Source organism: Girardinichthys multiradiatus, chromosome 7 (assembly GCF_021462225.1).
Source record: "Girardinichthys multiradiatus isolate DD_20200921_A chromosome 7, DD_fGirMul_XY1, whole genome shotgun sequence".
NCBI classification, from domain to species: Eukaryota; Metazoa; Chordata; class Actinopteri; order Cyprinodontiformes; family Goodeidae; genus Girardinichthys; species Girardinichthys multiradiatus.
The window spans coordinates 5,639,950-5,755,333 of NC_061800.1; the positions used below are offsets into that span (position 1 = coordinate 5,639,950).

Genomic DNA, 115,384 nt, shown 5'->3' on the forward strand with positions numbered 1-115,384 from the left:
AAGGTTGATCAGACTACACCTCACAGCATTCAATGCAGTTTAGAGATTCCGCTGACATCACAGACTGAGATTATATAAGGAGGTCTCATATGTGCCTAAGCACCCTTGCTGCTGGCCTGGCCAGGCGCACCGGAGCATCTCACTAAGAGTAAATTTATTAACTCGCTGGCAAATGAACTTTCTCCCTCAAAATCTTTGAAGAAAGAGCTCAACAAAGCTTTAAGATCTAGCTGTATGCACACCCGGCAGATCTTTTTCATATTAGTTATTTGTTTGCAAACCCAGTTTTGCAGCTCTCTGAACCACGAAGACTGACTGTTTTTTCGTGCAGGCCAGAGCACCGGTTCCAGACGGGACGATATTGATCCTGCTCACAAGAAGTCAATTTTCAAGTAAGTGATATGTCTGGACAGAGCTAAAATTTAGGTTGAGAATAGGACAATCCAGGATCATTATTGTGTTATTTGTGTTGTGTTTTTGGACTGTTTATTCCTCATTTTCCAGTTGTCCATTACTCATCAATTGATTGACCTTCCATTTTACTATTATTACTATTTTCCTTTGTTCAGTAGTTTAATGAGTGTTACTACTGTTATGTGGAAAATTTCATTGGCATATTTTGACTGTAATGTTGACATTAATAATTACAATAAAAATATAAATTATAATAAAAAAGTTCTGGAATCGAACGACATGGCATGGTCCTCTTTTGCTCCCACCCTAGCACCTGTGCTGGTTCAGCGGGGATTGGAAGTGTTGGGATGGCATGTGGGTCTCTGACGACGTCACTGGGGGGTCGGTGGGAGGCTGTCCCCCTTGGTGTGGTGTTGTTTGTGTGGGGCCTCTGTTGGGCTTCTGCTGGGTGGCCTGTGGTTCCTGGGGACGTGTCAGGCTGGCTGTGGGCCACAGAAGGAATCCTGGGCTCCTCAAGAGAAAGTGAGGTGTGTAATGGATGACCAATGTAATGGATGACCAATGACCAATAAAATGATGGGCGATAAACAGCTTCAACTATCAAAACAAATTTATAAAACAGCAGGGAATCAATTTCCATAAGCAGGTTTCATGTTTATTTTTAACAATTTGTGAAAAACGCTTAGAACAACCAGCTGGATATGTGTTAATGCTAAGCTCAGTAGATGCTGGATAGGGTGCATGCTGATTTGAGGTGGAAATTGAAGGACAATGCCCACAACTCACCACCTTTTAACTACAACTAACCCTTACTGATATACCAGCTAACCTCCATCACACACTTTTCTGCATTCCGCAGAGTAGGTTTCCATGGAGACAAGCAGAGCGAGGTGGTGTTATGGCCTGGATTAAGGCTCTCCGGAGGTCATCTGGAGGAGATCCCTGACCTACTGGGAGTTGTTTTCTTCAATACGCTGCATCCTGCTTATGGTTCCTGGAGCAGTGGAGGATTAAGTGCACCTGCCAAAGGCAGCTCCACCTCTCCACTGAGTCAGGCCTTGTTCACGCCCAAGGAGGAGGTGATCATTAACTCGGCTCTTGATACTGCAACTCTAGCTCACAAACTGCACTGACATTAGCTGTCCAATCTCTGTCTTTATGTCTGTGCACTGACACATGGGTTACCATTACATCAGTGTGGCCTGCCTACTTTGATGCTGGGTCTAGTCTTGATTTAATAAAGTCAATCATGCAATGAGATATTCTTTCTGTTGAGCAAATCTGCTCTGGCACATGTAGGCAACCAGTTTCTCTACATAGTATATATAGGATGGTTGAAATGCTGGTTCAGATTAAGGTTTCTTCTTGTTAAAGCAGTTGTTCCTCTCCACTGTTGCCCTGCGCTTTCTTGGGATGAGGGATCGGATCAAAGTGATGATCTGATGTAATCTGTTGGTTTTTCTTACACAACCTTTCACTTACTGGCATTGTGTGATCAACTTAGTAAGAATGTATTAGATTATAATTGGTTGGAATTAAACTGTATGCAGGTGGATTGAATCTGGCTGTATTCGAGTGAACTGAATGAGTTTCGGTAGAAAAGGTAGATGGGATTCAGACCTTTGTCTTGTGCCATGGGATGACATTTATTGTAAAATAGTTATGAAAACATTCTATTTTGAATTAAAACTAAAAAGGAAGGACTTAAAAAAGAAGATACTGTTAGATTATAGCACAAATGCCTACATAAAACAATGTGTGTGCAAGAACACCCTGCATCATCATTAGTGAGCATTTTAACACTAGATGTCACTATTACAACACAAATCAGTATCATTCAGAATATTGTCTGAAGGATAGATAAGTGAGTTTTAGTCAATATGAACATAAATATGAACAATTTACAAGGAGGCTTGATACCCTCAGTGGCTGAAATGAATACATAAAAAATAACATTTATCCCTGGGTTACTAAGATTAAAACTTTCAATATCAAAACTAGAAATTTGCCTTGGATCTATTAATTTGTGTCTTATTATTTGTGTATAACACCTTGCCTTGCAGCAAGAAGGTCCTGAGTTTGACTCCCGGCCGGGGGCCTTTCTACATGGAGTTTGCCCGTTAGGTTAATTGGTCTCTCTAAATTGCCCTTAGATGTGAATGAGTGTGTGCATGGTGGTTTGTTCTGTGTGTGTCTGTGTTGCTCTGCAATCGACTGGCGACCTGTCCAGGGTGTACCCTGCCTCCCGCCCATAGACTGCTGGAGATAGGCACCAGCTTCCCTGTGATCCACTATGGAAGACGTGGTATAGAAGATGACTGACTGATTTAATGAACTTTAAAAGTCAAATGATTCTCAAAAAGCTTCAAAGGGCTTTAATCTCTGCCACCATAGCCTGTTAAATATATGTCAACTATACATGTAATGGACCACAGTCAAATAAAGGGTCTTCTATCCCTAATGATCTCCTAAATGTGTCTTTGGAGGAAGAACTGGGTGACATAAGTGTTTAATGTGCTGTTTCATAAACTGCTCACTTCCTTCCTCTCCTGTAGGTTGTGTTTAGCAGAAGAGGGCCCTGAATTTCCTTCCCTGAGGGCTCCAGGCGGGTGGAGCTCCTGGCAGGCAGTGGTTTTCTGCTGAAAGCAAAGTCCAGTTTAAACCCTAAGGAGTTATTTTTTGTGCTGCTCCGTAATGAATAACCACTGGTGGTCACCATGTTTCTAGCTGGGTTTTTGCTTTGCAGTTCTTCCATGTTCACCTGAAAGTATTCATTCCCCTTGGTTTATTACCTATAGTGTTACATTCCATCCTGTAATTTAAATGTTTTAATCTAATTTTATTGAATGCATCTGCACAAAATAAGTTGGTGAAGTGAAATGAGAAAAATATATACAAAAAACAACAAAAGGAAAAAAAATGAACATTAGCATGTGCATATGTATCCACCCCATGTGCTATAAAGCCCCTAAAAAGTTCAGCACCATCAAATCAAACATCTTCAAATGGAAAGCACATGGTATCACAACAACCCTGCCATGAGAGGGTCACCCACCAGGACTCAGAGACCGGGCAAGGAGAGCATTTATCACGGAGGTGGCACAGAGACCAAAGGTAACCTTGAAGGAGTTGCAGACTTCCTCAACAGAGACTCTCCATAGGAACACAATAACCTGTACACTCCATAGAGCTGGGCTTTATGGAAGAGTGGCCAGAAAAAGACATTACTTAGTGTTAACAATAAGAAGGCATGTTTTGAGTTTGCCAAAAGTCATGCGGCAGACACCCCAAATTTATGGAGTAAGGTGCTCTAAAAATTTACCTTTTCAGACATGGAGGAAAACACTATACCTGGAGCAAACACATTCCATTACCCTGTTGTGATTATGAATCTGAGAATTTTTAATATTAATATTGTAATATTTTATCAAATAATATTCTGGTCTGTTAAGGGTTGTCCTGTGAATACCAGCCCAGTAAGGCGATGGTATTAGAACAAAATAGAAAGGTGTGAGACGAGCTCTGGCATTATTGAACAGCATAAACTCTGCACATATATGGAATGAATTCACACAATTTCTTAAAGTACAAGAATTTATTAACAAAAATAAGTCAACTCAAAGTCAAACATATTTCAATCAACAAACTCTTTACTATGCTAAAACAATCCAACTAAACTACCAAGCAGAATGAAAGAATAACGGAGACTAATAGGCTATGAACAATATAAACAAGTTGATTAAAGATGGTTGAAACCATGACCGAAAGAGTGATGCAACATTACCATGAAATGTTTATGTTTGAGAACCAAAGATTATCTAGAAGAATCTGGAAGTGACGTTAAGTTAGTCTTGGAACTAACTTAGACAACCATTCACAATGCAAGATCAGATAAAATATTATTTTAATAAAATAATGTTTTAAGAATAATCTGCTGAATAAAACCAACCTTTTGGATGACTAATTCTCAACAGGATCTCATTAGCTGCCTTTATTGAAATAATATTTAAAGAAATATTAAGGGAATATTTTGGAAAAGAGCCAAATCTTTTTGGAGAAAAGGGGCTTAATGGTGTTTACTTAAGTTATCAGATTTAGAAAAATAATGTTTAGGGACTATTATTTACTAGCTTGAAAACTAGCAACCTTTCTGTTAAATATTCCCTAGCAGGCAAGCACGTGTCCTAAGCCGTTAGCAATTAAAGCTAACAAAGGAAGCTGATAGCTTGGGACCAGAATCAGACACACACCTTTAAAATACCAGGGTTAATAAAAGGGTTAAAATGCAAGAGCGCGGACGGCACGTTATGGCCGATCTGTGTTTGAAACCACCCTTTAAATAAAGTTTGTCTTAACTTTAAAAACACACAAACAAAACCAAACTTCATAAAATGAAAAACGTTTAGATCATTTCAATATAAATCTTTCTCCATTACTCTGCCCAAACACCAAACCTCATATGAACGTGTTGAGGAGTTGTTCTGGCGACGATTAAGTTTGAAGAGACATACTGCTAAAGCAACAATAGAGTGGTTTAAGGGGACACAGTTAAATGGCGTAGGCAAAGTCCAGACCTCAATCCAATTGAGAATCTGTGGTTACATTTGAAGATCCAACATGAAGGAGCTGGAGCAGTTTTGCCTTGAGGAATGGGCAAAAATCCCTGTGGCAAGGTGTGGCAACCTCATAGAGACTTATCCAAAGAGACTTGCAGCTGTAATTCTCACAAAAGGTGACTCTACAAAGCACTGAATTTGTTATTTTGTCTTATTTTTTGTTTGTGAAGCAGAGCAATACATGTTTCACATTGTCCACAGCCCAAGATTTGTGCTTCTTGCACCATTGACACCGACGTTTGGCATTGGCCTGAGTGACCAAAGGTTTGGTTATAGCAGCCCGGCCGTGTACAGGTCCTTCTCAAAAAATTAGCATATTGTGATAAAGTTCATTATTTTCCATAATGTCATGATGAAAATTTAACATTCATATATTTTAGATTCATTGCACACTAACTGAAATATTTCAGGTCTTTTATTGTCTTAATACGGATGATTTTGGCATACAGCTCATGAAAACCCAAAATTCCTATCTCACAAAATTAGCATATTTCATCCCACCAATAAAAGAAAAGTGTTTTTAATACAAAAAACGTCAACCTTCAAATAATCATGTACAGTTATGCACTCGATACTTGGTCGGGAATCCTTTGGCAGAAATGACTGCTTCAATGCGGCGTGGCATGGAGGCAATCAGCCTGTGGCACTGCTGAGGTCTTATGGAGGCCCAGGATGCTTCGATAGCGGCCTTTAGCTCATCCAGAGTGTTGGGTCTTGAGTTTCTCAACGTTCTCTTCACAATATCCCACAGATTCTCTATGGGGTTCAGGTCAGGAGAGTTGGCAGGCCAATTGAGCACAGCGATACCATGGTCAGTAAACCATTTACCAGTGGTTTTGGCACTGTGAGCAGGTGCCAGGTCGTGCTGAAAAACGAAATCTTCATCTCCATAAAGCTTTTCAGCAGATGGAGGCATGAAGTGCTCCAAAATCTCCTGATAGCTAGCTGCATTGACCCTGCCCTTGATAAAACACAGTGGACCAACACCAGCAGCTGACACGGCACCCCAGACCATCACTGACTGTGGGTACTTGACACTGGACTTCTGGCCTTCTCCCCAGTCTTCCTCCAGACTCTGGCACCTTGATTTCTGAATGACATGCAGAATTTGCTTTCATCCGAAAAAAGTACTTTGGACCACTGAGCAACAGTCCAGTGCTGCTTCTCTGTAGCCCAGGTCTGGGGAATGCGGCACCTGTAGCCCATTTCCTGCACACGCCTGAGCACGGTGGCTCTGGATGTTTCTACTCCAGACTCAGTCCACTGCTTCCGCAGGTCCCCCAAGGTCTGGAATCAGCCCTTCTCCACAATCTTCCTCAGGGTCCGGTCACCTCTTCTCGTTGTGCAGCATTTTCTGCCACACTTTTTCCTTCCCACAGACTTCCCACTGAGGTGCCTTGATACAGCACTCTGGGAACAGCCTATTTGTTCAGAAATTTCTTTCTGTGTCTTACCCTCTTGCTTGAGGGTGTCAATAGTGGCCTTCTGGACAGCAGTCAGGTCGGCAGTCTTACCCATGATTGGGGTTTTGAGTGATGAACCAGGCTGGGAGTTTTAAAGGCCTCAGGAATCTTTTGCAGGTGTTTAGAGTTAACTCGTTGATTCAGATGATTAGGTTCATAGCTCGTTTAGAGACCCTTTTAATAATATGCTAATTTTGTGAGATAGGAATTTTGGGTTTTCATGAGCTGTATGCCAAAATCATCCGTATTAAGACAATAAAAGACCTGAAATATTTCAGTTAGTGTGCAATGAATCTAAAATATATGAATGTTAAATTTTCATCATGACATTATGGAAAATAATGAACTTTATCACAATATGCTAATTTTTTGAGAAGGACCTGTATATTGACCCTGTGGAGTTCCTGACGGACAGTTCTGGTGGAAACAGGAGAGTTGAGGTGCACATTTAATTCTGCCATGATTTGGGCAGCTGTGGTTTTATGTTTTTTGGATACAATCCGGGTTAGCACCCAAACATCCCTTTCAGACAGCTTCCTCTTGTGTCCACAGTTAATCCTGTTGGATGTGGTTCGTCCTTCTTGGTGGTATACTGACATTACCCTGGATACCGTGGCTCTTGATACATCACAAAGACTTGCTGTCTTGGTCACAGATGCGCCAGCAAGACGTGCACCAACAATTTGTCCTCTTTTGAACTCTGGTATGTCACCCATAATGTTGTGTGCATTTCAATATTTTGAGCAAAACTGTGCTCTTACCCTGCTAATTGAACCTTCACACTCTGCTCTTACTGGTGCAATGTGCAATCAATGAAGACTGGCTACCAGGCTGGTCCAATTTAGCCATGAAACCTCTCACACTAAAATGACAGGTGTTTCAGTTTCATTGTACAACCCCTGTATATTCAAATAAATAAATAAATTGGTCAATTTAATTCTTAAAAAAACTACACTTGACATACCAAGTCTATTTGCTCTTTTTTACCCAGGTAAATAAATTGTATACATTTCAAATTTTCGTCTTTGTTTTGTGTGTTGGTCTGTTTTATCCATTTGACTACTTCCTTCCTTTTTCTACTTCCTCTTATTCTTCTAGACCTAACAATACTTGACAGTTTAAATGACTTTAGACATCAAACAGAACAAGCTGCACATCAACTTCTAAAGGCCAGTAACAGATACACATTTCCCAGTGATCAAATTATTTGCAGCCTCTAATTATTTGTTGAAATATATTGAAGGGAATCACAAGAAAAAGGTTAATTTACCACAAAACACAACTGGTACAATTTCCATTGTCTATTATCCAATACACTTGGATATTTACCTTTTTAGTTGATTAATATCTGTATAGTTTTGTGTTTTTATTCCAATTGTAGAAGCTGAGAGCTGCCATCACATCTAACAAGGCAGTCAGGGAACTGAACATCTGGAATTCCATATTGGTAACTCATGCGAGGCTTATATATCAACCCTGACTTTGACTGTGTGTTAGAGGAAAATAAATCTTACCAAAAGCACTTCAAGTCATAAATACATTTATGGTTAGAAAAGACTGTCATGTAGCATTTTAACTGATAATTGTTTTCTACCTTATTTACTCCTGTTTGTTTTTAACACCCATACAAATCAGAGTTTCGTGCTTGTTTAGTTCATTTGATGGAGCTATTGATCATTTACAGCACAAATCAAATACGGCCCAACCCTGTTTTAGGTGTTTCAAACAGGTTGGGCGAGGAGAATATTGCTCTGGTCATGTGAGACCAGAATTTAACTTGGTTTTCATACAAAATGCAACCTGTGGAGGAACATGACCCTAAACACATCATTACCACAGTGATGGCAGCATTATGTTGTGAGGACGCTTTTCTTGAACAGGGAAACTGGTCAGAGATGATGGTAAGATGGATGGATAAATACCAGACAAACATGTTAGTGGAAGCAAAAGACATGACACAGGAAGTAAGGTTGATACCTTCCAGAACACCTTTAAACATACAGACAGAGCTACAGCAGAACCAAAGACTAGGTGTTAGAAAGTCAAAGTCCAGACCTAAATCTTTTGAACTGTGGATAAGTCTGTGGAAAGACTATCCATTAATGTCTACATGTTCTCCATCCAGTCTGACTGAGCTTGAGCTATTTAACAAAGGATAATGGGCAGCAGCTTCAGATGTCCAAAGCTGGTAAAGACATACCCCTGATGATGTGCAGCTTTAAATACACTGAAAGGTTGTTCTACAAAGTTTGCACTCAGAGTAGCTGAATACAAATTCATGCAACATCATTGTTGTTTCATGTTACATCAAAACCATTTATCCTTTTTGCTCAGATTGTCCAGATTAAATCTCTGTGTTTGTGAAATTTAAAATTATGTGCACTGGTTTGACATTTTATTTCACTAAATTGAAACTGAATTTAATGGTTTGAAACTGAATGTATTTCCTTTGAAAATGTATTTTGTCATTTTAAAAATTCAGTATGACTACTTTCAGTTTTAAAATTCAGTTTCAATTCCAAAGTTCTGTTTTTGTGTCTACTCCGGGTCCTTGAGGAAAGCCATAAAGAACTCAAACACAGATTCACAGATTTACATTTCATACCAGGTTAAACTTCCTTTCTGGCATTTTGAGCGGGAGCAGTGCAGAGTCATTCACAATGTCAAACAGACCAATGTAACACCGGCAGCACACTATGCAAACCTTTACCTCCCTTGTGCTGCTGGTCAGGGTCTTTAAGGGCCCTGTCATTCATATGGAGGTGAAATTAACAGCCTTGGTCTTTTCTTAACTTAGCCAGCCCTGCAGTTTGGCACACTGTAAAAATAATTAGCATGGTGTCAGAGAAGCTCTAATGAATGCTGAATGTTAACAATGTAAGAGATTTGGGTAAGGTTTGGGATTAAAGCTAAACAGTAGATTCAGATCAATAGTTCAAATTGTGAGAGCCAAAATCTGATTCTTTATTGTCATATCTGAAGGACTTTATATGACTTTTGCTTGCTGCTTGGCTTCCTGCTCTCATTGTTAGGCATCTGCTCTTTTTTTGTCATTGGCACAACAACCAGGACGTCATTTAACCAATCAGTGAGCTTAAGGACTCAGAGCTGTAACTCAAACCCTGACTGCTGCTGTTCAGCATAGAAGTGCTGAGTAACAACATTCAGAACAGCCTGAGCTTGGGGGGCAGCAACTCAGTGTGCACCTCCTCTACACACTGAGGTGCTGCTGACCTCTGCCACTCTCAAGTTTCCACTGAAGACCATTTAGGCACAGACAGCAGACAGTTGCCCAGATGCTCATTATTTTTTTTCTCTTTTAAAATGTTCTGCTCCTCATTAAAGAGTCTGAGGAACACCAGAACACAGAGCAACAGATGCAAATGTTCCTCTCAAACTTTCCTCCAACTTCTTCAAATTCAGTTCAAATCAATATGTGGTCATTTAACTTTATAACGGTAAAGCGAGAGAGCAATATAACAATGTAAACAAATATATACAAAAAGTACGTCCTCAGTTTTATTTTCTCCAACTGACCCTCATACCTAATAAAGTGGCCAATGAGTGTAGAGTTTTTTTTTTCTCTCTGTAGTTAAAGTTAATCTGAAAGCCTACATTCAACCAGATGTTACTGAAAACTGGCTTCACAATAAAAGCACACCCGAGGTATTTAAAAGGACCACAAGCAAATCAAACAGTCAGTAAGTCATTTTCCATTCCGCTTCTTCCATAGTGGGTTGTGGGGAAGCTGGTGCCTATCTCCAGCAGTCTATGGGCGAGAGGCGGGGTACACCCTGGACAGGTCGCAAGTCCATCGCAGGGCAACACACAAACAACCACACACATTCATTCATACACCCAAGGGCAATTTAGAGAGACCAATTACACTAACATGCATGTCTTTGAACTGCGGGAGGAAGCCGGACTACCCGGAGAGAACCCACGCATGCACGGGGAGAACATGCAAACTCCATGCAGAAAGACCCCCGGTCAGGAGTCACCTTCTTGCTGCAAGGCAACAGCGCTACCAACTGTGCCACGGTGCAGCAGTGTCCCTGTTGACCCCTGTCTAGAACATGTGCTGTGGAATAATTAATAATATAGAAATACATGTGAAAGGTTTAAACCAGGGCCATCAAATGAAGTTAGATTAGTTTATCCTCAGTTTCTCAACAGAAGACCTGTTTGATTCATTAATTATTAGTTGTGCATTTGTTCAACAAATGAGATAATTCTGCTCACAGAAAACAGTAAAGCAGATATTGTAAAGACATTTGTTTAGAGGTAATTTCTTCAGGTCAAACCACTTCATTGACAAAGGAAACATTGTGAAGCACACAGATTTGTAGTAATCACAAAATATATGAAAAAAGATTTTGACATATCATCAACTAAATAATGTAAAATTTGTGCAACAGTGCATTTAAATAGTCCAATAAACTAATACAAACTAAGAGAAAGATTCAAACCTGCTGCCATTCTAACCTGGCTGAAAATAGCGGCAGGCTTGGAGATATACAGGTCCTTCTCAAAATACTAGCATATTGTGATAAAGTTCATTATTTTCCATAATGTAATGATGAAAATTTAACATTCATATATTTTAGATTCATTGCACACTAACTGAAATATTTCAGGTCTTTTATTGTCTTAATACGGATGATTTTGGCATACAGCTCATGAAAACCCAAAATTCCTATCTCACAAACTTAGCATATCATTAAAAGGGTCTCTAAACGAGCTATGAACCTAATCATCTGAATCAACGAGTTAACTCTAAACACCTGCAAAAGATTCCTGAGGCCTTTAAAACTCCCAGCCTGGTTCATCACTCAAAACCCCAATCATGGGTAAGACTGCCGACCTGACTGCTGTCCAGAATGCCACTATTGACACCCTCAAGCAAGAGGGTAAGACACAGAAAGAAATTTCTGAACGAATAGGCTGTTCCCAGAGTGCTGTATCAAGGCACCTCAGTGGGAAGTCTGTGGGAAGGAAAAAGTGTGGCAGAAAACGCTGCACAACGAGAAGAGGTGACCGGACCCTGAGGAAGATTGTGGAGAAGGGCCGATTCCAGACCTTGGGGGACCTGCGGAAGCAGTGGACTGAGTCTGGAGTAGAAACATCCAGAGCCACCGTGCACAGGCGTGTGCAGGAAATGGGCTACAGGTGTCGCATTCCCCAGGTCAAGCCACTTTTGAACCAGAAACAGCGGCAGAAGCGCCTGACCTGGGCTACAGAGAAGCATCACTGGACTGTTGTGGTCCAAAGTACTTTTTTCAGATGAAAGCAAATTCTGCATGTCATTCGGAAATCAAGGTGCCACAGTCTGGAGGAAGACTGTGGAGAAGGAAATGCCAAAATGCCAGAAGTCCAGTGTCAAGTACCCACAGTCAGTGATGGTCTGGTGTGCCGTGTCAGCTGCTGGTGTTGGTCCACTGTGTTTTATCAAGGGCAGGGTCAATGCAGCTAGCTTTCAGGAGATTTTGGAGCACTTCATGCTTCCATCTGCTGAAAAGCTTTATGGAGATGAAGATTTCATTTTTCAGCACGACCTGGCACCTGCTCACAGTGCCAAAACCACTGGTAAATGGTTTACTGACCATGGTATCACTGTGCTCAATTGGCCTGCCAACTCTCCTGACCTGAACCTCATAGAGAATCTGTGGGATATTGTGAAGAGAACGTTGAGAGACTCAAGACCCAACACTCTGGATGAGCTAAAGGCCGCTATCGAAGCATCCTGGGCCTCCATAAGACCTCAGCAGTGCCACAGGCTGATTGCCTCCATGCCACGCCGCATTGAAGCAGTCATTTCTGCCAAAGGATTCCCGACCAAGTATTGAGTGCATAACTGTACATGATTATTTGAAGGTTGACGTTTTTTGTATTAAAAACACTTTTCTTTTATTGGTCGGATGAAATATGCTAATTTTGTGAGATAGGAATTTTGGGTTTTCATGAGCTGTATGCCAAAATCATCCGTATTAAGACAATAAAAGACCTGAAATATTTCAGTTAGTGTGCAATGAATCTAAAATATAGGAATGTTAAATTTTCATCATGACATTATGGAAAATAATTAACTTTATCACAATATGCTAATATTTTGAGAAGGACCTGTATACCAAAGAAAACCTGCATCTGCTGCCAAAGATGCTTCAACAATCAAATTATTATCAGTATTCATGGATCATGAATACTTATGTACATGTCATCTATTTGTTTGCTTTTTAATTATTTTTTTTAATACAAAACTGTTTTTTCACTTTGTGTTTATAGTGTATTTTGTGTAAAATATTAAGGGAAATGTCAGGATCCTTAGATGTTTGAGTTCTGAGTTTCCTTCTTGTCTGTTTCTTTTCACTTCCTTGTTGTTTATGTTCTCTAGTTGCTGCTATTTTTGTTAATTCATTCTAGATTCTGTTAAGTTTCTTTCTGTATTTTCTCTCTGCTCAGATTCTACTCATTACAGGTCCTTCTCAAAATATTAGCATATTGTGATAAAGTTCATTATTTTCCATAATGTAATGATGAAAATTTAACATTCATATATTTTAGATTCATTGCACACTAACTGAAATATTTCAGGTCTTTTATTGTCTTAATACAGATGATTGTGGCATACAGCTCATGAAAACCCAAAATTCCCATCTCACAAAATTAGCATATCATTAAAAGGGTCTCTAAACGAGCTATGAACCTAATCATCTGAATCAACGAGTTAACTCTAAACACCTGCAAAAGATTCCTGAGGCCTTTAAAACTCCCAGCCTGGTTCATCACTCAAAACCCCAATCATGGGTAAGACTGCCGACCTGACTGCTGTCCAGAAGGCCACTATTGAAACCCTCAAGCAAGAAGGTAAGACACAGAATGAAATTTCTGAACGAATAGGCTGTTACCAGAGTGCTGTATCAAGGCACCTCAGTGGGAAGTCTGTGGGAAGGAAAAAGTGTGGCAGAAAACGCTGCACAACGAGAAGAGGTGACCGGACCCTGAGGAAGATTGTGGAGAAGGGCCGATTCCAGACCTTGGGGGACCTGCGGAAGCAGTGGACTGAGTCTGGAGTAGAAACATCCAGAGCCACCGTGCACAGGCGTGTGCAGGAAATGGGCTACAGGTGCCGCATTCCCCAGGTCAAGCCACTTTTGAACCAGAAACAGCGGAAGAAGCGCCTGACCTGGGCTACAGAGAAGCAGCACTGGACTGTTGCTCAGTGGTCCAAAGTACTTTTTGTGGATGAAAGCAAATTCTGCATGTCATTCGGAAATCAAGGTGCCAGAGTCTGGAGGAAGACTGGGGAGAAGGAAATGCCAAAATGCCAGATGTCCAGTGTCAAGTACCCACAGTCAGTGATGGTCTGCTGCTGGTGTTGGTCCACTGTGTTTTATCAAGGGCAGGGTCAATGCAGCTAGCTATCAGGAGATTTTGGAGCACTTCATGCTTCCATCTGCTGAAAAGCTTTATGGAGATGAAGATTTCATTTTTCAGCACGACCTGGCACCTGCTCACAGTGCCAAAACCACTGGTAAATGGTTTACTGACCATGGTATCACTGTGCTCAATTGGCCTGCCAACTCTCCTGACCTGAACCCCATAGAGAATCTGTGGGATATTGTGAAGAGAACGTTGAGAGACTCAAGACCCAACACTCTGGATGAGCTAAAGGCCGCTATCGAAGCATCCTGGGCCTCCATAAGACCTCAGCAGTGCCACAGGCTGATTGCCTCCATGCCACGCCGCATTGAAGCAGTCATTTCTGCCAAAGGATTCCCGACCAAGTATTGAGTGCATGACTGTACATGATTATTTGAAGGTTGACGTTTTTTGTATTAAAAACACTTTTCTTTTATTGGTCGGATGAAATATGCTAATTTTGTGAGATAGGAATTTTGGGTTTTCATGAGCTGTATGCCAAAATCATCCGTATTAAGACAATAAAAGACCTGAAATATTTCAGTTAGTGTGCAATGAATCTAAAATATAGGAATGTTAAATTTTCATCATGACATTATGGAAAATAATTAACTTTATCACAATATGCTAATATTTTGAGAAGGACCTGTATACCAAAGAAAACCTGCATCTGCTGCCAAAGATGCTTCAACAATCAAATTATTATCAGTATTCATGGATCATGAATACTTATGTACATGTCATCTATTTGTTTGCTTTTTAATTATTTTTTTTAATACAAAACTGTTTTTTCACTTTGTGTTTATAGTGTATTTTGTGTAAAATATTAAGGGAAATGTCAGGATCCTTAGATGTTTGAGTTCTGAGTTTCCTTCTTGTCTGTTTCTTTTCACTTCCTTGTTGTTTATGTTCTCTAGTTGCTGCTATTTTTGTTAATTCATTCTAGATTCTGTTAAGTTTCTTTCTGTATTTTCTCTCTGCTCAGATTCTACTCATTACAGGTCCTTCTCAAAATATTAGCATATTGTGATAAAGTTCATTATTTTCCATAATGTAATGATGAAAATTTAACATTCATATATTTTAGATTCATTGCACACTAACTGAAATATTTCAGGTCTTTTATTGTCTTAATACAGATGATTGTGGCATACAGCTCATGAAAACCCAAAATTCCCATCTCACAAAATTAGCATATCATTAAAAGGGTCTCTAAACGAGCTATGAACCTAATCATCTGAATCAACGAGTTAACTCTAAACACCTGCAAAAGATTCCTGAGGCCTTTAAAACTCCCAGCCTGGTTCATCACTCAAAACCCCAATCATGGGTAAGACTGCCGACCTGACTGCTGTCCAGAAGGCCACTATTGAAACCCTCAAGCAAGAAGGTAAGACACAGAATGAAATTTCTGAACGAATAGGCTGTTACCAGAGTGCTGTATCAAGGCACCTCAGTGGGAAGTCTGTGGGAAGGAAAAAGTGTGGCAGAAAACGCTGCACAACGAGAAGAGGTGACCGGACCCTGAGGAAGATTGTGGAGAAGGGCCGATTCCAGACCTTGGGGGACCTGCGGAAGCAGTGGACTGAGTCTGGAGTAGAAACATCCAGAGCCACCGTGCACAGGCGTGTGCAGGAAATGGGCTACAGGTGCCGCATTTCCCAGACCTGGGCTACAGAGAAGCAGCACTGGACTGTTGCTCAGTGGTCCAAAGTACTTTTTGTGGATGAAAGCAAATTCTGCATGTCATTCGGAAATCAAGGTGCCAGAGTCTGGAGGAAGACTGGGGAGAAGGAAATGCCAAAATGCCAGATGTCCAGTGTCAAGTACCCACAGTCAGTGATGGTCTGCTGCTGGTGTTGGTCCACTGTGTTTTATCAAGGGCAGGGTCAATGCAGCAAGCTATCAGGAGATTTTGGAGCACTTCATGCTTCCATCTGCTGAAAAGCTTTATGGAGATGAAGATTTCATTTTTCAGCACGACCTGGCACCCGCTCACAGTGCCAAAACCACTGGTAAATGGTTTACTGACCATGGTATCACTGTGCTCAATTGGCCTGCCAACTCTCCTGACCTGAACCCCATAGAGAATCTGTGGGATATTGTGAAGAGAACGTTGAGAGACTCAAGACCCAACACTCTGGATGAGCTAAAGGCCGCTATCGAAGCATCCTGGGCCTCCATAAGACCTCAGCAGTGCCACAGGCTGATTGCCTCCATGCCACGCCGCATTGAAGCAGTCATTTCTGCCAAAGGATTCCCGACCAAGTATTGAGTGCATGACTGTACATGATTATTTGAAGGTTGACGTTTTTTGTATTAAAAACACTTTTCTTTTATTGGTCGGATGAAATATGCTAATTTTGTGAGATAGGAATTTTGGGTTTTCATGAGCTGTATGCCAAAATCATCCGTATTAAGACAATAAAAGACTTGAAATATTTCAGTTAGAGTGCAATGAATCTAAAATATATGAATGTTAAATTTTCATCATGACATTATGGAAAATAATAAACTTTATCACAATATGCTAATATTTTGAGAAGGACCTGTACTCTTCTCTCCCTCGGCTCCTCTGCCTTCATGGGTCTCAGCTGTTCCTCCTCCATCTGATTATTCTCACCTGCTCGCCACGCCTTTCATGTGATCCAGCTGGTTGTTTTCACTCATTGCTGGATTCTACTGTTATCCTGCCGCTCCATGTCTTCTACTCTGTTCCATGCCATTTTCTCCCTGTCAGCGCCTGGTTCTTGGCCTATGTTCCCTGTCTTGGTTTCCCTGTGTTCCTTTTTATTATTGAAGCTTTTAATTACGTCAATTACGCTCTTTCCTCAACCTAAACATTGCAGAAAAAATAATGTAATCAATTTTGAAATAAAATTGTATTGTATCGTTTTATTCTGAAGGTTTTGGCGGAAGGGATGTTTTTCCGCTCGTGAACTCGTTTATGTGGCGGAAACTTTTCTTCAAGAGAAGCGCGCTCGTATCTTCCACGCTCCTCACCAGCATCCTCTTCAGCGGGACACTTTCAAAGTTCTACCCGCTTTAAGAAGTCCTCCGCTGCGCTGGATTTGTTCTCAGCATTCCGCTATTTCTGCATTATTTGCGCTTTCTATTAATCTTAATGGGATTATTAGCCCCGATGGAAGAGGGATGGAGCGGTCCCGTTAGATGTTGAAGTCTCCACAATCTATTGGCGGCGGCTCCCGAGTTGCTCCCACCCCGCTGAGAGAGCGCCTCTCCCCGCCTCAAGGAATATGGGCTGCGGCTTGAGGAAACTGGAAGACCCGGAGGACAGCAGTCCCGGGAAAATCTACTCCACCCTGAAGAGACCGCAGGTGGAGACCAAGACAGACACCGTGTATGATTATGTGCTGCTTGACTTCAGCTTGGAAGGTAGAGCTCCTTAACTCCTCTAATGAATGTTTTCTTCTCCTTTTTCAACTTGTCTCAAACGTTTCTCTTCTTTTTGTCAAATATTCCGGTCGTACAGATTCATAACAATTATTGTCAGATAGTGATGATTAGCTACTGTTATCATGGAACATTATCTGGGAATAATAAATGACTCATTTTGAAGGCTATTCTCCAAAAGCCTCCATCCATCCATCCACTTACTAATTATCTCCAAATAATTAGTCAGTTATGCATATTGATCTAGAATTATTGTTTCTAAAGGAAAATTGGGCATTATTTTAGTTTTCTTAATTAATTAGTAGGTTAAATGTAGTTATTTGCAGATGTATCATATATCCTTGTATTAATATAATTTTAGTTTATGACAGTCCTTGAAAATGTGTGACTTTGTATATTATTAGTTTTACTGACTTTTGTTGGTCATAGTCAATAGACAATAGTTTAGTTCAGTGTGTGTGTATAAGTGTGGACAAATTCCTTAACGGTCCGCATGGCAGTGGCGCCCCTAGAACATTTTCACAGGGGGGCCCGTTTAAATCTCGGGGTGGCCCACCCGAATCAAAACTAATGACTGACTGAAAAATTCCGTCATATTCTATTACTATATAATGAAAACTACAGAAAAAACTATCATAGACCATTTGTCTTTTGTTTTGGTTTTACAAATTTATAAATGAGACTGACTAGAAAAGAGCATTTACAGTTTAACAGCCTACATGTATTTTCTCTAGTGTTATTCTTTAAAATAACAGGATTTTTTTTCTTTTTACAAAATCAAACATTTCACAAAAAAGTTGGTAAAAGGAAAAGGCAGGTATGTTCGCTGACTCGTGGACAACTTGGCTTCAGTCACTAAACCGACAACTTATCATATCTGGGGGGTGGGGGGCATGCATCGCTCAAGAAACATCAGACCAAAACAACAACCACAATATGTAAAAACACTTGTTTTATCCTCTCCCTCTCTGCTCCTCTTTTCCTTTCTGACTGTCTGTCTCGCCCCATTTTCCAAGTCATGGGGGGTTGCATGTAACCTGGTGTGTGTCACTGCACCGCTGTGACAGATGGCGTCAGCTAAATATAGGAGGGGTGTCTGGGAGCTTCAGTGAGTCAGTTACTTGAGTGAGCAGCATGAATGGCATGGATTCAGTAAAAAAATCAGGCATGATTCGAACCGGGCCTTTGGTCCCTGTTAAACCAGGATATCTCCTGGTGCTCCCAATGGCACGGTCCGTACCTGGACCTACGTGACAGAAGTTACATCAACGCTTTTTTAATATATCAGTTTACAAATTCCACCATGAAGGCTAGAAAACAACAAACTGTGAAATCCACCCATCAGTCATTTTCTCAGCTTTTTTGAATAATATAAAAAATTGGATAAGAAATGAGGGCACTACACCCGTAACAGATGCATGTTCATCCTGCATCGGATCAGCATGGCGTTGTTGACACGACTCAATGCATAACAATGGCACGTCACTATGTATAGCATCTAAGAGGCAATGTCCAATCCAGTAAAATTAATGTATTATTAATTTTAATGGCTGCATGGTGGCGCAGTTGGTAGCACTGTTGCCTTGCAGCAAGAAGGTCCTGGGTTCGATTCCCGATCTGGGGTCTTTCTGCATGGAGTTTGCATGTTCTCCCCGTGCATGCGTGGGTTCTCACCGGGTACTCTGGCTTCCTCCCACAGTCCAAAGACATGCCTGTTAGGTTAATTGGTCACTCTAAATTGACCTTAGGTGTATGAATGAGTGTGTGTATGGTTGTTTGTGTGTTGCCCTGCGATGGACTGGCGACCTGTCCAGGATGTACCCCGCCTCTCGCCCATAGACTGCTGGAGATAGGCACCAGCTCCCCCGTGACCCACTATGGAATAAGCGGTAGAAAATGACTGACTAATTTTAATGTATTAATGAGTACACCCTGCCTGAGACATTAGTGGCGCAACAGTCTGCTTACTGGCTGACAAATGAGGCACATGTTTTGTTTCATGCTAGGATCAACCTTTTATAAGACACCAGAGAGTCAAAATCCAGGGAGAACTAGCCCACATGTTAATGTATGAAGAGAATGACTTAAGGATGTTAAATGGCTTCTCCAGATGTAAGGATGAGTATTTTTCTGTAAGTCTTCGGAGACATTCAAACTTTTAATGAAGGCAGTCATTATTAACCTGACTACTTGATTTTATACATAAAAATATGGGCACTCCCTTCAGTGTGAGTCGTGGTGTAGAGTGAGCGTAGGATGGATTGTAGTTGGGTCACCCTCAGGATGACCTAACTCCCGCTGTTTAAATCTGTAACTAGGGAGGTCTCTTTGGGAGTTTTCTCAAAAATGGGTGAAAAACTAATTGTCCCCACAGTCCACATAAGCAGCTATAACTGTTGTCAATGAGCTACACAGCTGAACAATGAAATAATCTAACTTTTATTTTCCCCAGGGAACAGTACACATTGACACTAAACAACAAAATGTGAACCACCATACATCCATCTGTGTATTCATATTAGTTATTATAACTAGATAATTATCTTTTACTGAAATAATTGTCAATACTGAGCAAGGTCCGGTACATCACTGTGTGTTAAGTTATTAACATTTCAATTCAAATATTAATTCCTGAGAAAAAGTCTGACTGAGTTTTTCACTAACTAAGTACACCACCTTAACACTGGCTTCTGCACTTAAATACTAAGGTCCAAACAACTCTTTACAAGCGATCCGGATCTAATGTCAGGTTCTTTAACAAAAATGATAGCAATTATTTTTTTTATGCTGAATATATAACATGTCTGTCAGATGTTATGAGTTACCCCAGGTTGCTGGCTTGTTAAAAATACATATTAGCCGATGCTTTAAATGGCTTTTTGCTTGAAACGGATCCTGGCTTCCACCAAAGAGCCATAAATCCCATCTGTCCTGCAGGAGGACTGTACGACTTTGTTTATGTAACCAACAAAATCAGGAAACGGAGGACATTGGCCTTAAAATGAAAAAAAGCCAATTCTAAGTAAAAAGGCCATTTTTGGATACAGTAGCAGAACTAACCCATCCTGCATACTTGATTTCCAGTTTTAATGTGGTGCCGTAAAGGACATGAAGCAACTCAGATGTTACTTTAAGGCAGTGGTGCCCGGACTTTTTGCTACATGGGCCAAAATCATCATGTCGGATTTGTTTGTGCCACAAAAATATGGTTCTGTTTTTCATTTTAAAAAACCCAACATTTTTTTTTTTTACCTATTCAACAATAAACAAAGCACGCAATATTATAGTAAAACAAATAGTTTCCATTTTCTGCAGCGAAGCATAAACGGGGCATGGAGTTTCCAAATTGTTTTGGGGGGTGGAGACTGAATTTTATTTTTATTTTTAGTCTATTTTTAGCAGCAACAGCAGGATTTGGGTCACTCTTTCTTTGAAAAAAATTGCCATTTTTAGCCAAGTTTAAGGAATCAGTTGAAAGCAGATTTGGGGACACCAAGGTCGGCTTTTCAATATGAGTCACAGGATATCTGTGGTCCTTTTTAGTATGAAATTAAGAAGAAACCAGCTGCATCAATATTAAAAGATGAATACTTTGTGTTTTCCAGTTTGAGATTTAAATTTTTCAATTAAACCTTTCTCTAATTGAAAAAAAGTGAACCGCTGGTGCATCAACCGCTGGTGCTGGAGGGCCAAATATGTACCTTTCTTGAATTGTGATTGAGGGCCACGCAGAATCAGTCCTGGGGCAGCATATGGCCCCCATGGCCACACTTGGACACCCCTGCTCTAGAGAGCAAAGTGTGGGCATGGCATGTTCAGGTTGTGAGTATCCAGGTATATACATATTTTTTAAAAGGCTTAGTTCCAAAGCTTCCTCTGGCTGTACTGAACGAGTGCTCCCCCCTCCCCCACATGTTGTTGCACCCTGCTGGCCAGGTGGCTAACAGAAGCCTACTTCTATTTTCTCATGTTACAAGGCAGACAAAAGTGTTTAGACATATTTCCAGTCATGAAAAAACATGAGGTCATGGTGAGAAAAATAAAGGCGTGCCTCCCATCACTTGCATGAAGCTGACATGGTTTTATATCCACAGTTGACAAGCTTTGAGCAGCACGTCTGTTAAGCAGCTGACTGCAGGCTCGCTACCTGTGGAGATTGCTCGACTATTTACCCAGCTAATATCAACTTGCTACTGTGCACATTCACCTGAAAACTAGTGCTAAATTTGTATAATCTAGTTTTGTTTTAGTCTATGTATCAAAATCAGAATACACAAAAAAATTAAATAGCATATAACAAAAAACTCATTTTTTGCTGCAGGTTGAATACTTGTATCTTTTCTGTTTTTAAATACAAGCAAGTAGATCCTGTGTTTGTGTTTTAGGTTTTGGTATAAATACCGTGAGCCCGTGTTACCATGGTAATGGCCCATGAATAGCGTAGCCCCAAAACTTTGAACCGTCTCATTACGGTGCCTACATACAGTGGACTGGCCACTAGACTCTGACAGTATCATTTCTACCAAGATCTCCAGGCTGGAAAATCATAATTTGGCCTCAAAGGAAACTATTTTCACTACAGCTGAAATATTACATAAATTTGCTAATTTTCCATGGTGAACAAGGCAACACTTGTTCTTTCCTGTGACTGTAACCTTTCTATCTGTTTATTTGGACTTAAAGTGGGCACAAGTAGATGTTTTAATGTTAGTAATTTTTTATCATGCTCATTAGGTGCAGTAACAAAAACACTGTAGAAAGACAGGGAAACTAGGACCCAATTTACTGCTATAAACTACCAAGTGGGTCGGCAGACCTTTCCTGGAAACAGGGGCGTTCATTCAAAAAATAGGTCACCAATGATTTTTTTTCCTCTCTTCCTCTAGTGGCTCACTCCCTCCGAGCACACAAGGACGCTCACTCATTCACACACCTTCCCATGAAGCTAAATGAAACACCCTCCCTGAGACATTAAAAACCACCTGCTGGGAAATGGACTCTAATTTGAACAGCATTGCTGGTTCGCTTAAGATAATCCCTTCATGTGGGGCTCCAACTGGCTGCTTTCACTGTGACCTATTTGGAAGGAGACGGTGATTAAGTTGTAAATGGGAGCTGAGCGTGTCAACAGCAGGTCGGGGAAAACATTGAATCACAGGGCGAAGACCTCCTTTCAAAGTCAAAGATTAAGCAGTAGTCCAGTCTCCTTTTAGATTGTGTCATGATATTGTATTCAGATACTGTGTTAAACTACAGCAGTCCTGATGTTATGAACATTTTAGCCTTCATATAGTGTAGTTTATGTAGTATTAAATAAATCTGTATATTTTTCTGTCAGCATTTGCTCATCTCCATGCAACACGCTACTTTCACATAAAGTAAATAAATGTTTTTTTTCTTACTGAGCACTCAAAGCCCTTTCACCATCCACCTATTCACACACATGTTCACAAGCCCCCCAGTTCACACAGCAAGGAGCAACAACAGGTTCTAGTTCTGTATAAGGAGGCTTCAACTGGCTGCGGAGGATTGCTTTTGCTCCCCTAACTACAGCCATTCCAGTTATTTTATATGCTACATCGTCACGTCTGAGAACTTATGAGAATGGTCTTATCATGTATGCAGTCTGAGAATACCTGATTCAGTGACCTCATAGTTATTTTATGTACTTTCTTCTTTACCACTTATAAGGTAGCCACCTCCGTCACACATAGAAATCCACCCATCAGAATTTTGGGGTAAATATTCTGTTTTAAAGTTTTGACCTGCCGATATTTATTTTTTCACTTCTGATTTTGCTTTGATTTTGTTTCTTGTGGATTTTGTCGCATGTGAATGATGAAACTCCAATTGTATGTTTGCAACTCAAGATTTCAAACTGAGAAGTCAGTTGGAATTGGCTAAGAATTGGATGTTTTTCTCTGATCATTGAACTCACCATCCCTTGATTGCAAGGTCGTCACAGGGACAGCAACACTTGTCTGTGCAGAATCTGGTGCAGCAAAGTTGTTCCTTTATAAGTTTGAATGGCTTTCAACCTCTGTTGTCATGCAACATGGTGAATTTCGAAATGCTACCGCTTGGAAATTTCAGGAAAAGGCCAAAACATACTCACCAAAAATTTTTCCTCTCTCCTAGAGCTGCCAGAATAAAATATCATTCTATTCTATGTCCAGACCAAAACTTTTGATTTTGTTCTTGCTACCCAAAATAATAACACATTTCTCTACAGACCTTTTACAGTTCTGGTGTGCTTACTCGATAGGGAGTACACACAGAGTGGTTTCAAAGTAATGATCATTTTATGTTTAAGTACGGATCTGTGTAAAACCAGCTGCTCTCTTATACAAACTGTGACGTCGCCTCTGGTTCTAGTATAAATAATCAATGATCATTTGTAGAAAGCCTTCTTAAAGCTCCTGGAAAGTTACAACTGAGCGATTTAACATTTCAACACATCTGATTGTTAAATTAGAGCTTCTACCTCCAGGATATTTAGTTGGATATAGCTGTTATTTCATTTGAAATTATGTTGTGATATTATGTACTTTCATAATTTGCTGTGTGCAAAAAATTGTTAATGAACCGTAATCTGACCAGCAAATATACTGTAATCCTTTTTAGTTGGGTTTTATGTGTACAGATAAATTTAACCAGAATACCAATAAAAAAATAAATTACATTTCTTCAGAAAAAGTACCCAGAGACTAGAAAAATATATATTTACAAATTTGGTAATTATACCACTAATGAAAACAGAACTGGCTAAAATCACTATCTCCAGGCCAGAGTTTAAGGAATATTACAGCATAGAGCATAAATTAGGGTCACCAGAGGAACCTTTATAGCAACAGCTTTCTCTGTTGCGCATCTGCATTTATTTCAGAACCATATGGTGGAAAACCTGCACAGTCAGGGGTTCTCCCCTCAGACACACATATGAATACAGCATTTCACACACACAGTTTGTTCATGTGACTCATCTGTGTGTCTAGATCTGCTTTAGGAAAATTGTCTTTAACACCAGAAACAACAGCAAGACTTAAATAAATATCTTTTATCCTGATATTTATCCTTACAAATATCTGTGCAGTACCATAACAACACCAACTGGGGTTAATCTTTGTGTAATGTCCTGATTCTCTATAACATTGAGGATCATCAGGTGCTAATGGTCCACGTTTGTAACTTATACATTACATGAAGGCTTCAATGAAGAGCAGAGAGGTAGAAATCAGAGCATCACACCAGCGATTTTACCTGTGGACAGTCTGAAAATAGCTGTTTAGTGCTCATTTTCACTTTCTTTTGACAAAATGCTTTAACTGAATGTAAAGCTCCACTTGGTAAAGTATGCCTGGTTAACCTGGTGTTTACCCAGTTTGCAGCAGTCTGGTTAAAACTGGAATTCATGTTTTCAATCTGCCAAGCCATTTCTTGCCAAATAAGTGACTGCAGTATCACCTGCATGAAGCCAGTCTTTGCCAACCAATTCATACCATGTTTTCAGAATGTAGACTCTCACTTCAGATAAGTCTTTGCAGGTTTCTGTCATCTGAAACCACTTAAAAGATCCCAAAGACACACCGAAAGAATCAGTTCAAACACTCTCCTCCTGAAAACCTTTGCATTTCTATGTAAACACCCAGTCATGACAAATGTGACGGCATTTGAAGGTTTAATGATTAGATTCACTTGAGATGCACCAAGAACTCAGCTGGTTATTGGATTTTCAGCTTTACCAGCACTGACTAGGAACATCCTAGTTGAATCTTCAACTGCAACCCTCTTCTGTTACTGAATGAAGAAGACTCAAAGTTAGCTAGTTTTAGAATGAGTGAGGTGTATGAAATGCACTCAGAAGAAGCACATAGTTGTTAAAACTTGTCTGGTTCTTTTAGGCTATGAGAGAGAGCAAGACTCTCAGCAGATAACAAAAAGGCTGAAAGGGGTACAGCTATGTTTTTTTATGTTTTAGTCTTACATGTTTTCAGTCTTGCAGGAAAAAATAGATGACATGATGCGCTTCTATATTTTGAAGTGTATGGAAAAATAATTTTGGAAATATTCTGTAATCAATTTATATGGAATTCTATTTGTACAGGTAGGCCTGTCCAATAATAACATCCAGACTAAGACAATAGTTTTATTTTAAGTAAAATATTTTATGAATATAGTTTCATTTTAAGTTTATTTATGATGTAAACACATACATTTAAATTTTGGTTTTAATGGTATATTGCAGATGTAATTTGGCATACTTGACTTTATTTTTAAAATAAAAAGCATGAATTTATTTTGTTGTGGACAGCCTTTGCAGAGGCAGTATAGTATTACAACACTCAGTCAAGTCAAGTTTATTTATATAGCGCTTTTCAGCAACAAGGCACTCAAGGCGCTGTACATACGGAAAAACATTACAATGATACAGAAAATCAAATAACAGAGGTAATTAAAAAAATAAAGTAAAATAAAGAGAATAGAATGATGGATAAGAAAATGAAAGGAAAATTGGACTGAAAACGTACAGGGGTTGGACAATGAAACTGAAACACCTGTAATTTTAGTGTGGGAGGTTTCATGGCTAAATTGGACCAGCCTGGTAGCCAGTTTTCATTGATTGCACATTGCACCAGTAAGAGCAGAGTGTGAAGGTTCAATTAGCAGGGTAAGAGCACAGTTTTGCTCAAAATATTGAAATGTACACAACATTATGGGTGACATACCAGAGTTCAAAAGAGGACAAATTTTATCTGGTGGAAACTCTCCTGTTTCCACCAGAACTGTCCGTCGGGAGCTCCACAGGGTCAATATACACGGCCGGGCTGCTATAGCCAAACCTTTGGTCACTCATGCCATTGCCAAACGTCGGTTTCAATGGTGCAAGGAGCTCATATCTTGGGCTGTGGACAATGTGAAACATGTATTGTTCTCTGATGAGTCCACCTTTACTGTTTTCCCCACATCCGGGAGAGTTACGGTGTGGAGAAGCCCCAAAGAAGCGTACCACCCAGACTGTTGCATGCCCAGAGTGAAGCATGGGGGTGGATCAGTGATGGTTTGGGCTGCCATATCGTGGCATTCCCGTGGCCCAATACTTGTGCTAGATGGGCTCGTCACTGCCAAGGACTACCGAACCATTCTTGATGTCCATGTGTATCCAATGGTTCAAACATTGTATCCTGAAGGCGGTGCCGTGTATCAGGATGACAATACACCAATACACACAGCAAGACTAGTGAAAGATTGGTTTGATGAACATGAAAGTGAAGTTGAACATCTCCCATGGCCTGCACAGTCACCAGATCTAAATATTATTGAGCCACTTTGGGGTGTTTTGGAGGAGCGAGTCAGGAAATGTTTTCCTCCACCAGTATCACGTAGTGACCTGGCCACTATCCTGCAAGAAGAATGGCTTAAAATCCCTCTGACCACTGTGCAGGACTTGTATATGTCATTCCCAAGATGAATTGACGCTGTATTGGCCTCAAAAGGAGGCCGTACACCATACTAATAAATTATTGTTTGGCACTGTTCCACACACAATTTGATCACTAGCTACACAATGTTTCCATGGATTTTTTTTCTGGACATGTTGAAAATTCAATGTATAAGTGCTCGCAACTCTCACACATCATTTATACCACACCTGCAGCGCTGCTACAAAGCAACTGTGACTCAATACTGGTGTCTGATTAATTGCTCTAATTTGACCACTTTGGGGAACCCATAAAGCAGATGAATTTCATTTCCTTATGGTCTGTTGATCCTTCTATGATAAACCAATAAAAAGAAACAATGAGGAGTTTTGTCACGGCACAGTTGGAACACTGGGAATTTCACACCACTGATCTTGGTATACATGCACTATTCATAAGGGGAACGCTTCAAAAGCAGCACACATCTTCAAAGATGTAAAAGGAATTGATGACCCTCAAAATCCTCTTAATTTGCTCAGATATAGGCCCAAATACATGTTTTTTTTTTAAATGCTAGCATACATGTCAAGATAGTAAATAATGAGAAAGCAGATTTACATTACATTTAGCTACGAGGTAAAATAACTAACTAAATATTGTCTAGTTTAACAAAAGAAGATTCTGCTATGTTTGGGTTTGGATCTAATAATTTTGTGTGTTCTTGCAGTAAATCTTGATAATTTGCCACATGAAGCTCTGTCTAATATGCAATGCATAGGTCAGATCTTTATTTAGGAACTGGTATTCATTTTTTTAATTTGTGCTAAAACTACAACCTGAAATTTCTTTTTTATGCAAAGGCATTCATTGTTCAAACATGTTTCACATAACACATACTTGTGTATGAGCAGTCTGTATTAGATTCAACAAGCTGAGCTCGCTGACTTTCGATCCATGGTGAAAAACTGTCCTAAAAAGAATCCAGTAGGACTCAAAGGTTCAGAGCTGTATTCAGAATTGATAAATTACATCACATCAATTCTTAAAGGACCTCTCTGCTTTTCCTTGAAACTATGAAGCATTTCTAGGACACTTACATTGACCTTCATATTCTCACCATTCCACCCACCATATTCCCCACCCAGAGCTGCCAGGCGGTTTGGCCTTGTTTCACGTTGACTGAAAGGAGACTTGATGTGGGGCCCCGAGTCTGATGAATCTCTTCAAAGTAGCTCATGGCTCTGCTGACTGGTGTATAGAATAAATGATGTGCATATTTTATCTCTGTGAGAGTGAGAAAGTATCTGGACTCCAGCAGGATATTTAAAGCAATTGATCTCTTGATTGCTAACTGCAGATATTTAAATATTCTGTATTAAAACCTTTTTCCCTCACTAGCTGACATTAAAACATACTAAACCAGTTTAGCCAGGTTTGGATCCCCAGAATGATGAGACAATGCTCTTATCTGTGAAAAGACCAGAACCCCAGTGCTGAACCTGCCATCTCCATTGTTCTTTGGTGAATGCCAGTGGAGCTCCATGGTGCCAAGCAGTGAGCACATGGCCTACTAGAGGACATCGGATCCTCAGGCCATCCTCATGAAGTCTGTTCCTAATTGTTTAGTCAGAGACATTCACACCAGTTGGCACCTAGAGGTCACTTTGTAGGCCTCTGGCAGTACTCGCCCTGTTCCTCCTTGCACAGAGGAGCAGATACCGGTTCTGCTGATGGGTTAAGGACCTCAGATGGCCCTGTCCAGCTCTCCTGGAGTAACTGGCTGTCTTCTGGAATCTCCTCTGTGCTCTTGAAACTGTGCCTGGAGACACAGCACACCTTCAGGCAATGGAACATAATGATGTTCCATCATGGTGGAGTTGGATCGCCTGTGTATCCTTTGTAGGATCCAGGCATCGCCTCATGCTACCAGCAGTGACACTGACCCTGGTCAGATGCAAAACTACTGAAAATCAGTCCAAAAAAAGTCGATGGCCCCCACCTGCAGAAGCATTCCTCTGTTTGGGCTCGTCTCGTTGTTGCCCCTTTAGTGAACCTCTTGTTAAATTCATTAACACCAAACAGCTGACACTGATTAACAATTCTACTGACTCTGAACCGACCAGATCATCAGGTTATCATCACAATAGGTTATGTTATTCATGACAATTTTATAGCTGTAATTATTGATGTTACTTTGGGAAAAGTTCATTGTTGCTTTTCTGCAGATGCTTAATAGGAGATTTTTTACAGAATTTCAACCAGGTGAAGCTAAAACTATGCTACCTGAGGAGTTCTTGACAGCATATTTACTTGGCAAAGAAGGTTTTTCATCTTAAATGCAAAATATATATATATTTTTTGTAAAATGTTGGCCTAATTTGCTCTGAGTGGCATGTTTTAGTCTGTATATTCCAGTTAACGATTATTCGATTACTAAATTAGTTGATGATTATTTCATTAATTAATCCAATTAATTGTTTCAGCCGTAGTTCCTTTCATATCTTAAACAATGTATTTGATAATATAACAGTTGAGACTTGTAGTCTTACGTTTGATCCTTGGGGTCCGATCTTTCCTGTTTTTTGAAATGGTGGTACAGTTTCAATGTGTCCAGTGGGTTTTAATGACTGATTCATTTCTATATAAAAGGCAGACAGGAAAACTAAGCAGAAAACCTTATTCCCAAGTAGTCTGCATCAGTTAAAAACATAACCTCTTGGTTGTTTTGGCATTTAGAGGACTCAAAATATATATCATAGATAATAATGGGCCTGGTCTGGACTATAAGGTATTTATGAGTTTTTTAAAAACAATTGTTCATTCATTTTCAACAAGACAGCTGTTCTCCTCAGCCCGTTCACTGAGAAAGCACAGTCCAATGAACATTTAGCCGTGAAACGCTGCTCAAACATCAGTTCACATGTCTAAGGACTCACCTCTGAAGTTAGCATCAGATTCCAAACTTGGATTTCTGCAGCTAGATTAGTGAAACAGTTTTTTAAACACTCCTAACAGGAGCCACAAGCCATTTGCTGACTTCAGTTCATGACAACGGAACCTGCTAGCTAATGTTATTTAACTAAACCGGTATTTAAGGAAAATGTTTAAAAAAGTTATATTTTTAACCTCAGACGCTCAGCAAATATACTTACAATACAGAGGTCCATTTTTGGATGGGTGTAACTGGCAGCAATGGGAAGGTGAAAGTGGCGGCAGGTTCCTCTTCAGAGGGGCATGAAATCCTAATATAACTCTCTACCATTCTTGTTTTTAATACACCTAATGTAATCATAGGAATGCAAGTAGAATGGAACATGGAAATTATGTATACCCCCCACCTGTTTTTTTTTTCACCTCTTAAAGAGGTGGTTTAAACCTGACTCTGAGGTGTTCTGTAATCTTCTACTAAAAGGTGCTCAGACCTGCCGGGCCTCGGGTCACTCCGTCTGCCTGTAATCTCTGTCTAATCTCAGGATCCAGTGCTGGATTATTTCAGATTAAAGTCAGTTTTCCACATAATAAATTTAGAGCAGCTTTCAAGGCCAAAGAAAGGTAACTCAGGGCTGGCTGCAGTGTCTGCATGACTTCAGATGAGTCGTGCACGACATACAGAAATTAGGCAAAAGTTAATCCAGTGATCTAAAGTAATTAACAGGGTCAGCATCTCGAATGCTTTATTAAAACCTGGATTAGTTTGTTCTAATGGCTCTTGGCAGCTGTGGCCAGAGGTAGAAGGTCTTCAGGATGTTCTCAGGACGTGTTCTGGATCTCAGGAGTGAAACTGACCAAATTAGCAGATTTAAACACCTCAAAATGTGATGAAAGAAGAAGAAAGAATGACATGTGGATGTAAGGTTTTATGGTTTAGTAGAAACTACATACAGTAGAAAGGTCATACTCATCAAACATCAACATCCGTGTCACTAAAGGAGTGAAAATGGCTGCTGGTCATTTGACCCTTTCACTGTAGTTTGGTTATTTCAGCTTTTCCTGGTCATCAGCCTTGACGACTACAGAGAGTTGCACAGGCTCTTCTTTGAATGTACTTTCTATATTAGCAGCTTTTTAAACTTCCAGCAGCAGCTCACTGTTTTATTCTCAGCCAAGAATGTCTGTTATTGTAGCGCTGCTGTCTGGAGAAGAGCGACAATTTGTGGAGAACTAAAGGGGTCAGTTTATGTCAACTGTGACCTACAAAAGTATTTTTCTATTATGAATTGTATCTCAATATCAATTATTTTGACAAAATGTTGACAAAATGGCAGCATATAGGTATGAAATGGGGATATTAGGCAGAGCCACTTAAAATTGTTTAAAAGAAGTAAACCAAGGCGGCTTCCAGTGCTTTAAAAGCTATATTTAATCACAACAAAACAATAGGTCAAATCTTAAAACTGAAATGTTTCTTGGGAATATGCTGTAATTACAAATTTTTTTACCAGAGACCTTGCTGCAGAACCATGAATAATAACACCGCATAGAGATTTTCTTAGCTTAATTTAAGATGTGGTTGGAAACACTGAAATGTATTTATGATGTCTTAAAGAGTGCAAGCATAAAATATGGTAAAACCTTCAGAATAAGGGCACTGATATGAATAAGAAGGATGTTCTTTTATTTTACCACCCCAGTACACTTGTGGCCAGAGCTTTTAGCAGCAGCAGAAATGTTGGGCTTTGCAAACTTTACAAACTTTGCTTTTTATAGTGGAAATTTTCATTGTTACTCATTTTTTTGTGTAGATTGATCAAATGCAGATGATTCATTTCAAAGGGCTCAAATTTGTACTTAAAAAAACCTTTTGGACATTTTTTTCCCTGGCCCATAAAGATCGGTCAACTCCCTAATCATTGCTACAATAGAGGGGGAAACGGGTAATTGCTGTCTTCAAAGTGAAGTGTGCAGCCATAATGGCTTTGCATCAACATGGCCGACACTTCACCTATTACAGATGTTATGAAAAAGAAGGGTCAAAACTGGAAACATTGACTCTTAAATAAATTGGATGTCTTAGCTATTAAAAGCCTTTAAAATGCACAGAGTTCTTATTGTTTTTCACCATAGAAACAAATAATAGTCAACAAATTCTGAAGCCACAAAACCAACGTATTTGTGTCACTGCCAAAACATTTGTCCACAGCCGTACATAATTTGACATGACCAGAGACTCCACAGATGTTCCAAAGGTTTGCAGAAGTGCTCTTAGGCCCATGCGGTTATTTCCATGACACACAGGCTGGTGTCTGTTTTTAATGCAGAGCTGCTTTTAGCCTCATTCTTTGTGCTGAGATTTCTTCATGATGTATGTTGATGTGCTGAATTAAACAGCTTCTGAGTGACTATCATGACATTGTCTCTTGTTTCTATTTACTGTTCTGTCCCACATTGTGGGACCGGGTCCACATAAACGTGGCAGGGCAGAGTTTATCCTCCCAAGGAAGCAATATTTGTTGTTGTGGTTTTCTTTGCTCCTTGTTCCCAGGCAGCGCCCTCTTTTGCTTCCCTTCACAGACGCGCTCATAAACTGCTGCCCTTGGCTCTAAACCTTCTTCCCTTCTTCAGCTCTGTCACCCCTCTCTGTGCCCTCCTGTTTCTCTAATCCCCTTAAACTGCCTCCTTCTTCTTTAGCCCCCTCCACTCTTCTTCCTATCCTCCTCCTCCTCCCAACGTTTCTCCCACACAGCTCTGAACAGAGGGCTCAGTGTGCGGGTGGAGAGGGGGTTGTGGGGCCTGAATGCAGGGGAGGAGGAGGAAAGCAAAATGCTGCAATAAAAGCCTTGTTTTGTGGTGTATTGGTGCTGGAGGTTGTCCTGGGAGGGTTAAACTGCAGCAAAGGTCGCCCTTTTCTCTGCTGTCAACCCCAGACACTCCTGGTTGTTAAACACAGTATTCAGGGTTCCTACGCTGTCCTGAAATATCTGGAAAATAATAGAATTATTTTAGCATTTTTTTAAAGATCAGAATGGAAAAATTAACTTTTAGCTTTTACATTGATTTATACGATGACCTTAATCTTTAGATCTTGATTTTGTTCCTTGATCTACACAGATTCTTGACATCTCATAATCAACTGAATGGTCCCAACACAGGATAAGGGGGCTGAAGTCAACCCACCAATATAACGGTTCGATCTATCTAGGGGGAGGTAGCAAGTCCGTAACCACTATGAAGTGTAATGGGTAGTAAAGTGTTGTGGAACCAGTGAGACGCAGTGATATGACACAAAGCAGCAGCAGCAGCAGAACAAGTCAGCAGAATCTGATGCATACAGTACATTGGCATTGTTAAAACAGCATTCTCTGACTGCAGTCTATAGAACAGGGGTTCCCAGTTCTTGTCCTGGAGAGATACTCTGTTGCAACTTTTAGATGCATCCCTTCTTCAACGTACCTGAATCAGATGAATGGCTCATTACCAGGCCTCTGTGTAACCAAATGACGAACTGATGTGGGATTTCAGGTCTGTTGGACCTGAAAGTTGCAGGATAGTAGCTCTGGAGGACTGGAGTTGGGCACCTCTGCTCTAGAGAATGTAGATCTTTACCTTAACTGTGATATTTCCTATCACAACGTTACTAAGTCCTGCATGCTCCATTAGAGATGTTGAAAGATCTTTGCTTTGCTGTGTTCAATTAAGCCTTTCTAATGTCTGCTCTCGCTCACTTACAGCCTGGATGACGCCCAGACATATCTCAACATGTCTTGGAAAACAGTTTCCTTTTAAATAGCCTTTTTTCTATCTTTGTTCTTCCTCTGACTTCCCCTCCCTGATGCTGAAAATAGCTAACGTTGAGTCTGATCGGAACAGGGTTTGATTTCCAAGTTTCTGACTGGCTGGTCACTGGTTAGGGCACATTTCAGTGAACATTCGAGTTCTCCTTGCATCTATAATGTTAAGACATTTTTTAGCACGATGACAATCTTCTGAAGCCCTACTGAAATGTCTTTAACTATCAGAAATGGCATTTTGTTGGACCCAAATGCAAGCAGAACAAAGGCGGAGAGTGAAAAGTTTTAATGATAAATAAAAAGGACTTACAGTTTATGGCATGAAGAGAAAAGGATGTGTAAAAGAAACCAGCAGAGAACAATGGAAACCAGGGAGCTTAAATACAGAGGAGGAGTGAAGATTGACATAGAAACCAGGTGGGTCTATTTAGGGCAATGCTGAACAGCGGAGCGACAATCTAGAGCAAGGAGCTGAGGAAAGGAGAGTAATAAACACTGAAGCTAAATATCTACAAACCAAAGGGAAAAGCCTGACACTGACATAGGAGTCTGAACTAAAATGCACAGAGAACAGAAACACAACAATTAGGTAAGAGACTAAACACAAAGGAATGAATCTATATGAGAAAACCCTAACCACAATAATGAACTTTTATAATAATGAGCTAAGAATAAGAAACAATCTAGAAATAATCAAAACGTACAAAATGAAACCAAGAAACAAACACCTCTGTGTCATGACAGAACCACCCTTTGGTCAACATGTAGCACAGCAGCTTCCCTTTCTGACCCATTAGGGGGAAGCACCCCACTGGGCTTGTGGAACTTTAGTTTTGAGACAGATTTATTTTCGTGCCCATGCAAACAGAAATTTGAATACAGATTCAGATTTCTACCATGAGCGATTATTAATTGGGTATAGTTGGAGCAGAGGTGACCTCACACTGGATGAGAGGGAGTCGCTGACAGAGTTTAACTTTAATTGTTAAACAAAGATTAAAATAATTTAAGTGTGTTAAACTGTAACTCATATTAGCCAGTAGTTAGCAGCTATCAGCAGCAGTCTCTGTGTGTACGCCCTAAAGATTTTCCAAAGGCAGCCAACATTTTAAATCCAACATGTTGCAAACAGCCAAAGGTTAAAAGTTCATGAGCAAATTGAACAACTGTTCTTTTTTTAGATTTTTTTTTTTTTCAGCACTGTTGCCTTTTATTTTTATTTTTCAAAAGTAAGCAGACAGGAAGCAGGGTGGAAAGAGGGGGAGACATGCAGCACAGCTCTACTGGGTTTGGGACATGAACCCTGAACAGCTGCATCGAGGACTGAATCCTCCGTATATGGGTTGCACGCCAAGCACCTGTTATCTCCTGTGAACTGAGATCATGTCAGGGTTAGGATTCTCCTCGGTCAATGTTGGTTTTTCTTTCTGGGAACTGTTTTTCTTAGTAGATACAGAAGGAACTATGATGCTGACAGAGTTTTCCAGGCAGTGCTCTAAGGAAAACCAGTTAAAGAGTCCATCAGCAGAGAGACAGACTGCCCAGCTCTCTCCACACCTCTGATAAACACAGTATGGGAAGCACAAACTCCTCTAAGCTGTTTAAAGTAAGGGGGGTTGGATTTAGCATCTTTGTGCCGTTTTGGACCATTAGTGGTATTTACTGGCACGGCTGCTGACAGGGTCACAGCCTGGTCAGTTGTCCTGGGCCAAAGGTGGAGGTCCGCCAGAACTGGGCCTTCCAACCAAATTATGGTCAAGAATGTTTTTTTCAAAATAGGCCTGTTTGTGAAGAAAATACGAGCTTAATATTTAGGTTACATTAAACTTTTTCTTTTTATTTGTGATTGTCCCAAATAAAAAGTGGGTTGGCATGTGACACAACATCTAACTCTGAGTTTATTAATCTGCTTCAGTAAAGTATAAAGTGATCTGTGCTACAGGCAGAGAGAGGGAAAGATGCAGCTTCAATCTGTCCCTTCATTCTGGCTCAGCAGTCGCTCCATCGCTTTGATATAAAGAAACAGAACCATGTCTGTCACCTGAGAAACACGCGTCAAGCCACAGGTACAGCCTAGCAGTTGGACCTCTCTCATTTCTGTGTTCTAATGATGCCAACAAACTCAGCAGCTTTTGTCAGAGACCTGTTGTGTATCTTTGCTAGTGGAAGTTATAATTAGAACGGTGATGGGGAACGTTTGGCTGGTAAACTTTAATGTCCGCAATGTTTGGTACCTTGCTCCAGAATGAAGTTACTACTAGGTGGTTCCTCACAACTGCACCTCTGGGCTGGAGGTAAGCGGCTGTGAATGAAATGGAGATACTGCTCTAGGACCTCAACTACTAAAGGAAGGTTCGGCCCATGACGTTTAGAACTCAAATCTAAACATGTCACACAAGCAGAAGCCTAAAATATGAATGATGTGGAGTAACCAGCAAGTATGGAAAGTCAAAAGTGCCACAAATAAGAAAATTTAAAAATCCCAAACATGTTAAAGTTTTAAAAGACCTGAAGAAGCATGTGTCAAAAACTTAATCTATCTTTATCTGAAATAAATTTAAAAATATATAATTATTTCATATACTGTATATACTTTGTCTCACGGTCATGTACTGCAGAACGTCATGGATTTATTTGATCTCTCCGCCTTACAAATCAAATCACTTAGCGAGCCAAAAATACTAAAGAAATGGTGATTGGTCAGCATCTTAGTTGATGTGCTGGTTAACCAATCAGATATCAGCATTTTTGTTTAGTGATACATGGCAGCAATTTAAATTATTTCATGGTTAAATATGTAGCAAAGGAAGCAAAACATCATTTAAAACAATTGAAGTTTTATGTATCATTTTACCATCTTTCTAATTTGGATATTGATTAGATTTCCCAATATAATTATTTTATTGGGTAATAAATTGAGACCTTTGAAATATATTGAAAATAATATTTAATTATTTTTTCTGATTCTATTCAAATTATCACATATAACAGTGTACTTAATGGCTTATTAATGCTGGGGATTTGCATCACTGTTAGCGTTCTAGGGCAGGAATATCATTGAGAACCTTCTCAAGGAGGAAAATCTATGGAGCAGATGGGAGAGGGAAGAAGGGAAGAGTAAGGGAGAAGATTAACCATGTCTTGAAATGTTCTACTAGCTGCAGGATGCCTAGGATAGGGTCCCATCTAAAATGATCCTTTTCTGGTCCCGGGCAACACTGTCAGCTGGCCTGTTTATTGGCATGAAAATGATTCAGTAAGTCCAACCAGCAGCGCTGATGTAAAGAAGCAGGATGAATAGTGATTCGGGTTTTGTGCATGAGAAAAGCAGCTCTCTTAGACCTACATAAACTCTCTGTCCTTACAGGTAGCCGTCCTACAGTCCAGTATGTGTCCTCCTTGTCTGAGCTGCCTCAGGCCCTGCAGTCCTACTACACACAAGGCTACGTCCTGGCTGCCTTGCACCCCATCATCCTGTCCCTGGGCCGGAGCCGCTCGCTGCCCTTCAGCCTGCTCTACCGCGCTATCCTGGCCCGTCCCAGACCTAGGTACACCAGACCCATCCCTGGCCCCGGGCTCTTTAATGAACCTGCTCCAGTCACGGTCATGCCGTTGAGCAAGTAAATGAAAAATGGATGAGGTCAGTTGCATATTTTATAGGAAGTCTCAGATGGAGGTCAGACTGGAGGAGGAGGGAAAGAAATGATTTGGTTTGATTTCTATTGGCTAAAAATCCACTCAACAACAGGGGCAGCAGGGTAGCCAATAAGGAGGAAGAATGTCTGAACTCTGAGAGGGGATTGGTTGTAATGCTGTAACTATCATGAATTTCTTGTAAGAAATCAATGGATCATGAAAGCATTAGAAACATGTCTGCTGGCCCAAAGGTTGTAAAAAAGTTGGTAAAACAACAACAGACTGACTCAAAGAAGCCCCAAGGTGTCTGCTCTGAGAGCTGCATTAAAAGACCAGTTGAATGGAAGATAAGGGGTTTAATGGGATTCAGTTGGGTCAACTGCACTGAGCAGTTTGGACATTAACCTGAGTGACAGAGAATGAAAACTGGTAGAATAATCACTGCAATCTGCTGTTAGTAGTCCACATTAAGTCATATTTCACCCCAATGAATTTTATGTCATCGGCCAACACAAAGTAGCGCATCCTTGTGAAGTGAAATGAAATCGATACTTAAGGAACATTTTTTAAACCCAGATACAACCCTTTACAGAACCACCTTTTGCTGCAGTTACAGCTGCATGTCTTTCTGTGTATTCCTACCAGCTTTGCACATGTAGAAGCTGAATTCTCGTCCCATTCTTCTTCCCAAACAGCTCAGGCATCTGCAAACAACAATTCTTAAGTGCCGCCACAGATTCTCGATTCAGGACTTTGACTGGGCCACTCTAACACATGAATATGCCTTAATCTAAACCCATGGTTCTCAAACTGTGGTACAGGTGCCACTGGTTGTACGTGAGCTGCCAATAAGCTCAAGCAAAATGATGTTCAAGCAAATAATTTTTATTTAATTTAAAACTACCCCAAAGATAGCTGCAGTGCAAAATACTTCAGGAACCTTAAGTTGGAACTAAAGTGGATGCAAGTGAACCAGGATCAAGTCCTGATCGCTACTTAAGCTGCATTCCACTGTCCTCTAGAAGCATATGACTGCATATGTGCCTGCTGCCACTTCCTGTTCTGTTCACCTGCTCAGAACTGCTGAGATGACAGCTGGAAGACCTCCCCTGCTGTTCCTGTGAAGGATTTCTTTACAGCTGTCTGCAGCTGCAGCTGAACTCGGTCCAGTTGGTTTGATGTTATATCTGATTCTGCAGGGCGAGTCTCGCTGAAGTTGAACTCCTGCCTGCTGTTTGTTTCCTTGCAGCAACCAGATGGCATCCACGTGTCACAGCGCGCCAGTGCTGAGGGTGGAGGAGTGGCCTTTACCTGGGGACTCGCTGACCAGCGACACAGTGCGAGCGCTGATTGACAGGGTCAGACAACTTCAGATTAACCAGTCTGCTTCCTACAGAGTCCCATAAAAACTCTGACTCCCATAAACTCCTTGCACCAAACCTTTAATAATCAACCTCATTAAAGCCCTGTGATTGTATCTAACTTCCTGCCTCCTGCAGGTGAACAGCAGTGCGCGTGGCGGCGTTCAATTCGTTGGCTCCGTACTGCAGCAGGTGAGCGGCATCACCAACGGACGTGTGCACAGTCCAAAAAGGAGCTGCCGGTCCCCGCCACATACACCCCCCCAAACACCGCCTGGAGACAGAAAGCTGGAGGACAACACCTACAATCCTGGTAAGACCCTCTCTGAGTGTTCTGATTGGCTGGATTTTCTCTCAGAGCAGGTGACCAGGAAGAATCTACATGGATTGTTTCTGATCTGTGCAGCTGGAGGTCTGCATGATATTGGAGCAAAAAGAAAAGATTCAGGAGTAATGTTAACAAATTTTGGTGAATACAGCAAGAAACATGCATTTAAAACAATTAGTTATGTCAATGATTCTTAGATTTTTAATAAGCCCTATGCTGCTGCATGTTATCTGGTTACTGTTTTGCATATAAGGCAACCTAAAGCACTTATTTCTTCTCATAAATCCATATTTTCGGTCTGCTCCTCCAGAGTTGAGGCTGCTGGTCTTCTTCCATTCCTGGCCCCCAGGCTGTGCTTCCCTGGACTCCCTGGGCTGTCAGTACCACCAGGGGGCACTCTCCATGCGGGTTTCCAGAAAGGGCCAAGTGGTCAGTGCTCTGGAGGCTGACTGGCTGGAGCTGACTGCTGCTTACTACCGCAAAGGCTGGTCACTGGTTGACTCCTTTGTGTACTGGGACACACCTAAAGGTTGGTCTGGTGGTTCTTCTGTAATAACCCCTTAAACAAAACACTGTCATGTAGAATCTGAAGCCTGTTTCTGAGGAAACTTGTAGATAAACCCAAATAAAAAAACACACCCTATTTCACAGTTTTTTGGGCGTTTATATTCTTTTAATTGGGTTTAAAACTAGGCTGCAGGGTCTGTATTTAAACTATGAAAATCTCTTCCTGATTTTTCAGTATTATAGATTTTAACTGCTATATGTTTGTCCTGATGCCATAAAAGGGAAATGGCCCTTTACCACACTACTGAATCAGAGGCAGCTTCAGCACTGTGTTGAGTCATGATTTGTGACAAAAGGATAAAAACCCAACTGGGCGAATGTTTTGTATTCAGTTGTCTACAATCTAAAAACCTACTGAAAAAAATCTAGAAAACTAACTATGGGAAATACGGAGCTTTGAAATAGAAATCTTGTAGGGACCCTGGGTCCAGACGTGTGCCTCTGAGCCACTGAGGGAGGTAGTGATAGAGCCATCATTGGTCGGTTCCATGATTGGGGCATGACCACCTCTAGTGGTACCACCGCTGGAGCCTTGAATGGTGATTGGTGTTTTCAGGTTTATCGCAGATTGTCTTCTGAAATGTTTTGGAGAGGACTGAAGTCAGAGCCACCAAGGAAGGTAGTTACAGAGCCAAGTTCATGAGTAGATCTGAAGTGAAGGTGGCAGAGCTGATGTCACATTCCAGTTCAACAATGGCTGCTTCCACTAATAACTTACTGTCTTCAACTGGGACATTTTAAGGATCTATAAAGTCAGGATTCTCACCCAAAACATGATGGGAGCCTTTTTGGCAGAGCTAAAGGTGCCTCTATGATGTGACTGTTGTCCAAAACACTATACCCCACTATAAAACCAGTTCATATCAGCCAAAGCAGTGCTAATAACAAGAGACAACCCAGATACTGGTGTTCCTGCTGTACTACAACCGGGCTCTAGTCCAGTTTTATATTTCTCTTAGAAGGATTTCTCATTCAATGAAAGCACAAAATGGAAGCAATAGCTGCTTTCATGCATGAACTGGAATCCTGAAATATTCTGGAGATGTTCCACAGGGGTGGTTCTCTGGAATGCAAATGTCTTAATCATCTGGATGTTTTTGTGTTCCTTTTCAAGCCAGCTCCTTGACTCAGTGGAAGCACTGATCGCTTTGGGAATATCTGCTGTGGCATTACTGTTCTGGTAAGATTGGCCGCATTATTAACCCAGCAGTTCTCCAGTTGTGCTGCCTGAATGAGACCAGACAGTGGGAAGGAACAGGGCAAAGTATTCCCAGTTTCTGCAGCTGCCTTCACTCTGGTCCCCATAGAGAAACAGGAAGTGAGGTTGTTGAGGCCGAGAGGATGCTCCAAATTTAGAGAGAGGAGACTAAACAGGAAATGGCAAATTTTTGTGTGTAAGAATCTGTAAGGAATGGGAGAAGGAGAATGAACGGGTTGATGGAACTTCCTGAGCCTCACGTAGCTCACACACATGTAGATACATTTGTATTTTAAAACATGTGGAACATTTGAACTTTGTTAGATGTTTGCAGGAGATAAATGTAACAAAACAGCTTAAACCCTTTTCCGATCACCTCATTTATAGACAGGCAGCAGCAGCAGCCCCCTCTCTCTCTGTAAAGAACACACTGGAGCACTTCACTCATTTCTAATAACTGGGTCATTTTAACTCCAATGACACTCATGAAACATGTCTAAGACCTGCAGCTGCACTCATTTGCAGTGACTGTAGTCTGAAGGCATTTTGTTTACTGCTGCCAGAGCTCCGCCTGGTGGAGAATCACTCAAATAAATCATTTAAATCGCAAAGTTAAGATGTTTTTGTGTTGCAGGGGAGCCTGTTCCCAGATCTCTGGAGGGACTGTTTGTGTACGAGGAGAGGAGCACCTCACCTCCTCCCAACGACACCATCGTAGTGGAGCAGTGGACTGTCATTGAGGTTGGTGGAGGTGGCCCCTCCTAGCTATTTCCCAGCACCATTATTAGCCCCTGCTTGTGTTTTAGGGTGACTGGTGCATTAGCACAAGAACCAACTTAACCAATGTTTTTCTTATTATTATAATTATTATTGTTTTAAGAAAAATGTGCAAAGCTTTTTTTATTCACCACCTTTAATCTGATACCCCTAAATAAAATCCAGTGCAGCAAATTGCCTTGAGAAGTCGCCTAATTATTAGAGTCTCCCTGTGTGTAATTTAACCTTAGTAGGAATGCAGCTGCTCTTTCAAGACCTCAGAGGTTTGTTAAAGAACATTAGTGAACAAACAGCATCATGGAGATCAAGGAACACAGCAGACAGGTCAGGGAGAAAGATGTGGAGATGTTTAAAGCAGGTTTAGAGTATAACACAATATTCCAAGCTTTGAACATCTCCCAGATCTCCGTCTACTCCATAACCTTGGAGGAGCTGCAGCGATCCGTACTCCAGGTGGGAGAATCTGTTAACAGGACAACTGTTGGCTTCCCACACAGGTCTGGCCTTTATGGAAGACAGGCAAAGGAAAGTTATTGTTGAAAGAAAAACACAAGAAGTCATGTTTGCAGTTTTATACAAGCCATGCAAACATGAGGAGGAAGGTGCTATGCTTACATGACCAAACATCACCAAAATTGAACTTTAGCCCATATGCAAAGAATTATCTAGGGCAGAAACACAAAACCCTGGGGTTCACCTACCAGCAGGACAATAAATAAACTCAGCCAGAGCTACAGTAGAATGATTTAGATCACAGCATGTTTATGTGTTAGAAAGGGCCAGTCAAAGTCTGTGTAAAGCTGGTAGACCCCAAAGACTTCCAGCTGTAAATGCAGCAGAATGTGGTTCTACAAAGAACAGACTCAGAGGGACTAATTACTAATGCACGCCACACTTTTCCAAATTTTATTTGTTAAAAAGTTTCCTTTTCCTTCCACTTTACAACTATGCACTACTTTGTTTTGGTCTATCACATGAAACCCCAGTAACATACACAGCAGTCTGCTGGTGAAACACGACAAAATGTGATTTCAGGATGACATCTGAACACTTTTGCGAGACACTTTATGCAGTATTCAGCAACAGATCACACCTGTAAGTGTTGGATATGTTTTTTGTGCAGGGCTCCAATGTGAAAACTGACTATGGGCCCCTGCTTCACACTCTGGCTGAGTTTGGTTGGCTGCTTACATGTGTACTGCCCACACCCATCATTCGACATGACAGGTAGATCCAAGATCATTTATGAAGTTGTCTGAGAAACTCTTTTTGTTAACACTTTGCTCTCATTATCCTGATCCTGCTGCTGTGGTGTGAGCAGTGATGGGAATCTGGCCACAAAGCAGGTGGTGTTCCTCCAGAGACCGGTCAGAGGTTCCACATCCGGGCATCCGAGGAACCAGGTGAGATGAGACCAAGGTCCCTCATGTTTTCAGTCATCATACGATCTGGCATCTATGTGTCCTAAGTCACTGGTGTTTTATTGCTGCTTCCAGTTAATGGACCAGCTAAGACTGGAATGTTGAATCATATGTTGGCTTAGAGTTCTTTCCTCCGTTCAAACACTAACCCCCTGCACCTAAAAGCTGTTATGTTTAAAGTTTGATCAGAATGCAAGAACAAACAGCAGCTAAATCATTACTAACCAGTTTATTATAGTCAGTACTCAGGAAAAGAGAAGTCTAACTTTAGTGAATGTGGTGGACCCTGGTGGACAAAACCGCACTGGAAGTCACTCAGTTTTAAGGTGTTACCGTGAAGAAGAACAAATAAGGCAATTCTCCTGCTGATGAGCCATCAAACTGATGGTCAACATTTGTTTTATGGAAAACAGGACATCAACTGAAACTCCAGTCAACTTCATCTCCTGCTGCTCATCCACTGGTGTTCAGACTGAATCACTGTCCATCCAGAGACAGAGTGAAAAGCAACAAAAACTAGCAGACTGAGTAGAAGTTAAGCAAATCAACTTCAGGTACTCAAAGTGACTACAGAACACAAAATAAAGACAGTATCATGAAATACTGACCACAAACACGCTCTACTAGAGAAAAATTTAAACCAAAGGTTTATTCCAAAGGGCAAATAAACTTCTAGAAATACAAGCTAAACACTGCAAGCTGAGGTATTAAAGGTCAACAAGTAACCAGTTAATGTGTGCACATTTTAAACTTTTCTAGCTAACATGCAAAGCTTCAGTAATACAGCCTAAATATATCACCTATTCAAGTATTATGGGTAAATAGTGTACTAGTTGACTAGTAATGTAAATGTTGGCCTTGTTAACTAGTAGAGCTTAGAATGTGCACTAAGAATGCCCGAACGAGAGATGCGAGGCCATCCCCCAGTGGGCCCACCACCTGCAGGGGGAACCGTGAGGGACCGGTGCAAAGAGGATTGGGTGGCGGATGAAGGTGGAGACCTCAGCAGCCCGATCCCCGGATGCTTAGGCTGGCTCTAGGGACGTGGAATGTCACCTCACTTGGGGGGAAGGAGCCTGAGCTTGTGCGGGAGGTCGAGAGATATTGACTAGAAATAGTCGGGCTCTGGAACCCATCTCCTTGAGAGGGGTTGGACTCTCTTCTACTCTGGAGTGGCCCATGGGAAGAGGCGGCGGGCTGGGGTGGGTTTGCTTGTTGCCCCCCAGCTCAGCCGTCTCGTGTTGGGGTTTACCCCAGTGGATGAGAGGGTCGTATCCCTGCGCCTTCGGGTTGGGGAGAGGTCTCTGACTATCATTTCAGCCTACGGGCCGAGTGGTAGTGCAGAGTACCCGGCCTTCTTGGCGTCCCTGTCGGGGGTGCTGGATAGTGCCCCTCCCGGGGACTCCATTATTCTGCTGGGGGACTTCAACGCCCACGTGGGGAACGACAGTGACACCTGGAGAGGCGTGATCGGGAGGAATGGCCTCCCCGATCTGAATCCGAGTGGTGTTTTGTTATTGGACTTCTGTGCTAGTCACAGATTGTCCATAATGAACACCATGTTCAAACATAAGGGTGTCCATCAGTGCACTTGGCACCAGGACACCCTAGGCAGGAGGTCGATGATCGACTTTGTTGTCGTATCATCAGACCTTCGGCCGCATGTTTTGGACACTCGGGTGAAGAGAGGGGCTGAGCTGTCCACTGATCACCACTTGGTGGTGAGTTGGATCCGCTGGAGGAGGAGAAAGCCGGACAGACTTGGCAGGCCCAAGCGCATAGTGACAGTCTGCTGGGAACGCCTGGCGGAGCCCTCGGCCAGGGATGTATTCAACTCCCACCTCCGGGAGAGCTTCGACCAGATCCCGGGGGATGTTGGAGACATAGAGTCCGAGTGGACCATGTTCTTCGCATCTATTGTCGATGCTGCTGCCCGTAGATGCGGCCGTAAGGTCTGCGGTGCCTGTTGCGGCATCAATCCCAGAACCCGGTGGTGGACACCGGCAGTAAGGGATGCTGTCAAGCTGAAGAAGGAGTCCTATCAGCTGTGGTTGGCTTGTGGGACTCCTGAGGCGGCTGACGGGTACCGTGAGGCCAAGCGTGCTGCGGCCCGGGCGGTGGCAGAGGCAAAAACTCGGGCCTGGGAGGAGTTTGGTGAGGCCATGGAGAAGGACTACCGGTTGGCCTCGAAGCGATTCTGGCAAACCGTCCGGCGCCTCAGGAGGGGGAAGCACTGCTTCGCCAACACTGTTTATAGTGGGGGCGGGAGGCTGCTGACCTCGACTGAGGACATTATCGGGCGGTGGAAGGAGTACTTCGAGGATCTCCTCAATCCTGCCATCACGCATTCCGTGGTGGAAACAGAGGCTGGGGACTCGGGGTTGGACTCTTTCATCACCCAGGCTGAAGTCACCGAGATGGTTAAAAAGCTCCGCGGTGGCAAGGCTTCGGGGGTGGATGAGATCTGCCCTGAGTACCTCAAGTCTCTGGATGTTTTAGGGCTGTCATGGTTGACACGCCTCTTCAACATTGCGTGGCGGTCGGGGACAGTGCCCCTGGACTGGCACACTGGGGTGGTGGTCCCCCTTCATGAGAAGGGGGACCGGAGGGTGTGTTCCAATGACAGGGGGATCACACTCCGCAGCCTCCCTGGTAAGGCCTACGCCAGGGTATTGGAGAGGAGAGTCCGACCGATAGTCGAACCTCGGCTTCAGGAGGAGCAGTGTGGTTTTCGTCCCGGCCGTGGAACACTGGACCAGCTCTATACCCTCTACAGGGTGCTCGAGGGTTCATGGGAGTTTGCCCAACCGGTTCACATGTGTTTTGTGGACCTGGAGAAGGCATTCGACTGTGTCCCTCGTGATGCCCTGTGGGGGGTGCTCCAGGAGTATGGAATCGGGGGCCCTTTATTAGGGGCCATCCGGTCCCTGTACGAGCGGAGCAGGAGTTTGGTCCGCATTGCAGGCACTAAGTCGGACCTGTTCCCGGTGCATGTTGGACTCCGGCAGGGCTGCCCTTTGTCACCGGTCCTGTTCATAACTTTTATGGACAGGATTTCTAGGTGCAGCCAAGGGCCGGAGGGGGTCTGGTTTGGGGACCAGTGGATTTCGTCTCTTCTTTTTGCGGTGACGTGGTTCTGCTGGCCCCCTCTAGCCAAGACCTACAGCATGCGCTGTGGCGGTTCGCAGCTGAGTGTGAAGCGGCTGGGATGAAGATCAGCTCCTCCAAGTCCGAGGCCATGGTACTCGACCGGAAAAGGGTGGCTTGTCCTCTTCAGGTTGGAGGGGAGTTCCTGCCTCGAGTGGAGGAGTTTAAGTATCTCGGGGTCTTGTTCACGAGTGAGGGAAGAATGGAGCGGGAGATCGACAGACGGATCGGTGCGGCTGCCACAGTAATGGGGGCGCTGTGCCGGTCCATTGAGGTGAAGAGAGAGCTGAGCCGAAAAGCAAAGCTCTCAATTTACCGGTCGGTCTACGCTCCTACCCTCACCTATGGCCATGAACTTTGGGTCATGACCGAAAGAACAAGATCCCGGATACAAGCGGCTGAAATGAGCTTCCTCCGTAGGGTGGCCGGGCAATCCCTTAGAGATAGGGTGAGGAGCTCGGCTATCCGGGAGGAGCTTGGAGTAGAGCCGCTGCTCCTCCACATGAAGAGGAGCCAGTTGAGGTGGCTCGGGCATCTATACCGGATGCCTCCTGGACGCCTTCCTCGGGAGGTGTTCCAGGCATGTCCCACCGGGAGGAGGCCCAGGGGACGGCCCACGAAACGCTGGAGGGACTATGTCTCTCGGCTGGCCTGGGAACGCCTTGGGCTCCCCCTGGAGGAACTGGAGGAGGTGTCTGGAGAGAGGGACGTCTGGGCGTCTCTGCTGAGTCTGCTGCCCCCGCGACCCGGTCCCGGATAAGCGGAAGACGACGAGTACGAGTACGAGAATGTGCATTAGCATGCATTGTGGGAGGATTTTGTGTTGACTACTTAACATTTTAAGGTTTTTAAGGCCAACTAGTTTGGCATAGTCTAATTTGATGTACAGGTCCTTCTCAAAATATTAGCATATTGTGATAAAGTTCATTATTTTCCATAATGTCATGATGAAAATTTAACATTCATATATTTTAGATTCATTGCACACTAACTGAAATATTTCTGGTCTTTTATTGTCTTAATACGAATGATTTTGGCATACAGCTCATGAAAACCCAAAATTCCTATCTCACACAATTAGCATATTTCATCTGACCAATAAAAGAAAAGTGTTTTTAAGACCCCAAGGTCTGGAATCGGCCCTTCTCCACAATCTTCCTCAGGGTCCGATCACCTCTTCTCGTTGTGCAGCGTTTTCTGCCACACTTTTTCCTTCCCACAGACTTCCCACTGAGGTGCCTTGATACAGCACTCTGGGAACAGCCTATTCATTCAGAAATGTCTTTCTGTGTCTTACCTTCTTGCTTGAGGGTGTCAATAGTGGCCTTCTGGACAGCAGTCAGGTCGGCAGTCTTACCCATGATTGGGGTTTTGAGTGATGAACCAGGCTGGGAGTTTTAAAGGCCTCAGGAATCTTTTGCAGGTGTTTAGAGTTAACTCGTTGATTCAGATGATTAGGTTCATAGCTCGTTTAGAGACCCTTTTAATGATATGCTAATTTAGTGAGATAGGAATTTTGGGTTTTCATGAGCTGTATGCCAAAATCATCCGTATTAAGACAATAAAATACCTGAAATATTTCAGTTAGTGTGCAATGAATCTAAAATATATGAATGTTAAATTTTCATCATGACATTATGGAAAATAATGAACTTTATCACAATATGCTAATATTTTGAGAAGGACTTGTATATGTGGTGCAGTCTTTGACTAGAAAACCTTTCTTTAGCCATTAATAGGGGGTCTTGCTGGTGTGTGTTGGATCATTGTCCTGAAAAGGCCATTTCTATGTACTCAGGTTATGTTAATATTAGAATTTGAACACTGAAGTGAAGTTTGGTTGCCATAGAAACCTACCAAAGTGACATGTTCTACTGTATTTAACACACAGTGTAAATAGATGTCAACACAAGAAACTCATCATTTTATAGTATGATATCTTTATTTTTATCCAACAAAGATGAAAGTATGAAAGGAAGGTTTTTTGTCGGGTTGTTTCATGATCGTTTTCCTCTCGCCTCTACAGACAGTTTCAGCACGGGACGTGTCGAGTCGCTCCATGAGTCGCATCGTCAGTGGCTCCGCCCCCACAGAGGACCTCTCTCCCACGGCGGGGGGCATCGGGGGATTCCCAGTTTTCGGAGGCGGCTACTCCAGCTCCCTGTCCCACCTGGAGGAAGGGGTCTTTGAGCAGGAGGAGGGGAAGGCAGAGGTCACCTGCATGTGAGCAGGAAGGAAGCAGACTGCTGAAACCAAAGGAAAACAATTCAGCGCTCTTTGGACTGATTTTAATAAAGCCATAGTAATAAGAAAAAAGGAGGAGGTGCATCACTTTCTATTTTTTATGTTTAATCTGACACTAAAAGAAGGGAAACCTGCTCCACTGTCCTGTCTCCTGTCAGGTCAGATCTGTACTTCTTCAACATCAGTAGAAATGTCATCTCCATCTTTACCATTCAGAATGTTTAACAGAGATCCTACAATCTGATGATGGTTTGTGTCTGAAATACAGATGACTGCACTTCTGTGTCTCCTACAGAACCTTTACGAACACAGAGGATTTTCCATGGTACTGCTGATATGCTGCAGTGGAAAACATTCCTTGTTTTTTTTCTTTTTAAATCAAAGGTATACTGTAATAACAAGTGTTATATTTTAAGGGCAGATTTTCCAGATGTCTGTTCTCTGATGTATCTGCTATTGTGATTCACTTGAGAATTATAGTGAGAAATGTAGCTGCAGGAAGTTAAATCGTTCTTGTTGCAGAAATCCTGAAATATTAGTGTTCGACTTCTGCTTCAAATAAGAACAAGGGGTCGATGTTTGTTGCCTCCCCGTTTCTCTCCCTGTGCATCCTTACAGTGGTGTGAACAAGTATTCATTCCACTCGAACGTTTCACATTTTCTTTACAAAGACAAAGTTCAATGCATTTTATTGGGATCTGGTAGACCAACACAGTAATCTACATTTGTCATGTGGAAGAACAGTGATACATGGTGTTGAGAATCAAAATCATTTAGTATTATGATATCTGGTGGAATTATTTTATCCCAACAAGGGTTTCCAAACTTTTTTTACAAATTAAAATCTAAATCTGTGGTCACAGCTGCAAGACTTTAGGTGGATGTCTCCATCAGCTTTCAACATCCACAGACTAAAATGTTTCACCATTCTTCTTTGCAGATACATTTTCTGTCAGATTGGGAGAGTTTCTGTAAACATCAGTTTTCCAGTCTAGCCACAGCTTCTTAATTATATTTACCTCAGGACTTTGATTAGGCCATTCTTACACATGAATATGCTTTGACCTAAACTATTTCATTGGATGTATATTGCAGGTTATGTTTCTGGGGGGTGTTCTCTTAATCCCCGACCAGCTTCCCTATACCTGCCAAAGAACAGCATCCCCATAGCATCATGCAGCCACCACCATATTTTAAAGTGGAGATGTGTGCTTAGGGTAATTTGAACTGTTTTTTTCCCCGTCATGCATTCCTTTAAAATCAAGGTAAAATGATTTTTTGTCTTAGCAGCTCCTCCAGAGTAACCATGGGCCTCTTTGATGCTTCTCCGATACACTCTTCCTGATTAAGGGTCAACCTGTCCGGATTTTTTATAATCTTTCCCGACTCGTCTGCTGTTATTTGGTCTTCATGATTCTGATTGTTCACTAATGTTCTCCAACAAACGTCAGAATACATACAAGTGCATGCAAGATGTTTTTGATTATTTGTGAAAAACTTTAAAAAGCATGAATCATTTTCTTTCCATTTCACAATGATGCACTATTTTGTGTTGCTCTCTCACATGAACACCCAATAAAATACAATTGCAAGGTTTATAGTCATAACATGACAAAATGTGAAAAGGTCCATGGGGTGTACATACTTTTGCGAGGTGTTGCATAAACGTCCATCCAAACCAGAAACATGCAAAGCAACCAGCCCTGAAGCTTCCTCAATTCTACATGATCTTTCCAGAAATTTCCAGATAGATGTTTCCAGCTCACAGGATGGAGATGACATGATGAATTTTAACACATGTATAACCTCAAATATTATGGAGTTTGCATTATCCAGACTTAAGTTCAACAATTTTTAAATGTCAGTATTGTGTCTCAGCTTTTCCTTTTTAAAAAGATGTATAATTCATTTGTTGTACTGTTGCTTTTAAAAACTACTGTTTGTGAATATTAAGTACCTTGAAATTGTCAGTTTGTGAAAATATACATTTGCACTCCTTTCATAATCACAGATGAATAATAATTCCAGCTGTCATTAAAATGTTCATATATGCACATCATGCCTAATTCTCTCACTTGATTTGTAGTGACGACCTTGGTCAGCAGGTGGCAGCATTGAGAAGTGCTATTAACTGGGAGGGATACGAACAAAAGAACATTTCTACATTTTCTTCTGTTTTACGTGTTTCCATTTTTTTACTAAAGAACAAAGACTTTTCAAACATTTTAACGGCTTTTATTAAATGCAGTAAAATACATGTGATGAGTCGGTATTTACAAAGATGACCCCTCTCCTTAACTCCAGCAGTTCTCTCTAAAATGCTGGATTTCAACTTCTGGATCAAATCCTGACTAATGGTCACCCACTGTTCTTAGTGCATGGAGCCTTTCTGTGTTGGCTTCTTCTTCTCCTCCACCTGGATGAGTGGCGTCTTCATACATTGTATGATTATATCAGGATGCCTTACTGTTGCAAGTCACAGAACTCACAGCATCTCCTAGGATGTCTTTTTATCCGATCTTCCAATCAATCTGGAGGATTGTCAGCTGTCCCACATTTCACTTCCTGTAGTTTCTGTCTGTCCTTGATGCTTTTCTTGGACAGAAATGTCTTCCTTCTTGCTATTCTCATGGACAACAGGGCCGTTGTCCAAAGGTTTACACCTCTGTGCTAGCGTTATGCAAGCTCCACACTGGCGGCAACACATTTCTATCAGATCATTTGCCGTAAGAACTGACTTACTGTAGTTTCTAATGGCTTAAAATCAAGTTCTAGTTAGTTACCTGCATAAAAGTTCATTGTTCATGTACAAAATGCATCTTTTACAAGGTTTGGCTTAAAAACTAAACTTTGAATAACTGGATAAAACTGATCCAGTAGGCTTTATAACCAGTATAAACCTAACTGTCAACTAGGTGGCTTCAAGGACTCGCATACCAGAGAGGAAAAACACTAACTCACATTCTGTAATTCAGATAAGTCTAAGCTTTATATCATAAAGGTTTTACATCTAAACCTCAAGCATCTTATCAATTATGTGACATCTGCCAACTTCCTACTGCCATTAGCCAGTTTCACACATAAAAGCCGTATTCTCACTACGGCCTCTGATCTTTATGTTTACAGCTCCATAAGACTAACCAAATGTATGTTTTAAAAAGGGACATTTACAAATGTTTTGTAAAACTGATCAAATAGTTATGTTTGCAGGTTCCTGTGATGCATCAGTAAAGTCTCCACACAACTGTATGAATAATAGGTCTTTTTTTTATTCAGACATCATGAAAATGTCAACAGTAACAAAAGTTTTAGTCCATTTAAAAAACAAACAGTGGGTTGGACCGAAGAGACTCCTCCCACACAATAACTTAATGAGGAAGAGGGTTAAAGAACGCAGGAAGTGGGTTGTGCTCCGACACCTCAGGTTGCCAACACTCCCTCCTTCAGCACGGTGCTCATGTTGAGCCCGGTTAAAACGGGCCCGCTGCTGCCCTGGTCACAAACACTAGCCACATGGTGCACAGTATTGAAGTGAAGGGACGGCAGGATCAGAATCCGACAAGAAGCCCTTCTAAAGAACATCTCGCTGCTAGTTCACAGACAGAGCTAAAGGTGAAGGTTGGGTTACTACCACACAAGCACCACACCTACGTTTAATTTCAACAGCAGGGAAATGTACTGATCCATTTTATAGGACAACCCCAACCCAAAGCAGACAGGTCAGCAACACAAGCAAACAGAAAGGTGGGGTGTATATACAGAGGAAGGAGGCATTAATGCAAGTCACTGAGGCAGAACAACCCACAATGTCCACAGCGACCGAAGGATCAGTGGTGCCGACTGTGTATGGACTGGTTTCTGTGCAACCAGCCGTCTGTAGCAGGCACGCGTCAAGCAGCTAAAATCAGGAGTCAAAACTTTAGGAACACTTGTGTTCTGCCGGAGGCGAAACTAAATGAGAACAGGTTTCAATACTTTGTAAAACCCATAAAACCGTCTCAAAGGTTTCCAGAGGACCTGATATACTGACAGGGTTTGAATGAGGCAGCTACTGTGGACAAAGTGGGTCAGAAACATGAGGAGCATGAGCAGAACTGTTTTCAGAACATCTGAGCCTCAGAATGGAAACTGAAAACATTGATGTGATCCTGCAGGCCTGGCAGTCCTGCTCCAGGGAAGCTTTACTTCCTCTGAGACAGACAGAAGAGTGGGGAGGAGGGACGTAGACAGTGTCTCTAGACACGGAGTCTCAATACACTGTAGTGTGTCTATACATATATTCATATATATTTATGCAAAATGAGAGCATCTCCTCTGTACTGTATAGATATTGTGAGTGTACATGTGTCTCCCTTATGGCCACAGCTGTTAAGCCTCGCTCTCGCCAGCTGATGAGGTGTTCTGGACTTCCTCCTCCAGGATGGGCACTATCAGGTTGTCCTTGGACATCAGGTTGTACTTCATCACAAAGCGTGTGAACCGGTGACACAGGAACGTCTCGTTCTGCACAGACACACACCACACAGCTGTAACAGCAGCCGTTTAAATTCCTGCACAACGTTGTTCTGTCTTTGGAAAGCAGATACAGTTGAAATCACGTTTACACACCCTGTTTAAAACAACTTTTTCATGAAATCAGACTGAAATTTACCGTTTCAGGTTAGTGCGGGTTACCAACGTTATTTCTATTTGCTAAACGCAGGAATAAATCAGAGGTTTACATCCATTTCCTCAGTATTTGGTAGAATTGTCTTCTAACCTGTAATAACTTGGGTCAAACGTTGAGGTTACCCTACCATAGGTTTCTCATGATAGCTTGCTGGAATTCTGGCCCTTTTCTCCTGACAGAACTTGTGGAACTGAGTCAGATTTGTGGGCTGCCTTGCACTCACACATCTTTCCACCACTGGCCACAATTTATTAAAAAAGACAGAGACCAGAGTCTCCAGTTTTAGTTTCAGCAGACATCAGGACATTTCTCCAGAAATCAAGGTCTTTGTCCTCATGTCTTTTTTGTAAAAGTAATCTGGTTTTTTGAGTTGCTTTTCAAGTCATTCTAAATGCTTTAATAGAAGGCAGCTGGACTTCTACTGCTTTTAGTCCATCTCTAAGGAACACACATGGAGACCACTTATTAGGTAATGCTAGCCATGCTAATCGCTAATGTTTAATGATTAGAAAGAGTTTAAAATGTCAACTCAGTAATGACGTCGTATTTGTTTTAACAAATTAGTAACTACTACCTGACAGCAGCAAGATGTCGCCTCTGTTCCTAATATAAACATAATTACTGACCACTTACAGCAGGAAGTTTCTATATGTTTTCTAATATTGTTAAAGTAAAATCTGAAATCAGTAGCTCCTCCCACTAAACACTTCAAGGCGGGACTAAGGCACCTTTTTGCTGCCTCAGTGTGTTATGTCAACAGACCAATGTGGTGAGGGGGTTAAAGTCAGCCCGCCCCTCTTTTACGCCTCCACTCACCAAGCGAGCTAGTTACTCTCCTGCATCAGCTGGCCTGTATAGGGACGGCAGGCTTCACAGGTTGGGGAACCAACAAGCAGCAGGATTTTAAAAGCCTAAACTAAACTCAGCAATCATTTTCAAATGAGAACAAGAAGGTTAGATGCAGAATTTAAATTTAAGCATTTGCTCGGCCAAAAACAGGATCACTACACGGAGTTTGTCCAACATTATGGTTTTTAAACAGAACTGCACAGGGAGACATACAACGCCGATTAAACGTGTAGAGCTCAAAGCCAAGTGATTCCTGGAGTCCCTCATTTCCTGCTCCTTCTCTAAGAGCTCACACCTGTGTGATTTCTAGAAGGCCAGAGGCAGCTCTTCTTTGTGGGTTTATGATGGAAATGTTTTGAGACAGAGGCTGGAATCGGCAGATTAAGGCTTGAAAAAGCTGGAGATTGAAAGTCAGATAAAACTCTGATTGGAACATCTAGTTAATTTTTCATACAGGATTAATGAAGTGAACTTCATGTAGAAGAAGCATCCAGTGTGTGAAAATACATTTTCTTTAGAGAAAAGCAGATGAAAGTTTGTTAATTAGCGTAAAACATGCTCAGAACGTCAGCTGCCACCTTGTTTCAGACGCATAAAAAAACCACTAAGATTTAATGTATTTCCATGGTAACAGTGGTGCGTCCCTGTCTAACACAACCCATAAAGACAATAGACTTTGATTGGACAGGGACCAAAGTGTGCTGCAGCAAAAGCTAAGACTTTAAACTCCTAATCCTAGTCAGTGCCAATCCTTTCAGAAGGGATTATTAGTCTGAAGCATTAGATCTGATGACAATCATCTAGTCCTGCAGGTGGTACAACTGCCTGTGTGAGCTTTCAGAGAAAATCAAGTACAGCCAGTGACAAACAGTTACCAGTTTTATGTATTGGGGGGAAAAATAGAATAGCATGTTTTTTCTAATGGTGTTAGTGGTTTTAATTCCTCCTGGAATGCTAAACATTTTACCATTGAGTGACATTAAGAACGTTCTTCAGCAATAATTTGTGATGGTCAAGCTTAACTGTAAGAAGGCTTCCACAGATTACAATGTGTATGGAGAAGTAAGTTAGATAAATGAATGTTACACAGTGTTTATAACACAGTTTTACAATGTAAACGCTTTGAAATGTCTCCAAATTGATGACTAGAGCTCCAGGTTTTTTAGAGAGCGCTCTCGTCTTTCCTGGCAAAAAAATCCCCTAAATCTTACATTTACAACCTTCAATGTACTTTTATGGACTCATTACAAGTTACAAGGTGTACTCGCAGTAACGGAGAGAGTTAATGAAGTAGGATTTCAATACAGTTATCATCAGATGGTCTTTGTTTAATGAGCCACCATGTTCCATGACATGATCTTAACTAAGATCAGCTGTTCTACCTTTAAGAAGTGTATAATTCTGACACATTAAGACTTAGAGGATAATATACAACTTTACCAATAAATAAGCCATATTAATTCAGTCATTAATACTCACCTCATACTTGTCAAATATCTGACGGTGATGGAAGTAAGCGTGAGAGAATATCCTATAGATGCGGCGGCAGACAGAGCCCAGCTTGGCCACTGATGACTCCTTGATGCTCACCCTGCAACACAAACCGGACTTTGAAACATCTCAGCTGGTTCCATTTCATTTTCACTTTAACCTCACTAGGAGTGCAAAACCCTCGATCCATTCAGAATGGTTCCATGTGGTTCACACAACACTGACCTTCATTAGTAGTCCAGCTTTTTGGTTCTTATTCATCTAGCAGTCATAAAAAAAAAAACACTACAATCATTTGTTTTTCCTTTTTGATTTAGCTAATTTGAAATGTGCTTTTATAGATCGGTTTTCAAGAAAGAAAACATCAAACGCTTTTTATTTTATTAGATTAATATTTCAAACTAAGGCCTTTTCTGTGGTCATTTCCCCCTTAGAAAAGAGATTGGTTTATAATGACCCAGAAATGCTTCTAACTTGTGAAAATGCCAAAAGATGTTTTTCCTCTGAGCTTTAGAGGTTTCCTCTGGAAGCTGGTTGTGTGGCTGTACCACTTCATAATGAACTGAAAGTCATTTAACTGTACAACACCAAGAAAGCCATCGCAGGTAAAGATATGTAAAAAGCCTTCAAATAAATTCATCCTTTATTGCAGTAGGACACATTTCCTACAGATGACTTTAGAAAAGCAGCTTTAATTCACTTTTAGTTTATTTATTCAGTGGGGGAAAATCCCACATGATGGCCAAAGGCACAATTACTGAGAGATTTTTAAGAAACTATTATTTCCTGTTGTAGTTGATGAAAGTTTCTAGGAGTCCATGCCTTACTTTCTTTTCTGGAGCATTAATATGATGTGACAGGTTTGGGCTGGGAGATAAATCCACATCACCTTTGTAATTTGTCACCTTGTCAAATGTTTTAGGAGACCAAGTGCTGCACAGGGTTGTACAGACTATTAACAGCAGCGGTACACTCAATTGGTGTTTTTGTGTCTAAACTTGAAATTTTCCTCCACAGAATAAATCAATTCTAAATAAAAGAGAATTTTTCAACATTTCTCAATGAGAGATTATACCACTGCAGTGAAAGGTTGTTTTATTTGAAGCTTTTTACACATCATTACCCAGGATGCCTTAGAAACGTGGCCTGCAGCGTCGCTGACTTTAATATGATCCACACTAGGGGTGTCACGACCTGTCGTGGCAGGTCAATTGTCACGATACATACAGCGTGTTTTGAGGCTAAAATGGTTTTCAGTTCACTCTAGCGGAGCAGAGCATACTGAAATACATAGACCACGATCCTTTGCGGCCAGTGCGCTCTTTCAAACCAATGGGAGTGCAGCAAGCCCACCCCGTAGAGAAACAAACATGGCAATTTACTGCAAGAGTGGCGAACACAGCATGGATACAGCGGATAGTGATATACTGTAGATGTTATGAATGACTAGGCAGTTTTGTTTCTGGGTCATTTTATTTATTGAATAGGCTATTTTTTAAATGCCTGGGTAAAGTTTATTTATTACCTGGGTTGCCTTCTCTTCATAAATATATGTGGAGTTGTTACTTGAATGACCGGTCAAAGCATTTTCTTTTGTCATTCTTGTTATTGTGAGCCACCCCGCAATAAATATCGTATCGTGAGATTCATATCGTGATAATATTGTATCCTGAGATGTGGATATCGTGACATCCCTAATCAACACTATATATTCCCTCTGAGGCGTTTTAACAGGAGGAAACTGACCTGCTGGGAAAATATTTGTTGCTATTGAGAAGGCAGGCAGCTCCGTCCAGCGTGTGCCTGGTGTAATCAATGGCAGGGCACTGTGATGGAACCAACAGAACATCCATCAATAAGAGCAACGTTTCCATGCAGTCAAATGAAAGATTTAGTCATTTCAGACAGAACTCACCTCTTTGGGCGTCTTGTGGGCAGCACATAAGAAGATCCACTGCTCTGTGGCTGTCATCTGAGTGCAGGTGTCAGGGTGACACTCGCTCTGTAGGCAAAAACAAGCAGCACAGAAGGACAGATGTTTGAAATCCTACTCTGAGTTCTTTCTTCAGTGTGTAACTGCATGGTCTGATGAGAATTTTCAATCTGTTTCTGGAACAGTTTAATAGATTAAGCTAACTCTAAGAGCGCCTGTTGTGACTAAGAATCAAACGGTCGAAATTCATTAAGGCTGAATAAGTTCATATTTAGAACGTATGCTTTGGTGGTCACATTACATGTAGTTCATTCCTTTAAGCTATCTCAGAGAAGGAACATTAAAACTTACCTGCAGCTTTACAGCAAGTCCATTAAGCTCCAGACAGAACTGCCTGCAAACGGATCAAACCAGAACACAAAAGGAAAAACTTTTCAGAGTTTACCCTCGTAATAAAACCTCATAAAAACAGGAGCAAGCAGAGCTGAGAAAGATATTTCCTTAATGACACGTGTACAAAACAATAACGAACACCACAGGAAAAAATGAACAAAAACCCATCAAGAGGAGAAAAGCTAAAGCAATTTAACTAAAATATGTTCATTTGGATTAAAAAAAAACACCCGTAATAACATTCACAATAATGTGATTTATAATAGGTTGACAGACCAAGACACATTTTAGTATAATCAATTCTAAAAAATTAATTAAAGATATTTATTTGCACCAGAATTGGTACAAAAGGAGCCATTTTGATTTCCCAAAGTTGGTGCACAACTTTGAACCACATTAAATTGAGAGCTTTGCTTTTCGGCTCAGCTCTCTCTTCACCACAATGGACCGGCACAGCGCCCCCATTACTGTGGCACCGATCCGATTTTATAGTTCTAATTTTAATTGGAAAGAAATGTTTCCCATAGTGCACACAGCCATTTCTGGTGTTACAGGAAGCACTTTTTCTCTCTTTTACTACATCTCCACTGGTTATCTAGCATACTGCCCCATGTTTTCAGAGAATACTGCAGTAAAGTCAGCGTCAACGCTTACAGTGCTTGTTTTTCCAGCTCACGCACCATCAGCAGAGTCCTGCGCGACACCCCGAAGCCCCACTATAACTGCGCCGTAACAGTGCTTAATCCAAACTTCCAGAAACTCGCCACATAAAAAAAAAAGATTTAGATACCAGTACACCAGTATACACCAGTCAAAGCAGACGTTTTCTCTACCTGAGGTGCTCATACTTCCAGACCCCTTCATCCTGACCCTCAGGAGGTTCCAGGATTTTGTCAATGTTGGAGCAGTCGGACCTAATGTTCTGCTGGATGTACTGAAAAAAAGAGACAACATACATGTTAAAAAAAAAACACATGGTTGCAAGATGTCATTCCTTATTGGCCCTGCTCCTTGAGCTACCTGTAGTCTCAACAGCTGAATAATAAAATAAGCATCCAACCATTCTAGCTTTAACCAAGCTTTAAAAATGAAGGCTTTGTGCAGAATTGTTTTAACTAAATAATTTTAACTAAATGGCACCAATGCCATATGTGCTGCTTTCAATCATATAATCAACATGTGTAATAGTATGTTTTAGAGGTTTGTTTGTCTAAAGTCAGAAATAATTACTGTCTTTTAAAGAGTGACTATGGCTAACATTGTGTGCTGTTGCTAGCACTACTGCTTCTATCACAAAGAAGTACACAGAGAAGGAGAATGGACATAACATCAGTATATACACACCTGTTGAACAGCTAGCGTGCTGTCCATCTCCTCAAATGACTCATCTGGCCAGTTGTAGAAATCCTGCACGAGAAATGAAGACACATCTCAGGATTATTAGTTAGCGGTGTTAGAAGTTAACAAACCCCAGTGATAGTTTACCTATGCTAACTATAAGCGCTAACCGTCATCTCGACAATTATCCAAGAATTAACATTTGCTGACAGGATACGTTTCCCAAAAGTTAACCGTGTAAGTTTTCACTCGTCCTTGAAGCGGAAAGGCTGTCTAGCTAGTTAAGCTGACAACGTAAACAAGGACGAGGCTACTTCCTGTAAAGGTAAAATGAAAGTCACGGTTGTGTTTTCAGTGATTGCCTTTAAACGTCCTTTGGCACAAAACATCGTTAATTATATAAAGCGATAAGTCCAAGTTCCAATTCCAGACAAAATAAGCAGTGTAGAAACTCTTTTACACAGACGTTCATCCCAGCAATTAGACGGTGTAAAAAGCTAACTACAGCTAGCTGTGCATTCCGATGACAAGCCTCTCAGAGTCGATGTTTTGGCCCGAGCTGTCGAAAGAAAGAGGCGGAAAGAAACAGCCTGGCGCTCCGGAGATAATTCAGTCTGTTGTGTGGAGTCGCTGTGGTTACACCGGAGCGTTCCCGTGGAGCTAAACCAACCTTAGCCTTGGTTCCAGGCCGATTCCTCCGGAGAACTGCAGCACCCTCCGCCATGACCATCTCGACAGAATACCCGGATGTTCGTCAGCGGCGACGTTGTAACAAGGAAAGCGGAAACGATTCAGTGAATGACGACGTGATGGAGCCGCAGATTTATAAACTGCGGATAAATGTATGAGAGCGCAAAAGTTAACTGATTTCTTAACAATAAAAATGATAAAAGAAAGGGTCAGGATACAGTTTATCTTTAAATTCTCGGTGAAAGCCGTAAACAAGACTAACACTGGAAAATAACCTTAAATAAAACTTGTCCTAAAATAAGCTAGACATTTTATAGTCTTCTTCCAGCCTTGTCCAAAGTATGTAGAGGTAATTTCCGAGCAGCTCTTAAAGGATCTAGAAGAATTCACCACTTACAGCCTTTACAGTTTGGGTTTAGAGATAATCACTCAGAATCTGCTGCTCTTTAAGTTAACAGATAAAAGAAACGTTCTGTTTTTTAGATCTAAAGGCAGTGGTGCCCCCAGAAAGTTTTCACAAGGTGGGCCGAGTTAAAAATCATGGGGTGACACACCAAAATCAAAACCAAGGACAGACTTTGAAAAATGCAGTGATGCTGTAATATTAATAGGAAGACCTTAAATATTAAACTTCTTCCTCACCTGACCTAAACTTGTAGGTCTTTCTAAAACAAGAGATTTATGATGAAGGAAAGCATTCTACCTCTCTGAGTTGTCTGGAAGGCTATAGCTGCTGCTACACAAAAAAGTTGATCATCACATGAAGAAACTGACAGACTCCATGAAAGGAAGGCTTGTCTCTGTTATAGACTCTGCTTAGACTTGATTGTGTGTTATTCTCGATTTAAAAGAAGAAAATAAATAAGTGAGATGGGGACATTTGGGGCAGGAGCAAAAACAAGGAGATATGTCTTAATTTGACTAATTTTGACATTTGACAACTAAAATACCTGAAATTTAATGTATTTTATAATTGAAAATTATATACATTAATGCATGTGCTACAAAGTTTTGTACACTGAGTTTTGTACACAAGTCAAATTTGACTCATACCTATCAAAATGGATTTTAGATCATGTAGTGTGGGTCAATCTAAGGAAAATGGCGGCTTTAGGAGATCTGTTTGTCTTTTCACCACATTTACCCAGGTTCCCATTGAGATGACCACCTGATAGACTTTGACGGTCCGTGTGGGAATCTCCAATCAGAGGAAGAGTAAAAATGCAGACTGATAGTATACTCTATATGACACATACTAATAAAGATAATTTAGTTGCATTAAACATTCTGACCTCTGTGTGAACTCTACACCTTGTGTGCATCATGCTACATAGAGTGCCTTGCAAATGTTTTCAGTCCCCTTGAACATACTCATATTACAACCACCAATTTCAATGTATTATATTGGGATTTTACCTGACAGACCAACACAAAGTAGTGCAGTGGGGAGAACATGTATTTGATACACTGCAGAGTTTGTTTGCAGCCCCCTTTGATAAAATGAAGTCCAGCCAGTTGCCTCCACTGCCATGACCCTGAATAAACAATTTCCACTGTAAAATGTGGTGGCAGCATCATGCTGAGGAGATCTTTTTCCTAAGCAGGAACAGGGAAGCTGGTCTGCTATTTTGGACAGTGGATGGTGCTAAATAATAGAAAATCCCAGAAGAAAACCTGTTGCCCGGTGGTTCACCTTCCAGCAGGACATTAAAGTCATTCCTAAAAAACTTGTGGCCATGCTTTATACAAAGTATTGACTCCAAGGGGATATAAATAAAAAGCATGCCACTCTTTTCAGACTTTTATTTGAAAATAATAAAATCACATATAATCTTTCACTTAGGAATTATATACAGGGGGGAGAACAAGCTCCGACCTCCAAATCATGTAGAAGGCTTTCATTTTTATCATAGGTACTCTTCAACTGAGTGACAGAATCTAAAACAGAAATCCAGAAAATTACATTGTGTGATTTTTTTGGTAATTAGCATTTTATTGCATGACATAAGTATTTGATCACCTAACAACCAGTAATAATCCCAGCTCTCACAGGCCTGTTAGAAGCCCTCCTGTTCTCCACTCATTACCTGTAATAACTGGACCTGTTTGAACTCGTTATCTGTATAAAAGACACCTGTCCACACACTCAAACAAACTCCAACCTCTCCACCATGGCCAAGACCAGAGGGCCGTGTAAGGACCTGCACCAGGCTGGGATGGGCTACAGGAAAACTGCCAAGCAGCTTGGTGAGAAGGTAACAAGTGTTGGAGCAATTATAAGAAAATAGAAGTTCAAATGGCGGTCAATCTCCTTCGGTCTGGGGCTCCATGCAAGATCTCATGGAGCATCAATGATGATGAGGGGATCAGCCCAGAACTACACAGCAGGACCTAGTCAATGACCTGAAGAGAGCTGGGACCACAGTCTCAAAGAAGATCATTAGTAACAAACTACGCTGCCATGGAATAAAGTTTGCACATGCAAGGTCACCCTACTCAAGCCAACGCATGTCCAGCCCCGTCTGAAGTTTGAGAGAAGGTCATGTGGTCTGATGAGACAAAGATAGAGCTATTTGATCTAAACTCCATTCACCATGTTTGGAGGAAGAACAACGAGTACAACCCCAAGAACACCATCCCTCGACAAACTAGAAGGCAAATGCGAAATAAATAGAGGGAGGTTGCTGTACACTATCAATGTTAACAATGGGGAGGTTGGGCGGTGCTGGTGGTGTAGGGGCAAAAGTACGTGACCATATACAGAGGGCCAGCCGCATATAGGTGTAGAACACTGGGTGTCAGTAAGACTGTGCCTGCTGTCTGATGTGGGTTCGAATCCTGGTCATGGAAGGAATTTAAACTTAGTTTTTATACAACAAATATGTCTTATTTTTAGATAAAAATTGAAAGAATATCATTAAATAAATACTTACTCTTTGATCCAATGTTTTGAAAGTTTTAGCATTGAATTAGAATCAAATCAGACTATCTGTTATGGCATGTTTGGATTACAATGAATTGAATTTGGACAGGATATCTAACGGCCCTATTTTATTTATAATGTACCTTTGTTGTGAATTATTGCTAAGTCAAAAAGCCAAATTAAAGTTCATATTATATAAAGCATTAAGAATAAATCCTTTGATGAATCATATACATATGCACAATATTTTACTTAAATGAGAAAACAGCTATAAGAAAATAGTTTGGTTTCAGTTCAATTATGTTTATTTAAAAGGTCACAGCAAGAAATACAAATCACAGCAACTTGTACTGCATGTTTTAAAATACTTTTTTTATAGTAAAAGGTAATAACAATTTTCTATATAGAAATACACAGGAAAAAAGTTAAGCATGTAAAGAACACAGTGTTAAGTAAATGGCTGAATATTTGCAGTATGTACATGGAACATAGAGTAATGGCTGTCTGATCAGCTAGCCATTACTTGCCCTTTTCCACCGCCCATCTCCTCTTCTCAGCCTCATAAAAAGAAGACTGACAGAACTCTGCACACGTCATTTCCCTGGTCATCCCCTCAGCCTGGTACAGAGAAAAAACCTTAGCAGGACAATAAATATATTTTCCAGCCACACCAGGAAAACCTGTGTGGATGTGTGGACTGTTTGGTCCTTGTTTGAGAGGCCTGTGGCAGAATCTACACAGCCGCCCAGTGGGATGTTCCTCCTTAGCCTTTCTTGTTTCTCGTTCCTTCCTAACCTGGTTTGAGGCTGTGGAGCGCTGCTTAGCAGCTTCAAGCTCTCTCCTGAAAAACGGAGTGCAGGCAAAATCAACAAATGGCATTCTTGGATTTGCCAGGCCCTCTGCTGCATAGGTCTGATAGACTTTAGTGGAACAGTAAAAGTATTTCACGTCTCCTGATTGATAAAAAAAAAATGAATACTGGATCCATCCCCCCGGAAACGTGACTTTGGCTGGCCACAAGCCAAACAGTTCCTTGTTCTTTTTTTTGCAGGTGGTTGTTGCTGATCCTGCTGCTTTTGAACAATTTCTTTGACAATTTTCTCAATTTCTGATACTGTCAAAGGGGCATCCAGTGGTTTATTGCTGGGCGGGTTAACAGTGGCAGGTGGAATAGTTACCACAGGAACATCTACAGTCTCACTTCCTACTGTGAGGTGATGCCACAGCTGTTGGGTCTCCAAAAGCTTCTCTGTACTGGTGTTTAGTGATGAGCTGGTGTTTGTCATCTTAGCCAGGTGCTTCACATAGCGAGATATATGCTGTTTAGTGGTAGGGTGCAGGAGGCTGTTTGGATCCCTGGATGCAGCCTGAATCACAGCAGCATAATCTACATCAACTTTGGCAAGAAAGTGTTTTTGCCCCTGATGCTTTGCCATAAGTTGGTCAATAGCATCCCTCATTTGCTGTGTCCACCTAGAATGGTCCAGGACATACAGCAGACCACCAGCCTTGACAGAACCTGTGTGGGCAGCACGTGGAGAGGGTGCAAAAGACAGTGCTAGTACCACTGGGTCATCTGATTGAGAGAAAGAAAACAAAGTAGTAGGAAATTCACTATTTTCCATTTGAGTGTATCAACCTCTTAAACATAGAAAGAGGAATGGTGAAGTGACTTACCTTTCTTTGGGCAGGGTTGGACTGTCATCTGTCTGCTGAGAGCACATAAACAAGCAACGTGACCCTGAAATGAGTAATTAAGTTGGTTCATGATAAGTATTTAAATACTATTAAATTATTTAACATGTGTCACATCTAATAAAAAGCAAACACAAAGCTTACCTGAGCTAAGAGTTCTATCTTCACCTCCTCAGGTAGGTCAGTGGCTGTCACACAAGGAGGGGTTTGCTCAGAGTGGTGAGGGTCTGGGATTTTCTGTGACCTATGCTTATTCCAGTCTAGGGACAGGAGGACAACTGGGCTCCAAATGCTGCAGTCCAAACCTTTCTCCCAAAACTGACATGAATTTTTCAAGGGAAGATCAGCTTCCTTTTCATTGTAAAAAGTGAAAAAAGACCAATGTATATTATGGTTTTAAAATATATAAATGATCTACTACAGGAACGACAATACACTGCATACACACTTAAAAACTCGCTCACTCCTTTCCGTTTTGAAACGGAAGAAACAGCGCCCCCAAAATTACCCTTGTGGCCAAAAGGTGTATTGCATCCGTAGTGTTAAGAACTATCATAGGAAATGAATGGGAAAAGTTAAGAGAGTTAAGCTTAACCATTCTCGACTCCCGGTCCCGGGTTCGAGTCCCGGACCCGGCAACATTTATCGAATGTCTCCCCCTCTCTCTACCCCTCTATCCTGTCTACCTACTGTCAAAAAATGGACAAATAAAAGCCACTAGTGCCGAAAAATATCTTTAAAAAAACAATGGGGACGTTGTCGGTAGGAAATATAATATTTGCACTTGTAAAAGTCGGAGTATCAATATCTCAACTTTTATTTTTATTCTCACTGGGTTGGCCACTTTCTATAACTGCCCACATGCCATGGTTGAAGTGGCTAAAATTGGTTTACATATTTTAATGTTCCTTATTTTGATTAGTCTTATGAGATCTAAGCTAAAACTGCAGTTTAACTCCCCATGTTATTTTGTCTTCTAAATCTAAATATAGACTAATGTTGGACATGTGCACAAGGGAAGAGGGACTCATTCTGGAGTCATGTTATAGCTCTCCTGAGGAGCTCTCCTTTAATAGGAGGTTCTACCCCTTTCCTACCAACAGTACACTGGGATCAGGAGAAGATCCCTGGATCTACCGGAAAAATTTTCATACATGTTCTTTTATTGTTATACTTCTAAGTGTTCTGAGTCTGTTTAGTGTCACGATGACCAAAAGATATAACTACTTTATTAATGATGCAACTTAACCAGTTAAAAATTATATCTCTTAATGTGAATGGCCTAAATCATCCAGCAAAGAGGAAAAGGGTTCTTAACAAGCTTAAAAAAGAAAACGTTGACATAGCTTACCTACAGGAAACACATCTCTCTGCCCAGGAACATAAAAAACTTAAATATGTGGGTTTTAGAAATACCTATTTTAGTTCCTTTAAAGGAAGCAGTAAAAGAGGAGTTGCTACCCTAATCTCTAACAGAATCAAATTTGAATGTCTAAAAGAAATAAGGGACAGAGAAGGTAAGACACCTCCAGAGTCAGGGAAATCTTTTTCCAAATCAGTATTTGAATCAAGAACTATGAATCCAAAATTTAAAGACTGGACAATGAGGTGTCTGACTACTTTAAATAGATTTATAAAAGGGGGGCAATTCAAAAGCTTTCAGACCCTACAGAGAGAATTTAACCTAGAAAATCAGGACTTCTATATGTAACTACGGGTACAAGATTACTATCAAAAAGAAGTAAGGGCAGGAATATCAGGTGAGATTAATAAAATTACAGAAATATTGGGATAGTGCATACAAAAACGTAAACACTAAACAGATATCAAAACTATATCGAGGATTGGTAGCCAACGGGAAAATCTCAACACTCTATTTTTTTAAAAATGGGAAAAAGGATTAAATGTAATAACTGATGACATGTGGTATGATATATGTGAAACACAACAGAGCACAACAGGCACTAAAACATGGAAAACATTTTGCTGGAAAAATATTGTAAGATTCTTTATTACACCAAAATTAGAGAAACGAACATTGAATGTGCACCTCCCATGTTGGAGATTGTGTGGAATTCAGGACGTAGACCATGCCCATATGTTTTGGCAATGTACAAAACTGACATGCTATTGGGAAGATATTCATAAAAGGCTAACGTATGTAATAGGATAAACACTACCCAAAACATGTACATTTATTTATTAGGGTCATCAATCAGAAGCAAACATTCAAATTAACGATTGTTATTTGATTCAAATTCTTCTGACTGCCACAAAGAAGGCCACAAGGAACAGGTATAAAGTGGAGCCCCCCTCCTCCTGAAACTGGATGGATATAGTGGAAGAAATCCACAGGATGGAGAAGCTCACATACACTATTAAACTTCAACAACTAAAAAGTGAGAAGCTGGGGAAAAATGGACACTGTATAAGAAATTGCAAGACTAGGCAAACATTGAGAGTATGGACTCGTCTCCCCCAACACTGTTCTGTAAATTCGACTTAAATTGTATCACATAAAAGGCAAATAAAACAAGTATTAAAAAAAAAAAAAGACCATCCCTACCATGAAGCATGGAGGTGAAAACATCATTCTTTGGGGACAGGATGACTGCACCGTATTGAGGGGAGGATGGATGGGGTCATGTTTCGAGAGATCTTAGTCAAAAACCTCCTTCCCTCAGTGAGGGCTTTAAAGACGGGTCGTGGCTGGGTCTTCCAGCACCACAACGACCCGAAGCACACAGCCAGGGCAACTAAGAAGTGGCTCCATAAGAAGCATCTCAAGGTCATGGAGTGGCCTAACCAGTCTCCAGATCTGAACCCAATCAAAAATCCTTGGAGGGAGCTGGAAGTCTGTATTACCCAGCAACAGCCCTGAAACCTGAAGGATGTGGAGAAGATCTGTATGGAGGAGTGGTCCAAAGTCCCTGCTGCACCATCCACTGTCCAAAATAGCAGACCAGCTTCCCTGTTCCTGCTTAGGAAAAAGATCTCCTCAGCATGATGCTGCCACCACGTTTTACAGTGGAAATTGTTTATTCAAGGTCATGGCAGTGGAGGCAACTGGCTGGACTTCATTTTATCAAAGGGGGCTGCAAACAAACACATGCTGCACCTTTTAGATTTGTACTTTAAGATTTTGGAGATCCATATTTAGAGAAAGAGTAAGGCCATATAAACAGTGGACCATTAAATGTAGCATTTTGAAAGATATATATTTATATTCATGTATTACAATGTATTCATCTGAGTAAAACATTTTTGTCCATGTCTAAAATCTATCAAACTAAATGTGTTATGGGGTAAATTCTATTTAATAATCTGTTAGCCTCATCTCTGAAAAGAAAGGAGTATATTTTCATAATCCCAATATTGACACTTAAATTAAAACCTGCACCCTCACAAAGAACACAGTGAGATAATGGCTGAGTGAATTTATTATTGTAACAAAATGTCATTAGAATTATTTACAATTTACGGGACATAAAAGAAAACAGACATGAATGAAATTAATTTTTCTGTGCAGCGATGACAGACTTTACACAAGCTAACCAATAACAGAACTTAGTCGACGTATTTGCCGAGGATGTCTCCATCACGGAAAAGGAAATAGTCCTACAAGAGAAAGACAGAAGACAAGATGTTAAACGGAGACGAGCACAGAACATCTGCCATGACAAACTGAAACAGTGCTTTACCTTTTCCTCTAGAATAACTTTAGTTCCTCCGTATTCTGGTAGCAGCACCTTCTCTCCAACCTTCACACTAACTGGTTGCACGTGGCCTTTCTGGAAGACCAAAAAATAGGCAGAAAGTAAAAAAAAAAAGAAAAGACAAACAGTCAAACTCAAGATTGCTTATTTAAGTAGTATATTTGATCAGAGGGAAAGTTGTTGGACTTCTTCCTGGTTCCATCTCTGAAAATCTATCAAAACATAAACGTCTTCGCTGTGTCGTTCCTCTAAAATCAATGCAAATGCTCTGTAACCAATTCCTGTTTTTTTTTCTTTCCAAGTTACCAACAGCTTGCATTACAGAAATATGAAGGACGTAGATATTAGTGCTATCTATTCATCTATTTATTCATAACTCTAGTAAAAGGACAGACTGCTAAGATTACTGTGTTACAGTGTGAAGATTTACTGCTACGGTCGACACTCTACATGTTTAACATCCAGTCAGCTTCATGTAGTGTTCCTTGAGAGCACAATATAGAAATAAACTGATCTGGCATTCTCCTATAGATGGTATCCATCTTACTTTGTGGAAATAACGTCACTAATTATAAAGTAGTTCACTAAACTCAGAAAGACGTAAAGATCTGATTCTGTGGACCAACAAAGCCTGCAGTATACAGCACAATATGAAGCTTTTAGTCTGCCTAAATATAACAATGACAACAAGTTACATAATTAACCCTTTGAATACATTTAAGGAGTTGCACATTTGATCTTTTAGGGATAGCAGCCTGTAACAGGGCTCAGAAATCAAACTGGGGAAAAGAAAGAGAATAGGTGACCTGGTTAACCGAGCCTTGGCCGACTGCCACCACCGTGGCCTGCAGTACTTTGCCCTGGGACTTCTCTGGCAGCATGATGCCTCCCTTCGTCACGGTCTCTGCTGTGAGACGCTCCACCAGCACCCGGTCGAACAGGGGGAGGAACTTCCTGAAGGCCTGCAAGTGACAATCGACTCCAGGTTAAGGATGGGCCACAAGGACTTCAATTGTTTTTGCAATGTTGATTATGACAGATAAAAAAACAAAGCATTTTTTTACTCTAAATTTTTTAACACTATAACAATCAGAGCCTCACAAAAACTAACATGGTTTAAACATAAAACATGGCTTCTCCAAATATAATTTCAACACACAAAAGTGTCTGTGGAATTCTTTTTTTTTCCCCAAAGTGCCCAAAAACAGAAACATTTTCCCATTTAACATTTTATTAGATCAAGATTAACAAAAAAAGAAATGTTCACTGCACACCCACACTGAGGCAGTGTTCATGAATCAGTTAGTGGGAAACTCAGGTCTGGTTTTCTTGTATTTGGTAAGATTTTAGGGAATGCCCTGCAGACACGAGGGGGACTACACATAAGTGCTGCCGAGCTTCTGCTAACACCAGATGTACCAGTGGCCTTGTGTCGAGGTTTACTATGGAGGACGACTAGTCCCCGGTTGATTACTGGGTGGGGGTGGGCTGCTCTGCTCCTTCTCGGATCATTCGACCCTGAAGCTTAGCAGGACAAGGACGACTCGACTCTCTGATAAAACCAGCACAGAGCTTCCTGCACCCTCGGTTGAACTGCCTCTAGTCTGTTACCAGGAAAGGGAATTGTCAAGGTGAGGGGGGGCTGTTGGGCAGTTTCATCTCCCAAAGCTACTGAAGCTTGTTTGCCTTTACATTTTATCAGCTGCAGTTTAATACCAGCTCCCACAGTTAGGATCTAGTATAATATATTATCTAAAAGATACTTTCTACATTACTTCTAATTTTGCTTTTAACGCTCAACATTCATCAGACAACTTTAGTTACTTTAAGGGACAGTAATGACGATCAGCTCCACATTTGAGAGGTAAAGGAGCCACATCTACATATTTATATAAGAACTACTAGAACCGGGTTTGCTTTACCACCATGTACAGTTAGTTTTACTTAAATAAAAGTTATGACTGAGCAATTTCTTTCACCCGAGTTATTATTTCACTAAGCATCTATTAGATTACTTATGGTTATTTACTCATACCTTTGAAATTTAGAAATAGACATCAAGATATGCAGAGGTTTTAAAGGTTCAATCCTAAAGATTCTGTGGGACACAGTTCTTGTGGCTTACATCCCTTTTCCCCGAGATGCCAGATAAAGTGCCGGAGTTTTCTCTGGTTGTAAATACATTTAGCAGGTTTTATATTTCTGCACTACTCAACGTATTAAAGTACCATCAAATAACACTAAGATTATTATAACTGTAGTAATCTATGTTTTCTATATTATAGCAGTAACATTTTTATTTTAAAAGGGGGGAAAAAAGCAATTAGATTATGGAAAACAGTTTTGAATTTTAGTTACAATTACTGGATACATTCTTCCATTGAAACGAGACTTTAAGCTCCCACCTTCTCTCTGGAATGATGGAGAATACCGAACAGAAATCGTTAACATGAGCCACAAAAGTGCTTTGAGGCAGACGTCCAGGATCGATCGATCCCTACAACTTTACATGTAAATGTCTTAGTAGGAATAGTTTGTGTGGATGAAAGGCATGCACAATTTCCAATTCTTAACCCTGTTATTAGCTCTAATTGATATTAGTTATAACTGTTATTAGTTCTAGCGGCTGCTAGCTTTTTATGATCCTGTATTTTCTGCAGTTATTTCCTTCTTACCAACATTTGCTGAAATACATGTGGTTAAGCCCCTCCACACTGCTCTCCTCAACAACGTGACCTTGTGAATGGGTGTTAGCTTACACAATGTTAGCTGACACCTCGATGAAGAGAAATAAAAACCGTAGAGTATGACCGGTTCCCTACCTCTCTGTCTAAACTCAGCATTCAGCAGTAACTAACTCCAGCTGTTAGACGGGGTTTCTTACCATTATTTAGTGTGAGAGCTATCTGGGTCTTCTGGAGCAACACCGTAGTCAGCGAGCGTGGATCTGACTCCCTTGCACACCCTCCACGTGAGGAAATCTCCAGAAAGCGCATGCGCACTACTTGACGCGTCTCACAGAAAGTTCTAGTACATCCGATAATTATTTTAAAAAACTCAGTTTTGTTGAACAACTCTGGATTTATTGAAGTTAAAATGCGCGTTAGTTGTTAAAAACTATTTTTAGCTTCATTTATATCTAAGTTTAACATTTGGAGCTCGCGCAAGATTGCACAATATCAACTTTGACCTTTGTTTGATCCTCCAATGGCACGCAGGAAAATTCTGGAAGCCCCCACCCGGGAACGAGCATGCATATGTGCTTTTAGGAATAATATATCACAAACCATCAAATAACGCTTTAGTACCCTGATTTTATTTTGTTATAATCTCTTTTTAGTAGATAAAACCGCGGTGGACTTATTAAAAACAGCACAATACAACGGTTAAGTTAGATAAATGTGCTGTATGCGCAGTACGGGGCGGACCGGTACATAACCCGGATGCAGAAGCCCATGTGCAGTCCTGTCTTCAGCTCCACACGACTGTCCTCTCCTCCAGTCTTGTCGCTCCGTGCGGTGTCCTCGCAGCATTTCCCAGCTCTTGCCTCGCAGGTAAACGCTCAAACCTCTCATGTGTTAATGCGGGCAGCTATGGTGTGCATACTTCCGGAGCAGACTTTAATTAGGCTCGCGCGGATGTAGCTGTTTTAATCCGAACAGCTCAGAGTTTCTCCTCCTCTAGAGAACAAGGACGCTAAAATGGCACTACGGATTTTACCGACGTTTCCAACTGTCCGCGCGAGCGTCGTTCAGTTTCAGTGTGATTGCTGTTACTGAGTAGTTGTCTCGTGTCTGACGAAATGAAACGGTCAGTTTGCTTTGGTGTCACTTTCCTGTCATCTCAGATGCATCTAATTTGACGCCAGAACATTCAGGAACAGGGAGGCAGCTCCCCACGTGCTCCTTTACAATTCTTATCATTTGACCTTGTGACGTACGACCTCGGCGGCCCACGTGGGAGCTTTCGCTGGTTGGATTTTTTTTTTTTTTGTTACATTTCAGTAAAAGCCATAAAGTGAACCAAAATTAGTTTTTGTCAATGCGTGATGCTGCATCATTTTAACATTAGTAAAATTGTTGGCAAACGTACCAGAAAACGTAAATTAAATGTGATTTTCTATCTGTTTTAAAGGGAAATGTAAAGTGAAGTAGCACGATAGAACTAAATGGTACAGGAAAAGTTCTGAGTTTTATAATAATTTCCTTAGGCTATTAATATTGGGTTGTTTGACCAATGGTTTCTTTCTTGGTTCCTTTTCATCACACATTTATGCTTCTTATTCCATTTCATTACAGATTAAACTGTGCTTTTCAGATTTGCACAGTTCAAAATGGAAGAATGCCTAAAACCTTAATCCAAAAGTGTACTACCACTGTCTAGCTACCATGTGGTAACTGCCATTAATGTGCAGTAAGTATGCCTTATTTGGCTTATTTAAAGTCCTTTTAGACCAGATAAGGGTATGGAAGTTACACAATGAACATGTGTGGACTAACACACATGTTATAGCTGGCAACTGTGTTTTAGAATATGGCTAAAACAACCTTTAGGTATCTTGTGGAGGGGTCAGAAGTTTAATCTACTTCTCTGGCATTACGTCAGCGACATAATATCCAGGAAAATCTTAAAAGTTGTCCGACCCTACTAAAAATAAGTCATTTTGTAACTTTGCTTGCTGGCCTGCCAGGACATTATAAAGCCAATTCTGAATGGTCCAGACTTGATTAACTTACTGCCCATAAGCTGGGTTATTACTTCCTCATGTCTAGTGTCATGAGCAAGAAGCTGAATCCCTCTGTAAGCCTTTAAATGCTGGACAGTTTAACTGCAGCTTATTTTTTGGTAATCAATAAAAAAAAAAAAAAAAGAAATACAGTGAAGGATGAGGTAATTGGATGTGTACAAAGCAGAGTAAAATCATTTAACGGTTTGATACAAACATTATTATTAAGCCTGAAATTAATCATTTTTTAGATAATGAGTTTGTAGTTGTTTTTTATAATCCCAATGTGTAAAATGTCGGAATGTTCTAAATTCCATATTTTCCATTCATTGTCAGTGTGAATCTTGAGCAACTGAGCTGTTATATCATCAACTTGAAGGTGTACATTTCAGCTCTGAGCTTCTGGACACATTCTGGACGCCTCCCTGTTCATGTAGTGATTTGGTTGGTCCAAACAAACGGAGTGGTGCTATCTTTTTGTAGATGGACAAAAACTAGAAAGTCATATTAAAAGCTTAATAATTGATATATGTGGTTATATTTTCAATACAAAATTGTGCTTTTGTAGCCTGATTATGTATTCACCAGTTTCATGTCATACCACTTATTGTCTTTAGGGGGTGGTGTTAACCCCTATGTGGAGAGGTTGCTGTCTTAAACAGTTTTTGCTCCTAACGGAACACTTTTGGGTTCCGGACCCTAGTCATTGCCGATCTAAGATGTGTTTTGTTTGCATATTCCAGAAATGTTTCGTCTACCTACAGTCATGAAGCAGGTGAGGCCTGTGTGTCGGGCGCTGGCCCCTCACCTCACACGAGCGTATGCCAAGGATGTGAAGTTTGGGGCCGACGCTCGCGCCCTCATGCTGCAGGGGGTGGACCTGCTGGCTGATGCTGTGGCCGTCACTATGGGGCCGAAGGTAACCCTCATTCCTCTGCAAGCTCAGTTCTCTCTGTAGACTCTCCTGCTGAGTGACTGTTCTAATGACCAACACTATTAGAGCTCAAGTGCATCAGAAGCCTTCATCTCACTATTTATTTTTTCCCATGTTTTCAGGGTCGCACTGTCATCATCGAGCAGAGTTGGGGCAGTCCTAAGGTCACCAAGGATGGCGTGACGGTGGCTAAAAGCATCGAACTGAAGGATAAGTACAAGAACATCGGAGCCAAGTTGGTACAGGACGTGGCCAACAACACCAACGAGGAGGCCGGCGACGGCACAACCACGGCCACAGTGCTGGCTCGGGCCATCGCCAAGGAGGGCTTCGACAACATCAGCAAAGGTGCGAATCCCGTGGAGATCCGGCGTGGAGTCATGATGGCCGTAGAGACCATCATCAATGAGCTGAAGATGCTCTCTAAGCCTGTTACAACCCCAGAGGAGATTGCACAGGTATGAAAACGGCTGGATTTAGTTTACTCTGCCCCCAAGTGTCAGGACCACGGGTTCACGTACAGTAATGTCATTTTAGGTTGCTACGATCTCAGCCAATGGCGATGTGGAAATTGGTAACATCATATCCAATGCTATGAAGAGAGTTGGCCGTAAGGGGGTCATCACAGTAAAGGTTGGTGTCCTGTTTTACTTCAAAATAAGAGTCTCTGAGGCAAACTTGTGAATCACGATGAAAGCACTCACATTCATATCCATGGCTCATTATAAGAACTTAGACTTCCTGCTCCAGATGATGGTACATACTGACAGCCACAGAATTGTGCTTCATCAGACCAACTTTAGGATGAAGAGGTTAACTGTAAGTAGTGTTTCACATGTAAGCTTCCTTTCCTTGTGCAACAGGATGGGAAGACGTTGCAGGATGAGCTGGAGATCATTGAGGGCATGAAGTTTGACCGTGGCTACATCTCTCCTTACTTCATCAACACTGCTAAAGGTAACGTCAAACATGAAACAAACCAATCTAAAAGCAGCATTCGACCCATTTAGATCAATTGATTACGATCTATTTTCTTGTTCTTTCAGGCCAGAAGTGTGAGTTCCAGGACGCCTACCTGCTGCTGAGCGAGAAGAAGATCTCCGGCGTCCAGAGCATTGTGCCAGCCCTGGAAATCGCCAACCAGCATCGCAAACCTCTGGTTATCGTAGCTGAGGATGTGGATGGAGAAGCACTGAGCACTCTGGTTCTAAACAGGTACATCACATTTGTTCCAGTACCACAGAAGCAAGACATGTTTTGGGTCCTGTTTAAACAAGTGTTCAATAATCATTGCTATAACATGTAGGCTGAAGGTTGGGCTTCAGGTGGTTGCTGTCAAAGCTCCAGGTTTCGGGGACAACAGGAAGAACCAGCTGAAGGATATGGCCATCGCCACCGGCGGCACGGTTTGTTTAAGTTTGAACCTCATGTTGTTGTTCTGAACTTGGACGTCCAGTCTGATCAGTGACTGGATTTCTTTTTTGTCTCTGCAGGTGTTTGGTGATGAAGCTCTAGGTCTGGCTCTCGAGGACATTCAAGCTCACGACTTCGGCAGAGTGGGTGAGGTACAGATCACCAAGGATGACACCCTGCTGCTGAAGGGTGGAGGCACCCCTGCTGACATCGAGAAGCGGGCAGCGGAGATTGTGGAGCAGCTGGAGAGCACCACCAGCGACTATGAGAAAGAGAAGCTCAACGAGAGGCTGGCAAAGCTGTCTGACGGTGTGGCCGTTCTGAAGGTCAGATGCTCCTTTGCTCGCTGATGGTCAGTCAGCTGCCCGGGAAGAAAACAAAGTGCTGACACCTCTGTTGATTTTCAGGTGGGAGGAACCAGTGATGTTGAGGTGAATGAGAAGAAGGACCGTGTGACTGATGCTCTGAACGCCACCCGGGCTGCTGTAGAGGAAGGCATCGTTCCTGGTGGAGGATGTGCTCTGCTGCGCTGCATCCCTGCCCTGGACATGCTGAAAACTGCCAACAGTGACCAGAAGATCGGTGAGTAAAGCATGTGCTCTTAGCTTCGTCTGCTTTAGATTGTTCAACCTATGAGCTCAGCTCATGTTGTCTGAACTTCTCCCTCAGGTGTTGACATCATCAGGCGGTCGCTCCGTATTCCTGCCATGACTATTGCCAAGAACGCTGGTGTGGAGGGGTCCCTGGTGGTGGAGAAGATCCTGCAGGGATCACCTGAAATGGGCTATGATGCCATGCAGGGAGAGTACGTCAACATGGTGGAGAAGGGCATCATTGATCCCACCAAGGTACAGTACAGCCAGACGGGTTGGGTTTTTCTTCCATTTCTTCTAAAGCTCAGCCCATCCAGTTAGTATGTGGCGTGTTTGACTCGTTGATGAAATCTGTTTCATTCAATGTGTTTGGATCCCTCCAAATCTGGCCAATTCTACCACATCTTCGTCTTGTTCTTTAAGTAGTTTTCTTCAGAATATAGCTGGTTAATACATATCGATTATAAAACTACAATTTAAAAAATGTATTTCTATGATTCTTTACTGATCTCACAACAGAGAAATGATCATCTGCATTTAACCCATCCCTTAGGGAGCAGTGGGCTGCCAGTGTGCAACGCCTGGGTAGCGTTCAGGGGTTAAGGCTTGCTCAGGGACCCAGAATGGCAGGCTGAGATTCGAACCAGGGTACTTGTGGGTACCTCTCCAGGACGCGAATGCCCTGCTCTCTAGCTACTAGGCCACTAGCTTTTTGATGGTAGATGGTTAGGAGACGGGAGCGGAGAGAGAGGGGAAGACATGCAGCAAATGTTGCCGGGACTCGAACCCCGGACTGCCACTTTGAGGACTGAAGCCTCTTGTACATGGATCGCGTGCTTAAAGTCCAGCGTAACTCTGGAGTGTTGTCAGAATGACTAAAACTATTCAATCCGGCCTTTTTTATAGAAACATGTCAAGAAGAAAAAGGCATTGTTGGCAGAAAGCCACAAAGTGTACTGTTATGAATTGGGATCTGAACAAGTCACCTTCTACACATTTGCATGTCCCCTATATGTATGTTTTTAGCCTACATTAAACATGCTATGTGTGATAACCTCACATTACCCTGAAAATCTCGTACCCACAGTGAAACCCGGTGGGGCAGCGGCGGCATCATCATTCCGGGGGGATGCTTTTTTTCAGCAGGGACAGGGAAGCTGGAAGAAAACCTGTTACAGCTGGAAAAGACTAGAGACTAGGACGAAGGTTATGCTTCCTGCAGGACAAAGATCCTAAACATACAATCCGGCTGGTTCAGATCTAATAAAATTCATGTTTGAATGGCCCTGTCAAAGTACCTACCAAAGCAAAACAAACTTGTCAAATGTTCTTTTTTTATTTGTTGAAACCATTGATTATTTTTCACTGCACAGCTATCAACTTTATATTGGTCTGCTTAGTCCTTAGTGAAATCTTGTACTGACAACATGTACACAGGTTATGATTACTTCTGCAAGTATTTTACATTTTTAAAAAATCCTTGCATTTAAGTTTTTATGCAGATTAATGTGAGCCTCGTGGTTTAGCATGTGGGAGGAATGAGAAGCTGGCGTTTGGAACACTGCAGACTGCTAAGATGCAACTTCTCCTCCCTCTGCAGGTGGTACGGACAGCGCTGATGGACGCTGCAGGAGTTGCATCTCTACTTTCGACTGCTGAGGCTGTCGTCACCGAGATGCCCAAGGAGGAAAAGGAGATGCCAGGAGGCATGGGCGGAATGGGTGGTATGGGAGGAATGGGAGGCGGCATGGGTTTCTGAGCCAGGCCTCCTGACCTTGGAACAGACTGAACCATCAGATTTGAGGTGGAGGATGGACTCCTCTGCCAAAATTGACCACGATTCATTTGGAGCTTCAAATGGTTTGATGGCTCAGTGGACTGAAAGCTAACAGCCCATTTGGTGCACCAGAGCCCTCCTTAATATTCCACACTGGTACACAACTCATCATGTAACATGCTCAGAGGGAAACGCTAGCATGGGGTTCATCAAAAGGATAATTTGGCTTTGTTTCAGCCTGGTGGCTTTAATTTGACCCGTCTGTGTGGGGCAAGCTATCTGCAGAACAACGAGGAGGTTTAGATGGGTTCAACCAGTTCAGCATTGGAAAAAGTTGCACTTCTCTCATACATTCTACTCTATAGCATGCCTCTGGCTTGTTTCCCTGAATCTGGTTGTGTGTTGGTGTGTTAAGCTGTATTCTATCAGGCTGAAACAAACAAGATTCATTCTTTAGTGGACCACAGAGAGAGCAGGCCTTTAATGGATTGTCTGGATTTTTGTTTTGTAGTAGTATTCTGTTAATTCTTATGTTTGTGTTTTTGTAATATACATGTCTGTCATCATTGATCTGAATTAAACCAGTTTTCTTACAGACATTAGAGCATTTTGTCATGTCTTGATTCTGTGTGCCTAAAATGAGCAGACCGGAGGACAAAGCCCGGTTCAGTCTGAATGTTTACTGAGATGTTCTCCTACATCAGTGAAAAATGTTCCTTATGTGTTTGTTGAGAACAGCCTCAAATGTGAAAGTTAAACTCTTTGATCCTGTACTAACATGTGCAAAAAGCAGCCAGTAGGTGGCGTTTGCTTTCCAGAAAGTGGTCTTCTGTTGGGTAGACACGATTGTTTTTATTTAATGAATCAGTGTCTATATTCAGTTTGATTTTCAGTATTTCCTTTTTATAGGTTTATTTAAATAAATCAAATACTCTAAATATAACTTATTTCAGCAAAGTAATTCTAAAGATATGTTTTACATAGATTCATCACAAGCATTTGGTTTCTCTAAAACTGAGAATTATTACTTCAGACCATTCAAAAAGGATTTGCAATACAGAAATTGGATGTTCTACACAACCACAGAGAAGAATGCTGCCGTGACATATGTCCAGAAGGTGGTAGAGCCATCAAAGGTCACTACTAAAGAAGCTGGCTCAGAGTGCTGTATCTGAGCTCCTTAATGGAAAGTTGAGAGGAAGGAAAAAGGTACACAAGCAGTTGTGAAGCAAAGCCCACTCAAGTTAAGGAGTGACTCATAATTAATTTCAAATGTGCTCCGAAGTGTTCGGAGTTTTCCGTTCCCGGCGTAGTAACCGGCTTGCCTCGCCAGCCCTACCGGCGGTGAGGTGAGCTAGCCCGGTAGAGATCTGACCGGACTATCGGCACTAAGCTCCCGCTGGCAGTCATCACAGTGAACGTTAAACACAAGTGATTTCTAACAGTTTATGTTATTTTAATTGTTTCTGAAAATCGATTTAATATTTCAGGTGATATTAAGGTTAACCAGAATAAATGGTCAGTTTTATGTAATCTAACTGTATCGCTGGAGAGTGTGATTGAGAATAAATAAGCTTTACAATATGAATTTTTAATGAAGAAATGTGCTATATGTTTTAAAAGTTTATTTATAATTCAGTTAGCATTATAATTTCTGATTCCAGGTACAATCCAGAGACAATCATGTTCAGGTAAAAAATATGTTTGATTTAACTAGCCAATAAACAAAGAGATAGTAACTTTATGGCTAATGTATGTCGACATATTTTATATATATATATATATATATATATATATATATTATAAACAACAACTTAAAATTTTAAGATAGATGAGAATTATAAAGTATTTGATCCCCTCTGGCTGTTCTTAGATAATTATATAATAATGCAGTGTTTTTGGTGTATTAGTATCTTCTTGCTTTGATCACTTAAAATATCCAGAAGCATGCCTTAAAAATAATGTGTTTTTCCATCTCCATTCTTCCCTTTTCTAGACCAGACCCCTTTACTGCAGGATCAACCTGAGTGTCCCAGTCCTGAAACGCTTCTTCAACCAGGAGGACACCAGACCAGATTTTCAGCTGAGCAGGGAGTCTCTGGCTTAATCTTTTGCACCAGGATAGGCAACATGGATGGGGTGCTACTATTGAGACCTTAGTTTTTCTTTTCTGGTTGGCAAGTGGCACATCCTACAGAGTGGTCTGCAGAGTGTTTGGGATGCCTCGCTCTACTGTCCATCGCATCGTCCACAGTTACAGAGGAGATCGTGGCTATTCGTCACCAGGTCATCTACCTTCTAAAGACCCCTGAGGACTTAAGGCAGTGTCCCGTGAGTTTGCAGGGCTGGCACGCCACAGAGTTTTTCTTAAAGCTGTGGGTGCAATATATGGCTGCCATATCCACTTCAGGTGTCCAAGCAGCCTTGATGGTCAGTGCTACAGGAACAGGAAACTCTTCCCTTCCATAATCCTGCAAGCAGTTTCTGAGAGCCATTTTATTGACACGTATGTGGGCTGGCCTGGGTCAGTGCATGACTCTAGGGTGCTCCGCCACAGCCCACTGTACAGTTTATCCTCCTCCAGGGTATTTTATCCTGGCTGATGGAGGGTACCCATGCCTCCAATATCCACTCCCCCTCATCACTCCTTACAAGAGGACAATACAAGGTGTGGGAGCCCAGCGCTTTAACAGCCATCATTCCAAAAACACGCTCTATAATAGAGCGTGTTTTTGGAATGATGAAAACCAGATTCAGGGCCATCTTCCTGCAAGCGCTGGAGGTGCACGACACCTTTGTACCTCACGTAAGTCTTGACCTAGATCCATTTATATATATACATTATACATAATATATACACATATATGCACCCTCTTTTAAATTGTTTTCAGGTCATAACAGCATGCGCCATCCTCCACAACATCTGCCTTGGTGCTGGGGATGTCATGGCCCCAGAGGATGACCCAGAGGAGGCTGTAGAAGAGGATGAGGGTGATTCGGGACTGAGGCAGTCAGCGTTGCTCTCTGGCAGGACCAGCTTTCAGCTGAGGTGTCCGCCCTGGAGGAGGTACCACCAGAACATGACTACTGTGTCAGCCAAGTATAATATTATAGATGTGATTAATGTTTGAGGGGTATAACTAATTGTAGTATTTTGTGAGCACCATCTTCTAATTCTGCATTTTTCCGATTACCTCTTAGTGATGTGGCAGCCGTCAATTCAGCCAGCCCTTTAAACCCACTTGATGGACGATGACGTGGACAGCGGAACGAGGCATCACAAACATCTGCAGACCACCTGTGTGATGCTTCACTCACCATCCAGAAAGACAAACCACAGGTCTCAGTTGCAGCATCCCATCCATGTCTCTGACCTTGTGAAAGATTTAGCCACATCGCCAGACTTTCTGTTCAGAAAGACATCTGCCTCTTTGTTCTGTTCAAGAGGTTTTTCCAGGAACTGGTCACTCAGGTTGATCCTGCTGTCGCCGTTGTAAATACTTGTACATAGTTTTATTTTATGCCTTTTGTCTTGTAATCTTGATCTGTTTGAATGTTTTCTTCCCCCATTCTGTTTAAAGTGCTGTTTGTATTTTTCATAATAAATTCTGTTTATAACTTTAAATGAAGTTGATGTATTGTTAGATCAAATGGAAATAACTAGTGACAAAAACAATTTTGAAATTTATTAGAACACCTTAAAACTTTAAGAAACAATCTGAACAAAACACATTTATTTATTTCTTTTATAGCACCTTATTTTGGTGCCATTCTTTTCTTTTTTTTTTCAAATTGTCCCACATTGTTGTGGCCTGCAAAGGGGGTGACCTTCCCCTGTTGGTCCATCTTCTCCAGAACTGTCCTAAACCGAAAGAAGTATGTTAATCACTGGATGGATATTTATGAAAGTTAGAAAGATAGGAGTTATTGAAACTGGACAGAAACTGACTGCAAAGAATGTTGTTATTGTACCTCCAAGCCACGGTGGCTGAGTTTTTAGCTCCAGTAAAAAGGTGGTGGTTCTCACCCCTGAGCTTGATAAACTGGCCCGTCTGCTGCTTTGTACCTAAAAAAAAAAATATCTTGCTTAATATCAGAGCAAAAATAAAGCCTTTTTTAATTTTACATTTGTCTTAATTTGAAGAAAATATTTCTATGCAAATGTCTAAAACAAGCTCTTTCAAACTTTTCACTTCTTTACTGAGATTCACTAACATTTGGAGGTGTATTCCTCGTCGGGTTTACCTGGAATCAGAAATTATAATGCTAACTGAATTATAAATAAACTTTTAAAACATATAGCACATTTCTTCATTAAAAATTCATATTGTAAAGCTTATTTATTCTCAATCACACTGTCCAGCGATACAGTTGGATTACATAAAACTGTCCATTTATTCTGGTTAACCTTAATATCACCTGAAATGTTAAATCGATTTTCAGTAACAATTAAAATATTAACATAAACTGTTAGAAATCACTTGTGTTTAACGTTCACTGTGATGACTGCCAGCGGGAGCTTAGTGCCGATAGTCCGGTCAGATCTCTACCGGGCTAGCTCACCTCACCGCCGGTAGGGCTGGCGAGGCGAGCCGGTTACTACGCCGGGAACGGAAAACTCCGAACACGTCGGAGCACATTTGAAATTAAGCGATGTCTAGATAAATCAAGCAGATATTTCACGTCTACATAGTTATATTCCCGCACTAAAAACATTGTAGAAGTTAATTTGTGTCACAGAAAGTGTAAGTTTCCACAATTTACTCACAGCTTTTGTTGCTATGGTCCGCCATGGCTTCCCCTGCTTGACCAATCCGCTTTGACACGCAATGAATGATGGGAAATGATGGGCCGCGAAGGATACTCACGACCCATCCTTCAAATCGGGCAAAATAAGGACACATTTGTCGGCAGCATTTGCTCGGAATGATTCATGAATTGGGACAGCCTTCGTCGCCGCGCTGTAACGTAATCGGCCTACAAATACGGCCTTCGAAGGATGCAGCCCTGAGGCTGACTTCCGGGTCAGCCTCGGCGTTGGTACATTCCCTTTCCGGTTGATTTTCTGAAATGTAAAAGTGTTTTCTGAAATGTAAATATGTTTTCTGAAATGTAAAAGTGTTTTCTGAAATGTAAATTTGTTTTCTGAAATGTAAATTTGTTTTCTGAAATGTAAATTTGTTTTCTGAAATGTAAAAGTGTTTTCTGAAATGTAAAAGTGTTTTCTGAAATGTAAAAGTGTTTTCTGAAATGTAAATTTGTTTTCTGAAATGTAAATTTGTTTTCTGAAATGTAAAAGTGTTTTCTGAAATGTAAATTTGTTTCGCATCTTGTAAAAGTGTTTTGCACCCCCCGGCCACTGTAGATAGGGGATGGTGGATGGAGATAAATCCAGGACAATCCTGGAAGAAAACCTGCTAGAGGCTGGAAAAAAACTTGAGACTGGGAGAAAGGTTATTCTTCCTGCTGGACAACGACCCTAAACAGACAGAGCTACAACAGAATGGTGTGGATGGAAGGCTGGGCCTAAATGCAATTGAGAAGAGAAGACATTTGATGCTTTCCATCCAATCTGACTGCATGTACAAAGCTGGTGGAGACCTACCCCAAAAAGACTTGGAGCTATGACTGCAGCAAAAGGTGCTTTAATGAGCTACTTACTCAGGGGGGTTGGATTTAAATGCCAATCACACATTTCAAATTTTACTTGGTGAGAAGATTGAAGAAATGAATCATTGTCCTCCACATTCATACATTACTTTGTGTTGGGCTTTTTAATGAAATGCGCAGAAGTTCATGATGAGAGTATGAATAGTTCTGCTAGACTCTGTAAACACTGCATTGCCACGTTATAAAATGGTTTCAATCACGTTTTTTACCTGATGTTTCTAAAGTTTACAGCGTTAAAAAAAGAACTGTAAGAAGTCTCTTTATTTGCTCCACCACTTCACTTTTTAAAGATCATGGTGTCAGCAGCTTCTGGAGAACACAGTCTTGTTGGACCTCTTCTTTTCAATATACTGAGTGACCTGGTTTGAGTGTGTGAATCTGTTGGTTTTCTTTAGACATGCTGGATCTGGAAGGAGCTTCAGTAAATCAGATTCTGTTAGAATTTGTGGAGCCATCACGTGGAGTTCCTCAGGGTACCATTGTGGGATCCCTGACAGTTAAGTGATATTTCCTTCCGTCCTGTTTACCGATAATATTAAGTTGTATAACTAATTTAAGATAACAGAGTAATAATTATCCAAAGCTAAACTCACACAGACACTTTGATTATTGCATCAGGCTGCTCTTTTCTGCCCCATTTTGAGATTAAGGTGAACATGTTGATCAACACCTCAAAACTCAGATCACTCGTGTCAACAGGTGAACTTGAGATGTTAATGCTTTTGTCTCCAGACAAAAACTATTGCAATAATCTCTTCACTTGTCTCAATAAGAGACATCCAACGTCCAAAAAATGAACATAGCCCATTTTATACTCCCTCTAGTTACCTTTAGAATAAATTTGGAAAATGTAGTCTTAACGTTCATAGCTTTGCATGGATGTGGTTCTCCTTATAATGTTGAATTCATTCAGCCATGGCTCCTCTCTTGCAGTCTGAGGTCTTCTAATCAGAACCTTGTACAGGCTTTAAGGCTGGAGGAGACTGATGCACGCAGACTTTTGAGTTTGGACCTAGTGGAATGTGGGTCAAAACCATATGAAGACAAGAAGCTTTTAGTCCAACTTGTTTATATGTATCCAATATTGTATGTTGCTTCCTATTTTATTGGGTCACTTTTCTGTTAAGAACCTTATCTTAAAGTGGCTTCAGAGATAATGAAAGCTCTCTGGAATAAAAACACCTGATTGTTCAGCAGGTCAAAGGTCAGGAAGACATGTTTAAATAAACTCTTTATATTTCTTTAAAAGAAAAAAAAAAAAAGAACTCATGGCAACCATTCAGCCGCCTTTTGTTTTATTTCTTTCATGATGAGCCAGACCAGTAGGACTGGCACCAAGCAGAGAAAATCACCACAGAAAGTCGTTCTGTTTTTTACAAAAAATACTTTATACATCATGCAGTTGGTACATCGTCCAAAGATTTTTAACACAAACATCATTTTCACACAAACACCTTTCCACACACCAGAAAAAACACTGACACACAGCGATCTCCATCCTCTCTAAGAGCACAGAGTACCGCTCTCTCAGAAAAAACTAATATTTACACACCGACACTTGAAGCTGCCTGAGTTAACAGTTACAATCAGACACAATAAAAACTGAATAAAAAGATAGGCAATCAGAAAAAATGATAAAGAGAGGGGATGCCAACATTGCTGTTTAAGCGTTCCCTTCAATATTGAAATGTTTGAATTGTGTTTGTAAATGTTAACTAACAGCTACAAATAAAAGAGAAGATTTCTACTGAAAACAAAAAAATAAATAGAATATAATGAGAATGATGCTCCTTTCATAATCCAGATAAATACGCTGCCAGCAGGCCTGGGGGCGCCGGGTGGGTGGGAAAGTTTAGATTGTGACACTGTAAGGTAGTCATGGAAACGACTGCCTGATGCGACAATTGGGCCGATCATGTGTTGAACAGCCAATTTTAAAAAGTTAGAAGCTGTCTAATTCACATTTAGACCATTGAATCTCTGTTAAATCCCAGTTTCATCCCTTTTGATGTAATTTAACACAAATTGTACCAACTGTCAGACACACTGTGAAACCATGACAACAGGCATCTACTGATTTAATATTAACCTGGTTTGTTCTTCTGATCGGTCACAGTCCCCTCCTGATGCTTCACTCAGACAACATCCATGGAAGATTTAAGCATACAGGTATAGAGACACAACCTCCTGTTTTTTTCATGGAGAACATGAGATTCATTCAACAGCAAACAGCTCCGAATGAATAGGAGAAGCCTTTTATTAACCAAAAAGGTTCTTACTGTTTACCTCGGTAAGCTGGACAGAAAGGCTGCGGCCCTGATCATCTGTGATTGGTGCGTGGCTGCTGAACAAACAACAGCTGCCATGAAGTCAGCTCAGAAACATCTTGAAAAACATCAGGGTTCACATCCTGGCCTGTCTGAGCTGGTTGCTGGGACCTAATGTGATCAGTGTTTGTGGACTTAAAGCTTGACCTAAATGCTGTGTTTACATTCACATTAGATGCTCCATGTGTTGAAGGTTCAGAACTTTGACCCAGGAGCAACTGGATTGTCACATTCATTAAAGCTGCACCAATCAATCCATCCGAGCTCAGAATCGGTCAATATTCTGGTTAATGGTCAAATACTGAAAATGCACTGATAAACTCTTTTTATGCATTATTGGAATCTGTCAAAGCTAGGACAGGCAAAGAAGACTGGGTTTTCCTGGCTATCGGCTTGATCCGTGGATCTCTTGACATGTATGTAGTTCAAGTCATCACAGAAAACCTGCTGCACCTGAACGCCACATGGACCCTGCTGACGCACCTGAACCTGGACCCTGCTGACGCACCTGAACCTGGACCCTGCTGACGCACCTGAACCTGGACCCTGCTGACGCACCTGAACCTGGACCCTGCTGACGCACCTGAACCTGGACCCTGCTGACGCACGCTCCCATTCAGCTGGATGCAGGTCACTCCAAACAGATTCTGCTTCTCTTGCACTGATTTTTAAACTGAGAATCGTTGATCTTAATTAAAAGTATCAGTACCAACTGTCATGTCTCCTGTACAGAGATATCCTTCTACATTATGTTAGTTTACTATATTATGTTTAATATTTATCATTTACGTTATATCTCTTAGATTTACCTTTTTATGATGTTCTAATGCTTCTCTTTTCTTTTATGTTTAGATATAAATAAAGTCAGAGGTTAGAAAATGCTTCATAGTGAACTAAATAAAAACTTCCCTAAAACCAATTCGTCCAATCAACCCGAATGCCCTTAAAGATTCCCTCAGTGCAACTTCTTTCAACAAGCTGATTCGTCAGAAATCCCAAAATGGACAGTTTTACAATCAGATTTGACAAAGACAACAAAACCTCACATTTGACACGCTGGAACCAGTAAATGTTCACCTAAAAACACCCTAGAAAGGTCACTTCATGTAGAAAAGTGTTCAACAACAGCTGATAATCAGTAGGAAGAGTTAGTAAACACTAAAGCTAAAATGTTGTCCACTCTGTGGTTCCAGCTGGATTTTCTGATGTGCTTTGTCAGATGTGACAGCATAGTTTAGATAGACGTCAGAATCTTTGTGCAAATTAAAAACTATTTGAAACGTGGTAAGTCAGCACTGCTTCGTCCCGTATTTTCAGTGGTGGAACCGGCTGGCGTCACAACAGCAGCCGTTTACAGATGTGAGCTCGCTCTCACACCCAGGTCCAGACCCCGGTCTGATTCTGGGGTCTGCGTCAGTTTAGCACTGAGGTGACAATCAGCCAACGGATGCACGTCGGCTCTAAAAACTGAGACGGACAATAGGTTAACTGTTGTAGGAAAGGCACTGCAGTTTTCACTCGGAGCACAGGGACTGTCCTCTTGTCTTTGGCATTGGGGTTGCTTGTGTGATTGCGTTTGTGAAGCTGGGACGGCTGCTGCTACGTGTGGTGGACCTCATGGAACATGAGTTCACGGGGGATGGGCGTCTCAGCGCCGTGTATTGTGGCGGCGCGCCGCTCGAATGCCGAAACCATCTGCTTCACCACCTCGTCGAAGAAGACGTTGGCGATCTGAGAGTGGAGGAGGGAGCGAAACTCAAAGGAGATCTGAGGGAGGGAGGGAGAGGAGTTAAAGATAGCAGCAGAGCTTCATACTGTACATGTCTGCGTGTGACCGCTTGAAACGCAACACTGCAGAAATGCCAAGCAGAGACATGTGGAGAACAACACATGATCACAGTGACGGACGCAAACTCCAGTGTTACACAATGTCTGTATGTTCCACTGCCATGGTTACTCACAGCAAAATCCACAGTGCAGGTCCGAGGGTAACCAGGGAGGCCCGGGCTGAAACGCCACACTGTCTCCAGGTGGTTGAACAGCTTCCCATCGGAACAGGACGCCTGATGAGCAGCAAACACACATAGATGTAACAAACTCATTAATACATATAAACCTATTTCCTTTAGGTGACAATGAGACTCTGCTAATTTATTTATCATTTGAAACCGTCCGATATTTTTGCTCACAAATGCTAACATTTCAGCTAATATTTCTTCCGTCTGTCCAGGGATGCGAGGATGTTTGGAGCAACTGCTTACAGACCTTTTGTTCTGACCTGAACACCCATGTGGACATAAATCCTTTGATGATTCAGAGCTTTTTGTCACTTGGATTTTTTTCCTCTCTAAAACAAATCAGCTGAGGAAAACTGGCTGATTCCAACCTCCAGTAAACTGATTGGTGCATCTGTACTCTGGTGTCTGGAACCACTGATCTACACATTAATCTCATGCAGCTCATAAAAATGAACCAAGATGAAGTGAAAATGTCACTATGTTCCCAAGAAGCTGCATATGTTTTTGGCATTCTGACCCTGACACTGACCCACATGTACAGCATAGTTGAACAAACTATATAAATTAGCAACAAATATATTACGGTGTATAACTGCATTGACAGAATTCCTTTTATTCCTTATCGTTCCCTACAGACAGGATGGACCAGATCTCTTTAAGTGGTTTTGTAGAATGGGTCAATGAGATCTTGGACTATGTCAGAACTTGTCGTGTTCATCAAAGACTGAATACCTCAGCTTCATCATGAGGTCCAGTGTGTTTGAGCTACCTGTCTGTATTTAAGCGTTTTCAGCAACATTCTAATGTCAGACAGGGGCTGGAAGCTGGGAATTTCCACCTCATCTGGTCAGAGGAACGAGAAGCAGCTCATTCTTTACATCTAAACTTCTTTAACAGACTTTGTTACTAAAGTAGGAGTTACTCCCAATCCTTTGCCTGGAGACACCACTGGGGAACCTTTTAAACAATAACATGGCTCCTCACTGCTGGCCCCTATCAATGACAAACTGCATCAGATTTTAAGCCTTGACTAAAAAAAAAACAGATCTTTCCTGAGCCGTGAGAATAAAAACATAACTGAAGCTGAGCCTTTGAATTCACATTCAGAAACACTCCCAGTGGCTGAAGTTGCAAGATTCCCCAAACATTCAAATCACCAAGTCTTCCTGACAGGAAAATCAAGTCAGTGCATGTGTGGAAAGGTTTGGGCTTTTTCACAGACAAATGTGTGTAGTTCCACAGAGAGAGGGAGGAAATAAACATTTCTTTAAAAATAAGGCAGAAAATTGTCTAAAACTCTTGTGTTTAAAGGTCATTTATCATGGCAAGCTTCTCAATTCACTTACATAATATGGATTCTAATCCCACCTTTATACCCCAAAAATGATCAGAGAATAACAGCAACTAGAACCCAGATCAGACTGCGCAACCAGCTGGTGCTTTCATTATTACTACTAGAGCCTAAACACGGATGACCATGTAAACACGTCTGGGACTTAATACTTTCTAATACTTCTTCAGATCTGTTGTAAGACAGACCGTAGAGGAGATCCTTCCTGCCCACAGCCATCAGCATCTACAACAGCTCTTTGAAGAAACTTGTATAAAATGAGCTACATTTAATTTCCGTTTGGGATGAATAAAATATTTTGAAATTTGAATGTAAATTGAATTTGACTTGTGACTTAACCGTCTTCAGAAAAGAATTTGAATCACTTTAAGTACTTCTGTTTGAGCATGGCACTGGTGGCGCAGGGGGTTAAGCACATGACCAATGTACGGAGGCCTTAGTCCTCGACGCGGGCAGTCACGGGAACAAATCCCGGCCATGTTTTCTGCATACCCTTGGCTCACTCTGTCCACCATTTCCTCTCTGCTTTCTGCCAAAAATTTAAAAAATAAAGGCCACTAACACCTAACAAAAATATAAAAAAACAAAAAACTTTGTGTCAGGCGGTTCTTCTTTCACATTGTGGAAGACTTGATTTAAACCATTACAAAAACATCTCTAGTCATTTCTAATCACTAATTTACATGCTCACAAAAATACAGTCCACTGCAAAAGTGTTCACACCCCTTGAAGTGGTGATGATGCTGCTTGTTCACTAATGTTCTCCAAGAACTTACATTACTTACTTAGAACTTAAATTACATTACATAGACTGTTTACTAATCAGCTGACTTCTGCAGCCAACTGGTTGCACTGGATTTTATTTAGGTATACCATAATAAAGGTGGATTATTAACAATGCATGCCACACTTTATTATATTTTTTACTATAAAATATTGACAACCTTTGGATTTATGCATTCTGTGTTGGTCTATAACAAGAAAAATCAAACTAAAAAATCATCAACTTAGTGGTTGAAACCGCAAAAAGGGGAATAATTTCAAAGGGTGTAAATACTTTTCCAAGGCAGGGTATTTCAGTTAGTTCTACGACATATGTATCCATTTGTGCATTACCTTAACCAGATGGGGTCGTACTGTTGTGATGAGGGAAGTGTAGTTCTCCACCACTGGAGGGAAGCCCACCGTTAGTTTGGCCTTGCAGAAACCAGAACGCCTGAACACCACGTCGGACTTCTTACACCAGGGAACAAAGTGCCGATAGTTCTCCACCTCAGCTACCACGTCATAGATTTCCTGCATGGAATACCTGCAGAACAGGAAGGGGAGGAAATGAAGGTCAGTGCTGGGGTCACATGTGACGCAACTCGAAACAGGGCAGGACAGTGTAGAACTCATGACCCACAAAACTGAATGAGGTGTGAGAGGAGCAGGGATACCACAACCTGGCCAAGGAAAAGCAAGAAAAAAAATAGGACCTAACATTCGGAAACAGTGCCTTGCAAAAGTATTCGGCTCCCTTGAACTTTTCAACCTCTTGCCACATTTCAGGCTTCAAACATAAAAATATAAAATTCTAATTTTTTGTGAAGAATCAACAACAAGTGGGACACAATCGTGAAGTGGAATGAAATTTTTTGGATGTGTCAAACGTTTTTAACAAATAAAAAACTGAAAAGTGGGGCGTGCAATATTATTTGGCCTCCTTGCATTAATACTTTGTAGCTCCACCCTTTGCTTCAATTACAGGTGCAAGTCTCTTGGGGTATGTCTCTATCAGTTTTGCACATCGAGAGACTGAAATTCTTGCCCATTCTTCCTTGCAAAACAGCTGGAGCTTAGTGAGGTTGGATGGAGAGCGTTTGTGAACAGCAGTCTTCAGCTCTTTCCACAGATTCTCGATTGGATTCAGGTCTGGACTTTGACTTGGCCATTCCAACACCTGGATACGTTTATTTGTGAACCATTCCATTGTAGATTTGGCTTTATGTTTTGGATCATTGTCTTGTTGGAAGATAAATCTCTGTCCCAGTCTCAGGTCTCTTGCAGACTCCAACAGGTTTTCTTCCAGAATGGTCGTGTATTTGGCCCCATCCATCTTCACATCAATTTTGACCATCTTCCCTGTCCCTCCTGATGAAAAGCAGACCCAAACCATGATGCTGCCACCACCATGTTTGACAGTGGGGATGGTGTGTTCAGGGTGATGAGCTGTGTTGCTTTTACACCAAACATATCATTTTGCATTGTGGCCAAACAGTTTGATTTTGGTTTCATCTGACCAGAGCACCTTCTTCCACATGTTTGGTGTGTCTCCCAGGTGGCTTGTGGCAAACTTTAAACGAGACTTTTTATGGATATCTTTGAGAAATGGCTTTCTTCTTGCCACTCTTCCATAAAGGCCAGATTTGTGCAGTGTACGACTGATTGTTGTCCTATGGACAGACTCTCCCACCTCAGCTGTAGATCTCTGCAGTTCATCCAGAGTGATCATGGACCTCTTGGCTGCATCTCTGATCAGTCTTCTCCTTGTTCAAGATGAAAGTTTAGAGGGACGGCCGGGTCTTGGTAGATTTGCAGTGGTCTGATACTCCTTCCATTTCAATATGATTGCTTGCACAGTGCTCCTTGGGATGTTGAAAGCTTGGGAAATCTTTTTGTATCCAAATCCGGCCTTAAACTTCTCCACAACAGTATCTCAGACCTGCCTGGTGTGTTCCTTGGTCTTCATGATGCTCTCTGCGCTTTGAACAGAACCATGAGACTATCACAGAGCAGGTGCATTTATACGGAGACTTGATTACACGCAGGTGGATTCTATTTATCATCATCAGTCATTTGGGACAACATTGGATCATTCAGAGATCCTCACTGAACTTCTGGAGTGAGTTTGCTACACTGAAAGTAAAAGGGGACGAATAATATTACACGCCCCACTTTTCAGTTTTTTATTTGTTAAAAAAGTTTGACACATCCAATAAATTTCATTCCACTTTACGATTGTGTCCCACTTGTTGTTGATTCTTCACAAAAAATTTGAATTTTATATCTTTATGTTCGAAGCCTGAAATGTGGCAAGAGGTTGAAAAGTTCAAGGGGCCGAATACTTTCGCATGGCACCGTATAAAGCTCTAAAATAGAGCTAGGACGTGTAGAATGAGGGTCACACAGAGACAATGTCCAGCTCCAGCTGAGCGAAAATAGCTGTCACCTTCTGTGTGTCTATTTATACCTGCAGATTGAGTGATTATGACCTCTGTGTGGAACACTCAGTGCGTCACTCATACATGTGTACAGAGCCATTCCGGGTACGGATTTATTATGAAAGTATGATCCGTGAAGGACGGCAATGAAAGGACAAAACACTTCAATTCTGAATGCTCCTCATTTACATTTCAGCTACAGGCGAAAATGGGTCCGGGATTCATCAGTAAGCTGGAGCTTTCTGTCCCTTTACCCCTTGGGCCTCGTACGGATCTCACCAACAACAACTTCATTTGGTTGCAGATTGTACGTTCTACTGGTCTCAGACACAAAGAGATGACCATTCTCTCTCTTTGTTTTCTGTGACAGTATGAAACCAAACCTAAGTGGGTCCATATGTTAATGTCACTGTGAGGAAGCAGCACTTTGTCAGCTTCAGGAAAACAATGCATTCTGGATAAAGCATTAAAGGATGTATGACTGACCTTAAAATCGCTGCTGCCCCTTTATGTCGGAGCCAGGTCCTAATAGATTTAGATTGGAGCCAAGAATCAATGGGAAAAAGGAGAACATAACGCTGAGCTTCACACTGAGATCTGAAAGTTGTGCTGCTCTATAAAAGCCACTAACAGCTTACGGATGAATTTGAGGCAGTAAACTTTCTGCTTACTGTGAGCAGATGATGGTTTTCAGCCATCTGGGGCTCAGTAGGAAGAGAGGTTGTCTTGCAATCTGAAGGCTGTGGGTTCGAGGAACTTAACCTCAACTTGCCTACTGATCTGCATATCAGTGTATGAATGTGTGCGCATTAGTGGGTGTGATTAATGTGGCTCCAATGTAAAGGGCTTTGAGTGGTCAGTCTGACTGGAAAGGTGCTATATAAGTTATAAGACCATTTACCATTTTTAGGTTTTTCTTGAGAATCTAGTTGAGAATGAAAGCAGCAGTGAGTTCAAATGTTTTACTTTGTGTGTACTCAGCAGAGGCCCAAATGGTGCTTTTAAAGCTGGACTGGATACTCACTTGGGTTTAGAATAACTATTTTAAACAAACTATAAAATTCAACACCACAGTTTCTAAGTAAGAGGTGATTCTGGTGCTTCCTTTGTAACTTCCTCCAACTCACCCAGAGCACTCAACCCCCACTTCTCCCAGTGTCTTTGTCAGCAACAAGCAGAGCTCCACATTCCCTAATGACCGACTTGTTTTTCTTTACAGAAAAGCAACTAGCTTCCATATACAGTAATGTGCTGCACAAACCATGGCTAAATCCTTCTGATTCCATCCTCTTTCCTGGAATCATCCTGGCCTGGCCTTCAGAGCAGCAGCTTGCACAAGCAGCTGCTCAAAGATCTTTTCTAACATGGTGTGGTGTTTGGAGAAAGAATTTGTGGGGGGTAAAAACTGCAGAAAAGCAACAATGAACTTTTCCCAAAGTAACATCAATAATTACAGCTATAAAATTGTCATGAATAACATAACCTATTATGATGATAACCTGATGATCTGGTCGGTTCAGAGTCAGTAGAATTGTTAATCAGTGTCAGCTGTTTGGTGTTAATGAATTTAACAAGAGGTTCACTAAAGGGGCAACAACGAGACGAGCCCAAACAGAGGAATGCTTCTGCAGGTGGGGGCCATCGACTTTTTTTGGACTGATTTTCAGTAGTTTTGCATCTGACCAGGGTCAGTGTCACTGCTGGTAGCATGAGGCGATGCCTGGATCCTACAAAGGATACACAGGCGGTCCAACTCCACCATGATGGAACATCATTATGTTCCATTGCCTGAAGGTGTGCTGTGTCTCCAGGCACAGTTTCAAGAGCACAGAGGAGATTCCAGAAGACAGCCAGTTACTCCAGGAGAGCTGGACAGGGCCATCCGAGGTTCTTAACCCATCAGCAGAACCGGTATCTGCTCCTCTGTGCAAGGAGGAACAGGGTGAGTACTGCCAGAGGCCTACAAAGTGACCTCTAGGTGCCAACTGGTGTGAATGTCTCTGACTAAACCATTAGGAACAGACTTCATGAGGATGGCCTGAGGATCCGATGTCCTCTAGTAGGCCATGTGCTCACTGCTTGGCACCATGGAGCTCCACTGGCATTCACCAAAGAACAATGGAGATGGCAGGTTCAGCACTGGGGTTCTGGTCTTTTCACAGATAAGAGCAGGGTCACTGACTGGCCTCCACGCTGCCCTGAGCTAAATCTAATAGAACATCTCTGGGACATCACGTCCATCTGATGCCACCTGGTTGCACCTCAGACTGTCCAGGAGCTCAGTGATGTCCTGGTCAGGATCTGGGAGGAGATACCCCAGGATGACCCGACGTTGTCAGGCTTGCATACAAGCACTAGGGGCATACAAACTACTGAGTGGCTGCAATGACATTTCAGCAAATAGGACTAGGCCTGCTGCATGATTTTTTTCAGTTCATATTTCTCAGTGACTTTGGATGAAGTCCTTCATGAAATAATGTGGCATCCTTAAGTTCCTAACACATTACCCATCCTATGTCAGTATGGATCTCCAGAAGGATTTTCTTCCCCAATAAAATGTTTAAGAGGCTTCAAATGTGATAGTATCACCGAGGATGGTGGACAATAACAGGTCGTAGGAGTGCCTTAAATAAGCTCTCTGAGAATCCTCCCAAAGTTGCCTGATAAAAAATAAATCTATGTATTAGATGATTCTGATGCTCCAGACAGAGCAAATTTGGAAAAATAGGTAAGAAATCTGGGCTAAAGACAAGATTCAAGGTAATCAGCTCATGCTGCCAGTAACTGATCAGTCAGAAGAAGAGACCACAGGCTCAATGAGAAGACAGACTGAGAAAGGTATCATGTGGTTCACTTCAGAAAACAGCACATCAACAACGCAACGAAAGAGCTAACGTACCCGATGATGCGTCTCTCGGAGTATTCCTTCCTCTTAGAAAAGGAGTCGGTGAGGTTGAAGAAGCTGCGTGCCGGCAGGACGATGACACGTCCTGGCATGGCTGCACCCAGCAGAGGAGGCACGCGCGTCATCAGGATCCCACATGACGACAGGTATCTGATCAGCAAACAATGACATTGAGGGCAAAAGGTGAGTGGAGGAGACAAAGTCCAAAAAGCTGCAGACAAAGTGACACTTTCAGTTTGGAAACCTTGTTTGATTTGTCCCCAACGCAACCTCAGATAAATCAATTACAGTCAGCAGAAACAAGCAGTAAACACTTAACTTTCATTCCATCACAGATTCCACTGTTACGCAACCAGAGCTCAGAGAGAAACGCCACTGATTACAGAGGGTCACCTTTTGTGTCCATCTGGACTCACTTTTAAATCTGTGGTATCTGCCAGAGAGAGCAGACAGATCTGAAGTAGTTCTAACTGAGGGATGAACAGGTCAGAAAGTAAACATTACACTTTACATGCGAGTTTGTGGACTCTGATACGATTATGTCATCAACTACCACCTGACTTCAATCAGAATCGTGTCAGGGCACAAAGTGAACAAAAGAAAAAGTAGTTTCTCTGCTGGAAGTTGACCACCTTCAGGTTCTACTGATACTAGAAGATTTACAGCTCATGTTTTACATCTCAGACGTGCTGGAAGCTGCTACCAGCTGTCGAACCAGGATGGGTCAGTGTTCCAATAATTGGCTCTAATTGGTTATCAGCAGGTAAAAAAAAAATTTTTTTTAAAGCGTTAAATTAGATTTTGTTCCACAATATTCATTAAATGAATCAAAATTCAAAACTCTCTGCATTTTCCCACTATGAATGCACCAGCCAGCAGCATGTACTCTGACGCACTTTTCTAGAGGTCAGATAAAGGTTAAAGACATGTTTTCATGTATAAACAAGGGAAATGTTAGATTTTTTTCCTTTATGGTTATTGGAAAAATATATTTAATGTGTAGGTCAGACCCCAAAGCCAAAACCAGAAATGGGTATAAGCCAGGAAAGGCCTAATCAGTGCATCTTTATGTTTGAGAGTCCAGCATAGAGCCATAGCTGAGAAGAGCAAGAAGGGGACAATAAACACAGAGCTACAGAAAACAAAAAGATGCACCAAACATGATGAACAGCATGATGAAGGTTCAGGAGCAACCTAAGCTGAATCTTTGCAGGGTTTCCTCAGAAAAAGGTCACTCAGGTGTCTCTTCAATACATACTTTGTGCAACATAATTACAGACTAGAGAAAGATAAGGCATACATTAGGAAATGTCCACGTCTAATCTGAACTCTTCTTATGGTTTCAGTTTTCACATTTTAACTGTACAAAACAGTTTCAGCTCTGTTTCTCCCTCTGTCTACCTCGCTGACAAAAGCCTCATGTTTGACTTGTTAGTTCCAGTGCTTTACCTGCAAGACTCACAGTTTCCATGATCACACAGGATGTGTGGTTGCCATTTATTCCTGTCTGGGACGTTTTCAAGGACCCATAACAGCCCAAATTCAAAATGGTGCCAAAAGCACAACAGAAAGATTCTCACATAAATGCTTAAATGCATCAAAATTAAAATAAAAGTAATAAAATTTTGGGTTTTCCCCTTTTTAAAAGTGTTATTGTAAATATTTTATTATAAGGAAACCATAGTATTTTCACTCACTACAGTGAGAATCTCATATGGGCCGGGGCCTAGAGAAAAAACACATTAGTTCTATGATGACAAACACATGGTAAATCAAGTCCGAGGAGTCCACAGCGCGTCACTCTACAATCAGTCATCCACCCACCCACTCACACACTGACAGTGGTAGGCTACAATGTAGGGGCAGGCTGACAGAAGTGAGGCTGCCATACAATTGGTGCCACTGGGCCCTCGGACCACTGTCACAGACATGGAAACAATGCAACAGCTTTAATGCTAGGTGCTGGAACTCTGGCTCCAGAGGTTGTATCCTAGGAAACGATCTTGTGGATGCATCACAGGAAGATGTGTCCCATCGTCCTGTTTGCCTTTCCACATGAAGGTGTTCTGCACCTCAGCCTGTTGATCACTGAAGCTGTTTTAATCTTTTACATAAGAAACCAATGACAGACAAACTTACAGTCATGTGAAATAAATTAGGACACCAATAACATATTTGGACGTATGGACATTTATTTTAACAACGCTAGGCATGAGCCAGTATGAGATTCTCCCTTCACAGCAGCCTGAAGTAAAAACGCAACTATTTCATGGTACCAGAATTAAAACTACATCTTATAAACAAGACTGATTATACTGAAAATAGATAAGCAACAATCACTACATGGCTGCAGAAAGTGATAATATTCTGTGCTATGTAAATGCTCATATTTCATTCAGTCAGTGTTTATTACATATTTTGCTTTAGTCTTCCAACACTGGATACAGATGTTAAATAAATAAAACCTTTTAAAATGATCTAATGTGTCTAGCTCACACTGAGCTAAACTTTCAGACTACTTTTATCTGAAGCAGCATTGAGTCCTGCCAGTCCTATCATACAGTGAAAACTCCACACTGGTGCAAGCTTCATTCTACTACAGCAAACCTGTCTGAGTTTCATACCTGCCCTGGTCTAGTTGAAGCATTTAACATTCAGGCAGTCAGATGTAGACAAGGCCAAGGGCACGCACTTTACAATGAGCTTTATGAGACCTGCATGACTATGCGGCTCAACATTTCTATGGTGATTTCTGATTTCCCTGGAGGGCAGAAGTTCAGACATGAGTTGAAAATTAGGTTTCAGATGGATTAAAAGCAGGCAAGACTGCAATAATAAATTCCAACATCCCTGAACTCAACATGCTTACTGTTTCAAAAAGAAACTTTCACAAGTTTCTAACAGACATGGCACAGTGGTGGAGCAGGTGTCCCATATCCAGAGGCTACTGGACCTTGGTGCAGCCTTCCGGGTTGGATTCCTGATCGTGGAATCTTTGCTGCAGCACAAAGTCTAATCACAGTGAACAGAACAGGATCTGAAAGAGTTAAAGGCGTTATATGCCAAAGTGAAAGGAGACTAATAATTAACCAAACTGCTCTGCATGATGATGCAAGGCGCTAGCATGTGTTAAACTCATCAAAGTAACGATCTGTTTAAAGCTGTCTTACTTGGAGAATTATAGGATTAAATGATTACCACGTTTGAGACTCACTGTGGTTTGTTCAATGACTGAGAATTTGAATAAAGGGGGACTGATTATACAACATTTTAATCTCTGGATTATCTGACACAGACAGGATAAAGAACTAGCTATAGATTGGCTGCAGTTGTATAGTTGCGTAAATAGTTTAAAGGATGGTGTAGACATTTAGCAGGAGGCTGAGGTAATGAGAACTACTCTACTTGCCCTAATCACTAACATCAGCCAACAAAGATGAATGGGGTCTAAATGTTGTTGTTTTAGATCAGAAATCTCCTGATTCACAGAGACGTCTCCTCTTATGTGTTCAGAATCATCGGCCTACAGCTGGATCATGGTATGCTATGTAGTGTTTGTGGAAAAGTGATTAGACACCACTACTGGGATCATTTAGGTTTGAAGTGGAGGCTCCTGACCCCGTCACACCGTTCTTCACTTATAATATCTTGGGACTTTGAACCTACTAGCAGGAAGTTTGAATGCTGAACTCATTATGGATCCGTGGGTCAAAATACTAACAAGAAAATGTTGACTATATGTGAAAGACAGAAAACCACACAAAAATGAAAAGTCCATATTGTTTTTTCTCATTGCTCTGATTTTTTTCACTGAATCTTGCGTTCTGTTTAAGCAAGATGTTCCGTATTTCTGTCATGTTCTTTAACTTAATGTGAAAACAATAAAAATAAAATATAGTAGCTCCTGCAGCCTTACATGTGTGCCTGTTTATAAAGCAAAACCATTTATAAAGCTAAAATATGAATGTACTTTTGATTAAATGAATTTAAACTGCAGGGAACCCAAAGGAAACTGTTGAAATGTTAATCAAATAAATGACTGCAGTTGCCACTCCAGAACCCTGGGATCAAGTGAAAATGTCTGACCCAAATCCTTCCTGACAGCATGAATGGGGACTCTGAGTGGGTGAAGACTGACTGGTAACCTATAATGCAGCCTTGAGCTGGTACCTTAAATAGGCTCCTGCTACTGTGACAGGGCTGCTGTGACTGGCCACCTCTGAGGGATGTGCCCCGTCCTGTATTGGTCTGACGGGCCCAGCAGTCGATCTAATAACCACCCGGCACCACATGTTTCTAAGCCCCGCACAGGGAGGGATTCTACACAGCTGACAATTTCAAACCAAGACTTTTTAATTTCAAAATTAATACTCAGAATTATTCAATAAACACATCACAAGCCGTCCTAAACGGAATGACAGCAAACAAGCAACTGTGTCTGAGATTTTATCAGAATGGTGCAAATAAACTACAAGAAATCTTTAATCAGAGATGCAACGACCAGGGTTTGTAAGCTTTGTGGATGATTTTCGATCTCTGGGTTTTTGTAAAGCTTTAACTTGTCGATACAGATCTCAGCCTAACCTAATATCACGATTAGAAGTATAATACAAGAAAACAGGTTCTAGCCTTCCTGCAGTAGATGGTCATTCATTATTTGCATTAGGAGCAGAGTCAGTGTCATGCTGTGGTTGTGAGAGAATTATTCATTGTAAAATACTTTTACTATTTTAAACAAACAAAATGATTAAAAGTGACATTTTAAACTATATTTAGCTTCTTGTATTAGCAATTAGCCTGGTTAGCATAACATAAACAACAGCCCCACGTATACATGTTGATCCTTATTCTAACTTTGGTATTTCCTAAAGGGCCCACTTACCCATACCATGTGTTCGTTAAAAGATGGAAATTAAAAGCTCAAAGTATAAAACAGAGTATTGCTGCTGTAATATATTAACCTTCCGGTTATCTGTTGAAAGTCTCACTCTCTCACAGGTAAGACAAACCATCAACATGTCACTAAAGGTCATTGAAAATACAGTTTCCTTTTTACATCTCAGTGCATCCTGGGACTTTTTGTTTTTAAACACCTCACTGATACAGAAAATAGATAGCTGCGTTTCTACACCAGAACCTAATCAGGGCTGCAACTAACGATTATTTTGCTAATCGATTAATTGGTCAACTATTTTTTCGATTAATCAATAAATAATCCGATATCTAGCAGTGCTTAATATGAGAATTTTTACAGAATTTAAACCAGGTGAAGCTAAAGCTATGCTACATGAGGAGTTCTGGATAGAGCATATTTACAGACAAAGAAGATTTTCAACTTAAATTTAAAAGGTATTTAATTTTTGTACAATTTTGGCCTAATTACTGCTTTGAGTGGGTTGTTCCTTTAGCAAATGGCATATTTTAGAGTCTGTATACTCCAATTAATGACTATTTGATTACTAACTTAGCTGACGATTATTTCAGTAATCGATTAATCCGATTAATTGTTCCAGCCCTAAACCTAATAGCAAAAAGGACTGTTTTATTTTTAGACAGGCTGGTCACGGGTCGAGCTGGACATGGTCCGAGTCCGGGCACCGGTTTAATATGATCAGAAACAAAGTAGCATTAAGACAGGCAAACAAAAACAGAAAACTTTCACACAGCCCATAATAGGTACTAAGATTATTAGAACACAAAGAAACACAAAACCAGAATGAACACAGTGAAAACTACTAAGAGATTTTAAAACACAGGAATACAAAACGCAAAAAGTGATTCAAAACCACAACAACCTCCTATTCTCAAGGATTTAAATAGGAAGAACACAATCTGTGCCATTAGACCATATAGGGCTTTCAACCCCTGCACATGCCTGTTAGATAACAGGTTGATAAATAAATACATATCCAATTATAACTTCATGGGAAGACATAATATTATGTCATCAGCAGATAAATCTGCTTGTTCGTCATGATGTGCTGCCTGGACCTCCTGTTCCCAACGCCGACCTTCAACAGGAGCCAGTTCACCAGTACCTGTTACATGATACAACTGAAACTTTACTCTGACCTCACACTGTTGAACTCATGCAGGTGTTCCTCAGAACAAATGTCCACTCAATTCAACAGGCAGCAGAAACTGGACTCAAACAACCAGTATTAAACAAAGTTTGTTATACCTGGGAGCTGTGATCACCGCAGATGTCAACACATTGTCTATCCTGGGAATAGCAGCAATAACACAGGAAGGATGATATTCATACCAATCTACAGTAACATTGCATCTGTTTTACCCTTCATGGTTTTTGTAATATTTCCAAACAATAATGCCTTTGTTTAGTTTCGATGGGTCATACAGAGGTCATACAGGTTGACTTCCAAACGACTTAGAACTAATAAGGCGCCAGCTCTAATAAACAAAACTAAACCAATAACTATTCTCAGACCCCAGATTCGATAAATTATCTGCTAATTGATTAACTATACTTGTCCTTCTTTTTCAGGGAAGTAGACACATTTAAGATGCTTTAAATAACATAATGGAAAATGAAAACCATCTTGGTCTTTAAACAAATACTCCTTTTTCTATAGTTTTCCAAAATGCTGCATTCTGTTCATTGTTCAATAAAACACATTTTGTACAATCTTTGTTGTTAAACAAACTGAATCATGATTTTTTTTTTGGTGGAAACTAAGTAGTGCATGTTGCTATATATGTTTATTACATAGGAACAAATCCATGTAATTTGTCGTGCAACATTTTCTGAAGTCTAATGTGAACTTGCCTAAAATAAACTGAACTGATCAGCTGGAAGCATCAGTGTGGAGGAACCTTTTTGCTGTGGCATGTTATACAGAGCAACTGTTTACTGTGGCTTTCACTAAAAAGGGAAACTGAAATCAGACATTATGTTATCACTAAGACTTATAAGGAAATCTTTCTCACTCTGTGTATTGTCAGAGAAAATAAAATTAACTGACTTAAATGGGTATTCTTAAGCAGTACGACATTAAACTTACATCCGAGGACGGATTAATTTTATTAATATGTTTGTGCCATTGGTAGACTAAAATAAATGAATTAATAAAGACTGATAATTTAGCAAGTTTTCCTTGACTGATTTTGGTATCAGTTTTAACAACGGTAAAGTGCCAGTGCTGAACTTTTGTGTCAACAAGTTTTTATACATCCCAGTTATACAAATGGGGGGATCTATTTGGCTAAAGGTAGCTGATAGCCATATGACTAGTGACTGGTCTTAATGTTTGTAGACCCCAGCCCAAATCGGCTTTACCCCTAGCAACGCCCCTGATGTTTCAGCCTTTGAAAAAAAACGAAATTATTCTCATTAGATATAGCCAATTAACGGTAAACGCCGGTAATGGTGTAACTGTTTAGTTCTCGGTAGATTTAGCTATCAATAAACCGAGCATTTTTGTCCCCTAACGTTACAGGAGTAACTTCGCAAAGGCTCCGGTTACTGTCTGTGTGTGCTGGAGCCTTGGGAGTTTCTCCCCAACATCCCCCAGGTTCCGTCGACAGCAAAAAGGCCAGTTCTTTACCTGACATTGTTTCTGGTCTGGATTTCCCGGCTCGGTGTGCTCGGTAACTGCTTCAGGTACTCCGCTACTCTCCGTAAGCTGCGCCCGCCTCTCGCCATCTTCTTTCTTTCACGGTTTCTTCTTTCGCCTGCTGCGACAAGTTCCCAGACATACAGCGGTGGTATGCTAGCTACGTTAACGCTACCCTCCTTCACTCTTGCTATTGGCCAAACACTATCCGTTGGGCGTTTGTATTGGTCTTTCAAACCACTCGTCATACTAGAGTGGTGACGTTTGAGCATGCGCCTAAGCGCGCACACGAGAGTCACGAGATGCTGGCTCCTGTTTCAGTGTCTTCGCACGCAAGTCCAGTTTTCAGTAAAACACACGCATACGTAACTTTTATACCAGACTTGAAACCTTAAAAACTTCTCCCGTCACCATATCTGCGTTGTAAATGCCTAAAATTCTTCACTAGTTACACATTACTGCCAGTGAGCTGTTTATGATGGGCCTGTCAAGGCTGTCCGGTTAACTTTTCAAGTATTTCAGTATTATATAATCATAACCTCAGTCATCTAGGGCTGCTGTGACATTGATCAGTCGCTGCATTACATATAATGACCCTGCGTCATCAAGTTAAAACTAGGTAAACATTTGTAATTATACAAAATATGAACTAAATACAGAATTATGAGTTTGGCTAGTCACTACAGAATATCTTATAACAGCATTTTGCGGTGACATGATTTTATTCTATTTTTTAAAAGTTTTGTTTAGTACCATATCAAAAAAAGTAATAAAAATCACTAAAGATAGGCAGCCCTCACCACATTTTATAACCTGGAGAAATTAAGTGATCTTTGCATGGAGATAAAGGTCTAATAAGGTTCCATATAATTTGGTATATAAGTTCCACTGCACTAAACATTTAGTTGCTTAATCTATATCTCTACAATATATCACATTATATAAAGTCTTTTTGATGTTTTGACAGAATCTTAATACCCTCTTATACTTCCCTATTTATAAATTCTGCAATTCAGTATGACATATAGAGACATGTCATATATAGATATATGGATATAAACAGAATTGGCTTCTTTGCTGCCTTTTTGCCTTTGCTACTGATGTTCAGCAAGCTCTGCATTGGTGGCAACACAATTTTAGCACTGTCATGAGAAGGATTGGCCTCAACATTTGCTAGGCAGTCTTTGATATCCTAAAGTTTTTTGTCATTGTAACTGAATCTCTCAGCTTAAAACAATTTAACAAAACAACACCACAGAAAAACATAGAATAGCTTGAATTTAAAGTTACACATTCTCAGCAGATGTAGTTGTTTTCAGGACTTTGCTGTCAGGAACTATATTAAAATCATTTTGGTGATGAAAACTATTTCTGCAATTAGATAACCAACTCTGCACAGCACTACTATAGCAGCAACATGCTGTGAAGATGTTTTCTTCAGTTTTCTTCAGCAGAAACAGGAAAGCTGGTCAGACTTGATAGTACAAGGAATGGAGCTAAAGGGAAATCCTGGAAGAAAACCAGTTTGAGGCTCCAAAAGAATTGAGACTGAGGTACAGGTTCACCTTTCAGTATTTATTATTATATTATTATATTTCAGTATTTATGGTAAAGACAACATCTGCCATGGAGGGTACAACACCTAAAGCCTTCAATTTTTTATTTCAATCCTATCTTGTTCAAACTAGTCCATGCATTTGTTACTTCAAGGCTGGACTATTGTAATTCTTTACTATCAGGATGTCCACAAAATGCAGTTAAAATCCTTCAGCTGATTCAAAATGCTGATGAAAATTAAAAAGAGAGATCATATTTATCCTATTTTAGCTTCCCTTCATTGGCTCCCTGTTAAATCCAGAATAGAATTTAAAATTCTCCTCCTCACATATACAGGTCCTTCTCAAAATATTAGCATATTGTGATAAAGTTCATTATTTTCCATAATGTAGTGATGAAAATTTAACATTCATATATTTTAGATTCATTGCACACTAACTAAAATATTTCAGGTCTTTTATTGTCTTAATACGGATGATTTTGGCATACAGCTCATGAAAACCCAAAATTCCTATCTCACAAAATTAGCATATTTCATCCGACCAATAAAAGAAACGTGTTTTTAATACAAAAAACGTCAACCTTCAAATAATCATGTACAGTTATGCACTCAATACTTGGTCGGGAATCCTTTTGCAGAAATGACTGCTTCAATGCGGCGTGGCATGGAGGAAATCAGCCTGTGGCACTGCTGAGGTCTTATGGAGGCCCAGGATGCTTCGATAGCGGCCTTTAGCTCATCCAGAGTGTTGGGTCTTGAGTTTCTCAACGTTCTCTTCACAATATCCCACAGATTCTCTATGGGGTTCAGGTCAGGAGAGTTGGCAGGCCAATTGAGCACAGTGATACCATGGTCAGTAAACCATTTACCAGTGGTTTTAGCACTGTGAGCAGGTGCCAGGTTGTGCTGAAAAATGAAATCTTCATCTCCATAAAGCTTTTCAGCAGATGGAAGCATGAAGTGCTCCAAAATCTCCTGATAGCTAGCTGCATTGACCCTGCCCTTGATAAAACACAGTGGACCAACACCAGCAGCTGACACGGCACCCCAGACCATCACTGACTGTGGGTACTTGACACTGGACTTCTGGCAATTTGGCATTTCCTTCTCCCCAGTCTTCCTCCAGACTCTGGCACCTTGATTTCCGAATGACATGCAGAATTTGCTTTCATCCGAAAAGAGTACTTTGGACCACTGAGCAACAGTCCAGTGCTGCTTCTCTGTAGCCCAGGTCAGGCGCTTCTGCCGCTGTTTCTGGTTCAAAAGTGGCTTGACCTGGGAAATGCGGCACCTGTAGCCCATTTCCTGCACACGCCTGTGCACGGTGGCTCTGGATGTTTCTACTCCAGACTCAGTCCACTGCTTCCGCAGGTCCCCCAAGGTCTGGAATCGGCCCTTCTCCACAATCTTCCTCAGGGTCCGGTCACCTCTTCTTGTTGTGCAACGTTTTCTGCCACACTTTTTCCTTCCCACAGACTTCCCACTGAGGTGCCTTGATACAGCACTCTGGGAACAGCCTATTCGTTCAGAAATTTCTTTCTGTGTCTTACCCTCTTGCTTGAGGTGTCAATAGTGGCCTTCTGGACAGCAGTCAGGTTGGCAGTCTTACCCATGATTGGGGTTTTGAGTGATGAACCAGGCTGGGAGTTTTAAAGGCCTCAGGAATCTTTTGCAGGTGTTTAGAGTTAACTCGTTGATTCAGATGATTAGGTTCATAGCTCGTTTAGAGACCCTTTTAATGATATGCTAATTTTGTGAGATAGGAATTTTGGGTTTTCATGAGCTGTATGCCAAAATCATCCGTATTAAGACAATAAAAGACCTGAAATATTTCAGTTAGTGTGCAATGAATCTAAAATATATGAATGTTAAATTTTCATCATGACATTATGGAAAATAATTAACTTTATCACAATATGCTAATATTTTGAGAAGGACCTGTAAAGCCCTTAATGATCTAGCTCCATCATACATCAGAGATCTGATGGTTCCATATGTTCCTAATAGAGCACTTTGTTCTCAGACTGCAGGTTTACTGGTGGTTCCTAGAGTCTCTAGAAGTAGAATGGGAGGCAGATCCTTTAGTTATCAGCTCCTCTCCTGTGGAACCAGCTCCCAGTTTTAGTCCGTGAGGCAGACACCCTGTCTACTTTTAAGGCTAGGCTTAAAACGTTCCTTTTTGATAAAGCTTATAGTTAGGGTGGCTTAGGTTATCCTGAGCTATCTCGGTAGTTATGCTGCTATAGGCTTAGGCTGCTGGAGGACATAAAGACCACCTTCACTCTCTTTGCTATGTTCTCACACTACTCTCCAATTTCGCATTATTTGCTGTTATTTCAGCTTTTAACTTTATGTTCTCTCTCTTTTCTGTTCCTAGAAGCTACACCTGGCCTGACTCTGTGTTTACCTGTGACACCTTTCTGGAGAGGGGCATCGTCCAAGATTCTGCTGGCAACAACTTAATGCTCGCCCTCTACCGATGATCCACATGGCCCTGTCTTTCAGTGTTTAACCCTTTCTCTCTCCTAGACATGGCAATTGACTGAGCTTTTATTGTGACTAACTCTATGTGCTCTCTTCCAGACTCTAACCTTGAAAACTGGCTCAGAGTTTATCTGTTCTTTCTTTCTAGGTGAAACGACTAAAGGAGCTACAGGAGTTGGACAATGAAACTGAAACACCTGTCATTTTAGTGTGGGAGGTTTCATGGCTAAGAAAAGGTCAGAAAGGTTAGGGTTCACGTGTCTTGATTTTAGAGAAAGGAGTGAGGATTGGTGCCAGTCCCTAGATGTTGCTGATAATAGCATAACTCACCCTTCTCTCTTATCTCTTTGTCTATGACATGTGGGGGAAGAAAGCACTTAGAGCAGACACAAGTGATAAACAATATAAAAAGTCATAAAAACCCTAACAAGTCCCAAAGCAGATGTCAACTTACATTATTTTTATACTTGTTAAGTATGAGCAAAAGTGCCAAATGTACCCTAGAGAAAAATAAATTACATAAGTGAATTAAAAAGTTATTTATATTTTCACAAACGGATTGCCAATATTCTAGGAAAAAATAAACAATATAACACATCGTTCCAAAATACCTGACTATAGATACACTTATCTTTAAAAACACTAGAAGAAACTAAGGCATTACAATACATCAAACTCTACATTACAGTGCTATCTTCAACTTCTCCTGGAAGTTATGTAAACATGACGCTCTGCTCCCTCTGCTCCCTCCCTTCCCTGAGGACACCTGTGGACCTGCTCAGAACTTTGTGGCCGGTTGATGAACATTCCAACGAACCATCAAGGACAATGGCCTCTGTGACAGTGCTTCATGGACTTACTTGCACACAATCACTTGCACACACACATGCTCAAGATAAACATATGCACCCCTCACACCACCTTCACCGTTCCCGGCATGATGTTGTTTTGTCAACTTGTTGCTTCTTTGTGCTGAGGTTTTTTGCAATCTCAAACTGTATCCTTCTAAGGATAAAGTGTGAAATATGATTTTTTTCCTCTACTTACCTAATGTGGCCTCTTTTCTCATCTAACAAGGGCAGCGCCTGTGAGTGGGCAGCAAAGCCTCGGTGACCCGTCTCCCTTGTCTTGTGTCATGATGTATGTTTGGATGAGTTGTACTGGAATTCTAATTTCCCCTCGGGAATCAATAAAGTATCTTTGAATTTGAATTGAATTGAATTATTGTGTTCTATTTCTTGTGATATTACTTTTTAAATAGAGAAAAATAATCCTATTTTTCATTATGGTATTTATTTGTTTTCATTATTGTGGTAATTGAGAAAAACTGAAACAGTAACAAAATAAAACCATTGGTAGGTGAGAAAACTATACATTCTTTTGGTTGCCGCCATGGTAAAATTTATTAATACCAATTAACAAAAATGAACAGCTATATCCCATTTCATATATTTGAGCCCTTCAAACTAAACATTACCATGGTTCTTGTGTTGAATATGCTAATTTAGAAAATGTTTACAAATGTGAGTGTGTGTGCAGTCTCAGCTTTTACCTTCAGTATGCCCATGAAAGAGCTCTGCTGTTTTTCAAGGGCTGGAAACAGAAACAATAGGAACACCCTAGCTCTTAGAGATGCAGGGGTAAGACCTAAGAATGATCAGAAAGCAGTGAAATGCCATTACCTTCCAAAAGCAAAGCTCAAGGGGAAGTATTGGAGTTTTTGGCTAAACTTATTTCCACTCCTGTGATGGTAGTGTTATAGCCAAAAAATATTTTTGCTGCAGTTGCAGCTGCAGGTATTTTGAAATATGTCTTTACCAGCTTTGCACATCTAGAGACTAACATTTTTGTCCATTCTTTTATTTGTGAAATAGCTCAAGGCCTGTTAAATCAGGTAAGAGTGTTTGTGAACATTAATTTTTAAGTCTTGGATTTAGGTCTCCACTTTGACTGGGCCATTCTATCACACAAACAGGCTTTGATCAGAACCATGTTATTTTAGCTCTGGCTGTATGTTTAGGGTCATGGAGTGTAATAAAACTGTACATGGCTTAAAATTTATTTTACAAATAATAATCTGAATAGTACAGGTCCTTCTCAAAATATTAGCATATTGTGATAAAGTTCCTTATTTTCCATAATGTCATGATGAAAATTTAACATTCATATATTTTAGATTCATTGCACACTAACTGAAATATTTCAGGTCTTTTATTGTCTTAATATGGATGATTTTGGCATACAGCTCATGAAAACCCAAAATTCCTATCTCACAAAATTAGCATATCATTAAAAGGGTCTCTAAACGAGCTATGAACCTAATCATCTGAATCAACGAGTTAACTCTAAACACCTGCAAAAGATTCCTGAGGCCTTTAAAACTCCCAGCCTGGTTCATCACTCAAAACCCCAATCATGGGTAAGACTGCCGACCTGACTGCTGTCCAGAAGGCCACTATTGACACCCTCAAGCAAGAGGGTAAGACACAGAAAGACATTTCTGAACGAATAGGCTGTTCCCAGAGTGCTGTATCAAGGCACCTCAGTGGGAAGTCTGTGGGAAGGAAAAAGTGTGGCAGAAAACGCTGCACAACGAGAAGAGGTGACCGGACCCTGAGGAAGATTGTGGATAAGGGCTGATTCCAGACCTTGGGGGACCTGCGGAAGCAGTGGACTGAGTCTGGAGTAGAAACATCCAGAGCCACCGTGCACAGGCGTGTGCAGGAAATGGGCTACAGGTGCCGCATTCCCCAGACCTGGGCTACAGAGAAGCAGCACTGGACTGTTGCTCAGTGGTCCAAAGTACTTTTTTCGAATGAAAGCAAATTCTGCATGTCATTCGGAAATCAAGGTGCCAGAGTCTGGAGGAAGACTGGGGAGAAGGAAATGCCAAAATGCCAGAAGTCCAGTGTCAAGTAGCCACAGTCAGTGATGGTCTGGGGTGCCATGTCAGCTGCTGGTGTTGGTCCACTGTGTTTTATCAAGGGCAGGGTCAATGCAGCTAGCTATCAGGAGATTTTGGAGCACTTCATGCTTCCATCTGCTGAAAAGCTTTATGGAGATTAAGATTTCATTTTTCAGCACGACCTGGCACCTGCTCACAGTGCCAAAACCACTGGTAAATGGTTTACTGACCATGGTATCACTGTGCTCAATTGGCCTGCCAACTCTCCTGACCTGAACCCCACAGAGAATCTGTGGGATATTGTGAAGAGAACGTTGAGAGTCTCAAGACCCAACACTCTGGATGAGCTAAAGGCCGCTATCAAAGCACCCTGGGCCTCCATAAGACCTCAGCAGTGCCACAGGTTGATTGCCTCCATGCCACGCCGCATTGAAGCAGTCATTTCTGCAAAAGGATTCCCGACCAAGTATTGAGTGCATAACTGTACATGATTATTTGAAGGTTGACGTTTTTTGTATTAAAAACACTTTTCTTTTATTGGTCGGATGAAATATGCTAATTTTGTGAGATAGGAATTTTGGGTTTTCATGAGCTGTATGCCAAAATCATCCGTATTAAGACAATAAAAGACCTGAAATATTTCAGTTAGTGTGCAATGAATCTAATATATATTAATGTTAAATTTTCATCATGACATTATGGAAAAAAATTAACTTTATCACAATATGCTAATATTTTGAGAAGGACCTGTATATGTATTCAGCTTTAAACAGGACTACTGTGAGATTTCTTTCAACAATGCCTTTCTACTTGCCACTCCTCCATAAGAGCCAGATTTTTGGAGTGCAAGAGTAGTGGTTGTTCTGACAGATTCTCCTACTTGAGCTGTAGTTCTCTGCAGTGGCTCCAGAGTTACCATGGACCTCTATGCGTCTATTTTGAATAAAGCTCTACTTGCCCAGTGTGTCAGTTTAGGTGGACAGCCTTGTATTCATAGGTTTGTGGTTTTTCAATATTGTTTTTTTATTTTTACATGGTAGGTTAAACAGAGCCCTGTGAGATGTTCAAAGCGTCTGACAACAGATTCAGGTTCGAATCAATTCAGTTTTGTCTAGCAAATACACAGTTGATAATGGTACTCCACCGGGAAGCTGCATTAGTCCTTTGCTCTTCATTATCATGATCAATGATATTTTTTCTGGTGTTCCAGGGGATATTGGTCAGTCTCTTTTTGCAGATGACAGTGGAAGAGAGGGAGAAACATTGAACATATATTAAATAAGGTCCAAGAAGCTATAAATGATGTGGTTGAATAGGGAAATGACTGGGGGCTTAGGTTTTCAGTTGACAAAACTAAAGCAGTCTTTTTTACAAGGAGGACATTGAATGAAAACTTCCAACTACAGTTATATGGAGAGGAAGAGGAGAATGTTGGATCATTCAAGTATTTGGGTGTGATATTTGATGCACGCTTGACATGGAGAGATCATATTGACGGGATTGAGGGAAAATGCAAAAAAATAATAAATGTCATGAGGTGTTTGGCAGGAAGGGAGTGGGAAGCAAGTTGCCTAGTAATAAAAAGAATATACCAAGTTATGATTAAGTCAGTATTAGATTATGGGTGTATAGCATATGGAACAGCAGGTTCTTCTCTCTTAAAAAAATTAGATGTGATCCAAGCACAGGTGTTGAGAGTGTGTTGTGGTGCTTTTAATACTTCCCCAGGGAATGCTTTGCAGGTGGAGATAGGAGAAATGCCATTAAAGCTGAGGAGAAAACAGATCATGGCAAACTATCAGGTTCTTCTCAGCAGTCATGGCAAATCTCTCCCCACTAAACAAGTGCTTGAAAACTGCTGGGAGTATGGAAAGTGTCAGATGGATCACTTTGGGAAGGTGGGGTACCGATTGGCTAAGGAATGTGACATAGATGGTGTACAGATTTGTCCTGCGGTGGCATACCCAGATGTGACCCCTTGGTTAATGATATGCCCTTTGGTTGATTGGTACCTCTTAGACAAAGAGAATGGGAAAGAAAAGAAGATCTTGTTATCTCCTTTAACCATTATGTGGAAAACAAATATTCTGTTTATGTTCACATTTTCACAGATGGAACCAAGAATCCAGAGACAGGATTGACAGACTTTTGGGGTATCAGTTCCAGCAAGGAGAATTGGGATTAATAGACGCACTCCAGTTGGGTTGGGGGTTTATACTGTGGAGATGGTGGCAATCTTGGTGGCATTATGATGGGTAGAGCTGGCAAAGTTAAACAAGGTGCAGGGGCAAAAATCCCATTTTATTTTTGGGGGGGACACTAAACAGAAAAATTTTAGAGAGTAATTCTTGGGGAGACATAAAAAAAAAGACTCCCTCTCTCTCTGTTTCCTGCTCCTTGGCAATTTTTCAGCATGTTAAAATTATGTTATTGAAAGTAATATTTGTAGTTATAGCATTGCTCTTTATTAGTCCATATTTTACCCTTACACAGGTTTTTGTATGTTCAACCAGCAATGTCAACAATGGTATTAGGTGAAAGCAATGGTCTGTCATTATTACATCTAACAGAATTTATTTGCATCCTGCTCTAATTTACACTTTAGTCCATCAAAAATGTGAATTAGGTTTATATCTGACAATAACATCCTGACAGAAGCTTTTGAAAAATCTGTCCTCTCAGTCCTAAGTGATCTCTTTTCCCTCCTCACTCTCTTCTCCTCTGTCCCATCAGTGCTGCTACTTACATACTCGTTTCAGCTTGTTAACCATCATAAGCTAGGCTATTAGCTTAGCTAGCAGCTGATGGGAGAGGGTGGTTTTGGACAAAGCAGGATAAATATCACTTTATATGTTATAACCTAGCCCCTCCCATTGCAAACAGCGTTTGCATGCGGACAAAACTACTTTGTGGGATAAGGTGTCGTGATCTTTTAATAATTAGGAAACTTTTTTTACATACTAACTTGGATCACTTTTGCTGTGCTTTTATTAAATATTAAGATATTATTTAAAAAGTGTATTAGCTCATTCCATTCAAACAGTAGACAGAATATTCTCTATAATACACATGCTGCTATTCACAGAATTCATTAGTGGGGGGGTTTAGTTCAGTTTCTGTGGGTGCCAGCACATGTGGGGATCAATGGGAAGGAAAAAGTGGAAAAACTGCCAAAAGCTTTAAAAAAAGTACAGTGGAAATGAGGGTTAAATTGAGTAAATCTGAGGTAAAGAGTATGATTTGGAAACACAAATCAGGCGTGGCAAAGAGAGTGGGATAATGGAAAGAAGGGAAGACATTCACAGCAGGATAGCAGGATCCAGAGTGTATGGAGGATATAGGAAAGGAGAATCTGTTATTACAAGAATGAGGATAGGACATTGTTCACCAAATACTATACATAATAGGGAAACATGGGACAGGGAGATGTGAAGGTTGCCAGGATGAAGAGACAGTTGAACATGTCGTTTTAAGGTGTAGAGGTTACAGTGTATATAGGGAGATTTTGAGGGAAAGATTGAAGGAACTAGGAGTAAAATAGTTCACTTTGAAAAGTATTTTAGGTTTGGGAAGTAGAGCACAATTTCAGGTATTGGTGTCCTTTTTAAAAGATATAGGGATCTATTGGAGGGTTTAGGTAGTGGCTGACCCATACTCTTGTTGTAAAATGGGAGTTTTTGACTTTCTTTCCTCCCTGTGCACCACTGGGTCAATTTCTCTCCAGTTCCAAGACCCAACCAGTAAAACCAGCAAAGGATTTACCTTGTGAAATAATGAGAAATGGTTAAGTACAAAATCAAGATTTAATGCCAAAATGATCAGTGTACAGAGTATACAATTGAACAGATACAGTGACATTGACCTTCATTACTGGGCCCCCCTCAGCTCATCATAGGGATGAACTAAGAGGAGACCTGTTCTTAACTCTCCTAAAGGGTGTCATCCTCTTCTATCAGTTTATCCTTGACTAGGTGTTGCATCTTATGTGATATCAACAGTTATGTTGTGTAAGCTGTAGCAGTGTGCGGTGCAGCACAATGTGTATCATTATATTGTAGACCCTAAATCATAGACCCTGTTCAATTATCTATTGTCTGGTCCGGTTTCCCTCCAGGCCACAGGAAAGGGTTGGTCATCCTCCTGGTGTGGCATCCTTGGCTCCCTATTCCTGGTTGGCCTTGGGCAAGGCCTGGTGTTGCATCCTTGGTTTATGGCTGTGATTTAATTTTGCTCCCATGTTAGTAAAATCAATCATTATTGCTATGAATCAGAAAAAGGAGGACCCAAGATTCAGCCAGACAGTACCGAAAGTTTAAAAGGTTTATTCAGCCACAGGAAAACGTCACACAGGTAACACTCCTCACAGCCTCCAGGAATTACTGAGGCAGAAAGAGGGATTAGTGACTTGTAGTCTCTCCAGATTTTGCAGGAATCAGAAAAGCCACTAACCTGCTTTTGTCTTGAGTGGAACTTGAAACCCAGAGGGGAAACCTCAGTGGGCAGCAGGCGGTGATCTCCACAGTTCAGGTAAGAAGTGACTCCAGGCTGAATAATCGGAGGGCTAGGCTGGCTCATTAATCCAAGGACAGAAACAGGGTCAATGATCAGAACAAGAGGCATCAGGCAAGGGGCAAGCAGAGGCATAAACCAGATGCAGGAAACAAGATCGACAACCAGAATCCAAGTAGTCTGACAGGGAGCAGGCAGAGGCATAAATCCAAAAGGCAAGGTCAAGAACAATGATCAGACAGGAAGGAACGCTGGATATATACTCACACGATGGCTTTCAAAAATCTGGAACCATCTGCTTGTCGGAGTCAGTATATATCAGGGAAGACATAGGTGCTTGGCATTCCACAGATTGCTCTACACTGCAGCAGCCACCAGGTGCATCTCATCTGCTGATTGCAGCCAGGGAGACAGGGTAGAGCAGACATGCCAGAATCATAACAATTATTTGCTTCCATGGAGCACTGTGGACACGAATGCTGCCCAATCCTGCTTTTAATGAAACCTTTTGATTAACCTAATTGCAGATTTCACACAGTTGCACATAATATGTTGTGACATTCTGCAAATTATCTTTCAATTTCTGACTTGAGAAATAGGACCTGTTGCTTTGAACCAGCACAGTGACTTCTGCTGTTTTCCTACTTCCCCCTGTTGAGAGAGAAAAGGTGATCATATCTAAGGTTCTACAGAGAATCACATAAACTTCTGGTGGCCTGCGGCCTTGAGTTTGCCACATGCAGGGTAGAGTTACAATCTTTATCAGAGCTCTCAGCGGAGACAGGCTTCTGCTGTTTGCAGAAGTTTTATCTTTGTTTTCAGGCAGCTGCATGTCTGTGTCAAGTTTAATGCTGCAGTCATTTCACCAAGCTAAGGAGAGAATTTAACTTCTCTCAAAAGAGGAAAAATCAAAAATGCACACAATGTGGGTCAAATATGGAATTATTTCCCTGTAAAATGAATCTTCTGCATGTGCTTTTCAACTGGCCTCAGCATTATGGCTATGTTAGTTAAGGGCTGACATTGCTGTTCTTTCTGTTTTTTAATTTTCAATCTAGTCTGACACCATGCTTGAGTAGACTAGGTTTGTTTTGTGAGTTTTTAACAGAAAGTGGGGGAGGCGCACACTGAGTTATAAAACTATTTTCTTTGCCTGTTGTTTATGAATTGCAGTCCCATAGCTGCTGTATGATGGAGTGGGAGAAAATGATTTCCCTATAAAATCTCCATGAATTTCCGAAACATTCCCACAACCTGCATGTATTTGCACCAGCTGTTAAGAGTCCAATTGTTGTTTTGTGGTTTCACCTGGATTTATGATTCGCTGTTTGCTGTTTTCCAGCAGTGCCCAGAAGGACGCTGGTGGATAAGGACTATTACTCTCATTCATACTCACTCAGTTTCTCATGGGGCCGCCCCCATGACTTGCTTTTAATTCACAACACTCAGTTCTGGCCAACCGGGACGTATGACACGCTATGTTCCGAGCTCCCGGTCCAATTGAAAGAGCTCTAATCGGCTTCCAAGACACCAGAACACATTCACTCCACCGGAGGATGGATTCAGCGTGCAGTCCTTGTTATCACCG

At 41.2% G+C, this 115,384-nt stretch overlaps 4 protein-coding genes and 1 long non-coding RNA gene across 9 annotated transcripts; 3 read left to right on the plus strand and 2 right to left on the minus strand.

Moving 5' to 3' along the window:
• The first annotated feature begins 206 nt into the window (after nt 1–206).
• Nucleotides 207–3,120, plus strand: LOC124870969. The gene is made up of 3 exons (XR_007038913.1): nt 207–392; nt 1,274–1,493; nt 2,970–3,120. It is a non-coding gene; the product is annotated as an uncharacterized LOC124870969 (long non-coding RNA).
• A 13,568-nt stretch (nt 3,121–16,688) lies between these two features.
• On the plus strand, nt 16,689–50,208 carry rftn2 (raftlin family member 2). 2 transcript variants are annotated; one of them, XR_007039017.1, is made up of 10 exons: nt 16,689–17,308; nt 36,841–37,021; nt 38,359–38,467; nt 38,609–38,783; nt 39,109–39,327; nt 41,198–41,304; nt 42,464–42,567; nt 42,662–42,743; nt 43,175–43,315; nt 47,935–48,059. XR_007039017.1 is itself a non-coding variant. In XM_047370723.1 (9 exons), the coding sequence occupies exons 1-9, from the start codon at nt 17,170–17,172 to the stop codon at nt 48,133–48,135; spliced, it is 1,317 nt and encodes a 438-aa protein (XP_047226679.1). In that variant the 5' UTR covers nt 16,705–17,169; the 3' UTR covers nt 48,136–50,208. The 2 variants fall into 2 exon arrangements, 1 of the variants encoding a protein (XP_047226679.1); XM_047370723.1 differs by lacking the exon at nt 43,175–43,315 and having other exon boundaries at nt 16,705–17,308; nt 47,935–50,208.
• Nucleotides 50,209–51,401: 1,193 nt separating this feature from the next.
• On the minus strand, nt 51,402–70,887 carry LOC124871444 (MOB-like protein phocein). 3 transcript variants are annotated; one of them, XM_047370726.1, is made up of 9 exons: nt 70,734–70,887; nt 68,656–68,811; nt 58,832–58,894; nt 58,321–58,421; nt 57,446–57,488; nt 57,077–57,163; nt 56,908–56,987; nt 55,150–55,261; nt 51,402–52,655 (listed from the first exon to the last, which is right to left on the minus strand). In XM_047370726.1, the coding sequence occupies exons 1-9, from the start codon at nt 70,734–70,736 to the stop codon at nt 52,521–52,523; spliced, it is 780 nt and encodes a 259-aa protein (XP_047226682.1). In that variant the 5' UTR covers nt 70,737–70,887; the 3' UTR covers nt 51,402–52,520. The 3 variants fall into 3 exon arrangements, with proteins under 3 accessions (XP_047226682.1, XP_047226680.1, XP_047226681.1); XM_047370724.1 differs by lacking the exons at nt 68,656–68,811; nt 70,734–70,887 and adding an exon at nt 59,496–59,619; XM_047370725.1 differs by lacking the exons at nt 51,402–52,655; nt 55,150–55,261; nt 56,908–56,987; ... (2 more) ...; nt 58,321–58,421; nt 58,832–58,894 and adding exons at nt 67,556–67,751; nt 67,835–67,924.
• Nucleotides 70,888–71,251: 364 nt separating this feature from the next.
• On the plus strand, nt 71,252–77,894 carry hspd1 (heat shock 60 protein 1). The gene is made up of 11 exons (XM_047370721.1): nt 71,252–71,403; nt 73,319–73,494; nt 73,632–73,967; nt 74,047–74,142; nt 74,373–74,466; nt 74,556–74,724; nt 74,816–74,915; nt 75,003–75,248; nt 75,330–75,504; nt 75,592–75,770; nt 77,116–77,894. The coding sequence occupies exons 2-11, from the start codon at nt 73,321–73,323 to the stop codon at nt 77,272–77,274; spliced, it is 1,728 nt and encodes a 575-aa protein (XP_047226677.1). The 5' UTR covers nt 71,252–71,403; nt 73,319–73,320; the 3' UTR covers nt 77,275–77,894.
• A 6,346-nt stretch (nt 77,895–84,240) lies between these two features.
• Nucleotides 84,241–102,628, minus strand: coq10b (coenzyme Q10B). Of its 2 annotated transcripts, XR_007039092.1 has the most exons (6): nt 102,332–102,628; nt 94,761–94,916; nt 89,775–89,967; nt 87,251–87,352; nt 85,898–87,056; nt 84,241–85,847 (listed from the first exon to the last, which is right to left on the minus strand). XR_007039092.1 is itself a non-coding variant. In XM_047371165.1 (5 exons), exons 1-5 carry the CDS (start codon nt 102,610–102,612, stop codon nt 86,889–86,891), a joined length of 900 nt encoding a protein of 299 aa, XP_047227121.1. In that variant the 5' UTR covers nt 102,613–102,628; the 3' UTR covers nt 84,241–86,888. The 2 variants fall into 2 exon arrangements, 1 of the variants encoding a protein (XP_047227121.1); XM_047371165.1 differs by having other exon boundaries at nt 84,241–87,056.
• Between the last annotated feature and the right edge of the window lie 12,756 nt (nt 102,629–115,384).

Bases quoted from the DNA above. Each gene is read 5' to 3' on its own strand.
- rftn2 (XM_047370723.1), top strand. From the start codon at position 17,170: ATGGGCTGCGGCTTGAGGAAACTGGAAGACCCGGAGGACAGCAGTCCC. The intron at 38,468-38,608 runs GTCAGACAACTT...TGCCTCCTGCAG, and splicing joins TGCGAGCGCTGATTGACAGG to GTGAACAGCAGTGCGCGTGG. The intron at 42,568-42,661 runs GTAGATCCAAGA...TGGTGTGAGCAG, and splicing joins CCCATCATTCGACATGACAG to TGATGGGAATCTGGCCACAA.
- coq10b (XM_047371165.1), bottom strand. From the start codon at position 102,612: ATGCTCAAACGTCACCACTCTAGTATGACGAGTGGTTTGAAAGACCAA. The intron at 94,917-102,331 runs GTAAAGAACTGG...TTTGCTGATCAG, and splicing joins CAGACCAGAAACAATGTCAG to ATACCTGTCGTCATGTGGGA. The intron at 87,057-87,250 runs GTGAGTAACCAT...TCCCTCCCTCAG, and splicing joins CCTGCACTGTGGATTTTGCT to ATCTCCTTTGAGTTTCGCTC.
- hspd1 (XM_047370721.1), top strand. From the start codon at position 73,321: ATGTTTCGTCTACCTACAGTCATGAAGCAGGTGAGGCCTGTGTGTCGG. The intron at 74,143-74,372 runs GTTGGTGTCCTG...CTTGTGCAACAG, and splicing joins AGGGGGTCATCACAGTAAAG to GATGGGAAGACGTTGCAGGA. The intron at 75,505-75,591 runs GTGAGTAAAGCA...CTTCTCCCTCAG, and splicing joins CAACAGTGACCAGAAGATCG to GTGTTGACATCATCAGGCGG.
- LOC124871444 (XM_047370726.1), bottom strand. The intron at 57,489-58,320 runs GTAGAGAAAACG...ATCCGTTTGCAG, and splicing joins TGGAAGTATGAGCACCTCAG to GCAGTTCTGTCTGGAGCTTA. The intron at 55,262-56,907 runs GTCAGTTTCCTC...TTTGTGTTGCAG, and splicing joins AACAAATATTTTCCCAGCAG to GGTGAGCATCAAGGAGTCAT.